General features: G+C 37.0%; 17 protein-coding genes across 24 annotated transcripts; 10 read left to right on the top strand and 7 right to left on the bottom strand.

The window, feature by feature from the left end:
• The first annotated feature begins 5513 nt into the window (after positions 1-5513).
• Positions 5514-6106, top strand: LOC106380291 (RING-H2 finger protein ATL40-like). The gene has a single exon (XM_048753569.1). It carries the CDS (start codon positions 5578-5580, stop codon positions 6028-6030), a length of 453 nt encoding a protein of 150 aa, XP_048609526.1. The 5' UTR covers positions 5514-5577; the 3' UTR covers positions 6031-6106.
• A 15011-nt stretch (positions 6107-21117) lies between these two features.
• On the top strand, positions 21118-22392 carry LOC106454747 (E3 ubiquitin-protein ligase ATL41). Its single transcript, XM_013896856.3, has one exon. It carries the CDS (start codon positions 21490-21492, stop codon positions 21946-21948), a length of 459 nt encoding a protein of 152 aa, XP_013752310.1. The 5' UTR covers positions 21118-21489; the 3' UTR covers positions 21949-22392.
• A 10805-nt stretch (positions 22393-33197) lies between these two features.
• Positions 33198-37729, bottom strand: LOC106451201 (apoptosis inhibitor 5-like protein API5). Of its 4 annotated transcripts, none has more exons than XM_013893087.3 (17): positions 37520-37729; positions 37277-37387; positions 36936-37097; positions 36589-36688; positions 36430-36495; positions 36081-36172; positions 35766-35840; positions 35514-35663; positions 35338-35403; positions 35178-35243; positions 34787-34897; positions 34489-34578; positions 34297-34403; positions 34068-34182; positions 33910-33975; positions 33702-33808; positions 33198-33611 (listed from the first exon to the last, which is right to left on the bottom strand). In XM_013893087.3, the coding sequence occupies exons 1-17, from the start codon at positions 37712-37714 to the stop codon at positions 33401-33403; spliced, it is 1890 nt and encodes a 629-aa protein (XP_013748541.2). In that variant the 5' UTR covers positions 37715-37729; the 3' UTR covers positions 33198-33400. The 4 variants fall into 4 exon arrangements, 3 of the variants coding, with proteins under 3 accessions (XP_013748541.2, XP_048609525.1, XP_013748538.1); XM_048753568.1 differs by having other exon boundaries at positions 34077-34182; XR_007322009.1 differs by having other exon boundaries at positions 33431-33611; positions 34064-34182.
• A 958-nt stretch (positions 37730-38687) lies between these two features.
• On the bottom strand, positions 38688-40297 carry LOC106451202 (ATP synthase mitochondrial F1 complex assembly factor 1). The gene is made up of 4 exons (XM_013893089.3): positions 39822-40297; positions 39667-39746; positions 39503-39561; positions 38688-39187 (listed from the first exon to the last, which is right to left on the bottom strand). The coding sequence occupies exons 1-4, from the start codon at positions 40128-40130 to the stop codon at positions 38883-38885; spliced, it is 753 nt and encodes a 250-aa protein (XP_013748543.2). The 5' UTR covers positions 40131-40297; the 3' UTR covers positions 38688-38882.
• A 2030-nt stretch (positions 40298-42327) lies between these two features.
• LOC111205886 (peroxidase 19) lies at positions 42328-44711 on the top strand. Its single transcript, XM_022702244.2, has 3 exons — positions 42328-42851; positions 43299-43499; positions 43955-44711. The coding sequence occupies exons 1-3, from the start codon at positions 42585-42587 to the stop codon at positions 44531-44533; spliced, it is 1047 nt and encodes a 348-aa protein (XP_022557965.2). The 5' UTR covers positions 42328-42584; the 3' UTR covers positions 44534-44711.
• A 243-nt stretch (positions 44712-44954) lies between these two features.
• On the bottom strand, positions 44955-47915 carry LOC111205257 (protein trichome birefringence-like 37). The gene is made up of 5 exons (XM_022700802.2): positions 47509-47915; positions 47204-47375; positions 45860-46041; positions 45578-45736; positions 44955-45482 (listed from the first exon to the last, which is right to left on the bottom strand). Exons 1-5 carry the CDS (start codon positions 47850-47852, stop codon positions 45194-45196), a joined length of 1146 nt encoding a protein of 381 aa, XP_022556523.1. The 5' UTR covers positions 47853-47915; the 3' UTR covers positions 44955-45193.
• Positions 47916-58846: 10931 nt separating this feature from the next.
• BNACNNG58910D (uncharacterized protein YNL011C) lies at positions 58847-61654 on the bottom strand. Of its 2 annotated transcripts, XM_013893092.3 has the most exons (11): positions 61396-61654; positions 61024-61140; positions 60790-60922; positions 60474-60570; positions 60360-60403; positions 60126-60282; positions 59966-60037; positions 59709-59888; positions 59450-59623; positions 59288-59380; positions 58847-59204 (listed from the first exon to the last, which is right to left on the bottom strand). In XM_013893092.3, exons 1-11 carry the CDS (start codon positions 61571-61573, stop codon positions 59115-59117), a joined length of 1335 nt encoding a protein of 444 aa, XP_013748546.1. In that variant the 5' UTR covers positions 61574-61654; the 3' UTR covers positions 58847-59114. The 2 variants fall into 2 exon arrangements, with proteins under 2 accessions (XP_013748546.1, XP_013748545.1); XM_013893091.3 differs by having other exon boundaries at positions 59288-59623.
• A 3855-nt stretch (positions 61655-65509) lies between these two features.
• On the bottom strand, positions 65510-69020 carry LOC111205050. The gene is made up of 7 exons (XM_022700389.2): positions 68817-69020; positions 68467-68571; positions 67818-68028; positions 67509-67699; positions 67260-67403; positions 66935-67105; positions 65510-66808 (listed from the first exon to the last, which is right to left on the bottom strand). Exons 2-7 carry the CDS (start codon positions 68554-68556, stop codon positions 66467-66469), a joined length of 1149 nt encoding a protein of 382 aa, XP_022556110.2. The 5' UTR covers positions 68557-68571; positions 68817-69020; the 3' UTR covers positions 65510-66466.
• A 2155-nt stretch (positions 69021-71175) lies between these two features.
• On the top strand, positions 71176-73242 carry LOC106451207 (calcineurin subunit B). 2 transcript variants are annotated; one of them, XM_013893096.3, is made up of 6 exons: positions 71176-71363; positions 71906-72019; positions 72116-72337; positions 72437-72546; positions 72698-72772; positions 72931-73242. In XM_013893096.3, the coding sequence occupies exons 2-6, from the start codon at positions 71950-71952 to the stop codon at positions 72979-72981; spliced, it is 528 nt and encodes a 175-aa protein (XP_013748550.1). In that variant the 5' UTR covers positions 71176-71363; positions 71906-71949; the 3' UTR covers positions 72982-73242. The 2 variants fall into 2 exon arrangements, with proteins under 2 accessions (XP_013748550.1, XP_013748551.1); XM_013893097.3 differs by having other exon boundaries at positions 71194-71363; positions 71926-72019.
• On the bottom strand, positions 73173-77314 carry LOC106451206 (protein SCAR1). The gene is made up of 8 exons (XM_013893093.3): positions 76960-77314; positions 76558-76721; positions 75988-76111; positions 75811-75907; positions 75655-75722; positions 73683-75567; positions 73500-73604; positions 73173-73409 (listed from the first exon to the last, which is right to left on the bottom strand). Exons 1-8 carry the CDS (start codon positions 77112-77114, stop codon positions 73350-73352), a joined length of 2658 nt encoding a protein of 885 aa, XP_013748547.1. The 5' UTR covers positions 77115-77314; the 3' UTR covers positions 73173-73349.
• An 8295-nt stretch (positions 77315-85609) lies between these two features.
• LOC106451210 (uncharacterized protein At2g34160) lies at positions 85610-86830 on the top strand. 2 transcript variants are annotated; one of them, XM_013893101.3, is made up of 5 exons: positions 85610-85877; positions 86096-86144; positions 86255-86317; positions 86400-86464; positions 86542-86830. In XM_013893101.3, exons 1-5 carry the CDS (start codon positions 85758-85760, stop codon positions 86635-86637), a joined length of 393 nt encoding a protein of 130 aa, XP_013748555.1. In that variant the 5' UTR covers positions 85610-85757; the 3' UTR covers positions 86638-86830. The 2 variants fall into 2 exon arrangements, with proteins under 2 accessions (XP_013748555.1, XP_013748556.1); XM_013893102.3 differs by lacking the exon at positions 86255-86317.
• A 230-nt stretch (positions 86831-87060) lies between these two features.
• BNACNNG41430D lies at positions 87061-89787 on the top strand. The gene is made up of 4 exons (XM_013893099.3): positions 87061-87256; positions 87639-88487; positions 88695-89384; positions 89469-89787. The coding sequence occupies exons 2-4, from the start codon at positions 87747-87749 to the stop codon at positions 89505-89507; spliced, it is 1470 nt and encodes a 489-aa protein (XP_013748553.1). The 5' UTR covers positions 87061-87256; positions 87639-87746; the 3' UTR covers positions 89508-89787.
• Positions 89788-89820: 33 nt separating this feature from the next.
• LOC111215576 (CBL-interacting serine/threonine-protein kinase 13) lies at positions 89821-114609 on the bottom strand. Of its 2 annotated transcripts, XM_048753564.1 has the most exons (2): positions 112951-114609; positions 89821-90131 (listed from the first exon to the last, which is right to left on the bottom strand). In XM_048753564.1, exons 1-2 carry the CDS (start codon positions 114352-114354, stop codon positions 90087-90089), a joined length of 1449 nt encoding a protein of 482 aa, XP_048609521.1. In that variant the 5' UTR covers positions 114355-114609; the 3' UTR covers positions 89821-90086. The 2 variants fall into 2 exon arrangements, with proteins under 2 accessions (XP_048609521.1, XP_022574969.2); XM_022719248.2 differs by lacking the exon at positions 112951-114609 and having other exon boundaries at positions 89821-91701.
• On the top strand, positions 106128-107516 carry LOC106433909. The gene is made up of 2 exons (XM_013874750.3): positions 106128-106944; positions 107174-107516. Exons 1-2 carry the CDS (start codon positions 106735-106737, stop codon positions 107309-107311), a joined length of 348 nt encoding a protein of 115 aa, XP_013730204.1. The 5' UTR covers positions 106128-106734; the 3' UTR covers positions 107312-107516.
• A 1433-nt stretch (positions 114610-116042) lies between the features above and the next one.
• LOC106433896 lies at positions 116043-117845 on the top strand. The gene is made up of 3 exons (XM_013874736.2): positions 116043-116666; positions 116742-117722; positions 117801-117845. The coding sequence occupies exons 1-3, from the start codon at positions 116043-116045 to the stop codon at positions 117843-117845; spliced, it is 1650 nt and encodes a 549-aa protein (XP_013730190.2).
• A 10506-nt stretch (positions 117846-128351) lies between these two features.
• On the top strand, positions 128352-131186 carry LOC106433890 (nucleobase-ascorbate transporter 2). The gene is made up of 12 exons (XM_048753563.1): positions 128352-128690; positions 128785-128882; positions 128965-129141; positions 129226-129326; positions 129396-129471; positions 129547-129606; positions 129696-129880; positions 129959-130055; positions 130129-130274; positions 130354-130445; positions 130530-130607; positions 130687-131186. Exons 1-12 carry the CDS (start codon positions 128600-128602, stop codon positions 131058-131060), a joined length of 1575 nt encoding a protein of 524 aa, XP_048609520.1. The 5' UTR covers positions 128352-128599; the 3' UTR covers positions 131061-131186.
• Positions 131187-137180: 5994 nt separating this feature from the next.
• Positions 137181-138540, top strand: BNAC04G54100D. Its single transcript, XM_013874746.3, has 3 exons — positions 137181-137436; positions 137561-138075; positions 138229-138540. Exons 2-3 carry the CDS (start codon positions 137576-137578, stop codon positions 138431-138433), a joined length of 705 nt encoding a protein of 234 aa, XP_013730200.1. The 5' UTR covers positions 137181-137436; positions 137561-137575; the 3' UTR covers positions 138434-138540.
• Positions 138541-140622: the final 2082 nt, after the last annotated feature.

Raw genomic sequence — 140622 nt, 5'->3', positions numbered from 1 at the left:
AAAAAAAAAGAAGGATAAAACTACATAGTAATTTTTTTTATCAATCCAAATTAAACCGGCTATCACCTATCACAAACCTAGTTAACATTCAAATAACACCATTTATGGTTTTAGGTGAATTAGTTTAAAAATAGATAGTTTGTGTATGTTATTAAAAAAATAGAGTTGGTCATGTGTTTTTTTGCATGATTTAAAAGTTTGTGTATGAAAAAGCCAGAAAAAACTAGTTCATAGGGGAATAAACCACTTTTCCGTTGTTTATGTGGTTTTTGGCATGGTTTAAAAGTCCGTGTGTGAAAAAGCCGGAAATAATTAGTTCATAGAGGAATATGCCATTTTCCCGTTATAAATTATAAGATATTTATTTTGGTTGTGTCTTTCCATATATGGCCATGTTCGTTTGGAGGTTGCTAGCGTCAGCGTCTAAGCGTTGTTTCTTTACCGGTCACGGACTCAGCGACTGATCGCAACGATCAGACGCTAGCGTTTAGCGATTAAAAATTTTGACCGGTCAAAATTTTAGCATTGCGACCAAAATCATGCGACAAAAAAAACAACTTAAAAAGACAAAACTACCCTTAATATATTTGCAAAATCACAACACATTGCCACTAAACCTTATACAAACTAACGCCTCCATCATCTCTATCTTCAGTTTCTTTGTTTGACGGAAAAAAAGTATCATCCTCTCTCGTCGATCTCTTTCTAGTAACAGTGTCATTGTCATGCTGTCTTGAGAATGTAGTACGTGAGAATGTTGTATGTTTACTATGAGTATATTTGTATGTTTCAAGTATATAATTTTTTTATTTTCTTAAACAGGAATGGCAAGGTGTAAAACAATATAAGAACAAATTGCCTCCAAACATGGACATGTTTGAAGCAGAGTTTGGTGCTGTTACTGCGGCTGGAGCAGAAGGATGGTGTGCTCAGCAAGGAGAAGCTAGTTTAGATTCTAGAATGGATGTAGAGAAGGAAGATGAATCAGATTCATATGATACTAATATTCCAGCACCAAGAGCTGGAACAAGTAGGACTGGAAAAAGAAAGCGTAAAGAAGTTGATCAAGAGCCTTATGTTGTACGCAACACAGTTCTCGCAGAAAAAAATAAGCTAGCTGAAAAGATGTTATAGGTGCTGGAACGTGATCATCTGTTGTTGGAGCGTAATCAGAGATGCCGTACATATTATGTAGTGGAGATACTTAATGAGCTGCATGGGGTGATAAAGTGGTCACCATTTCACATTGCTGCAATTAAAAATCAAAAATCGGATGAAGAAAATAGACATGCATTTATAGTTTTTTTTAGTGATGATGAGAAAATTAGCTATCTTGAGAATATGCTTGGAGTTAAGATTTATAGTGGATTGTAGTGTTTTCAGATGTTCTAAATATTTTAGTATGGTTTTGTTATGACTCTTTTTGTGTTATGAATTGATTGAAACAAGTAGATTAATGGCATTACTATCTGGTTTTAAAGAACGTGGTTAGCATGTGGGTTTGTTCTTGCATGTGCTTAAGAGTTAAGACATATGTTTCAATTTTGGTTTTTTTAACGACAGTGTTGATACATGTCTATGATTGGCTTAGAATGTGTTTGTGCGTGTATATTGTTAGCTCTTCACATTGACTATTTATGATTATGGAGTCAATTGTGTTTATGATATTTGTCTTTTGTTTAGTGTATATGCAACCATTTATATGATTATTTTCAGAACTTATAGATATGATTTTTAATATTTTGCAGATGGTTAGGTGGATGATGGATGATAATGATGACGAGGATGAGATGAATCTAATTCATTAGATGTGTTTAAGCCTGAGAGGCTGCTTCAAATAACATATCAAGGTGCAGGATGGCATCATATTCAACAGCTTATGCACGGATCAGATCAACAACGTTATGATATTCTTCGCATGAATCAGAGAACATTTCAAGATTTGTGTAAGATGTTAGCGAGGAGGCATGGGTTACAAGAGACGAGTAATGTCTATATTGAATAAGGGGTTGCAATGTTTCTTGAAGTGGTGGGTCAAGTTAAGACTATGCAGGTTATTGCAGAAAGATATCAACGTTCGTTGGATACAGTCGAAAGGAAACTTGATGAGGTTTTGAGTGTTCTCCTGAAATTTTCTGCAGATGCACTAATACCAGAAGATGGTGAGTTTACAAGAGTGTGTCCTGCTTTGAGAAATGATGATTGATACTGACCATTTTTTCAAGATTGTATTGGAGCATTGGATGAAACTCATATCTCAGTTCGTCCTCCTAAGCGAAATGCAGAAGCATACATGGATAGAAAACAAGAGCCGATCATGAATGTTTTTGCCATATGAAACTTTGATATGAAGTTCATATATGCTTATGTGGGTGTACCAGGTGAAGCACATGACACAAAGGTGTTGACTTATTGGCGAGGAATGAGCCTTTTTTTTCACACCAGCCAAACGGAAAATATTATTTGGTTGATGTTGGATATCCCACAAGAACAGGGTATCTTGGTTTGTGTCGTAGAGTTCGGTATCATCTAGATCAGTTCAACAGAGGAGGACAACCAACGAACACTCGAGAAGTGTTTAACCGGAGACATTCAAGCTTGCAATCAGTGATTGAGCGGAAATTTGGAGTGTGAAAAGCAAAATAGAGAATTCTTGACCGTAGGCATCCAAAGTATGGTTTGACCAAATGGATAAAGCTAGTAACTGCAACGATGCCTCTAAACAACTTCATAATAATGATTTTATGCGTTGGCAGAAAAGAAAAGAATATCATACACATGGTGATAATGAAAAAGAAGAAGAAGACGAAGAAGAAGAACAAAATAAGATGATGGTGATGGTTAGGCCTAGGCGTTCGGGTCTTCGGATCGGGTTCGGGCCGGTTCCTTTTGGGTCCGGGTCTTTCGGGTCCTAAATATTTAGACTCAATAGGTACTTAGAAATTTTCGGGTCGGGTTCGGGTCGTTTCTTCTCGGGTCCGGGTCGGTTCGGGTCTATAATTAAAATACCCATAAAATACCCGTAATTTTTTGGCTCCATATCGGGTCCGGGTCGGGTTCGGGTATTAAGGATCTGAAAATGACATGGCATACCCAACTCCATTAAATTTAGTCGGTATTTGTCATATATATCTAAAATTTTACAAAATAACTTAAGCGAAACTATTAATAATTAAAATAAAACAGTTTTAAACTTTAAATTTTACATTTTAAAGCTTCATATTACTTAAAAAATGTTACTGATGGTTACAGTAGGCATATTTCATATGAGCCGACTGCAAGTCTACCTTTTTACTTTATCAAGTTTTTATTATGAGAATATTTCTTAAAACCTTCGTGAGGCGGAAACTCCAGACTATGAGACTAATAAAAGAACAAATTAGCCAAAAAGAAAAGAAATGTCCACATAGTATAGATTTGTGGGGTTGGGAGGGATCCAGATATCCAGAAAATTCAGGGTACCCAGATCTGGATCCGTCGGATCCGTGAATTTAATATCCGGATCCGGATTCGTGGTTTCCGGATATCCGTATTTCGGATATCCGTCCCGATATTTTATTATCCGCGGATATCTGGATCCGGATCCGTAAAAATAATTAAAAATAATAATTTTTTTTTAAAAAATACTAATTTTTAATATAATACATAAATTAAATATTTATAAATATATTTATATATGTCTATAATATTGTAAAAGCTAAAATATAATATTATAAGATTAATTCATCTATAAATATTAATATATCAAATATAAATATTAATGAAATTAAAAAATTTAATGTGTTTTAAAAATACGGATCCGGATCCGGATATCCAGACCTAAAAGTTAAGATATCCGGATTCGGATTTGGTTTGGACGGATCCAAGATTTTACTATCCGGATTCGGATCCGGACACTCAAGATATTCTATTTTTGGAGCGGATCGGAGCGGATCTCGGATCGAATCCGGATCTCGGATAATAAGTCTCATGCCTATAGATTTGTATGTTAGAATTAATATTTTATTTAAACTCGTATAATTTTAATATTGGGCCTAGGGCTGTTCAATATGGTAAAACCGAACCGAACCGAACCGAACCGAACCGAAATAGACAATATGATTTGGTTTTGGTATATACCATATAAACCGAATGGATATAGTTTTATAAAAACCGTAGGATTTGGATATGATTTGGTATATAACCGATTAAACCGAATAAACCGAACAAAACCGATTAAAAGTCGAAACATGTAAATATGTATCTACTTTATAACAATACATGAAAATCTATTTGTTACATAAGTTAAATTTGTGTTCATAACTATTACCATAATTTTATAGTAATAAAGAACCTTAATTTGTAAAACACTTGATCTATAATTAAATAATAATACATCGCAATTTAGACATCTTATTTTCTAAGTCTTCTTTTGATCTTTTTACTTTATTTTATTCTTCACTAAATTTATATGAAGATTATAAATTTGATGGACAATAATTAATGAAAAAATTTCACAATTTTTTTCTTATCTGTAAACAAACAGAGTTTCGTGTTCGATTGAAAAAACATGACTTTAATGAACACTAAATATGGAAGAGTGGAAAAACTTTTCTTTCATGTTTCTGTTTTGTTTCATATTTTTATTTTCAAAATTTCAAGCTTTGATTTTAGTTATAGATTTGATTATTTTATTTGATGGTAGAAGCATTTTTATTTTTTTGTTCATTTATTTGAACATGTAATATATTTTTAATAAATGAATGTGTTGACAATATGACTCTAAAATTCATATAATATGATCTCAAACTAAATAATTATGTTTTTTGGTATAAAACCGAATAAACCGAAAACCGACGGTATATAAACCGAACCGAACCGAAGTAAATATGGATTTAGAATGGTAGTTATATTATACTAACAGAAATACCGAAAACCGAAAAAAACCGAACCTAAACCGAATCGATATCCGGATTTAACACCCCTAATTGGGCCCGTCCCTCTAATATATTGGTACCGATAATTGATTTCTTTAATCTTTACGTCTTTTCAGACATACAAATAGTTAATCCCATCAACTATGACTTGGTACGTATCCTTATCCATTTAGCTTTTTCTCTACACCTATGTACAAACTGATCCCCACAAGCAGCAAGTTAAAATCTTAAACTAATCCTATTTGTGGTGTACCGATTCAAATGATCCCTGTTATTTTATTAAACTGATAATGTTAGCAAGTTCATTAGTCGTGATCGTATTTCAACGCTTTATCCAAATATATTCTAAGAGCATGATTAACCCAGAGTTCTTACGATAGGGTTCTTAGCGGAAGTTAAAAAACTGTTTCTTAACTTTTAACTAAAAAACTAAGAACCGGTTCTTAAATAAGGATTTTAAGAACCGGTTCTTAGCTTTTTTAGTTAAAAATTAAGAAACAGTTTCTTAACTTCCGCTAAAAACTCATTCTAAGAATCCTGGATTAATCATGGTCTAAGAGAATGTCAATTCTCAATGATCTATACATAAGGGTACATGTATATGTCATTTGATTTGTATCATTACTTAACTTTGAGAACCATTTTTGTATAAATCAAAGAGATGGGTTTCAACGACCCTTCGTTAAACTCAATCATCCTTTGGTTCGCCGGCGTAACGTCTCTCTTGACTATCTCCGTTATCTTCATCTTTCTATTTATGTGTTTGCTCAAACGCCGTAGGTTTGTGGATGTGTTACCGGAAACAGAAGACAACCACCACCACCGCAGAAGAGAACCTCCGGGCCAAGGGCTTAGCGCTTCCGTGATAGCTGCCTTTCCGACCTTTTCTTACAAACCGGACAGTAATGATCCTGAGAGCACCAATCAAGAGATAGAATGTCCGGTTTGCTTAGGGTTAATCCCCAAGAATGTTGTGATTAAGGTTTTACCAAATTGTAAGCACATGTTTGATGAGGAATGTATTGGTAGGTGGCTTGAAACCCACGTAACTTGTCCGGTGTGTCGTAGAATGGCTGAGCCCACTGGGGACAAGGTTCTAGAAACTATAGTATAGTTTTCTTTTTTTTTGATAAATATGTGAATTATCATTAAAATGAAGCTGACTTGTGTACAAAATGTTATGCTGACAAGCTGATTGTTGCAAAAAAAAAAAACATAGTATAATTGATAATTATATGGTTTTACCTTTTTTTTATATATGGTTTCACATTTCTGATTGATATGGGTGTACAAATAATGATATAACTCAACATGCGCAGTTTGAGTCATACTTCTTGAATTTTAGATGCTCGATCAAGCGAGAGAGAGAGACTTTTGATTTGATCGTGAAGTTTAAAATAGCTCGTTCCACCGTTCGTTATATAATATATACTACTATCTCGTAAGCCAACAAGAAATAGTTGTAAGTTTAGAATCTTCTTCATTTTCTTCACAGACTTATACACGGTCACGTTTCAGTTTTGATTAACATTCAGTTTTTTTTTTTTTTTTTTTTTTTTTTTTGACGTCGAACGGCCATTCTATTACTCAAGCCTGAGGTGGTCTGGATAACCAGACCGGAATAGAATAGTTAACTCTGTTATTAAACAGTGTTTGGGCTTAAATTATATAAATATATGCTTTATTCATCAATATCTTATACATACTCTACGTAGAAAAGTGTGATGATGACCATATATACTTATCTTATTGCATATAGTCAAATCTTCTTAAATCTACGCAGCTTTTCTTTTCCGAAAAAATCATAATATATTGATATCTAAAATATTTTACAAGGTACAAACACAATTTAATACAACCACTGAACCAAATAGAAGAAACTGAAAACAATTTCGATGAAAGAGTGGAGAGTAACCATGCTTTCCATAAAAAAAAACTTATATTAATGATCCTATGTGGCTGATTAGCATAAGAGACTATCCCCGCGGGGAGTTAATCTTTTTAAAGTCAATACAAAATCATACTCCTTATGAATCTAAAGTAGTAGAAGTTAATCGTTGTTTTACAGATGAAGTAAGAATATGCATATATGATGCATCATTATCTGATGTTTACGTAATCAAATACAACTGAAAAGAGGAAAACATAGTTAAAATTCAATTATTGTTTTCGGATCAGAGTTCTTTTATGGGCCTGTAACACCCGTCTCCTCTTCTCTCGTGACCGGCGAGTAACTACCGGTAAAATATCGAATTAAACCGTGTTATTCAAAACTGATTAAAATACCAAAACATTTAATAAAATAAATACAAATAAACACATCATTAAATTGATTTATAAAAATACGTCAAATAAATCAAATGAAAACCGAAATAAAAATATGATGATCCCCAAGACACCAAACCGTCCAGATATCCAACTACTCGGCAAGCTCACCTGCAATGGGAAGAAAAATGGATGAGCAACAGGGGAGTTACTCAATGAGGTATGAAATGTTAAACCTGAAGTCCATAGACCTGAACATAGCCCTCCGAATAAACATAAGCTGGGACGATTTATCGACCTCACAGGGCTACGACTCAACAGGTCGACTAAGCTGGCCACAACCCCACACACAACACAATCTGGCATACAGAACACACCTCACTGTACCCGGCTAAAAATCCAAACTTATCCCTAGTCCAACTATAAATATAAATCAAATTAAATTATATAGACAAGAAATATTGGATCATCTGACTTCCTATTTCCAGTTTAAGCAAATGACCTAAATAACTATCAAGCATACTTCAAACAGACATCATACAGATTCAATTCACGAAGACAGATCATATTAGAACTAAACTATATTTATTCGAAATCCTACGCCGTGTAAGAGAAGCTCGGGAATAGACCCTCACCTTAGCCAATATCAGAAATGGTTCGGGACATGCTCGGGAACCCTAGGCTTTAAAAGGAATTACTTGTCTTACAAGTCACGCCTACAATCCATGGTTGGTTCCTTTGATCACGTCTTTCCTCACGTTCTCCATAATCATTTGACTTTATTACAATATAACAACAAAGCAAGATCTCCGATATCAACGCTCGTCTCCGGTGGGGAATGTGAGATTTTGGGAGCCTGTGGCTATAGCTATATAAAAAATATTTTTTTACAAATTTAGGGGTTTAAAATTTTGTTTTTCCATAAAATTTGAAGGCATGTTCAAATGTTTCACTTGGCATGGCCAATGGTCGGCCCTAGGAATGACTCACAGCGGCTGAAAACGGTGGCCGGTGGTGGTGAGACGGTAACGGCGATGATCATGATTGATGAAGGTGGTTGCGCCATGTCTTCTCCGTCATCCAACACATAAAAACATGAGAAGAAGGTAAGAAGTGAAGGAATGATCGAGAGGGAAGTAGAGAGTGATGATCAGGCATGGGATAACAATGGCATCTCTTTTAGGATCTAAAAATGGTGACTGGCTTTTTACGAAGCAGTAAGGTATAATAAATACTAAGGGCATGTCCGCGCTTCGCGCGGAATATTATTTCGTTGTTGTTAATTATTATTTTTTGGATGATATAGCTAGCTAATTATGTGATCGTCTTTATTTGCTAAGAACGTTGGTATTTTTATTATGTTATGTAGTAATAGGTGATATGTTAATATATTATGTGTTTGTTTTTTTAATAGTGTGTTGGTGTGGGTATAATAGTACCTTATTAGTGGTGGAGTGAGATTGTGATGTAACGCATATTGAATTTCAATAATTTTACATTTAGGCATTTGTTGAATTTAAGGCTAAGGGTAAAAATTAATATTTTTTCTAATTATTTGAACATTACTTTTTAAAGATGTTTTGTGTTCTCTCCCTATATTTTTACATTGAGCCGTCACCATCTATGCATTTCGTTTACCTTTCCGTTATGTTGTGATTCTCGCCATCACCGAAAAAGACTCACATATGTGCTCTTGTTTTTCCTCACCTTTTTCTCCTCTTTTTCCTTAGATTTCGGCTCATGTTAGCAACTGAATCTCTTTGGGTTGGGTCAGAGTTTAGTCGTCTTTGAAATTGTTTTTCTCGTCGTTGGCTTACCATCGATAGTCCCTTCTCGTCTTAGTTTTCAAGATATGGTTTTTGGTGATCTAACTTCTATAGCCCGAGGACGGCTCTGTGATTGAATGATTTCGTTTTGTCTACCCTTCCATCTATGTTCCCTCATCTCGTTGCAACTTTCATGGCTGCTTGCGTCTCTGTGACTCTCCCTTTCGCCATGTTTGCCACTCTAGATTTGGATAGTGTTCTCCTCCGAATATGCTCTGTAGATTTTGAAGATTGTTTATGGTCTCAAGTCTGGGCTCTGGTTTCTCGGGGGTTGGCTTCCGTTCTCCCTCACTCAGGTTGTTCTCTTCTTCCCTTGATTCCCTTAGTATAAGTGTGTGGTATTAGTCTCTTGGAGCTTTGGTCTCTTCTATCCAGAGTTTTGTGGTTCTTCACTTGCATAGACGTCTTATTTGTGCTTGTTTACTTTGTGAGGTGATTCTTACCTCTTAGCTGGTGGTTGTCCTTATCGTTCGTTATGTATGTATCTTCCTGCTTCGTGGTGATTTTAGCCTTCTGTTGATTATTTTTCCTCTAACCCGCTTTCTTGGTTCTTGGCATTGGTCTTTGATCACGCTCCTTTGTGTTCAAGCGATTGCTTTATCTCAAGATTATCTTTCTACATTTTTCTGACTTTTGATTGTTCTGGCCAAGACACTCAATGATAATGTGGGGTAAGTTAATTTTCGTTCTTAATTGCCTTTGAGCTCTGGACCTTTATTGAGTTAGTGTTACTTTGGTATTTTTTTTCTCTATGATTATGGAGGTTTTATGTTTAGATTATGTGTTTTGCTTTAGTTTGGTTCATATTAAGATAAATATATAGTTGTAAATGAAATAATATAAAATAGTAAAAAATAATAAAATAGCGAAAGTTTATGTTATGTTTAGCAGTGAATAAATTAAATATTAAAATACATTTATATTTTTTTACTTATTTCTTTATTCGTTTTGCAATTTTTTGAACAATAAAATAGATTCTCAAACTTCAAATGATGATAGTTAGTGTGAGAAGGATTAGATAGTGCATAATTAGAAAATAATGAACCAAATTGCAATAGTCTAAAGGGCTTTTTGCAAAATTGACTCAAAACTCAAAGTCAAACCTAAAACTAACTCATGCTTTTCTTGGATTTTTCTTTTGTCCTATTCACCCCACAAGTTCATGATATTCACGAAAATGCCATCAAATTTTTTTTAATTTTTTTTCCGAAAATGACGTTTTTACTCTCTCACCCTCATCATCTTCAAGTAATTACAAGATTGCCATTGTCATCAATACCCCAACCACCATGAACAACCAATTTGAAGCTCTTAATGCACCTAAAATCGATTTACACTCTCTCTTTCTCACTTGTTATGAACTAAAAACAACATCTCTTTCACTTTGCCTCCAAATTCATCCAAAAAACTCAAGCTTTTGATTCAAATTTTTTTTTATGGTTTATAGAGCCATTCAAGCATACTATTCTTGGTGGGTTACTTTCGTTTGAGATTCTGGGTGGTTGGAGAAGACTCTGTGTGCTAAGGAAGTCATCTCACTAGTTTAAGGTATGAAATTGAAATTTTTTCCAGATCTGTTTGTGTAGAAGACTTACTCGTAAGTAGTCTGGCTGTAGAAGACTTACGGGTAAGTCTTCTGGTCAAACGGACGACTTACTTTTAAGTCGTCATCTTTGTTTGTTAAAACAAAATCTAGAGAATACCCTAAACGACTTACAGATAAGTCGTCTAGGATAAATGAGTTAGTTTTGCATTTGACCGAATTGTATCAGATATTTGACTTTTCCTGGACGACTTACGAGTAAGTCGTCTCCGGGAAAACAAAAATTTCAATATATTATTAAATCTGGACGACTTATCTGTAAGTCGTCTCAAGTTACTTTTGCAATTGGAAAATAAAACTTAAATATTTAACTTTTCCCAGACGACTTACGCGGAAGTCGTCAAGTAAGACGACTTACCTGAAAGTCGTCCAGGATAAGCAAAGTCGTCCAGATTTATTTCCTAGATTATGGTCAAACCTTGCTTATATGGGACGACTTTCTTGTATGTCGTCTGTCTGGACGACTTTCAAGTAAGTCGTCTGGGTAAAGTTAAATATATAAGTTTCTTTTTCGAATTGCAAACTAACCTGAGAAGACTTACAAATAAGTCGTCTAGCTTTAATAAAATATTGAAATTTTTGTTTTCTCTGAGACGACTTACTGGTAAGTCGTCCAGGAAAAATCAAATATTTGATACAATTCGGTCAAATGCAAAACTAACCCATTTATCCTAGACGACTTACCAGTAAGTCGTCTAGGTTTTTTTTTAACAAACAAAGCTGGACGACTTACTTGTAAGTCGTCCTATTTAAAATTCAATTGCAAAAATGACCTGTTTGGACGACTTATTGGTAAGTCTTCCAGACGACTTACTGGTATGTCGTCTGCGTCAATGTTTAGTAAACTTTCATTTTCTCTATGTTTACTAATGTGTTTTATTTTGAATTTTTGTAGATGATGCGTCAGTTACATGCAGTGTATGGATAATGGTTGTTGAATGATTGCCGTTGGGATTTTGTGGTTGATAATGTCAAAGGAGCGAGAATCATTTTTTTGGGGGAAGGTTCGACACATGCTGAACTTCTTGCAATGGCTCAAGAAGATTATAACCTGGACATGAGCACAAAATCTGTGGAGATAACCTACTCATTACCAGCAGAAATGATGCAGGCTCCAGACACCCCTCCTATTCATGTTACAAGTGATAGACAAGTTCGAAACTTGCTCGAGATAACCAAAACGCATGGAGTACGGCTTTGTGTATCAAGCCATAGCAAGGTGGAAACGGTTTTAGAGTTCAGGGAAGATGATGAAGCTGATGAAGCTGATGAATGTTTTGAAGATGATGATTTGGTTGAAGATGAAAATCATGATGGGGAGGAGGACGATGGGGAGGAGGACGATGGGGAGGAGGATGCTGGTATCTCTATTGTTGCTGAAGCGGACGAGAATGGTGAGGATTACAGTGTTTATGGAAAGGTTGAAGATGAGGATGAGGAAGATGATGATATGTGTTTTAAAGATATCGAAAAGATTGAAGGAGGAAGATCGAATGGTAACAGTATCTATGTCAACCAGAGTTTTGTTAGCAAGGATGCACTGCTTTCAGAGCTGCGGTTGACAGCAGTGAGGTTTAAGTTCTCCTTCAGAATATACAAGTCAACGAAAACTCTCCTTGTGACAACATGTCCGGTTAGTGGTTGTCAATGGAAGGTCAGAGCGAGTGTGAAACATGGGACAAACACGTTTTGGGTAACAAAGTATGTGGAAAAACATACATGCTCAGCGGGAGACCGACTCGCTCAGCGGAGACACTGTACTCCGAAGTATGTTGGTAGGCTTTTCATTGATCGTGTTGGAATCATTGATGGGTTGAATCCGCAGCATATCACTGATGCAATGAAGAACATGTTTGGCATGACGCTTGATTACACCACTTCATACAGAGCACTTTTATATGCACAAACATTGGTGAGAGGATCAGCAGAAGATGGGTATTCGCGTCTGCCATCATATCTCGAGCAAATCTCCTTAGCAAATCCTGATTCTATCACGGCTATAGAACTTGATTCTATCAATAGATTTAAGTATCTATTTCTCTCTTTTGGAGCTTCTATCAAAGGTTTTAAGTATCAGAGAAGGGTCATTGTGGTGGATGGGACTCACCTAAGTGGGAAATATGGAGGTGTTATGTTAGTTGCAGCCGCACAAGATGGGAATTTTCAGATATTTCCATTGGCTTTTGGGATCGTAGATGCTGAAGATGAACCTTCTTGGGAATGGTTTTTCACAAAATTGGCTAGTTGTGTATCTGATGAGCAGCCTCTGGTGATAGTCTCTGACCGGCACGCGGCCATTAAAAGTGCGTGTGATAAGGTGTTTCCTTGGGAAACCCGAGGAATATGTTATTATCACCTTCAAGAAAACATTGTCAAAAAGTTTTAAGGGAAACATCTCTTGTACTTGGTGAAAGGTGCTGCTTATGCTCATACGGTTTCAGATTTTGACCGGTACATGGCTGAGATACGGAGTGCAAACCCGGACCTTGCAACGTATTTGGAGAATGCCGACGTCAGCCTATGGTCAAGGGTTTATTGTCAGGGGGACATGTACAACATAAAGACAAGCAACATTGCTGAATCTATTAATTCCGCTCCGGTTCATTTCCTGTTGGAGTTCATAAGGGAGAAGCTAGGAAAGTGGTTTTGGAAAAGGAGAGAAGATGCTTTGAGTCTCCCAACTCAACATAGTCGAGGTGTTAAATACTTGCTTGCTGTTCGATCGGAGATAGCGGATACGATGACGGTACAACCAATTGATGGATGGCGATTCTTTGTGAAAGGTGGGAAAATGGACTGTGTGGTTGATTTGGAACATGGAAAGTGTGATTGTGGTGTTTATGCAGTGGAGAAAATACCTTGCTCTCATGCTATAGCTGCTGGAACATCTGTTGGTTTGCATATCTCCACACTTGTATGTCCAGTGTACTCAAAGGATTTTCTGTTTGCAGGATACTCAGAGAATATATATCCTTGTGTTAGACAACAAATTGAGGAACACACATGCTTTCCTCCGGAAGTAAAATGTGGTCCGGGAAGACAGAAGAAATCAAGATGGCAATCTTGGTTGGAGCTATCCAGGATGAGAGGACGCAAACCTCGGAAGCAACACAGGGTTTATAGATGCTCAAAATGCAAGGAAACTGGCCATACGAAACCACAATGTAAGTCGTCCAGTGATTTGTCTTCCAGACGACTTTCCATTAAGTCGTCCATAAGGTCATCCAGTTAGTCGTCCAGGGTTTTTTCTTCCAGAAGACCTTCAAGTTAGTCGTCCAGTGATTAGTCTTCCAGAAGACCTTCAATTAAGTCGTCCAGAAGGTCGTCCAGTTAGTCGTCCAGAGTTTTTTCTTCCAGAAGACTTTCCAGACTACTTATAGTTAAGTCGTCCAACATTCCAGACGACTTAACTGTAAGTCTTCTGCGCAGAATATAGTTACAAAATAGGGATCAAGTTCAAATACAAAATAGGGATCAAGTTCAAATACACACATCAGCCTAATATATCATACAAAATAATCTAAAGTGGCCTGTTTATCACACGTCATACGTACCCAGGATGTCATCCATGTCCTTGTTTTCGAACTCATGCACGTTAGGAAGCTCTTGAAATATATCCACCGCCATCTTATCCCTCATACTCTTCCCGTTGGGCTTAGCAAAGTCTTTTTTACTAAACCCTATCCCAAGAGCATGACATTCAATGTACTTTAGAGTGTACACGCCACAATCACCAGCTTTGGCCGGAGGTATATTGGTCGGTCTCTCATATGTGAATGGCTCCAGGCTGTATTGGGCACGTTGTTCGTCTGAGGAAGCGCACTCAACAAGCAGATAAGGGACCATGTAGAGAAAAGGCTCCATTACCACATCGAGTTCTTCTGGGGAGATACTGGAACAAATGTTGTCAAAGACGACTATGTGCCTCTTAGGGATCGATATCCACATAGCAATCCAATGACTATCGGCGAAGTTTACTGGCGCATAGATATCATCAATATCCATCCCCCAAACCTTGTTCAATGGCAAAATGTGGGTATAGTGCCTGCATAATAATTCCACGCCCCACCAGGGAGTCTTCTTCCTAAACTGTTGTGATCGGGCTTCGAGTCCTTAAAATCCTTGAAGTTGAATATCCATTGCTGAGCAAAGAGATGATCAAGGAAGCAAATTCTCTCGCTCCTGAAATGTTGTGGGTTAGCGTCGTACCTCTTCCTCAGCACATTAATCCAAGCATCAATATGCTGCATATAAAATATAGTACAAGTCAGAAGATATCAGACGACTTAGTGGTAAGTCTTCTACGTAGACGACTTACCAGACGACTTACAAGTAAGTCGTAGACAAATTAAGTCGTCTGATAAGTCGTCTACGTAGAAGACTTACCAGAGGACTTACAAGTAAGTCGTCTATGTCATAGCAGAAGACTTACACAGTCCTCCAGCCACTCTAGGGAGGTTCAGAGGATTTGATACCACCAAGTTCTACTTTTACGTGGTTTTTTATCGAGAGCTGTTCTATAATGACTGCAAACAAAAAATGTTGAAATGCAATCAGGTTTTATGTGAAAAGCAAGCTATTATGGGAAAAACAAACACTTACGGACAAGATTTCAACCAATCAGCGAGCTCCCTTAACTTCGTCTTGTCAATTGATGCAAAAGGATTATAGCCTGGATAAAGCTTTCTGTTTGAAATGATCACTCTGGCCGTTCTGTTTGCCGTATAAGGAGATTTCTGTGAGGCAGCAAGTTTCCTTGTTCGATCACTCTTTGCACGGTAAAGTGCCAAAGCAGCATCCCTCTTTTCTAGATATCTAGCATCCTCCTTCTGTAAATCTGAAACGATGGATTGATTTTTGTCCAATAGAACAAGGCTCGTTTCTGGAGCTTTATCTTCCGAGGAACTAGTATCTGCGGGCACAGCTGCGGGCACATCTGCGGGCACAGCTGCGGGCACATCTGGACCTTTATCCTCCGCCAAGCTCTTCCTTCCCGCGTTCGTCCCATTGACACTTTCACTCTGCAATATACAAGATGGGTTTATACAATAATAACCAAAGATCCATTTCAAACAATAATAACCAATGAGTGTCTTCAAAAATGAAACAAAATACATATATAAAATCCATACACTATAAACAAAACACACATGTTCTGACATACAAGAAACAAAGCAAATGCAACTTTTCAATTCTTATTCTTAAGACTTTGTCTAGTCAATCTCTTGTTGTGAGAGGATTCGTTACTAACCTCGGGTTCGAGCGTCGGTTTAGGTGGAGAGGTAGTGTTTTGAGATGATGTCCCTTTCCGTTTTGTGGTGATACCAACCTTCTTCTCCACAGCTTCCACCCTTTCCGACAGATACTTGATCTCTTTAAGGCACGTCCCAAACCCTTCCCTCATGGCATCAGCTATGTCCTTGAACATGGTTTTAATATCCTCTTTGGTCAACCCACCAACAGTCGTAGTCATCTCTTCACTAGCCTCTGCAGCTGCCTCTTCACTAGCTTCAGCAGGTGCCTCTTTACGAGCTTTCTTCCGAGGTCTTGGACTGTCTTCCTTCACTACCTTTTTCTTCGCTGGACTCACAACCGTCGGCTTTGTATTGACCCAAGTACCGGTGACTTCCCAGCAATCCATGGTCCACTTCCACGGTTTCTTCACAAACATGAGTTTAATTATGTTCTCCGCGAGCGTGTCCTCAACATCAAACTCCCATTTTGGAAACATTTCAGCAGTGTCCTTTTCAACAAAGTTGATCACCCTAGTCTGCAGTAAATAGAAGATATGAACTTAGATATTTGACGGATTAAGAAAGATGGAAAGAAAAGACTTCACAGACGACTTATAATTAAGTCATCTGGAAAGTCTTCCAGCTGGACGACTTAGTAGACGACTTATAATTAAGTCGTCTGTAAAGTCTTCCAGCTGGATGACTTAGTAGAAGACTTATAATTAAGTAGTCTGGATAGTCTTCCCCGACGACTTAATTATAAGGCTTCTACTAAGTCATCCAGCTGGAAGACTTTCCAGACGACTTAATTATAAGTCTTCTACTAAGTCGTCTAATTGGAAGACTTATCAGACGACTTAATTATAAGTTTTCTACGAAGTCATCCAGATTGAAGTAAATACCTCACTGAGGATAGCCTCTTTAAACTGTCTGCGCCCTTTGCGACCCTTGTAAGCCAGTATCGGTGGAGACGGATTGTTTGGGAGAGGATAACCAAAAGTAGCACCCAATTCCAGAAGAGCTGTGTACACCCAGACCTGGAGAGCTTGCGCAAACCCATTAATAGTGTAACAACCCGAAATATCTCTGCCCTTCACAGAGTCCATCAGCACCTTAAACGCGACTCTCCCCCATGGATAATTCTCAAACCGTTCTAGCTCCATCACTAGCCTTGCCAGACTAACCCGTGTAGGGGTTGAATACTTTCTCCCTTCAATGTATCCAGTGAAGATGGCAAGGTACGCGAGCCGCTTGCGATCATCCCGAGACCACCCTTCGCATCTCTCAAGTGATGCTATTATCTCCTCAGTAGATGGCCCAGCTTCGACATGAACTCCCAGCATCTCCCAAAAAGAAGTCAACTCCTTTGTAATAGCAGAGTGAGGTCTCTCAAGGTCCTCGATGTACTCGCAGTTTAGACCAGTGAGGTTTTCAAACTCTAACAGTGAAAACCTCACAGGTTCTGGACCAATGAGACTCCACAGCTCATACTTCTTCTTTATGTCCAGCTGGAAACCGAGCATGTAGTGAACCAGCCTTGAAGCCCAATCAAATCCCAGCTCTTGGAACTTGATGAAAACTCCCAACTTCGACTCCTTCAGCTCTTCATATTCGTCATCATGAATAGCTTTCTTTAAATAAGCATGCAACGTCCAACAAGTATGATACGAAATGCTATGCACTGCGGGGGGCTCTTCCCCTAATGTATATATCCTACGGGGGAGTTCTGGCATCTCCATTTTTTTTGCCTGCAAAACAATCAAAGACAACCATCTCAAACAATCAAAGACTTATAATTAAGTCGTCTGGCAAGTTTTCCAGCTGAAAGACTTATAATTAAGTCGTCTGGAAATTCTTCCAGCTGGAAGACTTTCCAGACGACTTAATTATAAGTCTTCCAAGACTTCCAGTTTTATGTTCACCTTTTCCTCAATCAATCACTCGACAGTAAGAGATATAACTTACCGGCGGCGGAGTTCAACGAGACGCCTCTGAGAGAATGCGCGCTAGGGTTTCCTCTCGGATCTTGAATAGAGGAAGCGGCTGTGAGAACGGTGGTGAGAACGACGGTGATAACGGCGGAGAGATAACCGGTGGTGAGAACGATGAGAACGATGGATTAGAGAGAATCGACGGAAATCGCCTTCAAAATCGCCTTTGAGAGAAACGGCTTTAGGGTTTTCTGATTTTCGATAAACAGTGAAAAAAAAAACACCTTAGGTTTAAAAGTACATTGTAAAATTAAAGGTTTGGTCCGGTTTGGACGACTTACTAGTAAGTCGTCTGATGTACAGTATTCAACAGACGACTTATATATAAAGTAGACTTTTCTCTCTTCTTATGACATGTGGAAGGGGAGTTTGTTGACATGTGTCCTCTTTTTTTGTCTTTTTACATTTTAGATCATTCTTCTTTTAGACTAGAGAAAATTGTCAAATATGACTCACAACTTGATTTCAAACACAAAAGTTAACCCAAACTTGAATCAAATGCAAAAGTAACCTAAAAGGCTATTGAAATTACAACCAACCCCTTGTGAACAAACAAAAAAACCGAAATTTTTTTACGTTTCTAACCCCCGTAAGTCGTCTTCCCAGACGACTTACTAGAAAGTCGTTTGGACTAGTTTTATTTAGAAATAATTTAAAATTTTTGTAAAAAATATTTTGATAAGTGAAAAATTGAAATCATGTAATTAACATATGTTTTAAGAGATATAAATTAAGATATAACAAAAGTTAATTGTTTTCAACATAGATGAGTGAAAGTAGTGAGTCATGATATTCTTTGGTTTAGGTTTTGCCAACATATGTTGTAGTATTGTATGTGTTCTTAGGGTTAGATTTTGGAATGCATAAATGTTTTTTTTGAAAACTTTAAAATTTACCTAAGTGTTTTTATTTCTGTGTATAGTACATCAGACGACTTACTAGTAAGTCGTCCCAGACCCTAAATTTAACCCCTAAACTAAATTGACTAAATTAACTAACTAACCACGTTATAAACCCGTAGTTATACTTAAATAGTGTTTACTATACACAGAAATAAAAACACTTAGGTAAATTTTAAAGTTTTCAAAAAAAACATTTATGCATTCCAAAATCTAACCCTAAGAACACATACAATATTATAACATATGTTGGCAAAACCTAAACCAAAGAATATCATGACTCACTACTTTCACTCATCTATGTTGAAAACAATTAACTTTTGTTATATCTTAATTTATATATCTTAAAACATATGTTAATTACATGATTTCAATTTTTCACTTATCAAAATATTTTTTACAAAATTTTTAAATTATTTCTAAATAAAACTAGTCCAGACGACTTACGGGGGTTAGAAACGTAAAAAAATTTCGGTTTTTTTGTTTGTTCACAAGGGGTTGGTTGTAATTTCAATAGCCTTTTAGGTTACTTTTGCATTTGATTCAAGTTTGGGTTAACTTTTATGTTTGAAATCAAGTTGTGAGTCATATTTGGCAATTTTCTCTAGTCTAAAAGAAGAATGATCTAAAATGTAAAAAGACAAAAAAAGAGGACACATGTCAACAAATTCTCCTTCCACATGTCATAAGAAGAGAGAAAAGTCTACTTTATATATATAGATAGATAGATAGATATAGGTTTACACGTTTAGGTTAGGGAATATTGGATAGGATTAAAAATAATCAAAATTCAATGAAAATAAACCAATTGGTTTAGTTAACCGGTTCACGGTCGTTACAGGGTCATGTGACATAATTGATAATCTATCTTATTAAAGTATTTAATAGAAGTACTTTGAATACTTTAAACTTTCGTTTGTCGGCGTAGATAACAGTTAAAAAAATTAGTATTGTTTGGAAACATGAATAACAGTAAGTTAGGAAAAAAAAATTGGCTTATGCTATTAAAAAAATTGGAAGTCAATTATATTATATTAAAAAAATTATGGGTTTATATTAGTTGATATGCATATTCAAATCAAAATAATAATTTAAAATTGATTTATATCAAAAATTCATTCCAAAATATAAATATATTCAAAATTTGATTTTACTAAAGTAGAAATACTTTAAACTTATGTTTGGTAACATAGATAACAGTTAAAAAAGTAGTGTTGTTTGGAAACATGAATAACAGTAAGTTACGGAAAAAAAAGTAATGGCTTATGCTATTAAAAAAATTGAAAGTCCATTATATTATATTAAAAAGTTATAGGTTTATATTACTTGATATACATATTCAAATCAAAATAATAATTTAAAATTAATTTATATCAAAAATTCATTCAAAAATATACATATATTCAAAATTTGATTTTACTAACATATTTTTCAATACCGTTATAAAAATATTTTCAATATATATGAGAAAAATACAATACAAAGCTCAATTTCAAACACCAACTTAAATTATAGTTTTAATATTTCACATTGAAATTTAAAAATATAGTATATGTGATTATTTATATGATTGTACATATAAAATATTATTAATTCTAAAAAAACGTATTTGACGGTACATATAAAATACGATTAATTGTATGATAACACATATTTTTGTAACCTATGATGACACATATATGATATATACTAGTCATTAGGGGTGGACATTCGGGTTCGTTTTCGGGTCTGTTTGAGATTTCGTGTTCGGTTCAGATCTTTGAAGATTCGGTTCGGATTTGGATAATCAATTTAAATTGGGTTGGTTTAAATATTTGGATAGAGAATTAATAATGATTTAAGTATTTTTGGAGTTTTGAGTATATTTTAACTATTTTAGATATTTACGTTTGATTATTTGTATATATTTTCAAGTATTTAAACAAACTTAAAAGTATGATATATATTATGGATGTTTTTATATATATTAAATCTAAAAATAATTAATATATATAAGTATATAAATCTATTTTGAATACTCCAAATACTTCGGTTCGGATCGGATTAGGTTTCAGTTATTCAAATACCAAAATTTTGAATAATTCAGATATTTAATCAATTTTGGTTCGGATTTGGTACTACTTTTTTGGATTGGGATCGGTTTGATTCTTGGAATTCGAGTTTTTTATCCAACCCTAAATAGTAACATAAAAAAACAAATAACATCATATTTTTTTAAAAATAAACTTCTGCACGTCAAAATCTAGTATCAGTTACAAACATAGAAAATTAACATACATATCCATGGTAGAACACTTGACATTAAAACCAAACCTGTTTTAACTATGTGCTTCGACCTAGCATGCAAAATCATACGCAACGATTAGAGCGGGGAATTTGAGTCAAAATCTGCCGGTCCCGCCTCGTCTGTCCCGCTGCTGGACGAGTATTGGTGGACCGATTTTAAAAAAATTGCCGGGCGAGTGCGGGTAGTACATATCTTTATCCATTTAGCTTTTTTCCTACCCCACAAGCAGCAATTAAAGTCTTAAACTAATCCTATTGGTTAACCGATTCAAATCCACCCTGTTCTTTTATTCAAATGATTATATGATAATGTTTTCAAGTTCATTAGTCTTATTTCAACGCTTCCAAATATATTCTAAGAGGTTGTCAATTCTCAATGATCTATCTATACATAAAAAGGGTATTTGTAAATGTCATTTGTTGTATCAATAGTAACCTTTGAGAACCATTTTTTGTATAGATCAAAGAGATGGGTTTCAACGACCCTTCGTTAAGCTCAATCATCCTTTGGTTTGCCGCCGTAACGTCTCCCTTAATTATCTCCGTTATCTTCATCTTTTTATGCATGTGTTTTCTCAAACGCCGTAGGTTTGTGGATGCATTACCGGAAACAGAAGACGACCACCACCACAGAAGAGAAACACCGTGCCAAGGGCTTAGCGCTTCTGTGATTGCCGCCTTTCCGACCTTTTCTTACAAACCGGACAATAATGATACCGAGAGCAACAATCAAGAGATAGAATGTCCGGTTTGCTTAAGGTTAATCCCTAAGAATGTCGTTATTAAGGTTTTACCAAATTGTAAGCACATGTTTGATGAGGACTGTATTGGTAGGTGGCTCCAAACTCAAGTAACTTGTCCTGTGTGTCGTAGAATGGCTGAGCCCATGACTAGCACTGGGGACAAGGTCTTAGAAAGTATAGTATAGTATAGTTGATGGTTAATTATATATGTTAATTTATATAGTTTTCCTTTTTGTTAGTTGTAATATATATGAATGATATGGAAATTTACAAATGATATAACTCATCATGCGCAGTTTGAGTCATAGTAATTGAATTTTTCGATTAAGTGAAAGACCCAATTTTGGTTTAGGTCGTGAGGTTATGTATAGCTCGTTCTTCCGTTCGTTATACAAATTATGTACTACTATCTCAGATGGATAACTATAATAATGTCAAAGCAAACAAGAAATGGTGGTAAGTTTAGAATTTTCTTCATTCTCTTCGCAGGAACGTTTCAGTTTTGCTTTTATTCAGTTATGTCTGTTGTTAAACAGTGTTTGGGCTTTAATTATATAAATAGAGGTAAGTATGCGCTTCGCGCATAATAATATTTCACTAGGATAAGATCTGCGCCTTGCGCGGGATTAAGTTATTATTTTTATTATATTTTGGAGAATGAAACAATAGTTTGGCTTCATTTGGATTACGGGTGTTCAACCCGGATATCGGGTTAGTTTCGGTTCGGTTCAGTTTTTTTCGGTATTTGGTTAGTAAAATATAACTACTATTCTAAATCAATATTTACTTTGACTTTAGTCTTTCACATACTTTTGAAAGATTTCAACTGGACGACTAAATTGATCAGCCAATCTTGTTGCTTTAAATCATTAGTGTTTATATATATATATTATTTAGTTTGAATATTTATTAAATAAAAATTCATATGCGTTATATTTTATGATCATTTGTAACTTATTATAACAAAAAAATAATCTATTGATCACAAAATTTTCAGAGTGGGAATATTCAAATTTCTAATAATATATAGACATTTTGAAAAATTCAAATATAACATATAAGAAAAAATATAAATGTTTTTATTATATATTTAATGTGATTTTTTAATATCTTTCAATAATATAAAATTAAAAAAAAGAACTAAGACACAAAAATTGTTATCAAATATTTATTATTCATAATAATTAATTTTCATATATACGTTAATCATATTAGGTAATTTCGTAGCTTCTAATTAAGGAAAGTGCAAAAACAATTTTGGTAGATTATTTATCAATTAGATAGTTAGTTTAATAAAAAATATAATGTAAGTCAAGATGGACCAACCTATTTTTCTAAGAATAGTATATTTTATATAGTCATTTATTAAATGAGAATTTATAATCATACAGTTCTATGATCATTCATACCATTTTATAACTGAATATTTAAATAATCGATAACAAAAATTTCAATGTGAAATCTTTAATAAGTTTATAATTTATAAATGTTTTTGAAAATTCATTGAAAGTTTTAATATTAAAATATTTATGTAATCTTATGGTATATAGTATAATCTATATATATATATAAATATATATGTTTTATTATTAAATGATATTTTTTACTCATATGGTTTTAAAATAATGTGTATCTTCTTATAATATTAAATAAAAGTTCATATTAATACAATTTTATGATCATTTGTAACTTATTATGACAAAAAAATAATCTATTGATCACAAAATTTTCAGAGTGGGGATATTCAAATTTCTAATAATTTATAGACGTTTTGAAAAATTCATAATATAACATATAAGAAAAATTATAAATGTTTTTATTATATATTTAATGTGATTTTTAAATATATTTTAATAATATAAAATTAAAAAAAGAACTAAGATACAAAAATTGTTATCAAATATTTATTATTCATTATAATTAATTTTCACATATACGTTAATCATATTAGGTAATTTCGTAGCTTTTATTTAAGGAAAGTGCAAAATATTTTTTGGTACGTTATTTATCAATTCGATAGTTAGTTTAATAAAAAGTGTAATATAAGTTAAGATGAACCAACCTATTTTTCTAGGAATAGTATATTTTGTATAGTTATTTATTAAATAAGAATTTATAATCATACAGTTCTATGATCGTTCATATCGTTTTATAACAAAATATTTAAATCATCGATAACAAAATTTTCAATCTGAAATCTTTAATAAATTTATAATTTATAAATGTTCTTGAAAATTCATTGAAAGTTTTAATATTAAAATATTTATGTAATCTTATGGTATATAGTGTTTAATATATATATATATATATATATATATATATATATATATATATATATATATATATATATATTTATTTTATTATTAAATGATATTTTTTACTCATATGGTTTTAAAATCATGTGTATCTTCTTATAATAAAAATGTTAAACCAATTGATCATTAATTTTTAACATAATAATTTTAATAGTTTTAGTCATTTATTGTCGTTTTTAAAAATTCAAAATATAACATATACGAAAAAATCTAAATTTTATTTTTATAGCTAATTTGATTGTTTAATTTATTTTAATAATATAAAATTAAACAAAAAATGATGGAGGAGATATACATTGTTATCAAATCTTTATTATTAAACTCATTAATTGTCATATATATATTAGTCATTTATGGTAATTCCGTAGGTTTTATTTAAGGAAAGAAAATATCATATCATATCATTATATAATATAGTTTGACCAACTTATGTATCTAACAACATATAAAAATCAAATGTGGACCTACTTATTTTTCAATTGAATGTAATTGACTACCTAATTGAGTGCCACCTATGCATTGGGGCCTCTTTTAATTAATACAAAATTGAGGTTACATCTTTTCAAATGTTCCTCAATTAATATATAAGGGATTGTTGTTAAGAATGGTATTTTGGATAATCTAATTATGTGATTTTCATTATTTGTTAAGAGAATTATTTGGTGTTTTTGTTGTTTTATGTCGTAGTAGGTGATAGGTTAATATATTATGTGTTTGTTTTTTCAATAATGTGTTGTTGTGTGCATAATATTAATTGTTAGTGGTGAAGTGAGTTGATATTGAATTTCAGTAACTTTCTTTTATGAATTTGTTGATTTTAAGATTAACGGTTTCGACTTCAAAATTATATATTTTTTATATATATTTTGGAACATTATTCTTTTAAAATGTGTCCCCGCAAGCTGTCATGCACCATCTACGTATTTCGTTTATCTTTCAGGTGTGCGAGGCTTCTCACCATCACAAAAAAAAAAAACTCACTTTCGTGATCTTGTTCTTCTTCGCCTTCTTCTCCTGTGAGATTATCTGATATTTGTTGTAAATCGGGTTTATGAGTGCCCATTTGTGCGGTTGTTTCTCACGCGTTGTAGGTCAATATTGGCACTCTTCTTCTTTCTTAGACTTTGGCTTATGTTAGGAGCTGCATCCCCTTGGGTTGGGACAAAGTTTAGTCTTTTTTGATGTTGTCTTCTCCATCGTTGGTTTGCCGTCAATAATCACTACAAGAAAACGTGCCAATAACAACGAAGATTTAAGACGAAAATATTTCGTCGTAAATTTACATGGTGTTTACAACGCAGTTACGAGGAGACCAACTTTCGTCGTAAACGCCATGTAAATTTACGACAAAATATGTTCGTCGTAAAATCCATGTAAGTTTACGACGAAAGTACGTGGAATGAGAAATACGTCGTAATCGTTACATCGACATTACAACGAAACATGTTACCGTTATATTTAGGTGAAAACGTGTATCCAATGTGCTTTAACTTACCTAATTTCGTCGTAAAGTCGTTGTAAATATTATGTTAAAACCATGTAAAATCTATGTAAAACATTCCTTGTAAAATCGTTGTTATATTTCAACTACCCAACTCGAAAATTTCTCTATATATATGTCATTTCCCACAACTCTCTTCCTCACAACACACAAACGGAAAAAAAAATCCGAAAAAATCAGAAAAAAAAGATTTCAAAAAAAAATCTAAGAAAAAAATGGTCGGTGGCGGTAGTATTTACGAGTTACGGAGTTGGATGTATTTGCACAAAGATTCCGATGGAAGGGTGACGAACGCATTTCTGAGCGGGTTAGAGACATTCATGCACCAGGCGGGGTGTACACCGATCACGCAGGAAAGCGGTAAGATGTTCTGCCCCTGTCGGAAATGCAAGAATTCAAAATTTGCACGTAGTGAAACTGTATGGAAGCATTTAGTAAATAGAGGATTTACACCACAGTACTACATTTGATATCAACATAGAGAGGGTTATGGGGGAAATGAAGCTAGTAGTAGTAATAATAATTTTGAGGATGCTCATCATAGTGAAGAACCGAATCATTTGCATAATGAATATAATTATCATCAAGATCAGGAGTAGATGGTAGATCATGATAGAGTTCAAGATATGATTAGTGATGCATTTTTAGAAACAACTACAACAATAACTGATGGAACTGGAAATGTAGAAGAACCTAATTTGGATGCAAAAAGGTTTTATGAAATGCTAGATGCTGCAAATCAACCAATCTACACTGGTTGTAGAGAAGGTCTCTCTAAATTGTCTCTAGCAGCTAGGATGATGAATATTAAAACGGATCATAATTTACCTGAGAATTGCATGGATGCATGGGCGGAGTTGTTTAAAGAGTATTTGCCAGAAGACAACGTGTCTGCTGAATCTTATTATGAGATTCAGAAATTGGTTTATAGTCTTGGGTTGCCTTCGGAGATGATTGATGTTTGCATCGACAACAGCATGATCTACTGAAAAGAAGAAGACAAGTTAGAAGAGTGTCGATTCTGCAAAAAACCACGATTCAAACCGCAAGGCCGTGGGAGGAATAGGGTACCGTACCAAAGGATGTGGTACCTACCAATTACAGACATATTGAAAAGATTATATCAATCTGAGAGGACTGCTGCATCGATGAGGTGGCATGCAGAACATGTCCACAGAGATGGTGAGGTTGCACATCCATCAGACGCAAGAGCGTGGAAACATTTCAACAAGGTACACACAGATTTTGCTACAAATATTCGGAATGTCTATCTTGGGTTATGCACCGATGGATTTAGTCCGTTTGGAATGTCTGGTAGACAATATTCTTTGTGGCCAGTCATTCTTACGCCGTACAATTTACCGCCGGATATGTGCATGGAACAAGAATTTCTATTTTTGACCATATTAATCTCTGGGCCGAAGCATCCAAAACGGTCTCTTGATGTTTTTCTTCAACCGTTGATAGAAGAGCTAAAGCAATTGTGGTCAGAAGGGGTGAGGACGTACGATTGTTCCTTGAAAAACAATTTTACGATGCGAGCAGTTCTGCTGTGGACGATAAGTGATTTTCATGCTTATGGGATGTTGTCTGGCTGGACAACACATGGAAGATTATCTTGTTCATATTGTCTTGGATCGATGGATGTTTTTCAACTGAAGAATGGTAGGAAGAGTTGTTGGTTTGATTGTCATCGTCGCTTTCTTCCACTTGCCCATCCGTACATAAGAAATAAGACATTGTTTCGGCACAAAAAAATTGTCAGAGACGGTCCTCCTCCATATCTCACCGGCCAGCAGATCGAAGCAGATATTGATTATTACGGAGCTCAGGAAACAGTTAAGGTTGGAGGAAATTGGCATGTTCCTGGAAATATGCATGATAGGTATGGTGTTTCTCACAATTGGCATACGAAGAGTATATTTTGGGAGCTACCCTATTGGAAGGATCTTCTCTTACGCCACAATCTGGATGTCATGCATATTGAGAAGAACTTTTTTGAGAACATCATGAACACATTACTTAACGTCCCTGAGAAGACAAAAGATAACAAAAAGTCAATGATGGACTTACCTGATATTTGCTCAAGAAGTGAGTTACATATCAAGAGCAATGGAAACGTTCATGTTCCCAGCTTCCGGTTGTCATCAAAAGCCAAAACAACCTTGTTTGACTGGGTTGCATCAGAAGTTAAGTTTTCTGATGGTTATGTTTCAAATCTATCAAGATGTGTTGAACGAGGTCAAAAGTTCTCCGGAATGAAGAGTCATGATTGTCATGTGTTTATGCAACGACTACTTCCATTTGCTTTTGCCGAGCTCCTTCCAGCAAATGTCCATGAAGCACTTGCAGGTAATTATAATTTTATAATATATATACATATCTTATGAAATGTTATTAATTTGATTACTTTTGCAATATACAACAATCGGCGCATTTTTCAGAGATCTTAGCACACGTACGTTCAAGGAAGAAGTCATCGAACAACTTCATCATAACATTTCGATCATATTGTGCAACCTGGAGAAGATATTTCCTCCTTCATTTTTTGACGTCATGGAGCATCTAGTTGTCCACCTACCGTATGAAGCATTGCTTCGTGGACCTGTTCACAACAGATGGATGTATCCGTATGAGCGACATATGAAACAACGGATGGATGTACCCGTTACTTTGAAAGGTAAATATTTTTGTGAATATTAATTATATGAATTGAAGTTAATTATGTATGACTTGATTATTTGTTTAATTTGCAGCATGTTTGTATCTCAAGTTGAAGAAGCAATACCAGGAATATCTGCAACTGATGTGGACACACGTAAAGATAAGCACTTTGTCAAGTGGTTAAAATCACAGGTACGTAATATATCTCATACATTGATTAATTAAGTAAGTGTTTTGATACTTCAATATTAATTAAGAATATCTGCTTTTTGCAGGTTGATTATGACGATCCTTATTATCCCGTATGGTTTCACGAATTGGTTCAAGGTCCTGTTGCAAAGGTCACCACATCACCTATGTATTTCACACGAGGATTTACCTTTCATACGTACGAGTATGGGAGACATCGGGCAACGAGTAACTACGGGATATGTGTAAAAGGTGAAACAGACTTTTACGGGATCTTGTAGGAGATTATTGAAGTGGGATTTCCGGGGTTATTGAAGCTAAAATGCGTCCTCTTCAAATGTGAATGGTTCAATCCTGTTGTGAACCGAGGGATTCGGTATAACAAATTTGGTGTTGTGGATGTCAATTTTGGGAGAAGATACAACAAATTTGAGCCTTTCATTTTAGCTTCACAAGCCGAGCAAGTTAGCTTCCTTCCTTATCCTCGGCTTCGAACTTCCGGGATAAACTGGTTAGCTGCTATCAAAATTACACCTCGTGGACGCATTGTCGCTGGAGAAGAACCGCCCTTGCAAGAAGAAGACGCTATCAATGAAGTTGAGGTACCAGAACAACAAACTGATGAAATCCTTTTGATCGACCCGCAAAACTTTCAATATGAAGATATTCCCGAAGATGCGACAGATGAAGCACGTGAAGACGAGTTCGAGAGAAGCGACGATGATGATTGTAATGATAGTGATGAGAACGAAAACGATTTAGAGTGATGTAATATTGATGAGAACGAAAACGATTTAGAATGATGTAATATATGTAACAAATGTTGTATTTCTCTATTGTAACGTATGTTTAAAAAAATATTTTTTTTTTACCATCTTAATGTATGTGTAACAAATGTTGTTTTATATAATATGTATTTCTTTAGTTTCTTTAAAATTATTTGGAGTTTTAGGGTTTTAGAGTTTAAGTTGGAAAAAGAGCAAGAAGTAGTAGAGAAGAAGATATGATGTTCGATGATATGTGACTTTGGGGTTTAGGGATTTCATTCTCGGTGTTTAGGATTAAGCGTTGTAAAATCGTCGTAAATGGTTATCTATTCCACGTAATTTCATCGTAAATTTAAAAAACGGACCTGGTAACTTCGTCGTAAATGAAAAAACGCGGGCCTGGTAACTTCGTCATAAACGGACGTTTCGACGTAATTTCGTCGTAAACCGAAAAACGCGGGCCTGGTAACTTCGTCGTAAATGGAAAAACGCGGGCCTGGTAACTTCGTCGTAATATTACGTCGCGTTTACGGCGAAACCTTTTCTATATATTGAGACGCCGAGAACGAGGCTGCCTCGTTCATTCCTCCCAAACTCCTCTCCTCTCCCTCTAAGGTACACTCTCTTTCCTCTTTTTTTGTTTTAAGTTAGATAGGTGATTAATTAGTTAGGTAATTAGTTTAGGTGATTAGTTAGGTAATTAGTTTAGGTGATTAGTTAGATGACGGAATACTATAGTTTAGGTGATTAGTTAGGTAACAGAATAATTTTTTAATTATGTCGTCATAATTGATTAAATTTATTTAAATTTTTTTTAGATGGCTCCTAAAAGGAAACCAGCAACACCTACTTATGCCCAGTTGTTTGGCGATGGTTCCGGTACATCTTCTTCCGGTCCATCGTCTTCCGATGCAGTTCCAAACTCTCAGATTTCTCAGAGAGTTTTTTCGAGTCCTCCTCTTCCACCGCAGATGCCTCCACCTCCACCTCCAGCGGCTGCACCTCAGCCTGTCCCAGAAGGTGCAATTCATCCGGATTTGCGTGTGCCTTCATATGCTCCATTCGCGAGATATACGGTGGAGGATTTGCTTGCCCAGCCTGGACGGGAGGGTTTGGATGTTCTAGACCCCGATTGACCCCGAGAAACTTATTGGTAAGTTATTAATTTTTATTACATTAAAATTAAAATTATTTTTATTTTCTAACGGTTAAATTGTTTTTTTCCAGGTTTGGGGCTAACAACTGTGTTAGCCGGAGCGTTTCGGCGACGATTAATGGTTACTACGACGGGGCATATCTGAACTGGAGCAAGACACCAAATCACGTTAAGATCACGTGGTTTAAATGTTTTGTGGTAAGATTTTTAAATTAAATTAAATTTTCACTTTTAAATATATACATATATATATATATATATATATATATATATATATATATATATATATATATATATTTAATATTTATTATTAATTGTAATTTTTTCAAAATTTTTCTGTTTCAGCAAAAGTGACATTGGTCTTTGGGAATCACCGAGAGGGTGAAGGCGGAATTCGTTGCAAAGGCAAAGATCTGCCTCTGCAACACAGTCTCCGATTGGAAGGACAAGTGGGAGATCTGCGGGTATGAGGGAAAGCCCACTGAGCTCACGACGGATGTGTGGGATAATCGCCTATTGGGAGCACCCCTCTTCGATCAAAAAGGCCAATTCGTGCTCGGCTTCTCGAATGACGAAGGATAAAGATGGTCATTTGCCCATGCTTCACAGAACCGGATAAAAACCTCATGCAGGAGTCCGTCTAGAAGCTGTAAGTTTTGTTTTAAATATATATTTTAAAATATTCAATTTATATAATTTATAATATTTAATTTAATTTTTTTTTGTAGTTCGAGAAGACGGGAGTCTTACCATCTCTGTCTGACCTATTCAAGATGACTCACGCCATATCCGACGGAGTTTTTGTGGATCCTGCATCTGAAAAACTCTTCCAAGCAGTGGCTGGTCGGATTGAAGAACGGGAGACGCAACTAACCCAGGAGTCTCCCAATGGATTACCAGTCACATTGTCCACCAAAGAGGTCGACAGAATCTTCGAAGAGGTACAACTTAAAATTTTTGTTTACATTATTTTAAATATTTTAACATAATTAACTACATTAATATATGTTTTAATTTTATAGGTGGCTCCTAAAAAGAAGGGACGGATAGTTGGTATAGGCTCTGTTAGCGAAGTTGCAAGGGCAACTTCGTCACACACTTCGAGACGGGATGAAGAGACTGCTCAGATGAAGGCTCGAATGGATAGCCAACAGGTTCGTTTAGACTCTCTTGAGGATTTGCTAGACGTGATGGCCTTGGGAAACCCGCTTATGCAAAGAATGTTGAGTGAGAGACGAACCGCTCTTGGGTTGCCAGTACGAGATCCCTAAGAGTCCGATCCAACCCGTCAACAGCCGAGCAACCCCACCAACTACTTCGAGGATATGTAGTTTTTTTTATATTTCTGTTTGTATTATGAATTTAAATATTATTGTATGACTTTTAAATGCCTTTTTAAAATATGTTTTTCAATTTCATATTTCGTTTTAAAATTTAACTTATTTTAAATTCTGAATATTAAATATAAATTAAAATTTATTATATACTAATTAATAATAATATAATAAGAATCGATGTAAACTCCTCGTAAACATTACATGGAGTTTACATCGAATGTTTACGAGTGATTAACATCGAAAGATTTACGAGGGTTTTACATCGAAATGTTTACGAGTGATTTACAACGAAAGTATTTACGTGTGCTTTACATCGAAATCATTACGTGGGTTTTACCACGAAATCTTACGTGTCGTTTACGACGAATTCTTTCCCTGCGCTTTACGAGGAATATATTTCGTCGTAAACGTAACGAGTCGTTTACGATGAAACCTCCGTTACGACGGACGTTTAACAACGAAACGTCTTTCGAAGTTAATTCATCGTAACACCCTGTTTACGACGAATTTACAACAAATACTGTCCTAGTAAAAAATATATTATTTTATATATTTTTTTATTCATCTTGTATTTTAATGACCAATAAAATAGATTATTAGATTTTATGTGATGATGGTTAGTGGAAGAAGGATTAAATAATACACAATTAGAAAATGTTGGGATAAATTTCAGTAATGTAAGAGAATAAGGATTTATAATGTAAAAAGAAAAAATAAAATAAATGTAGAAAAAAAAGAGAAACAAGTCTATTTTTTATATACATAGATAGATATGTTTTTATTCATCAATATCATTTACATACTCTACGTAGAAATGTGTGATGATGGTCACCTTATCTTATTACATATAGTCAAATCTTCTGAAACCTATGCAGCTAGTGACAACGATCTGCCCTACGATTCTTATATTAAAATACTAAATATAATTGTGATAATCACATTAATGGTTGCATTGACTATAGTATTGATCCTAGTTGGCTGATTAGCATAAATTTAGTTATCATTTCCGGATCAGAGTGCTTGCATGGGACCATGTGACATAATGATAAATATTAATTACAAATAGAGAAAATTAACATACAACTCCATGGTAGATGTTTGGGTAAACAGTAAATTTTTGATATAATAGTGCCGTCTAACTCCACTTAGTACGAGACACATTTTCTTCCAGACAATGCGAAAGCTAGCGTTTGACCAACAAGACGACTTTGATGAGAATATGCAACGCAGAAGCAAGAAGACTTTGTATAGCTTCATACCTAAGAAAGTAACCTACTAATGATAGGAGAAATGTTGACTGAGAACGAAGAGCCTGCGAGCTACATGAATTTGCAGCTGATCATGGAATCCAATCTCAGCCTATGTAAACTCACAAGATCATCTTTTTCCTACGAAATTGTGGATTTATTTAACTGAGTTTGAAGAAGATCAAACAAACGTGCCATGTACGTAGTCTTTGGATGCAGAAGACATGCTGGCAGCCATGATTAAAACAAGTTAGGTCATTAACGCTTGAACTTTTGTTTTGATTTGATGAGAAAAATAAAAGAAATTCTAATTCTGTATTCTCCATCGCGAATAAAGAAAGACACAGAGACTTTCTCCCCAAACTCTATCAAAGTACCAAACCAAAACACTCCTACTGACACAGAAAATACAAAAAAAAAGAGAAACATAGTCATGGAATCATCTCATGGGAGCTTACTAATCACCAGTGACCTCTTCCTCTTCCTCGTCCTCTTCGACCACCACCTCCGCGTCTTCCCTGACTTCGGTTTCCACCTCTACCACCACCGTATGATGATATTCCTTCAAAAGCCTTGTTCACAAGTTGGTTTGGCATACCATTAGAACCACGTCTCTTCTTTGCTGCGCCACTATTACCACTTCCATTGTTGCTATTAGCAGGCCGTTTTCCTCTGTACAAATATTACAGCAAATGCAACACACATTACAAACAGATATAAGATAACAGAAAGATTGCTGGTTGAGTAATCTTTGCAACAAACCCGATTGTTGTAGTTGTTGCTGCTGAGGCTAACGGCTTTGTGGCTTCTTTCCAAGAAAGGTTCATATTAGTATCTCCGATAAATGAAGGCACTTTTGCATGCAATGGCTGTTTCATATCAAATTTGCTCCAAAAGTTACTTCATACTTCATATCATCAAAACTATAAGAAAAAGGAAAAAAAAAAGGCTAAGATGTTGGGACGTTCACCTTTGTCATTGCCAATATGTTATTACATGTCCTAAGTCCAGTTGTAGTATTCTGCTTCTTTGTTTTCTGGAAGAAGAAAACATAACAAAGGTGCAATACATTAGCACTAAAACCAAATACCACCAGGAAAAAAAACAGAAAGAAGTTAATCTACTCGCAACGTTTGCCTTCTCTTCATCTGTCTTAGCAGCCGACATGGCTTTGTTATGCTCAGACATTCCCTGAGTTAATTTCTTCATTGTTGTCTTGGTTAGATCTTCAACGGTGGTCAATCTGCACCAAAAGACAAAACAACTTTATGATATCACACACCATCATGTACATCAAATTTTCAACCACAGTATACAGAACTTTCAAGTCGCACAAATCTAGATGTCACGCCTATACCTTTCAGTGAAGTCCTTGTTCAACTCCGAGAAGTCTTCTCCCAGTCTGTCTGATGGCTGGCCGGTCACAATCTTATACCCACACAAGCTGTTTGTTGCATTTGGAACCTGTATATCTCAATGTAATCAAGTAAGTAAAACAAGAAAGAAGAAAAGAGAACGGAATTAAATCACAAATATGATTCTTGGCAACCTTGTGGGCCAGGTGATGGAACGCGTACAACAAACACTCCACGTATGTGAAGTTCATTTCCTCTGCAGTCTTCTTAGCAGGCATGTATTTCTGAAAACAAAGAATGTAACAATCTTTATAAGACAATTTTACTACTGCATGTAATGCTTTGACATTAAAAATGTGAGATTGTAATAAGATATATACAATAAAGACACTATAAGTATAAGCAACATGTAAAAATAAAATAAAATATAAGCAACATGTCCACAAACGATTTATCAAAGAGACAGATGAATAAGGGCACTTAGAGTGGTACCTTTAAAAGCTGAACTATTGAAGGAAGCATCTGCCTTGCCTCCTGGGCGGTTGTGTATGGAGAAATATCAGCTAGAGCTTTGAGCAAATCAAGCTTCCTCTCTTCTGGGAGCTATTATAAAACAAAAGAATATGTTATATATTACTGGCCAAGAAAGCTCCTTTTATGGAGCTCTTATGGAGTGATACAGATTTTGCATGCAAGAGAGAAAAAGAGAAACAAGCAGCAATACCTAAGATTTTAATTCATACCCTTAGTGTCATAAACTATTCTTAATTTTTTCTAAGAGAGTCGATAACAAATGCGTATAAGAGCATACATGGATAATGGATTGAGACAAATACACCTGGCCACAAATGATAAAGAACTAGGAAGATAAAGTCTAGGATACCTTGTCAAAAACAGGTATGATATGATTGTTCAAGTAGTTGAGAAACCTGCTGGTTGGAGCACCTCTCTGATCAAACGAAGAAGAAATTAGCAAAGAAACCAGCGAAGTTCATAAGTTTGGAATCTATCAAGCTACTAACAGCACCAATCTGAATCCGTACCGCATAAAATGGAAGAGCCAATGGCAGGCATGATATAAACCTGTCAATATGGTCTGTATCTGATACCTGGAAAAAACAATACTTGCAATTAGTAGAACCACAGAACAAGGACTATTGTTTTAGTCAATCAAGAAATTTAACTTCATCTTCAGGATGATGCAACACAACAAACTTACATCAAACTGTGCATTTAAATCGGCCTGTCCTTCAATAATTTCCACAAGTTCTTGCATTCTTTCTTGAGCAGCTTTCCCTCCAAATATACTCAGGCTTGTCAGGAAGTCCATAAACATTTTGAATTCTCCTCCAGTTACATCTTCTAGGCTCTGGGAAAATCGGAAAAAAAGGGTCACAATATCTGGCAAAGAAAAAGAAGGCAGACAGAAGGAATAAAAAGAACTGGAGACGCACATGATTATGGTCTTTACCTGTTTAATCAAATCTGTTATATGCCTTTCCATTTCCTCTTGAGGCTTTAAGAGTTCTGCTTTAATAGGAAACACCTACATATAGATTAATAAAAATACAATGAATATAAGCTAAAGTATTCCAAATCTCTCCAAGGATTGTCATTTCTGATACTATCCAGGTTTTAGCTTTCTACTGTATTATTATTTTGGTAATATATAGCACTATTACATTTTTCATATAGTTTCCTTTCTGGCACAAAATGAGATATGAACACCAAAAGAATAAGTCACGCAATTCAAGGACATTGAAAATAGCAAAAGGAACATTCTGACCTTGTCTCTGATGAAATTCAAAACTTTTTCACGAATTTGATCGTCGGTAGTTGGAGTAACTCCAGCATGCGTAAACAATGCAGTCAAAGATGCTGTTGCAAAATAGGGTAATAGTTAGAAAACGGTAGAGTCAATATTGTAAATCTAAGATAATTTAGCACACTACAACCTACAGCCAGTAATCTATCCACTTAACTAATGCCTGATCAACCAAGTACACTAAAAGAGTAACCAATTATCTAACCATGAGACTGAAAATTCACGTTTACCAGTTTCTCACTGAAGCTTCATAGTAATTAAGAATAATGAGCATCTTCATACAGAACAACCGTAAAAGAAACTATACTACCTTTTGGATCCTGTCGAATCAGTGACATCAGAGCCTTATGCACAGCATCACGCTCCACAGGTTCCTCTTCAGATCAGGTTACCTCTTAAGTCAGATAAGAAAGACACAAAGAGGTATCTAAAGGTGTACTAAGTAGTAACCAAAAGTCTCAAGAGTTACCAGTATTTAGAAGTTGCACAAGAACATCAACAATCTTAGAGATAATGTCTGGAGAATCCTTGCAGAACAGTGGAAGTCCGCGGATGGCTTGAACCCGTACCTATACATTAAAGGAATCACATGCTATTAACTCTAGAAAACGCTAGTTCCGCAGAACACAAAACTGCACGGATATATATCAAATTATCTGGAAAATCAGAAGCACTGCATATCAAATACGTATAAAACCTATCGGAACCAGTACTCAGCCCTGCTTCATCACTATATTTCCAGTGTCAAATAGACCAAGAAGCTAACTTTGAGCTAATCTAAGTTTATCTAATGGTATAAAGACAAAGGGTACAGACCCCAAGCTCTCCATCATCGATGCAGTCTATATGCGCATCGAAAGCATCAGTGGAGAGAGTAGGGAAGAACTTGAAGTAGCGTGGAATCAGCTGCGAGGCAAGCTGCTTCGCCTTCATACTCGTCTTCGACATCTTGATAATCCCCTCATAGTCCTCAACATTCTGCAAATAAACTGAGAGAACTAAGAACCCAAATAAGCAAAGATGAAAACTTTGAGCTAAAAACAAGAGCAGGAATCCAATTTAAGATAACCCTAATTGGGGAATGCTCGATTTCAATTACATGATCCAGAGTGCTCGATTTCAAAACCCTAGTTGGGAAAAATTGAGGGATGGGGAACCTGAGACTTGTCCTTGGAGGCATTGAGGCGCTCGCTGAAGTCGTAGAGCTTCTCGATTTGCTGGAATTCTTCGGACTGGTGCTCTGACATTGCGAGTGGTTGAGGAGAGAGCTGAGAGCGAGAAACGTGAAGGAGATAGATATATACATACACTTAGTTTGAGATAAACATGAGATCTCGTCTCTGTAGTAGATGTTATAGGAACTAGGAGGCGGGAAAGCTATGAAGAAGAGAAGAACGTACATGGTGGGTGTTTTTCGAAGAGTGTAGGAAGATGAGAGTTTCTCTGGGTGAATCGTTAAGCTTTGAAGATGAAGAGCAGAGCAAAGAAGAGTTTATGCTGCTGTGACGATCTTTTAAACGGTGTCGTTTCAGTTTATGCGAAACTTCATAAAACCGCAGCCTGAATTTATCGTTTCTTACGAATTGACCCCTCATATTTATTTTCCAAAACAAAAAGCCAATTTGTCCCTAGATTGAGGGGTCTATCCAATAAAACATTCGAGGGAATTTGAAGCTATTTGTTTGTTTCTTAATTAGTTTTAAATGATTTAGAAAATTTAGAAAATTTAACTAAAACATTCTAACTTTTCATCAATAACTAAAACATGCTCGAAATGATAAACTCTTTACGGGAATAGATAGAGATCTTTTGGAATTAGTTAGATATACTGAAAGCGAATGTCATGCTTGGTTTAATGCGAATGAGATGGTACCAGATACTCCACATAAGATTCACAACAAGGAACCCCAAGTCATATGCGTGGATAACATATATATATATATATATATATATATATATGGTGGATGGATTATGGACTTCCATGGAACAATTTAGTGGTTGCAGATGAGTTTGGAAGGATAATCCGGGACAAATACAACTTATGGGAAAACGAAATTTAAGTAGGCGAGAGTCTGCTCTACATTCAGAAGTGGAGGCACTACGATGGACAATGGAGAGTATGCTTATACATTCCTTGTGTCAGAGCTTTGGGACAGATTGTAAAGATTTAATAGCAATGATAGAGGAGCCTCAAGCTTCGCCAAGTTTTGCAACCGAATTGGAGGCGATAAAGATGCTCCAGCTATGCTTTCCAGAATTCAAGTTATCTCACATCCCAAAAGCACAAAATGGAATATCAGATTCGTTAGCTAAGAATGCTAGATCCTTTCACAGGAAGCTTTGTTACATTGGTTGTTCTATTCCGGTCTGGTTACTAGACCACCTCAAGTTCTTTGAATAATAGAATAGCTGTTCGATGTCAAAAAAAAAAACTATATAATTTGAATTTTTATATTTTCAACTTAAAACCGATTATCTAAAATATTTTTAATAACAGTCAAATTTAAAATGCATTATAAAACTATAAATTCAATAATATTTGATAAAGAATATTTTAAAACTCATATGTAAATAATATATCATTTTTATTATAATATAAAGACTTTTAAACTTTTCAATACACCACCAAAAAGAACATCACATTTTGGAATTGTTCATTCGAAATCGTTAAAGAGCAAAATCTCTCGTATCTGATATTCCCAAAAGCAAACTAATACAAAGTATCTCAAAAATCAGACGAGTTTTTTTTCTTGATTTATCAGATCACAGAATAGGCATATCCAGAGCTTGTAACACATCCTTGAACTCAAAGTCATGAGTATGTTTATTGAACCGCTCAAGCAGCTTGTACCGAGTGTCGTTCAAGTAAAACGACTGAGCTGTCTCCATGAGCCATTTCGCCTCCTCGTCTGTGAGTTTGCTTGTGAACACAACATCACCTCGAATAAACACCAAGTCTTTCGTCTCTGAAAGCTCGGTGTAGAATTTGCTTGTCAGGTAAGGAGCAGCTTCAGTTCCTCTCGCTTTGTAGTCTTCGAGACCAGTGAAAATCATGTGAGGCGCTTCCACTGCCACAACACAAGATTGATGATTAATAATAAGATAATTAAATCAATGGAGCTCTTAGTTTTACAACAAAACTAATACCCTCCACGAAATTGTAGTCAAGTTCAAAGATCAAATGCTACAACTAGCAAAGATTCAGCGTCACATGGTTCTTGAGATTAATAGTCTCCTAACATTTGTCCTCGCTAATTAGACATAAGTAACAGAATGTCTTTTGAGTAAAAATATGTCGACCATTGTTTAATATCACTAACCATCTCGACCAATTCTAATATCACTAGTTTGACTTTAACTCAGAGATAAAAGGTAGAACAAACCTTGAGCAAACATTGTAATATAACCATTTCCTCTCCACAATGGAATGACAAAGTATCGGCTGCAATTGATACATCAAACAGAAGAAGATCAATGCAAGACCAATCACACACACAAAAACTAAGATTCATTTGAACAAGAACAAAGCTGATGATGATGTCTTTACCACTCAGCTGCTCGTTGCTCCAACAAACGATAAAGCTGAGCTTTCATAGTAATCCCAATGTGACCACGTCCCAAGTGATACTGCCAAAATGAAATCATCAGCATAAGCAAATTGAATCAAAGACTGAATCTTTAGAGCACAGAGGGTCGAATTACATCGTCCCAGATCGAAGTGAGCTCCTCGGGAGATTTAGTCTTGGCTCTATCCAAATCCATGATCGAATCCAACGGTTTCGGCTTCAACGGTGAGAACCCAGATGCGAACCTCGAGTTTCTGACTGAACCAAGCGATGCCCATTCGATGTGCTTCCCAGGTAACGCTTCTGAGTGGTTGCCTCCGGCATTTCGTTGCGAAGCGGTGAAAATCTGCCTAGATGGGCAACCGGAAGAATACGAGGAGGAAGACGAAGAGAGCTTTTCTGCAGCGAGACTTGAAACAGAACCGAGGATTCGTCTCAGTTTCATGGTAAGAATTATCAGCCAGTTTTAAGGAGCTCTCAGAGGAATTTCGTCGAACACTTTGTATGCTAGAAGATGTAAATCCGACAACAACGGAGAAAGTCAACTGTCTGGGATCTGAATCACTCGCTTTACTCGCTCGTTACATTGTTTTACAACCCTAACCGTATTGGGGGGGTTAATTTGGTTCGACCGGTTTAAAATTAAGCTCTTTCGGCCCAAAAGTAATGGGCTGGTCTAGAGCCCAGATATTTGGATACTCGGTCTGACTTCCCAATGAAAACTCATCAGCAAAACCAGATGGCTATAGCTTGGATGGAGCTTGAGTTGGATTAATTTCTATCGCATAATATAATGGCCTAGCGTTTGACTTGAGCGGCATCATTTGTATACAAGAATCTGTGATGGTGGTCATGGGAACCAAACGACATGCATTAAATGCGCAACAAGCCTAAAGCCACTCTTCATAATTACCTATAAAAGCGCATAGGACTAGGGGCTGGCCGTGCTTCATCTATCTTTACACGGACCGTGGCACAGTCGATTTATCAAGGAAGAACTCCAACTCTGGATGACAATCATCCCACGCTTGGACCATATAAAATCTATATCCTATCACATGTATACACTCAAGAGAAACACTGGACAAAAAAAAAAGAGGAAGAGAAAATATATATCACTAAACCATTTCTCTGAAAAGACTTTCGTACATAGTCTGATAGTCCTCATTTACACTGGTGCTCTAGGCACTCTTGCAATTTATAAGAGCATGTCTATCTACACTGCAAAGCCACTTTTACCAACACACATAGGTACTCCTATAAGTATTTCAAAATCATTCTGAAGCAGTTCTTGCTAGAAGCTTTGGAGTATCAGACAAGCACCATGAAAAATTATAACAATATAGGTTCATGGCAAGTGGAACTTAAATTTGAGAACAATAATGTCTATATATTTGATGATTTTTTGTTATTATTCGTTTTGAATGACACTGTAACTAAGATTAGTGTGTATATAAAACGTATATAATATTCCAAATAATGTAACAAAAATGTAATGCATTTAAAGAGTTCACTAAATATAAGTTTTATCATGTTACAAACTAATATAAAAAGAATGACCAGAATGAGTCAGCTCTGGTGGTAAAGGGGTTCACCCGGGTTCGATTCGCACTGGGAGGGACTATTTACTTTGTTTGGGTTTCTGACAAAGAGGTGAAAATACTTTTTTTTTAACCAAAAAAAAAAACTCATATAAAATGTACGTACATTTTCTATGTGTATTTGCCGAGTTTCAGATCTGTAGTAGCATCAATTAAAAAAAATATATGATCTAGTCACAAATGCTGTTTAGTCAAAGGCTCAAAGCAGAATCTTTGCCACAATGTTTTGCTTCGTCCGCCCGTGAGTGTTTGGAATCTTCTAACATGTTCATGTGACCCTATCAATCTCGAGTCCTACTCTTAACAATTATGAACCAATAATACATTTCAGATTGCTTAAACCAAGTTTTTTTTTCAATATATATGCAGGTTCAAATATTTATAGAAGTAAGTTTATCATGGATACTGGTCTGACTTTGGGACAAAACTAGATAGGAACACTAAACCAAATTTAGGTTTTAGTGGCATTAGGAAATTCGTGAACTATGGTATCAGGAGTTTACTCTTTATGTATCAGGACATGGGTTATGATTTTAAGCAAATAATTCTCATTTTTTTAATTCGAATATGAGGAAGCAATCATGGCCTATTAACTTTACATATCTTTTGAGTAGAATGCGTAATGATGTGTTCCTGTGAGCGTTAGAGATTTAAAAAGGATTACAAATAAGTGTCGATGTATTGAACCATATTCTCTTAATAAATGTATGTTATTTGATATGTTAAATGTGATAGAATGCAAACAAATGTGTAAATGTCCCATAATACTTATGGTTAACTTCTGATATAGTTATGATAGGATCAACATTGATTTTTTTCAGTAGAGATCTCGTAGATAGGTTCTTTGTGTAATACACATAATCTTTTGGTAAAGAACGGGTTTATCCAGTTTCAAAATGTAGCGTTTGTAATACTGTGGCATACAAGATAATTGTGCTATTATAAAATGTTTTGATTAAAGTGAAGAACTGAAGATAGATATCAATCTGTTATATTTACCTTTGCTCTTATCCAAGCTTGGAAAGTATGTAATGTAAATTAACACCAAATAAAATTTAATTATATTTGTTTATTAAATTTGACAACAGCTTTTTAAATAAAAATAATAAAACCGTTAATAAACTACTACCACTCTCTTTTTATCTCACAAAAATATTGCTATTTTGTTACAAATCAACTTCTTGTCATTTTTCTCAGCTCTGACTTGGATTTTTTTTGTTAACTAATAACAGAAACTATATATATATATATAGTAGTTTGTCCAGACTTACAGTATCCAACACAAAGACCAATCCACCATGCATGTCTTATCTCTTACTTCCTCCTTAATATTCCGTTTTCTCTTCCTCATCTCCACCATTCCAATTTCTTCAGCGAAGCCCACAACCTCTCATCCCCAGACACTGCCGCGCCACCGCCACAGAGAGCTATCCACTGATTACTACTCCAAGAAATGTCCTCAGCTAGAAAGTCTTGTCGGTTCCGTTACTTCCCAGCGGTTCAAAGAAGCACCCGTCTCCGCCCCTGCGACTATTCGCCTCTTCTTTCACGACTGCTTCGTTGAGGTCATTTTTTTACCAAACACTGAATCTTGCATTCTCTTGATTACGCACGATAGCTAAATACAGTGAGTACAATGCGCATTTTTACGTTACTAACTGAAACTGGCATTGTCACATTTCAATGTATGATGCATCATCGCATTATGCCTCAGTAATAGTTGCAAAGTCAAAACACATACAATCTGGAAAATAATAAAAACACACACAATCTGGAAAATAATAAAAACATAGAACATATGGGAAACGGTCCCGACAAGAACTTGTCGTGTATCAGACGTAGCGCATTTTAGCAAAAGATGCCAAGATTCGCTGCACTTTAGTAACAACCTCAAAGAGTATGTTGGTCTGTCTGTGCTGTTTGTTTAGCATTAATACACATCACATGCATGAAACTGTATACAAAATTGTTGGTGCTTGCTCAACATAATTTAAAGTTTTTGAATCTTGAAGGGTTGTGATGGGTCGATATTAATAGAAACAAAGAAGGGAAGCAAGAAATTAGCGGAAAGAGAAGCAGAGGAGAATAAAGAATTGAGAGAAGAAGGATTTGTGAGTATCATCAAGGCAAAGGCATTGGTTGAGTCTCATTGCCCTTCTCGCGTCTCTTGCTCTGATATTCTCGCCATCGCTGCTCGAGATTTCATTCACCTGGTACTCCAACTTCAACCCCATACTTTCAATTTATTTTAGTTCTAACACCAGCTCAAAATTTAGCCAACCGGCTTGCACAGCTATCTAGCATAATCTTGAACATTGTGAGTCCAAACCATCATTCATGGAGATAGTTTTGCCTTTGGTTTAACTTCTTAGGTACTTTGATTTTTTTATTCATAAGGATAGTCAGATGAACATTGGTTTTTGGATCTCCAATTTTTTTTAAAAAAATTGACATATATAGATATTAGACTCCTAATATATAATTTTTAAAATAAATTTCTACTAATTGACTATATAACCCTAAAATTGTTTTTGGACCCTTAAATTTTTATATTTAACATATTTAGATATTAGACCTCAATGTATGAAAAAATTAATAAAATTCTTACTAATTATCTATGACCCTAAAATATTAGGATGTCCTGACTAGTTGTTTTGATTTCAAATAGGCAGGTGGACCTTACTATCAAGTGAAAAAAGGAAGGTGGGACGGCAAAAGATCAACGGCAACCAACGTCCCTCCCAACATCCCTAGATCAAACTCCACGGTCGATCAACTCACCAAGCTCTTCGCGTCAAAAGGACTAACGGTAGAAGACCTCGTCGTCCTTTCTGGCTCCCACACAATCGGCTTCTCCCATTGCAAGAGTTTTGTTGGTCGTCTCTACGACTTCAAAGGCACCAAACGACCCGACCCAAATATCAACCCAAAATTACTCAAGGAACTCCGTATGTATTGCCCTTTCTCCGGTAGAAGCTCCCGCGCCGCCCTTCCCCTCGACGCCACAACTCCGTTTGCGTTCGACAATGGATATTACAGAGGTCTAGGAAGTAGCATGGGCCTTCTCGGGTCGGACCAAGCCTTGTTTCTTGACCCGAGGACGAAGCCCATTGTACTTGAGATGGCTAGAGATAAGCAGAAGTTTCTCAAGGCGTTTGGGGACGCTATGGATAAGATGGGTTCTATTGGTGTAAAGAGAGGGAGGAAACATGGGGAGATACGAAAAGATTGTCGTGTCTTTTTATAGATCTTTTATATTTATTTTAGTTTGTTCTTTTGTGTGTGGGTTTTGTCTCGATCTTGATGTGTCTTTTGTTCTTTTTTTAGAAGTTTCTTGATTGTTTTGTTCATAGTATATAAGGTACTTTTCGAAAGAATCCGTAATTCAGTTACGTTATCTTTGAACAAAGTGATTTAGATAATAATTTATGTTGGTGATATTACAATTTCAGAAGTGTTTTATATGCGAAGTTCACACAGACTAAAAATTGCCTGATCCCTTCTATATAATAAGACCAAACCTGCCAATAATGGGTCGAACCATACCCAAGTAAGATCCCAAAAGTCAAGATTTGTGTTGTACCACTTTATATATATGTAAGCGGTGATTCGAGTTTATAAATCTGTTAATTGTTGTTACCGAGGTAATCCAATCTAATTCAACAGGAAACAACAAATATGTTTACTGTGATATATATTTGTATGCTACTTTAGATAATTTTCTTTCTTGAAACAATCACAAGATTATCATTATTGTTTCACCCCCGCCAAAAGAAAATAATATAAAACGCTTTACAACTTTAATTTATCGGCATCCTGTTTGTAAACCTTCCAAGTAAAATGCAAGTCGTTCCCTTTATTTTCGTTGGACTCCAAGAATGAAATATACCATGTTAAGTTAAGTTCTTCACATTGAAAGAGCTGCATAGAGAAGCTGGTTCCAAGTATCCGGCAAGCCAGGAAGGCACCAGTGGCTGCAATCGGTTCGTCCATTTGCTCCATAAATAGATGGATGCGCATCTTTTCTTAGCTGAGACAGAGTTGTGATGTCGAGTAGGTAAACGGGTGTCTTCATGGAGCGCAACACTCGTGAAACAATGCTTGCTGCAGGAAGTGGACCACCCGGGTATGTTGACCCGGTCAACGGTTGCATCTCCCCGTCGCAAGTCTTCTTCGGCTCATTCCATTCCTTTCCTCTATTACATGTTCCAAATAAACAAGTCAATAGATTTCACCTAAAACAGAAATTTTCATACCAAATGTATGTACATATTATGTATAATGAACTTACACGTAGTGAGTAGGAGAAATGCCTTGGAAGAAAACTCGGGTTTGCGAAGTATTGACATTTTGATTAACCCATTGCGCCCAAGTGGTGAGTCCTAAGTTGAAAGCATCAAGACGGTTCATGTCTCTTATCAGTGAAGACCCATTTCTTATAAAATCCCACCTGATATAACAACAACAAAAACAACAATAGAAGAAGAGAAGATGATTTGGTTGGAGCACGTTAAGACAATCTCAAATTAGACCATATATTATACATGAGTGTAGGAGGATATATGGTACGAACCCTTGAGATTCTACTCCTTTGTGAACCCACCAGTGCCAAGAATTGAACACAAGAATGTCCACGTCTTTCCAAACTTCAGCACCCCTTTCGATGGTTCCAAGGTTAAGCACACGCCCTACCTTTTCTTTGGAGATATCCACTAGGTATGGTGTTCGGTATATGTATAACGTAACTCCATATTCCTGTTTTTAATCGTTTAGAAAAAAGATTGAGAAATTTTAATACTTTTTTACTATATATGAAAATATATTCAATTGTTTCTACACAGTATGTATAGAATGCACACATTTCTCCGGGTCCAACTTTTTAATATGTAACATGTTTTCCCATGTTTAAAAATATAAGTTGAAGAAAACAAATGGAAGTGGTTTATTAATTATTAGTTGTCATTAGCTGTCAGGTCTCCTACTTCCTTTCCCTCCCTGCTATGTTCTCTTTCTTTTTGTTCTTTTCCAGTTTATATATACTGTTATGTATATATATAATTTTTTTGGTCAATTGTTATGTATATATTTTATGCTCTAAATTTGTTTAAAACAATAGAAGAGAGAAATTCCCAAAACCCTAAGTCAACACTAGAAACCAAGGCAAAAACAATGTACGGTGGAGAAAATATTTGGATTACGTATTTTTTTCATATCGGAGGTTATTGTTTTTTTTAGAAAGGCTGTTAATGTTTCTAATAAATTAAGGATTTAACCTCACATAGGTTTGTGGTTAATATATACTTAGTTTTCAATGTTCATGATGAATAATGAAATTAATTAAAGAAGTCGCAACTGTATCAGAATTGAAATTTTTAAAAAAAAAGTTGTGAATGATAAAATATAGAATTAGTTATAATTTTGTACAAAGAAGTATATAAGTTGTAATGTTTTCACTGAGATAAGTAAAAATATTGAAGCATAAACCATATAGACCAAAAATATATAAAGTGGACGCATGCGTCTACATCAAAATGCACAACTTTTGAAAGAAACATCTCTTTACAGAAAAGAAAATCAATTGTTTGTTAGTAAAATCTATACGTTTTCTCTTACCTTCTTTTTCATTGATTCATAGTTTTAAATTATGTATGTGTACGATCAACTAGGCAGTAAGGCAGATAAAATCATAATACCTTGGATGTCAAGCGTTTGCACAAAGAAAAAATTTAAAACCAAAAGCAAAATTTCATAATTCTTATAAAAATGGAAATATAGTATAATATATTAGCCCGTGACCAACACGATTCAATAAAATTGACAAGTCCTCCTCGTGATGAAGAATTATTAGATTTTGTTTCTGTCCAAAGACACATTTTTAAAAATTATAATACAGAAAAAAAGAAGAGTAGAGAGAGACCTGGAAAGTGAGAGAGGAGAGTGGGGTACGTCTGAGAAACGTGGTCGTGATGCCTGGTACCGACGCATGGATCATACATCCCAACGATTCCCACATGTTTTCACTCAGTGAGTCACCCACGAACATCACTCGTTTCCCTCTCCATTGATTCAGAAACGCTTCTCCATCGAACCTTCATTTATAATTCACATACATAACCTATCATTATCATCATCGTTATGCTAATTGTATGCATGTACGCATGTGGAAAAACGGCCAAAATATGTCCAAAGTATCGCCTTAACATATACTTGGATGTTTCATACCTTGGGATGGTGCATGAATCAGGTTGCCAAGAGTAGTTGAGGAACTTTTTGTCTGGTCGGCCGAACTTGAGACAGTCAAACTCGCCGTTGATGAAAGGACACGTGGACGAATCGTACAATGGGTAAGAAGCATCGAAAACCCATTTCCCTTGAAACAAGTTACAACCAGACGTTTGCTTTCTTCCTTTCAACGTCGCTTTTCCTCCTCCGGTGGCAGCCAACGCCGTTATGTTGCGGTGGCTCACTTGCCGCTTCTCGTCGGAAGCCAAGGCCTTGTCGGCCCCGGACAAGATTGTGAGTGTGAGAAGTGGAAGAAGGAAAAGAGAGATGCGTTTGCAACCCATCTTTGAAACAAAAGATGTGGGTTATTTTTTGAAGAGGCTTTGTGATGGAATTGAGTTTGTATACACATGTTTATATACTTATACGTAAGTACAGTTGTGACGAGTGTGAACAGATTCTTGGGTGGAGAATGGAGATACTATTGGCATTATATGGGTTCGATTTTTTTTTTAAAATAAAATAAAATACATATCAGTTCATTAGGAAAGCCACAAATTGTTAGGCTGTCAATTCAATTACAAATGATCATTAAGCGGTTGTTGGTAGAGGAATTTGTGTAAAGTATACCGAACTTAACAAATATGGGATATATTCTCATCTAATGTTTCCATGGATTATCATTGACTGTGACTGATTTGTATTGACTTACTTTCTTTCTTTTATTTATTTTTGTTAAAAGATAATAATATATATTTACGATTCTCCAATATTTTTTTTCCAAATATTGTCTAAAATAGTAAGATATGTTTGTTTGTAAGGATGATATTTTTCTTATGATGATTTGATATATTAGTCAAGAATTTGTATAGTATAAGGAAAATTTTTTATGAGGAAACCAAAAAATATAATAATTATTTATCAGTGATATTTAAAATTTTAAATTAAAAAAGGATAGTAAATAAATTCAAAAAATGTAAACCAATAACAATTAATTTTACCAGTAACCCCCACGCTAATTTTGGATTCAACTATTAGCCGATTGCGGTCGTTAGAACTGGTTTATCAAAATTTCTCAACGAGTATTTATGTTTCTATAGCTGTCAATTAAGTATTTTTAAAAGTTTATTATCATATTTAGTCATTATATTATTATATAAGTGTTGGGAATATCTTCTCTCAATTATTAGTCTAGGTGTTTAGAAATCTTACTGTACTAGATGATAAACTGTGTGCATGCACAGAGTGAATTTTCTGTATTAATGTTTGTTCATTAAATAATTTTAATATTTTGCAACACTACAATAAAGTATTGATTGTAAAATAACGAATACAATTGTTGGTCTTTTAAATATATCATTGTTGTTGAAGAATTAACGTATTACAATTCATTTTAATTATTTTTAAGACTTCATATGCACAAAAGAAAGTTAAATTTTGTGGTTGACACAAATCACAAAACCCAGGTAGGCAACATCAATTGTAAAATGAGATTAAGTTTTCTACTCTCGATTTGTTTACTTGATGAAAGAGATTTTTGTAGACATTGATTTTTTTTTCACTAGAATGTACCTAAGTTTAAAATTTTGACAAAAGTTCATAATGTTTTCACTAGTATACTTAGGTCGGAACGCTACAAAAAATACAGTAGACAGTAACATAATTCAGTGACAGAATATCTCATTCCACAAGTAACTAGATGTGCGGATGATTTTATGTCACTATATGTATCTCCAAAATCTAGAAATACCTATAAAGTCCATAAAATATCTCCGAAATATTCATTCTGTTGGTGATATTGATATCTCACCATCAATTCTTGACTCAAAATAGAATTTAAATTAAATCATGCAAAAAGATATCAAAGTGTATCAGAAGCTTCTGATACACTTCACAAGAGTTTAAGTAAACGATGCAAAAAGTTATATTACCTTCTTGGGAATATGCAGCTTATGTGACCTGTAACGTCTAAAGTTGTTATGCGCTGCATCAGGTCTCCTACCAGTGATCATTGCCACACCGTCGAATTCACATTAATTCTGGTAAGTAAAAACCATCAAAAGCAAAAGAGTTTTTGTTGAAGCCATCCACAATCCACATTATCATTTTTGGTGTTTTTCGTGGAGATATTAGTGGGACATTCTATTGCTTAGCTTGTCACGGGGGGAATCTTAAATCATTTTCCATCAATTGTTACATGCTTCTACTTCATCTGTTCATTATTCCTATCGCCAAGTTGTATCATTTTGAAACCCTTTAACAAACAAAAAAAAGTTGTATCATTTTGATGAAAAAACATTTCGCATAAGACATGGACAGCACTATATATAGACAACCTTGGCTACTTTTTTCTAGTTGATTCTGTTTTATTGATTCGTGTTTTTAAAATACTGAGTGATTTTCACAAGAGTACTCACATACATGCAAGGCAAGAAAATTATGTCACGTTTCTTTTAATCTTGACATAAGTCACAGTATAGATGATTCGAGCGTGAAACAAGACGACTAAAAGCAAGAAAACAAAAATGACCAAAATATAATTAAATTTTGATATATATACATAGTGAAAATTGTCTTGATCGAAAAGAAAAGTGTGATGGCCATGGTGTATATATGCATGTTTTTTTTGGGAATAAGTATATATGCATGTTATTTAGACAAAATTCAATATTCTGACGGATTTTTTGAATTAAAAAGGGTTGTGTTTCTGTAAATCTTATGTTCAAGTTGTCTTTATTTGATATGTTCAGATGTGTTTATATAATACAATGTTCACCGACTATCGGAGATTTAGAGATAACTCCTAAATCTAATTACATCATTATCTCAGCATACTAAGGTATATCCAAAATATATATTATCTTCGTATACTCTCCCCTCAAGTTAGGAATATGAAAATTTCTTATACCCAACTTGAATAACAAGTTCTCGAACTGAGCCTTTCCAAGTGCTTTTGTCAACACATCTGCCATTTGCTCCGTCGTTTGAACATGAACAGTCTTCAAAATGCCGTCATGTATCTCTCACCTGATGACAATCCGATTCTATATGCTTAGTCCTCTGGTGAAACACCGGATTAGCTGCTATGTAAATGGCAGACTTGCTATCACAGTACAGCTCCGACGACTTCAGTTGCTTCGCACCCAAGTCACACAACAATATTCTCAGCCACTTAATCTCACGTGTAGCTTGAGCCATTGACCTATATTCTGCCTCGGCTGAGGAATGAGAAACCACCTTCTGCTTCTTCGTTTTCCATGACACTGGTGAATTACCAACCAATGCAACATACGCACTCAGCGATCGCCTAGTAACTGGACACGCTGACCAGTCAGCATCGCAGTACACAGACAGCTTAAGATCAGACTGCGAGCTTAGTGATATTCCTTGTCCAGTCATCCCCTTGAGATACTGAACCACACGCATAGCAGCTTTCCACTGCAACTCTCTCGGCGCTTTCATGAATTGTGACAATATGTGTACCGGATATGAGATGTTTGGACGTGTGATCGACAAGTAGATCAAGCGCTCCACCAGTCTTATGTACTGCTCTGCATCTCGCAGAAACGGACTCTTATCCAAACCGAGTTTGTGATGCTGTTCCGTAGGAGTAGCAACCGGTTTTGCCCCTAGCAAACCAACATCCGAAATCAAGTCCAATGCATACTTGCGTTGGGTAAGCATGAATCCCTCTTCTCCACGCCCAACTTCAATGCTAAGAAAGTACTTTAACTTTCCTAAATCCTTCATGTGAAAGCACTTACTTAAATAATCTTTGAATTTATTCACCAATGTCATATCATTTCCACACACCAACAGATCGTCCACATAAATAAGGATCGAAGCTCCATTCCTTTTCTCGAGTAAACAAAGAGTGAATAGTCAGCATACGAGTGCTTGAACCCATACTTCTTCAGCGCATTAGTGAGCTTGGAGAACCAACACCTGGGCGCTTGTCTAAGCACATACACTGCCTTGTGCAGCAGACACACCTTGTTCGGATCTGAGTGTTGAAATCCTTGCAGTAGCTTCATGTATACTTCCTCCTTGAGATCCCCATGCAGAAAAGCATTATGTACATCCATCTGATGCACCACCCATCCCTTTGCTGCAACCACACGTAACAAACTCCTCACAGTAGTCATCTTTGCAACCGGTGCAAACGTTTCTTAAAAATCTCTCCCTCTTACTTGCTTGTTACCCAATACGACAAGCCTGGATTTAGGTCTCTCGATCGTGCCATCGGAATTGTACTTGTACTTGTATATCCACATGTTGCCAATAGCCTTCTTACCAGGCGGTAAATCCACCACACTCAATGTCTTATTCTTTTCGAAAGCACCCATCTCTTTCTTCATGGAATTGCGCCATATTTCCTATTGCACAACCTCTTTATAATTTCTTGGTTCTTTCCCAGCGGTTATAGCCGCCAAAAACGCCTTATGGTCTGGAGAAAAACGTTCATCAGAGATATAATCCTCAAGAGGATATGGAGTGTTACCTTGGATAGTCGTCGAGGACTCTGATTCAAGAGGTGGCACAGCGAGATCGTGATGGGGTGTCTTTAAGTACTGAGCATTGTAACTCACATAGTCACGCAGTTTGACTGAAGGGATCTTTCCTCTATGACCTCTCCCCAACTCAACAACCTCAGCCATTGCACCCATGTCCTCTGTTTCGACTTCTTTGCTCTGTTTCTCAGTGTCACCAGAAGCTACTACTAGAGGTATGCTCGTTTCCTCAGCTTCATTTGGTTCACTCCCCCTATTTTCTTCAGACACGTTGAGGATCCAGTCATCATCTGGTGTTCCCGTGTATTGTACTTGCTCCACAACTTTGTTCTGTTTTTCCCTGAATGGGAACTCTTCCTCAGAGAAACTTATATCCCTTGATACCACAAATTCCTTCTTCTCCACATCGTAAACTCTCCAAGCTTTCTTCCCAAAGGGATATCCCACAAAGACACAACGTCTACTTCTCTCTCCTAGTTTATCTTTCACTCGATCTCGTCGATGCACATAGCAGAGTGACCCAAAAATGCGCAACATCTCATAGGCTGGTTTGGCACCAAATAGCATTTCATGTGGTGAACTTCCTTTTAACACCTTCGATGGCGTCATGTTGATCACATGTGTTGCTGTTAATATAGCCTCACCCCAAAACTTCACTAGCAAGCTTGACTGGAACAACAAAGCCCTTGCCACATTGAGAATGTGCATGTGCTTCCTCTCCACATGCCCATTTTGTTGAAGCGTATCCACACAAGTAGTCTGATGCACAATTCCACTATCTTGGAAGTACTTTCCCAAGCACACAAATTCTGTTCCATTATTACTCCTCACGGTTTGAACAGAGTGACCAAACTGTTTCTCTGCATACGCACAAAATCTCTGCAACACCTTCTTAACCTCCGACTTGGCTATCATCAGATAGGTCCACATAGCTCGAGAAAAATCGTCTACTATTGTGAGAAAGTAACTAGCACCACACGACGCAGGTAATCGATAAGGGTCCCATATATCTACGTGAATAAGCTCAAAACTCTTGCTTGTTTTATTAATATTGTCATAAAAAACATCTCTTGTTTGCTTTGCTCTAAAACACACGTCACAAGGACTAGAGAAAGCTTTATTTTCAACACCAGAAAGCTCAGACAAAGAAGTAAAAACACCAATAGCAGGATGCCCAAGTCTCCGATGCCACAGAAGTCGATCTCCACTGCTATCTACTATGTTGGCTCGTGCAACTCACTACAAGAAAACACACCGAATTCCGACGGACGTTCCGACGGACACCAAGGTCGTCGGAAATTTGTGACGGAATACTGACAAATTTCTGACCAAATCCAAAAAAATTAAGTCGTCGGAATTCCGTCGGCCATTTCCGACGGAATTCTGACAAAATATGGTTCGTCGGAACTTTCCGACGATTTTTCGACGACATTCCGATAAAAAATGTAACCGTTGTAGTCGTCGGAAGTTCGTCGGTATATTCCGACGAATTTCCGACGACATTCTGATTAACAGCAAAGTCGTCGGAAGTTCGTCGGAAAATACCGATGGAATTCCGACGAACCATGTGACCGTTGCCGACAAATATATATGACCGTTGTATAGCCGTTTGAGATTGGATAATACCGACGGAATTCCGACGGACTGCTTTACATCCGTCGGAATTCCGTCGGAAAGTCGTCGGAGGTCCGTAAGCAATTTCCTATAAATACAACCCCTCCTCATTCAACTCATTCACACTTCATTCTCTCTTCATTCTCTTTAGTCATAACAATTCCGTGAAAATCATGTCTTCAGAAGTTTATTATCGTTCGTGGATGGATAAACCTCATTTGGATCCGAACACCAATTTGCTTACGGAAGAATACGTTCAAGGGATTGGAGAATTCATGAGGCTTGTTCAACAGCAACCGGATGCAAAAAGTGGTATGTTAAGATGTCCCTGCTCTTCTTGTAATAATAATAAGGTTATAAAAGAATTTGATGTTTGGACTCATTTGTATATGAAAGGGTTTTCACGTAATTATAAAGTTTGGTACCTTCATGGGGAAACTGGTTATGAATATGGTAGTACTAGCGAACCTCAGCCTGTTAGTGAACCCCAACCTGATATTAGGTTAGAAGAATCTAGAACGGATATAGATTATGGTGTAGGTACTGAGCAGATGGTACATGATCATTATAGAGGGGAAGAACAAAACCCCGAATCTAGGAGATTTTTTGACATGTTGGATGCAGGAAAACAACCTTTGTATCAAAATTGTAGAGATGGTCATTCAGTCTTATCATCTGCAACTAGATTAATGGGTATTAAGACAGACTATAATTTGGCTGAAGAATGTATGGATGCGATTACTGATTTTGTCAAAGGTATTCTACCTGAGGATAACCTTGCACCGGGTTCATACTACGAGGTTCAGAAACTTGTTGCAGGTCTTCAACTACCGTATGAAGTGATAGATGTATGTATTGACAACTGCATGATCTACTGGAGAGCGGATGAGACACGGAATGTATGCAAATTTTGTGGGAAACCTCGTTATCAGGAGACGAGGGGAAGAGTTCCGATCCCATTCAAAAGAATGTGGTATTTGCCTTTGACGGAAAGATTGAAGAGGTTGTATCAGTGTGAGCGCACATCAAAAGCAATGAGATGGCATGCAGAGCATTCCACAAATGGTGAGATTAGACATCCTTCAGATGCAAAGGCTTGGAAACATTTCCAGTCAACATATCCAGAATTCGCGGAAGAGAGAAGAAATGTTTATCTTGGATTATCTACTGATGGTTTCAGCCCATTTGGAAAGCATGGAAGGCAGTATTCTCTATGGCCAGTTATTGTGACACCGTACAACTTACGGCCGAGTTTGTGCATGCGACGAGAGTTTTTGTTTCTCTCAATTCTCGTCCCCGGGCCAGATCATCCTAAAAGATCACTAGATGTGTTTCTTCAACCACTAATATACGAGTTGCAACAACTATGGGCGCATGGTTTTGAGACATACGATGTTTCGCGCAAAGAAAACTTTCAGATGCGGGCAGTACTTATGTGGACAATAAGTGACTTTCCAGCATATGGTATGTTATCTGGATGGACAACACATGGGAAGCTATCATGTCCATATTGTCAAGATGACACAAATGCTTTCCAACTAAAGAACGGAAGGAAAACGTGTTGGTTTGACTGTCACAGACGATTTCTACCACCTGATCATCCATACCGCAGGAGTAAGACTTCGTTTACGAAGAACAAGCAGGTGTTTGATGGTCCACCTGAGGAAGTTAGTGGGAAAGATTTGTTGAAGCAGTTTAGGTATTTTGATGCAGAAAGGACGCCAGATGTAGGTGGACATGAAAACATTCGAGTCAATGCGGTTGGAGAGCTACATAACTGGCACAAAAAGAGTATTTTCTGGGATCTGCCATATTGGGAGAGTCATCTATTGCGGCATAATTTAGATGTCATGCATATTGAGAAGAACTTCTTCGATAATCTGATGAACACAGTCCTTAACATCCAAGGTAAAACGAAGGATAATTTGAAGTCAAGGTTGGATTTAGTCGATATTTGTGATCGTTCTGAACTTCACGTTGATGAGAACGGTACAGCCCCTTTTCCCATTTATCGGCTGGATGGTGCTAGAAAAGAAGAGTTCTTTGATTGGATTATAGATAAAGTGAAATTTCCTGACGGATATGCATCAAATTTGGGGAACTGCGTTGATAGAAGCGAAGGAAAGTTTACTGGCTTGAAGAGTCATGATTGTCATGTAATTATGCAGCGCCTCCTTCCGTTTTCTTTTTCAGCATTATTGCCACGTAATGTTCATGAAGCAATTGCAGGTATATTATATTTTTAAAATTTAGTTTATTTTTATATTTAACAATTATGCTTATAAAAACTTAATACTTACGAAAATTATGTCTTTTATCTATGTAGGGATTAGTGTTTTCTTCCGCGACTTATGCAGCAGAGTAGTGACTGAAGAGGGTATTAATAATTTGAAGACAAACGCACCAGTCAGCATGTGCAACCTTGAGAAGATATTTCCTCCATCATTCTTTGATGTAATGGAACATCTTGCTATTCATCTCGCAAGAGAATTGGAACTTGGTGGTCCTGTGCAGTACAGATGGATGTATATTTTTGAGCGTTATATGCATCATCTGAAGAAGATGGTCAAAAATCAAAGCAGGGTGGAAGGATCTATAGTGGCACAGGTGATCAATGAAGAAACTGCAATCTTTGCTGAAAATTATTTTCCACCAGAAGTGCATACAAAACACCGAAGACCTGCTCGGCATGATGATAGAGGGGAGAGAGCAACATATCATGTTACTATCCCAAGCATGTTCAAGGAAATAGGACGACTTAGTGGAAAATTCACGAAGCGGAGACTTACGGACACTGAGCACGCTCATTTGCAAACATATTTGCTCACCAACTGTGAAGATGTTCTACAATATGAGAGGTAAAAATATTTATTCATTTATTGTTAGATTAATATTCAATAAATTTATTTCATATTGATAATATTTTTGTATATAGTGTATATATGGCGGAGTTGCGTATGACTCACAGGCATGCAACAGAAGATGAGCTTCGACAACTTAGAGATAACGGATTTTCTGCGTGGCTTCGTAGTTATGTGAGTCATATATCATATTACCCTATGCAAATGATTAGTTTAAATTTAATATATATAAACTAATTAACTTTTCAATCATATATGTTTTTAATTTATAGGTGAATGATGGTTTGGCCAGAGGTCTTGTGTTCGATGATTGGATACGCGAATTTGTGCAGGGACCAAACTATGTGGTCAAATCATATCCTAAATTTTGTACGCGAGGATATACAAAATAGATAAGATACTGAGCATAATCGTATTTATATGTTTCACTCTAAAATTCTAAACATAATTCTATAATATCAATGATATAATCTCTTTGAATGAAACCAATGCAGCTAAAGACTTAATAACAGTTTACTTTTTACTATCAGTACACAATTCTTGGAGTGGGTCCAATTGTATTTCAGGAGACCTTACCAAGCAATATTTTTTGTTAGGATCCTCTAGAGTGTATTATATGTTTTGGTCAAAAATAGAATAGTTTATGTTAAAAAAGATGAAAGTACAATATATTTTCTTTTATGGCGTGTACTTTACATATTTTTGTAATAAATTCTGTTAGAAAGTTGAATTGTTTGTCATATCCGCAATCAAAACAAATTGTCATAGACAATATTATAGTGTGCAATCACTGAATGGAGGAACAACAGAGCATGGGCTCCAATGGATACGTCATATTCGTCCTACAGGTTTATCTCTGTTATACTTGTGTCTCTCAACTTGCATAAGAACTAACTAACAATAAAGAATTGAATAAGTTTCTATTTGGCTATTACCAATTTAAAAACAAGAAATTGGTTTCTCCTTTCAAGTTTCACTTTGTCCCTCATATGTTGTAAATTTATCAATGTATTAGACCATTTCATAACCTTTTATGTCAATCCACCAAATAATGAACCAGAGAGAAAGCACTATTGACTGTTTGTTGTGCAAATATATTTGGAAACAAGTGAAGTAGAGAGATACATATGCTTTTATTCTTCTTATATATTAAAACAGAAGTCACAACATTGATTCATGTGTGATTTTTTAAAAAATAGACCTAATGGACCTATTTTTAGAAAGTCATGTTAAATTTAATCTATAATCTAATCATTTAAATTTTGTGCCTACCAGAAATATTTATTGGCTATCAATAATTGGATTTAAACAATAGTGATCCATTAGATTTATGGATAGTATAAATTAAATAGATATAATTTAATGTTGTAATACTATACCTCAATATGTTAATTATTTAAATATTTGTCGACGTTAACTTTTAAAATTATAAAGATTTTTTTTTAAATAACAAAAATCATATTATCTAACAATGATTAATATTGACAACCTTAAACAAATGAAAACAAATTTAAAACTATATAGTTTATTCTAAAAATTAAAAAAAAACTAAATATTTAATTATTTACTCGATAATATAAATCTATGAAGCGAAAAGTTTAATTTTTTAAAAAATTTCTAAATTTGTGAAATATTACAATATCTTTGAATATGACAATAAATCAATATTTTACTAACCTTTATATATATAACTACGATTTTAATAATGAAATAATAATCCAAAATAATATATATAGAAAAATATACAAATACATGTGAAAGTTTGAAACAATCTATTCAATAAAAAAATATACCGTAAACTTATTATGTTTTAAAATTTGATATACACATATATTATAATATATACCAATTTAGAATTGAAAAAAAAATTATATAAAAAAAATTGAAAACAAAAACCTGCGCGGTTGCGCGGATCGATATCTAGTAAGAATTAAGAAAGCCTTTTAGCACTAATGTGACATTTTCAAAATACAATCATACATTTCTAACCACCATCTATAGCCATGGATTGTACGTCTAAAATCATGTATCTATCGTTCATACATGTATATATATAACGCCCTAACCGCCACGGTTAATGCACACATTTTCTTTCGGTCCATAGGTCGCATCCCATTCCAACAGTCGGTGCGTAAATTTTTCAAAGGCTCGAAATCATTGTTTACTGACCCTGCAATCACCACATAACATTTTTCCGTGCTTTGGCCTCACTCGCACGCTATCGCGAATCACTTCCCGATAGATCACTCATCCTTCCACTACTCCAGCTCCAGTACGCTTAGTTCTGGAGTTCTAAATGAATGTGTGACAGAAAAGGTAAGTCAACTTTGGTGATATAGGTAGTTAAATCAATCATCTTAAGCATTTTTATATATCACAACTCAGAGATGTTACAATATGTCCCATGGTCACCTTGTCGAACAATCACTCTGCGTTACATAGTTGTTATAACAAACAACAGATGATCCAACTTAGAGAGAAAGAGAGACTTTCCATTACTTTTATATCAATCCACAAAGAATCAAATAAGAAAACAGAAAAAAAAATCAGTGTTCCGTTTATGAATAATCATCTCGGAAGGCAAAAAAAGAAACCAGGTCTGGCCTAAAGAAATCACTATTTACTCCAGCAAACTGGCTAGTGTGTTTATCAGTGAGCTCGGATTGAACAAGACACCGTGCTTTGGGTCACGAACACTCTCCACAACTCTCTGCAACAACAGAGCGAAAACACCAATAAGTGCTTGTTGCGCACATAAACATGGAAACAAGTGAAAGTGGAAGAGATACTAACAACATCACTGATTCCTTGTTCAGACAATTGTTTGAGATCTACAGCTATGTCTCCATCTTTTGGTACCAAGAGAGTGTTGATGTAATATCCAGGCTGCACACACACATAAGTCAGACAAAAAAGACAACAAGAGAGTGTGGATATGGTAGCAGAACCACTCACTGGATTCTTGAGCCTAATGTTAGGATCACCATGAGTTCTGTTGAGAGCGTCAGCAATAGCAGTCACAAAGCAAGAAGCAGTAAAGCCGCTTGTCTCTCTGTCTTGGCTCCCGTTCAGAAGAAGCACCTTAAGACACGACCTTGAAGAGATAATCTCCCCAACACCAAGCAGAACCTAAAGGAAACAGAACAAGAGACTCGTGTGTCATTTAATAACTCTACCTTTGCTGCCACAAAAGTTCACTTGCAGGTTTCTTTACCAGTGATGGGCAAACGGAAGTGAATAGAGATCCCATAGCGTAAACGATACAGTCCACGCTCTTTAGCTGCTCCAAGACAGTTGGGTTAACTGGTGGGAAGACCTCATGAAGGAGATTATTGCCTTCGCTTGACATGTAAAACACTCTCTTTATCTTTGATGGAAGAGTCGAAGAATGTCTCTACTAGAAAACATAGAAAAGAGTCATATATGTAAGCAAATGTAAAGAGTTCAATGTAACATGTTATAGTAATAGACCTTGTCAACGGTCTGTATAGTTCCATTGGTTGGGTGAGAGATCTCGTTCTGTCCGCGTATTATAGTCCCATCCTACAAATTAAAAGTAAGTTTGCAGTCAAGTTTTTGAACACCTGAGTGTCGCTGGAGTTGAAATAGAGATGAAGCCAGCTTTGATTACCTGTAATTCACATCCTAGTGTGAGCCTATCGTTGGTTGATATCACTGGGAGGACTAAACTGTCGCAAGGAATCTCTGAAACGCGTGAAAACAGAAAGATGGCAGCGTCTAAAGACTGGAAAAAGATCCTTGCTCCTGCAAAGAAGAAGTTCCCAATGCTACAACAAGAAGACGATCTAAAGTAAGTTACTTAACAATACACATATGAAGTATGAGAACAAGATCTCTTCAATACCTTCCGTTGGCAAAGCAAAATGAATCATTAGGTCGTCTAAGGATCTGTGTAGTAAGTAACATGTCAAGTAAGAAAAATGTACATGAAACAAAACAGCATCAGTTAACATTATACCTCATTCTGAAAATAAATTAAGAAAGCGCGGATTGTTTCTCTGTAGGGTCTTGATACACCATCCCATAGAGAATGGTTACCTTCCACTATATCATACCTGTCAAAGTTCCAGCTCAGCACACAATAATACCTTTCACCATAGTAACTAGCAATAGCTTTTCAAATAAAATGAGAAGTTCATAGGACTTCTTTGTTTATATCAATTACTCATTTTCTACATCTTTGTTAACTAACTCCTGTGTGTACTAAGTGTAATTCGAAGAGATGCTTGACTGTAACGTGAGGCTTGGAGAAAGAGAGTCAATCGATAAAGTACCAATCTTTCTTGGCATTATGTGCATCAATAGGTAAACGATGTCCGAGCAACCTCCTAACAGCAAGTGCCTCTGAAGTACTTTCATCAGACAGCCTCAAACATCTTGAACGTATGTCACCAACCGCTGGTCCGCCTGTAGCAACATCAGATACATAAACATATCTTCCTTTTAAACAGTGAAGCTAGAACACATTATAATATGGGGGTCTTTATACATCAGTGGTAGAACCTTACCGAGAACACGAACAATCTCAGCAGTACTTCCTCCATCATCAGAGACAGGAAGAACATGAGCGACTCTGGTTGTTATCTTCTTCAACTCTTCCACCACACCGTTGAATCCAGTGCCGCCTTCAACACAACAAATATAACGTTTTTTCTAATGTAAGGTTTTTAATATGTCGGAAAAGGAAGCAAGCTCTACAGAGATAATCAGCAGAGAGCATAACAAAGAAATGTCCTGTTTCAAGAACGCTGTCCAAATTCTCGTTGATTGGTCAAGATCTAACCGAACAAGTGACGATCTTTCACAGTAGGAGACTAATAAAAATCGAAACTTTAGGGAGACCCAGGAAGCCAGGAAGAGAGGGAAGAAAGTGGGATCACCTGAGAAGACGAGGAGAGAAGGTGGGTCCACGGTGGAGGAGTGGCATTCGGCTGAAACGGAGGCGGACATGAGAGAATAGTGATGGGGTTTGCAGCGGAAGAGAGAAGGGTAATGAAGAGACGAAGGAGATGGAGCCTTATAATGGACCAGACCTCCGAAAAAGCATATCTCCGCCATTACCGAACTGAACTGAAACAGAACGAAACATTTATCTCTCTTTACCCTTTTCCTTCTTTTGTCTATTTTTTCAATAGCGTCAGATATTTTCTTCTCTCGTGCATAGTACCAAGTTGGGGTGGGCTTTCGGGTTCGGTTCGGATTTATTAGGGTTTCGGATTTTCGGGGTTAAAGATTTCAGCTTCATTCGGGTATTTCTAAATTTTGGTTCGGATTCGGTTCGGATCTTTGTGGGTTCGGTTCGAGTTCGAATAACCCATTTAAATAATTTTTAAAATTTTAAAATTCAATATATAGTTTAAATTTCTCAAAATCTGTAAATAAAATATTGTATTACATATAAATTTGAATAATATATGTAAGAATACCTAAACTTAACGTATAAATTGGTTTGGTTTGAATATTTTGATAGAGAATCAGTAGATATTTCAACTATTTTTGGTGTTTTGAGTATATTTTAGCTATTTTAGAAATTTACTTTTGACTATTTGTATATATTTTCAAGTATATATTTTCAAATACTTTAGACAACTTAAAATTATCTTATATATTTTGGATGTTTTTAATATACATTAAATCTAAAAATAATTAATATATTTAGATATATAAATCTATTTCGGATACATTCGGGTACCCGAAATACTTCGGTTCGGATCGGGTTTGGTTTCGGTTCTTTGGATACCAAAATTTTGAACCCGTTCGGATATTTAATCAATTTCGATTCGGGTTCGGTACTACTTTTTCGGATCGAGTTCGATTCGGTTCTTCAGATTCGGGTTTTTTGCCTAACTCTAGTACCAACATAAAGAAAACTGAAAAAAAAATATCCTTCAGAGCATACTTATATTTATTCGTTTTAACCAAATTAAATTTAAGTGTTAAAATAGGGAAATGTTGTTAGTAATAGTATCAGTAACAATTTGTTGTTTTTGGTTAAAATTTTAAAACTAAGGGCATGATTATCGCGGGTATCTAAAGCCCATTTCTTCTTATTTTGGGTCGAAAAATTAATGTAAAATAGGTGAAAATATTACAAACGGGCCGAAGAACTTCTTAATTAAGAAGTTTATTTCTCCGTCCTTAAGGGGCAGGTGGCAGAAAATGAGTGGGTGTAGGGTTAGAGGCAGGGGAACTTGTGTTCAGTGTTTTCATTTTCGCCTTCTTCTTCTTGTTTCGAGCTCGTCGGCGATTCAATCGCAATAGTTGTAATCCGTCGAAATCGAAACCGCCTCCGTGCATATTCTCTGTGTAAATCCTCTCGAAACCGTATCACCCCATCTCCAACCGTCTCTCCCCATCTCCTCTGTCGAAATCCCCTCGGCGAAATCGAAACCGTCTAAACCCCATCTCCTCTGTCGATATCCCCTCGGCGAAATCGAAACCGTCAGACTCCATCTCCTCTGTCGATATCCCCTTGGCGAAATCGAAACCGTCTCACCCAATCTCCTCCGTTGAAATCCCCATCGGCGAAATCGAAACAAGAAGAAGTCCATCTCCTCTGTCGATATCCCCTCGGCGAAATCGAAACCGTTTAAACCCCATCTACTCTGTCGATATCCCCTCGGCGAAATCGAAACCATCTCACTCCATCTCCTCTGTCGATATCACCTCCTCGAAATCGAATCGTCTCTCCCCCTCTCCTCTGTCGATATCCCCTCGGTGGTAGATCCTCTCGTTGGTAGCCGATATCTAAATCCTCTCCGAGCATAGCCCAAAACGAGGTATGTGTTCCTCCTCTGTATTGGGTTTGTGATTGTATGGTTTGTGTATCAGTAATTCTGAAAATAGGCTAGTGTTGAATTAATTTGTTTCTGAAAAATAGTCTACTGTTGACTTATACGATCGGCTTCCTTAAATAGTCTAGTGTTGAATTAATTTGTTTCTGAAAAATTTGGTAGACTGACTATATAAATATAGCAAGAATCTCGTCTACGATGATTATGAATTTCCGATGATTCTCTTTCTTTGAATTTTTTTTGTGAATCTCATCTACTATATGATACTATTTTTTATGTGAATCTCGTGTGCTAGCTGAAAATATATCTTATCTGAATCTCCTCGTTTGTTACATTGTTATAGATAAGTCTTTCCTATTTCTTATATGAATCTCGTCTGCTATTGCTATCAAAATAGATTGGTAGAGTGACTATTGTTTTAAATGTTAGCTCTGCTTTTGTACTATTTCACTGTGGTGGTTAATGCTTGCCAACTGTTGTTTAGTTTGAAACCAAATTCAGGTTTATATTTAATTGAACTGGACTCTGTTTGTAACCAAGTTTGCTTGATCTTGATAATTAATTTGCTTGAGAAGTGTAGTTTGTTTGTAACCAAGTCTTCGTATTGTTTGCTCTTAGTTTAGTGTAGGTAGTTTGAAAGTTCAAACGAAATCACGTTTTGATTTAATGAACCTGTAAAATTGAAAGCTTTGTAGTAGTAAAGGGGGTGATTGGTAGTTGCTGTAGGTGCTGTCTACAGCCATATTTATTTCTAAAGCACCAAATTCAGAGCAATCAAGCTTTAATTTTTTTTTTGAAACCATAGCTCTATAAATAACCTACAGCTGTACAAGTGCTCTGCAGAGTCAAATATCCAAAGCAATTTTTTAGTGCTTTCATAAAATTCTACAGCAATAAAATTTAAAGCCACAGCAAAAAATCTACAGATTTTTTTCTACAGCAAAAATTTTAAAGCTACAGCCATTACCAATCGGACCCAAAGTATAATAACTTTTGATTAGACATTGGTAGTTTATGGTTAGTCTTTAGTATTGGAATGATTATTTTTCTGAAACTCCTACATACCCTCCCAATATATTTCGGCGACGGTTTCGAATGAGCAAGTCATTATTCCTGCGTATTGTACATCGTCTCTCTACGAAGTAGCTTATTTTTCTCCAACACAAGATGCAGTCGGAAGGTCAAGTCTATCACCGCTCCAAAAATGCACTGCAGCCATTCGTCAATTAGCATATGGTGGTGGGGCTGATACAGTTGACGAATATGTAAGACTTGGTGAATGTAAGACTTGGTGAAACCACAGCTCGAAAATGCTTGCACCAATTTACCGCGGGAATTATCTACTTGTTTGGAGATGAATACCTAAGACGTCCAACAGCGGAGGATCTTGAAAGACTACTCGCTAAAGGAGAAGAACGTAGATTTCTCGGGATGATTGGAAGCATCGATTGTATGCATTGGGAGTGGAAGAATTGCCCCACCGCTTGGAAAGGTATGTATTCACGAGGAACCGATAAACCAACAATTGTGTTGGAGGCCGTAGCTTCTTATGACCTATGGATATGACACGCATTTTTTGGAGCTCCAGGTACTATGAACGATCTTAATATTCTAGATCGATCACCTGTTTTTGATGACATTATTAACGGAATAGCTCCGCAAGTCAACTTCAATGTCAACGGAAGGGAGTACGATTTCGCCTACTATCTCACGGATGGTATTTATCTGGAATGAGCGATATTTATTCAATCTATCCGATTACCACAGGGTCCAAAACATTCACTATTTGCTAAAACCCAAGAATCTGTCTGAAAAGATGTTGAGCGTACCTTTGGAGTCCTGCAAGCTAGATTCGCCGTTATTAAAAATTCATCTAATTTATGGGATAAATCTAAGATAGCAAATATTATGAGAACATGTATCATACTCCATAATATGATTGTCGAAGATGAACGACGTACATAGACTCAAGATGAGACGTTTCAAGATGAGGATATTTCTTTTTGCGTCAAGATGCCTACCGAGCTTTTCAATACACTTGATCGTCGGGCAAAAGTTCGGGGTAGACCAATCCATAGACAATTAAAACTTGATTTGATCGAACATATATGGGATCAATTTGGGTTTGAAAATTAAGATTTCATGTTTAAGTTTCTATGAATTGAATAAAAAAGATGCTTTTATGCATTTTTTTTTCAACTTTGTAATCTTTTTTTTTTTAATTTTTGTTCAAATTTTTTATTTTCTTATGTTTAATGTTATATGTTTTATTATAAAGTACTCCCAAAAAATTTACAAAATAAAAAAAAAATTACTATTTGGCTAAGAGACTACAAAAGTATCTACCAATAATCTCCATTTTTAATCAAGTATCTTAACAAAATCTCTTAATCTAATTATATTAATAAACTAACCTAAGATATGCAATTAAAGTCCTAGCAATGAGGATGCCCTAAGGGCAACAAGGGTAAATGACTTCTGTGAGTTTATACACTTACAGGAGTTTGTAAATCAGTATTAGAGATAAGACAAAACAAAAATCAGTATTAGAGAAGGATTGGTTCGCTATAGCGCTAGCCAAAGCTTCCATATAGAATCTAGATGCTTACTTCTTAATCAGCCTAATTATGTGAAACCAAGTTGTGAATGATGTCGTGACTGAAACGATCACTGAAGTACCTACTTCTAGCCTCATTGCACCACATAATACTCCTTCAGCCCTAATATTCCTAAAGAAATAGCTTTTGACACATCAAGCATTTTAATCTTTCTCTTTTCTTGTGATTACAATCAGATATAACAAATTTATTAGCTGGAACTTTTACTAGCTAACTTCTCATATGTTATCAGTTTTTTTGTTTAACAGTTATAAATTTTGTTATCTTTATAATATAATGCATCAAATCTAGTTAACAAAAAAAAACACTTCAAATTTTCTGGTTTTATGAAAAAAAGTTCAGCAAGGAAAAAGTAATGATGGTTATAAAACACAACATTTGGTAAGAATAGTAAGATAATAGTTGATAAGAGTATAGGAATTGTGAATGAAAATAACAAAATCTAACTCGTACCGCAAGAAAAAAACCCCATAAAAGCCAATATAAAGTATAAACACTCAAATTCAGATGAGACACAAAATATGCCAAAAATCAAAGACCTAATCCCTCGTCACAAAAACCCAATCACATTCCGTTTTATTCTCAATCTCCTCTTCCTTCACATCCACAAATCCTTGTAACTGGTCCGACAAGTCATCATCATCAATATAAATATCATCAATATAAACATCATCATCATCATCATCATCACCATCCACCAATGATAGGTTAGTTGCATCGCTCATGATTCTATACTTCAGCCTCCAATATTCATTCACGTCATCTTCATTCCATGGATCCTCCTCATTTTCGGAAGACGTGTCATCATTCTTTAACAGCTCATAACCATCTCTGGCCCTCGAACTCGCCCTCTTTAGCTGCTCACAACGAATTCTCGAATCCTAATACAACCATAAAGATCCAATCAAAGAAAATAAACCAAACTAGCAAGTTATTAGAATTAATGAATTCCCCTAGTTCTTGTAAGCATAAATATAAATAGATGTGAAGAACTGATTCAAACTTACGGTGTCTTCTTCATCACGATGATGGTACCCACTAGGGATATAGCTCGTCTCCGAGGTCTCCAACTTAGCCTCTTCCTCTTCCTCTTCCTCACATGATTCATCATCTTTTTTGGAAGACGTATCATCATTTATTGACATATGATAAGGATTCCCCCTCTTAAAATATAAAGCCTAATCATAAAGATTCAGTCAAAGAAAATAATAATAATTAACAACTGATTAGAACTACCAGATTCATTAATACGATTACGTTACGGTGATATACCATTCTAGTTTTTGTTGAGGGTGGATATAAAGATGTGAAATAAAAATGCTTCAAACTTACATTATTTTCTTTATGGAGAGGGAGCCCAGGAGGTACGTAGGACGACCCCAAAGGGGCCCTCATAAGATAAAACTTGTACAAGCTTTCATAATCATCACTCCATGATTTATAATCATCATCATTTAATTGCCCATAACCATAACCCTGACCACCAAAGATTAAGTCAAAAGACAATAACCAAACTAGCAACTGATTAACGTTACCTGAATTGGATATGATAAAGTTGTGAAAGAACTGCTTCAAACTTACAGTACTAGCTTCTTCATTATGATGATGGTGAAGATTAGGGCGATATCTCGAGGCCGAGTTTCCCAAAGTAAGCTCACACATGTCTTCTTCACCACTAGATTCCGAAACTGTACCCTCGTCATCTTCTTTTTCTTTTTCATCAACTTCATCATCCCCTTGTTCTTGAATCAAACTCTCTGAAATTTTTGATGCTGTCATAAAAAATTAAAGTTCATACTTGAACGTCAAGAAACGAAGTGGGAAATCATGGAAACCAAAAGATACTTCAAAAGGAATTATAAGACTATAATATAACTGTAGAGAACGTACCACACATATCCCAGTGTTGGCTCGGTGATTCTTTGGCCTCACCAAGGCGCATAGCCCAGTGTTGAATAGGTCTTTCTTTGACCTCATCGACAGATTTATCCTGAGAGGAATCTTCTTCACCGGATTTAACATTATTTGGTTGTCCCGTTGTATCAAGTGTAGGCTGCTCATCATATATGTCTTTGGTTAACTCTTTCCAGAGTTCAATACTCTGTTAAAATAAAAACGAGAAAACAAATCGGAGTAAAAGGTATTAGGTCTCAGTATATACATATAGGCGTTAAATTTCTAATACTAGTAATGATTAGTTCTAGTTTTTTTCTAATGTGTTTTGACCGTTATTAGGGTTCATGAGTCATATAAAATGTCTCATGGAATTGAACTGGATAGAAAGTTTTTTTTTTTAATTTGATGTAACGAGAGATCGATCTATGCATATATAACAAAAGATGAATAAACTACAATATAAGCTGCATCAATTTTCTTGCGTTGATGATGATAAAAAGAAGATATAAGTTTAGCTTATGTACTAATCTAGAGATAACCATATATACTCTTGTAAAATTGAGGGCATAAAACATCATATAAAGATCAAAAGCAAAAGAAACTAACGAAAAAGAAGATCAGGTAGAAGAAGAACGATACTTACCTTTTGAATCGATTCGTCAACCTTGGTTAGGGCAAATCCGATTTTATCTATCATCAAATCAACCCAGTGGTTATCTTCTACGCCTCCCATGTTCTTCAGTTGAACCTGGATAGTATGAAACAAGACTTAGGGTTTCAAAACCGGAACTGATCAGTTCTTTCTTTAGTTCTTAAATTTTAGTTTGCAGCGTAGCTATTTTCATGAGCTATTCCCACATTAAGGGTTTCTCTATCTTCTAAGCGGCCAAAGAAGAGATCTATGGAAACCTAAGTAGAACTAAAGAAAAAAAAAAGGTAGAACCAGAGCGATGGATGTCTAAAATATTGCACAATCGCCAAAGCAAAACTTACTGTTGGAAATAAACGAAACCAGGCGATGGAGATAGTTCTGAGAAGCGATGCTTTGGAGAATTTGAAGAGATATAGAACACCAAAGCTATTTATCCGCGTAAAGAAGGGTTTAACGAGGTTTATATTTTATTTTTCGTATCCTATACACATTGGGATTCCGAATGATATCTATAACTACCTACATTTATCATTCTGCTTAAATATTAAAAATATCAGCAAAAAATTATTTAAAAAAAATTAAAGAGCAAATCCCCAAAATAGCACATTTCTAAGTTTATATCACAAAAATAGCACTCAAAAACTAAAATGACCAAAATAGCACATTTCTAAGTTTATCCTTTGAAAATTTTAATTTTTTTATTTTTCAAATTTGAAATCTTATCCCCAAAACCTCATTTCTCAACTCTAAACCCTAAACCCTAAACTCTAAACCCTAAACCCTAAACCCTAAACCCTAAACCCTAAACTCTAAACCCTAAATCCTAAACTCTAAACCCTAAACCCTATATCCTAAACCCTAAACCCTAAACTCTAAACCCTAAACTCTAAATCCTAAACCCTAAACCCTAAATCCTAAACCCCACCCTTTAACTCTAAACCCTAAGTTTGTGACTTTTGATAAAACATTAAGTGCTATTTTTGTGATTTTTGACCTTGAGTGCTAGTTTGGGAACAAAAACTTGATTTAGTGTTATTTTTGTCTTTTTTCTCAAAATTAAAAGCTATATACAAAGTAAAAAATAAATAAAGCGAATTGGTTCTTTCATACTTATCTAAAGCCATGTCCATATGTATATATATACGTGTACAAAATTCATAGTTTTTGGTAATACTTGTTTTGTTTTGACACCAAAAAAACACGAGTTATTCTTGGGTTAACCAACCAATAGGATTTCGTTATTTTATATTCGATCTTTTAGAAAAATAAACAAAATATTATCAAGTTATATCATATTTTTGAAATAAAAAAGGAAAAAAATAAATAAAAGATAATAGTAGTTACAAAAAAATATTTTTTTAAAAAAAATATGTTAACGTCATCGGCAAAACACTAAACCCTAAATCATAAATCCTAAATCTTTGGGTAAACCCTAAACCCTTAGATAAATTAATCCTAAACTCTAAATCAAAAACACTAAACACTAAAACATTATACCCTAAACCCTAAATTCTAAACGCTAATCCCTAAGATTTAGAGTTTTTGATTTTAGAGTTTAGAATTTATCCAATTGTTTAAGGTTTACCCTAAGATTTAGGGTTTATGATTTAAGGTTTAGGGATTAGGATTTTGGGTTTAGTGTTTTGCTGACGACGTTAAAAATATTTTTAAGTAAAAAAATATAATTATTACTATTTTATTCACCTTTTTATTTTAAAAAATAATATAACTTGATAATATTTTATTATTTTTTTTAAAGATATCGAATATGAAATAACACAATCCTATTGGTTACTGAATCGAGAGGTTCACCTTTGGGTTCGAGTCAAAAAAACAATACCAAATATAAAAAATATGTTGCCGAAAATGTTCTGCGCTGACTCATCCACTCGTAGGCAAGTGTAATTGATTTGAATTCTGGCACTCTATCAGGGTATTGATGTCTCTTTCCATATGGTGGACTTCGATAGTTTTGGCGAGAATGAAGAACACAACGCTTTCAGACACCGATGCTTTACACCACCGTATAGTAACACCATGAATCAATATTCTTTTGGCGGCACTCAACAAAAACAACGAATACAACTGTAACATCCCGGTTTATGTAACATCCTGTTTGTGGTATATTAAAAGTTTAAAAAATTGATTTGATAAAATCAACAAAATGCATTTATTATTTCAGTCACACATATAAAAAAAATTCTAAAATTAAACATGTTAGAGATAGAGTAATGGAAAAATGAGTGATCATCTAGAAAATAATGATTTGCGATATTGTATAAATGAAGATAAAGTATGGATAAAAATCATATGATTGAATAGTTAGTAAAAAGACATACTTTGGAACTTCCGAAAAATCAAACACATCACCCCGTCGTAGGGCGAGTCGAATGAGCAGAGTGTGGGAGATCTATTAACCAGTCGGGCGCAGGCGTTACAAGTTACAACATCGTCCTTCTTTTTTTTCACCAAGAAAAACTTGCTTCTTTTTTTCTTGTATTCCTTGATGTGTGTATCTTCTCCTCGGGTCACACGTCCAAGTCTAAAGCTGCTCTCCGAGACCATGATCCGGCGGCTTCAGATAATGCAAAATGGTTTCCTACTTTCATCCAAATCTTATATATTAATGGGCCTTTTAATATTTGGGCCTTTGGCCTTTTGGTTTTACAAAACCCATCTTCCCCTTGGGTTTCTGCGTACTTGTTTTTTACCGCGCAAAACGACGTCGGTTAGATCATCTTTCTCGTCTTGTTCAATCAGTGATCAATCTCGTCGTCGGATCTTTAGCTTCAGTCTCCGTTTTGTTCGTGTGTATGAGAAGCCAAATTTTGGTCGCCGTTGTTCAAGATCAAGAGGCTTGAAGCGGTCTTCACCGCGCTCTCCAGCTTGTGCGTTTCTCTCCATTTCTCTCTGTAACAGTCATTTCAAAATTTGTGTATTCATTTCGCGCTATAGCTAATTATTCTACGGTTTAGTTTTCCTGATTTGTCTCTTCCATTGTGCATGAATTGTTCTTTAGTAGGGTGTATGCACTAACCAAAAGGTGTGATTTTCATTTATGGCGTTACATAACAAGTTAGGCTTGGTCTCTCTCTCTCTTCTCTCGATGTTTCCACTGTTCTTCTTGCTGATGAATTCGAAAGCTTAATGCTTTACATGTTTTTATCCAAACTGCTACAGTTTGTGTAGCCATTGAGATTTGCTCAGAAGTGCAGTGCCTTTGCATTTTGTTTGCATGGTGGATGGATGATACTCAGTCTTGTTACTACTGGTATCTTTGTAGCTCATTTCGTCACACTTCTTCTAAGAGAGTTAGCATGTTTTGGAGTTGTCTAGGAACACACTAAGATGAAAATGCTACTCCTTTTCAGTGATTTGAATATCTGATTCTGGCTTATTTGGATCAAGATGGTAACTTTTCATATGTTAGGGTCTTGTTTCATGTTATAGAAATTCCTGTGAATTAAAACCAAAATGGGGAACACTTCCTCCATGCTGACTCAATACGACATCGAAGAAGTCCAAAGCCATTGCCAGGATCTATGTGAGATTTGTTTCCACTTCTCTCTCTCTCTCTCTATCTCTTCTGTTATGTGCTTGATTTTGATCCAAGATTCGATGCTGTGTGTTTCTTTCTCAGTTGAGCAGCAGGAAATACTATCTCTGTATCAAAGGTTTTGCCAGTTGGATCGCAACGCAAAGGGGTTTATATCTTCTGATGAGTTTCTCTCTGTCCCTGAGTTCGCCATGAATCCACTCTCTCTGAGGCTGCTTAAGATGGTTGATGGTTTGAACTTTAAGGACTTTGTGGCCTTCTTGTCTGCTTTCAGTGCCAAGGCTAGTCTTAAGCAAAAGGTTAAGCGTAAGTAAAAACTAGCTTCCTTTAAAATCAATTTTTACCACATCTTCACTTTTCACTACACTGTATATCTGAAAATCGTTAGACCTCTGCTTGTTTCAGTGATTTTTCAAGTCTATGATTCTGACTGCAACGGAAAGGTCTCCTTTAAAGATATCATTGAAGTGTTGCGGGACTTATCGGGGTCATTCATGTCCGATGAGCAAAGAGAGGTATGTATAGAAAAGTTGGTAACCATTTTTTAGGCATTCACTTTTGAGTAGTGACTACAATATATTCGTGTGGTTAGGATCATGAGCATTGTATATACTCAGCAAACAAGTGTTTTCACTATGTGTCTTGTGTTTTACTGTTGTGGTGTAGCAAGTACTGAGCCAGGTTCTGAACGAAGCAGGGTACACGAATGACTCTTTCTTAACACTAGAGGATTTCATAAAGGTACATATATATATATATATATTTGTTTGATATGATTGCAGCATCATAATTATAGCAGCTTGCATGCAGACATAATCTTCTGTCTTTTCCTAGACCATTTTTAGTACAGTATAGGATTCTGATGCTACATCTTCTTTCTTGCATCTCGAATGTCACAGGTCTTTGGGAGTTGTAAACCGGAGATGGATGTTGAAATTCCTGTGGACTAAGTTTATGAGATCATGATGTATGGTCAAACTCTAAACTCCACATCTCATCATGTATTCGTCCACTTCGTTAGTATTTGATCAGACCATCCGCAGATTTCAAGAATATGTATGATTTACATTTCCTCTTCCTCTTAGCATTGTTTTCAATTGATTTAGATTAAGAACTGTTCTACTGTAAGCACAGTTGTTAATGGTATTGAAAACAAAAACAAAAACTTTTATTCTGTACTATAGTTTCTATAGTTATTTTTATTATTTGGATTTTGGAGTCTAAGCTTTTAGGACAAAATCAGCTATCTACTAAGCAATAAACATACAAGAAACGCTATCAATGTGATGTTGTTCTATTAGTGAACTGCACTCAGTTGTCACATGTCGCTATCGCTCCATGAATCGCTTTCACCATCTCCATCGTCGCTTGCAACAGCCTGAGACCATAATTGCAGAATGTTAATGCTTTATATGACAAAAGTGGTACTTGTAAATTGAAAGAGAGATCAAAGCGTAAATGCTGAAACCTGTCGGATGGAGCTTGCCTTCTCTAGAATCACACTGAAGTTGGCACTCATCGTAGCTTCCGATGATGATGCCTTTGTAGTTACCACACGTCTCAAGGTAAATTGCTGTTATGATTCAAATGGATGTTGTTGGATAAGAGAATACAATTTATATATGAAATGACTATGTGGGACAAGACTCACTTTTGTTCGGATTTGATGCAAGAAGTCTCCAGCTTGCGTCTCTTTTGCGTTGACATGACCTTGCTTATAATCCCTCACATTGTTCTCTGGTTTAGTATCATAGCCAATGACACTGTTTGATTCTTCTTTCTTGACTGTAGATAAAGAACTTCTCTGCTCCAATGCGCGTGTGAGAGTGTCCTTAAAAGACTGCTTGTTGTTATCTGGTTTAGGATCATAAGTAATGATATTGTTTGGTTCTTCTTTCTTGACCGTAGATAAATAACTTCTCTGCTCCAATGCGCGTGTGAGAGTCTCCTTAAAAGACAGCTTGTTGTTCTCTGGCTTAAGATCATAAGCAATGACATTGTTTGATTCTTCTTTCTTGACTGTAGATAAAGAACTTCTCTGCTGCTCCAATGCGCGGGTGAGAGTGTCTTTAAAAGACTTCTTGTTGTTATCCTCGAAACTCTCCGATGGTACCTTTGAAACCATCCACTGCAACGGAGGGAGAGGTGGCGGTAAAGGGTCAGCTGGATTCTGGAGGTAAGAGATCTTTCCAGCTAAGTAACCATTTGATGTTTCAAACTGTGAAGATGGAGCTGAGAGAGAAGGAGCTCTGTGGAAAGAATCATAAAGCTCTTGTTGGCTATTTCTTTCACCTGACTCTACTTCCGACTGCTGCTCAGAGATTGAGACAGAGTGAATGTCACTGTTATCTGAAACGTAAGAAGATGATCTACAGAAAGTGTCCTTGTCTGAATCAGAATCAGGAAGTGAAGTACCACCACCAGTCTCTGGTACCAACTGAAACGAAGTAAACGTGTATTCATCTGGGAGTTTCAGCTTCAGTTCGGAACTCGGCAAGGTTTCTGAGGGAGTGAAAGATATTTTCATGTGATCAAGTTGAGGAGATGAAGTAAACCAGTCAAAATCAGCCTTGTGAGCTTCTCTCAAGGGCTGCCTTTGCAAGGCTTCAGCATCAGTCTCTTGGATGGTTTCCTCTACAATCTCCGGCTTCGACGGCTTAAGTCCCAAAAGATTTCCATTAGTCCATAACTTAGTCCCTTCTCCGTTGTCACAAGAACTCTCATCTTCTGATTCTTGATGTTCTTGGACACCATTAGTATCATACAAAGGATTTGAGAAGCCATTGGAGTAGCTATGAGTAGTACCATTGCTTATATCTAAAGCCTCCCATGGATCTTGATGAATCATCTCATCAGGTTTACTCGCAGGTGATGATAAATGTAGATCTGATGCAGCAGCACACATTGCCTCATCTTCTAGACCAAAGCTGTTAGAAACATTCTCTGTGTCTTGCTCACACACATAGTTATCAAACTCTTCTTCTGTAATCTCATTGGAGATCTTCTTCTGAACCTCTTGATCATTGTCAGATTCCGAATCAATGGTGTAAAGCGCATCAACAAAGTCATCCTCTTCGCTTTCAGTCTCATCTTCACTGTCCATTTCCACTCCCCTTGGTGTGATATCTTGGACAGTTTCAACCTCTCTATGTTCTTTAAGTCCTGATTCTGGTTCAGCATTAGTCTCCATTACTTCAGGAGCTTCATCTGTTTCAAGTTTTAGAGTATCAGCTTCCACTATCTCAGCTTTCTCATGCCAACTAACGCAAGAAGAGCCACGAGCTGTTAGGTCTTGAGAAGGACTATCATCATTTGCATCTTCGCTTTCAGTTTCAGACAGAACTGAAGCAATGGTCCTGGGACCTGGTGTAAACCTTGAAGGTGTAAATACACCTTTCAGTTTCTCTCCACCACTTCTCGAATCAAAAGAGCAAGAACGATGATCTTGCCAGTCAGATTTGGACTCAATTTCCACAGTTGATGCAGTTTTAGAGGAAGAGGTTCTTCCACTGAAGCTTAAAGAAGTCAACATCTTCCTGAAAACCATATCACAATGTCAGGTTCTGAGTCATAGTACAAAACACATCTCAACATTGTCAAACCCACAATGTAATCTTCTTTACCTGTCACTTTGGTTAGCCATTGAGACAACACGAGATACATCTCGGCTCCTAGGCAGAGATTTCTTCTTCTGCTTTGTGCATATACAAAGCATAAGAAAACCGTTAGGAAGAAGAAACACTCAACGAAAATATGATTTACATCTTCGAAAAACAAACCTTATTCACTGGAAGTTTAGAAGCTCTTGATGATCTTTTGAAATGAGTAGGATCAGTGTATCGTTTGAGACAAGACCCTGGACCATTTATATCAAACCTGAAAATAACCGCAAATAATCAGCAATAACAGAAACTGAAAAGATACCAAAAACAAATGAGTAAGGTGTGTATATATACTTGTCTAGCAAGTGCAACCGTGGAGGGTCACGGCAATCATCATATGGAACCATGATAAACTGTGGCAAGTCGTCGTAAACAAAGTAATCTTGCACATTTGGTATACGAGGATGCCACTCAAGACCTGAAACACCATTTGATACTCACTATACTATAATACTAATCATCTTCATGATCATATCATTGCCACACCACATAAACTCAATTGATTCATTATAGCAAATAAAGTCTACTCCTCTATAGATTATTCTGATGTCAAACACTAGTGGTTCAATGGTATCCAACTTTCACTAAGATGATAACTGAAATGATTATAAACTAAAATATAGATCCAAGAGGAAGAGATTTAGTAGCTCTCACCATGTGATCTATATAAGACTACTGACATAATTACCAAATTGTAAACTAAAAAGAGTATTTTAAGTAAAGAAGTCAGTGAAAAAGGCATGTGAGCTGGGCCTACACTGAACTCAGAGGATATACTTTTTTAAAAAAATAACTAAGTCTAAACAAGAATCAGACAATAAAGAAGAATGACAAGAGAAACAAGACGAGAAGGAAAAAACATACCTCCAGTGTAAGCAAATTCTATGTGGTTTGTTTGTGCAAGCACTGCCTTCTGGATTGAAGGAACAGTATCTTCTATCTGCTTCAGTCTCATCTTTAGTTTATTGCTTCTTGAAGCTGTAAGAACAACTTCTTCTTGTATCCCATGGAAGATCTCTGTTGCAAACCTGAAAGCGTTTGACAATTACTGATTAACATTTGTTTAGAACCTATAAATTAAGCACTTGAAGAAGACCAGACACAACATAACTAAGGGTTTTATTCACTTAAATCAAATCACATTAAAACAATACATTTTATGAAGTTACTAACTAAAATATAAATAAAATAGTATTTGGTGTTTCAAAAAAAAAAAAATTAAACTAAAATAAACAGAGAGTTTGGGGTTGACTTGAAGACACTTACTCGGTAAGATCACCGAGTTGACGCAAGATCCCAACGAGTCCAGAAACGGCGACGCCATCGAGAACTGCTTTAGGGTCTTCACGGTCGACGTCTCTGTGAAGCTCTGTTTTACCTAAACCGTAAACGTTTCTCACTTCGACCCTAACAAGCGACATTTGCTCTGTTCCACAAAGTGTTTGTGATCAAATGGGTATGGAGGAGAAAAAGGTAAAGGTTCAAACTTTGTGGCTAGTTTCTGGGTTTCTTCTTCTGGTAGGTGAGATTGAGGCAGCTTAACCGCCGGAAATAGAGAGGGAAATTTTGGAGGTTATAAAAAAAGTTCTTTGGTGTAAAGAGGAAGAGAGTGAATAAGAGAGAGACATTGCCAACACTGCAAGCCATTCCTTCTTTCAATTTCATTACACACCTAAGTGAAAAGACAATATCACCCTTCTGATCATAGAGTATTACCAAAAGAGAGTTGGACCAAACTAAACTTGTGGAATGTATTGTTTATTAGGGACAATCATCAAAAATTACGCATATATCAGATTAAAGTTCCAAAACTAAAATTTCCAAATCCTTAAAAAAAGATGCTAAAAATCAACTATAAACATTACATTCTCAAATTTTACTATATAACATCTGCTAAAAAGATGTGATTTTTTAGCTTTAAAGTTTAACCTAGTTACATAAAAGAGTGGGAACTGAGAGAAGACTGTCAGATTGTACTGTGATAGAGCTGGGATAACGTTAATAGTTTGGATCATTGAATGACATTTTGGTCGTTTGTAAAGTAATAGACTTATTGAGTTGGCTACATATTTAATGAAGAACAAAACATCCATAAAATGGAGTACCTATCTCTACATACACATCCAATATCTATGTTTACAAAAGTTTCTAAATAACTAACCTATTATTAAGTGTAACTATCTTCTTGTTCTAAAATATAAAGTTAGCAGCCTCTCGCAACCTAAACGACACCTCGCTAGACTAATAACTAATCACGTTATATGTAAAACGAGTTGCATAATATCTTCCATCTACGCACGTTATTAGAGTGAACACATTCTTCTTTTTTTGCAACAATTTCTAATTTGTTTCAACTTAAAAAAAAAAACAAATGCGAGGGATAGAAATTCAAGAGTTGTACATATCCTTACATCTATAACTCACACTTAATAGACTTACCCATGCATGTGGATGGTGACCCATTCCATGTTTATATATGTGCACAATAAACCTGCACAAGGATAGTTTTAGATCTATGCTTTCTAGAGTTGTTAGGATCCAACTCCTATTAACCAAAGCAATTTATTAACTCGAGCTCTTTTGTCGTGTTCCCAAACATTAGTATTTGATTAACTGGTGGGATTATAAAATACATTAATAAATACTTCTATATGTATGGAACCAAAGATAAAAATACTCTTTCCCTTTCAAAAAGATGTATATTTTAGTGTTTTTACACATATTAGTAAAATATTTTAAATTTAATTATAAATAATTGTTTTTGTGATGATTAACCATTTCCGACAATTTTTAACCAATCAAAATTTAATAAACATAATTAATTTTTTTAAGTTCAAAATTTATCCTTATATTTAATAAAAATGTATATTTTGAAACCTTTTTTTTCTAAAACATTGATCATTTTGAAACATTTTTAGAAAAAATCAATTATTTTATGGCCACTATTGTATGCATACACACACTATTAGAAGTAATTAATTCTTCATTTGTTTTGGTACAAAGAAGTACTCAATTCTATCGCCCTTGAAAGGTCTAGCATTATTAAATAAAGTGATACGATTAGATCCATGCATGACTTTTAGTCATAGTCGTTTATTTATGGTGGTACCCAGTGTTTTTAAAATCGGACCGGAAACTGAACCGAAATTTTTTTGGGTCACGATTCAATATGGTTCGACCGGTTCAAACCTGGTTCAATAATCTCGTTAATATATTTTTAATATATAAATTTAAAAGTAATGTTAGTAAATATGATACATAATTAAAATATAAATAAATTTAAAACATAAAACATTATAAATATAAACTAGTTTTATGTTTATATGGATAGTTTATAGATTTTTGATAGTTTTAATGATTTTTAGCAGTTTAATAACTCTTAAATCCAATCCGGCCACGTGACCGATTCATGGTCGAACCAATTATTAGATCCAACCCAGCTATGTAACCGGTTCATGGTCGAACCTGGTTCAACCATCGGGTCGGCCTGGTTTTAAAAACAGTGGTGCTACCTAATCATAAATTTAATTCCATTTCATTTATCATTTATTATAGTTTCCTATTTGTTCTGACTTCTGACCATCAACTTTTAGTTATATTAAATTTTGTTTAATCACTTCTGGATTCAGAAGTACATTAAGGTTGTCTCGTTTTTTGCAGATTATATGAACAAGATTTGCCATAGTTTTCCATCATATATATTATTATTTTTTTGTCAGCAACAAACCAGATTCATATAGACTCTATAAACCAAACTGGTAGCTCTGCATCCATATGGACTACAAACGAGGGTTGCCTTCTTGCACTACGTGTTAGACTATCCGCCTTTGAATTATGCGTCCTTGGTATATGAATGAGCTCTGAGGTGTGGAAACTTCCTTTCAGGATATTTATATCTTCCAGATAGCTTGCAAATGCGGGCCATTCTTTGGATTCAGAAACCATCTTCACCAACTGAGAACAATCCGTCGCAAAAGTGACAGTAAACAGTCTTAAGTTCCTCATACATTCCATTGCCCAATTGAGCGCATCTATCTCCGAATGAAGTGGTGATTGACTCACTCTAGTGTTCCTAGCTCCCATTAAACTATCAAAACCTTCCAGAGTGCTGCACCATCCTTGTCCTGAAAATCTATCATTTTCTTTCCAAGATCCATCCGTAAAGCACCACCGACCAGGGATAATTGGAACCGTCTCGTTCACTACCGATCGGGCCTGATCAGTTCTATGTGCATGATTAATTTGCGCCTCGGCCCATAGAGCGGACTCTGTTTCAGCCAACTTAAGAGTATCTCGAGGGTCAATATCCAAATTGCTAAAAACCTTATTATTTCTCCCTTTCCATATATACCATAGAATTCATGCGAAATGGTGATCCTCCATTGCCGGAACCACCCTCCAAAATAAGTGGTCCATGTTTGCAAAAAGTGATTAAAGGGGAAAAATATCCGGGTTAGACGGAATCCGTGAGAGAGCCCAGACCTTGATTGTTGGGGGACATTCAAAGAAGACATGATTTATGGATTCCTCAGGTGCTCCACACCGTACACATATAGTATCCCCTTGGATTCCTCTTGAACGTAGATTATTATTTACCGCTATGCAGTCTGTTACTAGTTACCAAAGACAGTGTTTTAACTTAGGTGGGCATCGCACTTTCCAGCAGTGTGCTTTCAATAAAGAAACTGATGGACCAAACTCTGGAAGTGTCCTAACTTTATTTGGGTACACCCGCTCCACCTCATAACCTGATTTAACCGTATATCTTCCATTATGTGTGAAATGCCATCCGTCCCGATCTGCTATCCGAAACCGGCTTAGAGGTATACTCTCAATTAACTGGACATCATTCGAGTCCACCAAAGCCCTAAGAACCTGTGAGTTCCATGTTCTTGATGTTTCATCAATAAGTGAATCAACTGTAAGATCCGAGTAAAGATTGTGTTGATTTTTGTTTGCTGGTCTCGGGCGGGTGGATGGGAGCCAAGGATCATTCCATACTGAGATAGAAGATCCTGATCCCACCCTTTTGATTAGTCATTTGCTAACCAGAGATCTAGCTGAGATAATACTACGCCAGCCATAAGATGACGAGTAAGATCTAATTGGTTCCAGGGGTGATGCATTCCTGAAATACCGTCCCTTGAAAACTCGGGCAAATAAAGTGTCCGGTTTCTCAATTAATCTCCATAATTGTTTCTCAAGCATAGCCGTGTTAAAGTCTGTTAGGTTTTTAAAGCCCAAACCTCCTTCAGCCTTAGGCAAACACAGCTTGTCCCATGATTTCCAATGCATTCCTCTAGTACTACCCCCAGGACTCCACCAAAACCGTGCCACTGTGCTTGTCAGTTTTTTCATCACCGTTTTCGGGATACGATAGCATCCCATTACATGATTTGGCAGGACTGTTACCACTGATTTTATAATCACCTCTTTACCCCCTTTAGTAAAAAATTTGAAAGTCCATCTGTTGACCCTGTTATTCAATCTCTCTTGAACAAAACCAAAGACTTGTACTTTTGACCCTCCCAAACTTTCTGGAATACCCAAGTATGAACCCATGCCACCTAAATTCTGTATACCCAAAATATCTCTTAATTCCTGCCTTAAGCCTTCCTCAACCGTATGTCCAAACTGGATCGAAGATTTATCAAAATTTATTTGCTGGCCTGATACCACTTCATAATCCTTCAGAATCCGAAGAATAGTCTGACATTCTTCACTTTTTCCTTTATAGAAGAAAAAACTATCATCTGCAAAGAGTAGATGGGATATCGGAGGGCAGGCCCTGGCGACTTTTACACCCGTCAGAAGTTTTTCCCTCTTCGCCTTTTTAATATTCGCAACCAGCGCTTCCGTACACATAATAAATAGATAAGGGGAGAGAGGATCCCCCTGACGAAGACCCCGCTGTGGAATTATATTTCCCTTCGGTTGCCCATTAAGTAAAACTCTATACTGTACCGAGGAAATACATTCCATCATCAATTTTATCCAATGGTGATCAAATCCCATTTTGGATAGAAGTTGTTCAATGAAAATCCATTCAACTCTATCGTAAGCTTTACTCATATCCGTTTTTATAGCCATAAATTTATCCTGACACGCTCTGTTAGTCCTCAATCCATGGAACATCTCCTGGGCTATAAGTATATTGTCCGATATCAATCTTAGTAGCTTTTAACATAATTGGCATGTCAATATAACTAACTAATTAACAAACCAAAAAAAAAAAACTCAATGATTTTAAATAAGAATTACAACAGCTAATAAATAAAATATTTGCAATAGGAGACTGGATCAGAAACTGTTTTTTTTTTTTTGAGAAAATCAGAAACTGTTTATAAGACATGAATAATGTTGTCGTAATCGTTATCAGAATTCATTTCATTGTTGAAAAATAGAGGATGATTCATCGATTGTGAGTTGTGACAATCATCAGCCGTCCATCCTATCATTATCAATATTAACAATGAATTACATCTCTTTTTTTTTGAATAAAATGTTAAATTTGATTCAAAAGAAAATACACTTTGTTACAGCAGTTGCTATTTTGTTTTTTTACTTTCTCAAACCGATGAAAAAAACAGCTTAAGTTATCCAGACTTGAAAGGCTCTCTCCAGTCTCATGTCTTGAGTATTTAGAGACATAACTCTGTTCTTGATCATCTTGTTGATTGTTCTGAAGAGGTTCTCCAGACGCCGAGGGTTCTCCCAATGATTTCTTAAATTTCTCTCTCGTCAAATCGCATACAGTGTAAATCGCATACAGCGTAACGAGTTAGACGAGAGCTTTAGCTGAGACATAAACGCCAGAATGGCACTCCACTCCTCCGTATAGCTATTCCCCATGATCCCACTCATCAACAATGAATTAACTTTTTGAAGATAAACGAAACGAACATTGGTATATTAACCAAACCAAATGCTTTATTCACTAGGATATTTTGACGTTATGTGTTCAGATCAATTGTTATGCATATTTTGGGTTCTCATAATGTTAAACTCTGCGTCTCAGGCGACCATGACTTGTATCTTTTAGGGAAAATTTGAAAAATAAAATATATTTATGTTACAAATAATATATAAGCGTATATTCATTCCATGTAGAAAATAAACAAAACTGGTTTCCAACGCCATCGATGGCATCAACGCCTTGTTTAAGATGAAACGTGGCATAGACAGTACGGTGCCGGATGAAGACATGGTACCATATTCATATCCCAACTAGATATCGCATTATCATATGATATTATTTTTCTTGTTTTTCTAAAACTAACAAATATGATATTAATTTTATTAGATCTGTGGCAGGTAGTTTCGATCAGTATTTATCTTAATAATGTAGTCAGGATCCAACTCATTGACTTGGCAACTGGCTGATAATTTACTGACAATCCAAGATATGAGTGTTGATCCGAAGATATTATACATCTAACTATATATAATGTTCGTTCTTAGACATGTTAGTTTTGTATAGTAATCTACGAAACTGTAATGCCCCAACCATTCACATCTAAGGAGTTCCATTCTGGCTCATTTGGTATACCAAATTTTATTATATACCATAAACGGTGCATTAAATTTTAGGAAGCCAATTAAATTTGTTTACAGGCTTTACAATCACTACGTCACATTTTTTGTATTTTGATATTATTCGCGCGATATCACGAATCATTTTCTGTTAGTCAAATTAATTCAGGTAAACCTTTCAATATATATCACAAATCGAGATGTTACAATGCATCATCTCTAGACGTTGTTTTTGTGCCAATGATCAATCTATGTTAGTGTGAGTCCACGCATGATTCCACACTCGTATGTGTTTGATTCTGATATCACTTGTAATGTTCCGACTATCTATGACCAATGAACTTTCTAAATGAATTTGAATGCTTATTAGACTTGTTTACTGTTCTACAATCGCTTCATTCTATTTTCCAATGTTTTAACCTCACTTACGTGATATCAAACGGAAAGTTTATATGTTTGTTTTGTGATCACCAAACTGGAAATAGCTCTAGCATGAAACTAAATTAGTCTATAGACCGGATCTGTCGACGAGATCTAACACCAATATGAATTTACAACAAGATGAGCAAAAGGTCCAAATAGCCTATAAACTTGCTTCCGAGGTCTATCTTAGTTGGGTTGGATAATCTCTAGGCCCAAACAAAGCCCACCTTTTTCTTTGATACACTGAAAAGGAAATAAAAAGGAGACAGAAGCTTCCCAACCGTAATCTAATTCAGGTCAGCCAGAAAAGACAAAGGGGCTGTTTGTTTCACCCTTTGTCATCTCCATCCAAATGATTCATTTGTATGATCTATTCAAATGATCCATTCAGATTTTTGTGATTGTTTGTTTGTCCATCTACATAGCTCATCTAGATGAATCATCTAAATGGATCTTATGTTTGTTTTTTTATTTTCATTCCCATTCAAATGAGTTTAGTAAAGAAATTACCAAAATATCATTGTGTTGATTTAATCATAGGTTTAATATTAATTTTAACTATATTACATTTAATTATTTAGTTTAATATATTTACATTAGAATTATTTCAAAATTAACGAGTTTTCTTTTTGCGGTTTGGGCGGGAAAACAAGTTTTTTCGGTTTTAGCGAGAAAACACATTTTTTATGTTTTGGCGGAAAACAAGATTTTTCGGTTCTGGCGGGAAAACGATATTTTCCGGTTTTGGCGGGAAAATACAATTTTTTGGTTTTGGCGAGAAAACAAGTTTTTGCGGTTTTGGCGGGAAAACACGTTTTTTGCGAGAAAACACGTTTTTGCGGTTTTGGAGGGAACCACGTTTTTGCGATTTTGGCGGGAAAACGCATTTTTGCGATTTTGGCGGGAAAACGCGTTTTTGCGGTTTTGTCGGGAAAACACGTTTTTGGTAGGAAAACGCATTTTTTGCGTTTTTGGAGGAAAACACATTTTTGCGGTTTTGGCAGAAAAACGCGTTTTTGCGGTTTTGGCAGAAAAATGCATTTTTGCGGTTTTGGCGGAAACGCGTTTTTGCGGTTTTGGCGGGAAAACGCGTTTTTGCGGTTTTGGCGGGAAAACGCGTTTTTGCGGTTTTGGCGGGAAAACGCGTTTTTGCGGTTTTGGCGGAAAAACGCGTTTTTGGTGGGAACACATTTTACGGTTTTCGCGGGAAAACGAGATTTTTCGGTTTTGGCGGGAAAATACAAATTTTCGGTTTTGGCGAGAAAACACGTTTTTTTGGTTTTGGCGGGAAAACACATTTTTTGGTTTCGGCGGGAAAACACGTTTTTTGCAATTTTGGCGGGAAAACACGGTTTGCGACTTTGGCGGGAAAACGTGTTTTTTTTTGTGTTTTGACGGAAAAATGTATTTTGGGGGTGTTGGCGTGAAAACATTTTTTTGTGATTTTGGCATGAAAACATGTTTTCAGTTTTTGCGGAAAAATACGTTTTTGCAATTTTGACGTGAAAACATTTTTTTTGCAATTTTAGCGGGAAAATGCGTTTTGGGGTTTTGGCGTGAAAAAATAGTTTTTAGCACGGGAAAAAGTGTTTTTGTAGTTTTATCAGTTTTCGTTTGTGTCAAAATGATATTATGTTTAGGTTTGTAATTTGTGAATTACATTAGGGGTATAATAGACATTATACAATTTTGAATGAACCATCTCCATTCAAATGATCCAAATTGGTTCAGCTGAATGAACTTTAAAATTAAGCCTAAATTTTCAAAAGTCATCCGGATGATCCATCTGAATTAGTTACAGTTTTAGTGCCTAAACAAACAAAACTCTCATCTTCATTCAGATGGCCCATCCAGATGGAGAAACAAACAGGCCCAAAGAGAAATAAATGAAGGTAGATGACACAATCTTCCAAACACCTATAGTTTAAAGGCCCAACAACCCAATCCACTAAACCGGGTTGACCCGGATGGTTAGTAAGAAGAATCGGGTCACAAACTCCACAAGCCTCTCTCTCTCTATCTTGTCTTCTAAATTTATTGATTGACTCGTCACCTCACCTCACCTCGAAACAAACAAATTAGGGTTACAGATTCCTGAATCAGAGTCCATGGAAGAGATTACAGACGGAGTGAACAACATGAACTTGGCCGTTGATTCCCAGAAGAAGAACCGGATTCAAGTTTCCAACACCAAGAAACCATTGTTCTTCTACGTCAACCTCGCCAAGGTACACGCTTTTCTTTTTATTTTCTCGACTCGACGATCTGTTTCGATCATTGTGTGACTCTTATCCATTCAAAAGGTTCAATCTTTCTGGAAATTTCTATACTCTAGCTGTCTTGTGAGAATCACAAAGGTCTAAGCTTTGATTGGTTGTTACATGTGTGTTTTAGGATCTTGTTAGATATTGATGTAACTGGGTTTTGTTTTTGACTCTTGTTTCAGAGGTATATGCAAGAGCACAATGATGTCGAATTGTCTGCCCTTGGGATGGGTATGTGTCTTCTTAATATCCCTCTTCTGTAACTGTTATTGTGTTTATTATTGGTTATATAGCCTTTGTCCTAATTGAGTTTCTATTGGAACATGTTGCTAAATGTGCAGCCATTGCAACCGTTGTTACCATTGCTGAAATACTCAAGAACAATGGTTTTGCTGTTGAAAAGAGTCAGTTTCTTGGATTTTAGTTTTTATATTTATACGATTTGGAGATTTGGCAACTAAGCTTTGTTTTTGTATGTGTGTATAGAGATCATGACTTCAACTGTTGATATTAAGGATGGCTCAAGGGGACGTCCTGTGCAGAAACCTAAGGTAGTTTTCATGGGATGATTGATTGTCATCGAGCTTTTCCGTGAGTTGTCAAAATTTGATTATCTTTGGTCTTGCAGATTGAAATTACGCTTGGCAAGTCAGAGAAGTTTGATGAGCTAATGGCTGCAGCCAATGAAGAAAAAGAAGCTGCAGAAGCTCAGGTGCAGAGCTGAACGTAACGTTCTTATGGTTATGGTTTCATGGGTCTTTTCTTCTCTCGTGATGCTTTATATTATTTGTTTAATTTCATTGATTTTTGGCTGAATCTGAGTTGTTATGTTGGGATGGTTTGTTGTACCTGTTAAAACACTTTACCTACAATACTATATGATATGAACATTGAAGATGTTTCTTTTGTTGTCTTCACATCCGAGCCATAGATTTTTCTTACCATCTCTACAATTGCCTTTTCCTTTAGCGTAACGTGCAAACCATTAAGTTAGGCAAAAAGAGAAAAGAAAAAGATTCATACTTTTCACAGTATGAAGTGTATCTGTAGAATTGATGTTTGTCACATTATTACATCTCAGAAGTTAGTTGAGGAGACGTTAATGGAATTAAATACTCTCATCAATTGGGGCTTGAAAACAAGAATATATATCGTCTCGTGACTTGGTAACCGTCATCTTCAAGGCACAAAAACACATTTACACGTAACCAAAAGCTTACTCCTTATCTCTGATGCCTTTGTGTTTACTTCTTCTCAAACTCATCAAGTAGTGTCTCTCCCTTTTCTCACCTCACTCACACAAACACTCCCGTTGCAGAAGCTTCTCTCCTTCCATCTCCCTGGTTAGTTGATTTCATTACTTGTTCTTTATAACTAGTCCTTTAAGAAATAGTTTTGAAATCTCTCTCTCTTGATTCTTCATTGCCATAGATTGAATCATGCATTGTTTACCCCGCTTTACTTGTTTCCTACTTGCTTGCTTCAAAGATGATGATCACACTCTTATATGGTGTTTGAAAGTTTAGCTGCGCATTTATAACTAATTAATACTAGTTTCTAGTAAAGTCCATTTCACAGGTTTTTTCTTTTTGTAAGTTTCCACCTTCAGATTTGTCGTTGGTGCATATATCTCAGTGTCTGTAATTATTTAATTAATCAGCTATTAATAAATGGAATCTAGGTTGCTCTAGTTTTATTATTTATCTATGAATTTTTTTTGTTCAGATCTGTTTTGGAGAACTGTGAACATCATGTGCAAGTGTTAGTCAACTATCAGCTCATCGATCACTGAGCTTTTCTAACGGCTTTGTTTGGTTCACCTGCACGTTTCCTATGGCAGAAAGCAAACTTAACTTTGAGGCACCTCTTCTTTCAACAAGGGAGATGAAGAAAGAAGCAGTCTCTGTGCGCAAAAACATGGCTAAGAAACTTACTCATGATGACTCCAAGACAAGTGAATCTCCTTCTCTTCCTGTTCTTGGCTTGGATCATGTTCCTGAATCTGCTTCTGTTGTTTTCAAAAGTTCCTTGGAGAAAGCAATTGAAGAAGAAAGTGAAGATGATGATGTCTTCTCTGATGCCCTTGACACATTATCTCTAAAGCAAAGCGTAAGTGGTAGTATTGAAGCAACGAAACCGCCAATGGCCTCTCAGGATCCTGATCAATCTCGGGATTTCATGTTGAACCGTTTCTTACCTGCCGCAAAATCCATGACCATGGATCAACAACAACCTCAATATGCTATGAAGCGACAACCATCTCCCTTCATGTCTGAACCAGTGAGGCAAATTAGAGATATACTACCAGCTGCAACTCCTAAGAGGTATGAGTATAACACCACTCCATCATATTATCATGGCCTAGACGACGATACAAGCGATGAAGATGAAGATGAAGCATCTGAGTATCTATCTAGGAGAGGCTGTGGGATGTCCCCACAACTGTGCCTTGGTATGTTGAGCTCAGTGCATGGTCTCAAAGAGAAACCTTACTCCCTAAGAACCTCAAGCCATGATCATGTGAAGTCAAGCAAGGTCTCTCAACTCAAATCTCGGTTTCAATCTGTTAAAAAGGTTTCTCCTCAAACCCTTAATTTAACTTCTTTTACCATCATACAGATCTGATAAAATCAGTGTTCTAAAATACGGTCTAGGCACTATATGGTAATCAACTGTACCGTTTTCATATTATACAGTGTTTTATGCGGATTTATATAGTTCGGGCCTTATAAGGTAATCAACTGTACCGTTATCATAAGATCTTGTATATTTTGTTTTCAGCTGGCTCTTGATAAGTTGGGAAGCAGAGCTCAATCTCCAGTACATCCAAGTGTTGATACAAATCTGCGAACCGCAAGTGTGCCATCATCTCCTTACAGACAAACTGGCTGTTTGTCACCGTACCGCAGTGTAGGAAACTCTTCCCCTCTGCACTCTGCTGGCTTCCCCGGGACTCGTAAGGAAGCAGAGATCATGAGAGCTAACAGGTTGAACAAGCATATCAAAAACCCAAAGAAGTCTCAGGACTTACTCTATCCAAAGAGTACAAGACTTGACTCTTCTACAAGCTCTGTCCTGGAAAAGACTTTACATGTTGACACAGATAAGACTCCAAAGACCACCAATGTCAAGATCTTGCCAGAAACAACTTCAGAGGAACCAGAAATGGCGGGAAAGAAACCGAAAGCCGTGGACTCTTTATCTATTAGCAGTGGAATCAAGAAGATGAAGGCAGATAACTTGGACAAGAACAACTGTGATAGGTCTCCACTTGCTCTCCCCACACCTAAAAAGCCTTCTGAGTCTTGGCTTTTACGTAATCTACCTTCAGTAAGCTCAAAGATATCTTCACGGAGGTACCTGTTTCATCCCCAAAAGAAGGATCTCAAAGAAAACTCCACAAGTGTGACCAAGTGGGAAACTATAGTCAAGACTTCTTGTATCCACAGAGATCATATACGTTATTCTGAAGTAAGCATCTCAAACTTTCCCTTAAAGAGATAAAGAAACACACAAAGAGACCATAAATGCTAATGCTCACTATATCTTTTGTAGGAACTTGTTGCTCGTTCATCTTGTCAATCCACAACATAACACTTTGAAGCTTCTCAAGATGTGACCCCTTGGGGGATCTTCAGGTTGTACTAAAAATCGCGGTTTCTTTTGTGAGCCTTACAGACACTTAAATTAGTTTACATGTTTAGTTATACTTCCATATTCTGTTAGTTGTCTTTCCTAGTTAAAAAGAAGAAACATTTGTTGCCAATAGATGTTATGTTCATATCTTTTATTCAGGTACTAACATATAAAGGTCACTGAGACTACATGTAACACTTGGAACATTTTCAGTTGATCATATAGTCTCTCTTATGTAGCATACTTCTTAAGATGAACAAGACAGTTTTTATAGGGGAAGGCCGAGAAAGAATTTCCATTAAGCTCGTCTCTTTCTAGAGATACATGGACAACAGCAACAGCGAAAAAACCGTCTAAAACTGCCTTAAGGATCTCAGTCTCTGATCTTCCTATCACTCTTATTACAACTCTCACTTTCATATACACATAATAATCACAGAACAAATGAAAAAATAAATGGTATGGTAACAAAGAATGTTTCTATAGTAATCAATACCTTCTCTTGTACTGTCTTCTTCTCTCGACCATCCAGTTTTCTTAACATGGGACCAAACACATTGCTACTTCAACTTCATCTGCTTGGTAATGCATCATTTTCTCTAGCTGTGGTCTAAGCTCCTTGCTGCAAAACTCTTCATACTCTTCTATAAACCCTCCTTTCTTCTTCACTTCAACCACCACAAGAGACGGTGTCAACTCGAATATCTCAACCTTAATAGTCAGCGGTCCTTTAGCACCTTCTCTACTACCTTCTAGCCTCACGCTCCAATCCTTCTTCCTCACGGTAAATTTCGCCACATTCGCAATCTCTTCCAACTTTGATATAATCTTTGTCACGGGAGCAGCGGATACAAACCTCGCTCCTTGTCCTCCTTCTTCAAACAAGCCAGAAAGATCGAATCCCGAAGAGAATGATATGATGTCAAATGCGTTTAGACTGGCGGGTCTCGGCATTGAACCAACTCGTTTAATCACAAACTCTGCATCTCCCTCTGAGGCAGTAGATGATCTCCCTGATGACAACGAATCATATTCATCATCATCATCATCCTCTCTACATAACTTATCGTTTTCGATATAGAATTTAACATCTTTAAACCCTTTCTTGAACCATCTATGCTTCATGATCTCCGATATCGTGATTCTTGTATCCGGATTCGTGTCCAAGATCCTCCCCATAAGCCTCGTAAGCTCAGGTGAAAACCAATGAGGACATTTAAACTGTCCTTTGAATATCTTCTTGTACATAAACATAACGTTCTTATCATCAAAAGGAAGGTAACCAGCCATCAACACAAACAAGATCACTCCGCAAGACCACACATCGGCTTTAGCCGCGTCGTAGCCTTTCCTCGTGAAAACCTCAGGCGCCAGATAAGCAGGCGTCCCGCAAAACGTCTGGCAGATCCCGTCTTGCTTGAGCTGCTCGGAGACGACGCTGAGACCGAAGTCAGATACCTTAAGGCTCCCTTCGTCGTCTAAAAGAAGATTCTCGAGCTTCAGGTCGCGGTGGTAAACGCCGCGGCCGTGGCAGAAGGAAACCGAGGAGATCAGCTGTTGGAAATATCTACGGGCGACTCCTTCGCGGAGCCGCCCTTTGGAGACCTTTGTGTAAAGGTCTCCGCCTCGTACGTACTCCATGACGATGTAGATCTTGGTCTTTGTAGCCATGACCTCGAGGAGGTGGACGATGTAAGGGTGGCGGACGCGGCGGAGGATGGATATCTCACGTTTTATGTGGCCGGCTAAACCGCTTTTGACGATCTTTTCTTTGTCGATGACTTTGATGGCGACGTTCTCGCCGGTGTTAATGTTCCGGGCGAGATAGACTTTAGCGAAGCTTCCGTGGCCAAGAAGCTTTCCTAACTCGTACTTGTCCATGAGGATAGAGCCTTGTGGGGTTTTTGGACTCTTAGGGCTCTCTGGAGTACTGGTCTCTTTCTTCGCGTCTTTAGTAATGACTTTACCGAGAAGACGGGGGAGTAGCACTTGCGGAGATGGGACTGGAGCCATGGGAAACAATGGGACTTTTGTTCGAAACAGGAGAATTAAATGGAGAAATGAACGAAAATAAGATATGGTTGGGTTGTCTTGTTCCCAGTTGTAAATGATGTCTTAGCTTAGCCACTTCGTATTCGTTTTATAATGGTTTTGGAAGTTGAGATTATTTTGTTTTTTTTAATTACGAGCTGAAAAAGTCGTCTCACTTACTGTTATAAAAGTAGTATTGCTTAGAATTAATGTTGAAGTCTTATCCTAATCCGCCAGCAGATGAACACGTTGGACGAACCAACAAATTAGTTTATGGATATATATTATATATGTTCTTTATCCAGTACGAAAAGTTGCATAAGTCATGTTGTACAATACTTAATTGCGATTAAGAGACAGATAATAAGGTTGACTTAGCAACCTCTGTGGCTGACAAAAAAAATAGCAACTTCTGTGATTCTGGTCGACAAGTAGATTCATAGTTCGTTAGGATATCTTATGAACATCATCATTCATGCGTCTTTAAATAAATCTCTTACAAATAAAAAAGAAAGAAATGTGAGGAATTCTCATATGAAAGAAAGATTGTATGATTTTTATAGTTTTTTCACATATGTCAAACTATCTATTGTTGATATTTTTAATATTTCCCGAGCAAAAATGTGAGGTTTGCTGATACTCACACATCTATATTTCCCGAGCAAAAATTGGATTTGTTGGATGCCATTTGTGGGAACCACGTGTGTGTGGCTGAGTCGGTGCTGACTGTAACTTGTGGAGTTCACGTAGCCGACCAAAACCGAACTAAAAGCTATACAAAGAGTATCTCATACTTCCAACCCCGGTTTCTATGTAATGTGTATACTAATTTGTATTTCGAGTTTGACTTTTTAACGTGCATTGTTATCGTCCAGAACTTATGCTGAAGATGTGATAAGAATGGATGGAAAATAATAAATTGGTCTGATATACTGCGGACAATGGATTACGTAGCGAATTTCTAATCAAAATTCATATTTTCCCTACAGTACGTGAAGTGTTGTTTAATTTTATCATTTAGGATGCTTTCAATGCTTTCTTTGTTCTGATTAATAAAATGAAAGAAACAAAATCAGTTTATTGGTTGATACATTAATACGAATAAAATTATTCACTCTTTTTGTTGCAAATTCACTACTAATTATAAAACCTATACCTGGAAATTTTTCCAGCAATGCTTATGCTAAGAGCCTAAATTGCAAGCACGACGACGAATGTTTTCATGTTTTATATACTTTTGGTATAGTATTGTCATAAGAAAATAGATAGAATAATGAAAATAATCCTCATGGCAGAAGAACATAATCTCATTGTGAAGACCACGTTAAGATATTACATTTGTTTGGATAATGATCTTTGTGAATTACGTATATAAACAAAAGCATTTATCTTAAAGAAGTGTTCAAAATTCGTGATTCAGTGACTGTGTAGGAAGCAAAAAAAACGTTCAATGAAAAATTGTGTTAGTGTTTTTATTGTTGGTCAAGAATGATATCCTTTCGATCGAGAGCAGGTCAAGAGGTTATTTGAGTCATTGGACAAACACATCGGATAAGATTGAAATACACTTGAGCATGTTATTTGACTCAACCACATCGTGGTGGTCCAGTGGTTTCCACTAGAAGAAGAGTTGCCCTGTTGGTCCAGGCCAGGATCGATTCCCCTCTAATGCGAAATTATTAGCTCCACATGTGGCCACGCGGATATGGGTCCATGTTTACGGCCCATTTGAATACCCGGGAGAGGATCCATCCGTGGGTTGCACCTCCCACCCGGGGGTTAGGTCTGTGTCTTTAATAGACTCGGGTTTAACCCTTTTAACCACGGGGTGGTGGGCTAGTGGTCTTGAGGTAGTTACCACAACCGATACGGACCCGAGTTCGAATACCCCCTGTGGCCACGGAATGCTTTACGCCTTCCCCAAGTTTAAAGTTAACGCGGCGTTGGTGCCGGGTCCTTGGGTAATGGGTATTAATGCCGGCTGGTTCCGGGCCAAGGGGATTAGATGGTTGGCAATCGAAAACCACGTGCGGATTACGGGCCTATGGACAAACAGAAACCACGTGCGGATTACGGGTCGCCTTTGAACCTCCTGTTAATAAAAAAAAAAAAATGTTATTTGACCCATGCATACCAAACAAGTGATAAACTATGTGTTTTACCGGTTTTCAGCCTTTGTTTTGAATCTTATGGCGAGTCATATATTTTAGAGTTTTTTAGTTATTTAGGTATTAGATCAAATTAGAACAAAAATAGTCAAATGAACAAATAAAAATGCAGATATGTCAGAAGTTTAACAATCTATGTAGGATTTTTACTTATGTACTAAGGTCAAATTTGGATGCAACATAGAAAATTGAGTTAATTTTCCAATACCACTTGTTTGAGGTAGAAGATATGATATGGTTTGGTTGTCTTGTTCCGGTTGTAATGATGTCTTAACTTGGCCAGAAAAAAAAAACTTGGCCAGTTCGTAATCGTTTTATAATGGTTTTGGAAGTTGAGATTATTTTATTTCACCATTTTTTAATTATAAGCTGAAAAGTCATCTCACGTTTATAGTTAGAAAAGATTGTTAATTGATGTTGAAATTTTATCCAAATCCATTTTAGTTGCCACAGATGGACACGTTGGCTGGACCGACAAATTAGTTTAGGGTTATATATATATTATATAAATGTTGTTTATCCTATACGAAAAGTTGCAGTCATGTTTCCTACAATACTTATTGCGATTTCTTAAGAGACAGATACTAAGGGTGACTTATCAAACTTGAGTGATTCTGGTCGATAAGCAGAGTCATAGTTCGTTAGGATGTTGTCACACTCACAAATGTATATCCCCCACAGCGAAAAAGTGGAATTTTTGCGGTGGTAGTTGTGGAAACCATGTGTGTGTGGCCGCGTTGGTGCCGACTGTGACTCGTGGGGTTCACGTAGCCGACCAAACCAAATTAAAAGCTACAAAGAGTCAAAGACCACACCAAATAGCTATCTTACTCGGTTAATTTCTATATAACGTGAAATATTAATTTTCATTTCGAGTTGAAGACTCCATTAAGTGCATTGGTATCGTCCAGAACGTTAGTTTGAAATTGTGATGATGATGGAAGGAAAATCATCAATTGGTCAGAAATTACTGCGGACAATGTAATGTATCATCATAAGATAATAGTGGTGATAGGCCAATATACTTATAACACGCCAATAGTTGCAGAAAACAGACGAAGAGATGAAATAAAACAAATCTATTTTCTTGCGCATGCTTAAGTATAAACACACATATTTTGTCGGTGTTAAGTGCATTCAAAGTTTTTGCCAATAACTTCAACATGCACGCTATAGACTTTATATGGTTATACATTTAAGTTCTGGGGGAATTATAATTCTAAGTTATTATCAACGATTTTGTCGGTGCGTTGACGTGGAAACAAAAAAGCAACATAATTGTTTTTTTTTACGTACGTACCCCTAATGGGAAAGGTGTTTTTCATTTTTATAAGTGGGAGATTTCCATTATGACTTTTTTTTCAACTACCAGACCATTTATAATTAGTTGTGAAATGTTTGATAGTAACACCAATAACTAGGCCTGGCACTTTTATCCAAGATCCGGATTCGATCCGAGATCCGGATTCGATCCAAGATTCGATCCGGATCCAATCCGAAAATTCGGATATCCGGAGGTACCGAATCCGGATAGTAAAATGTTGGATCCGTCAAAGCCGGATCCGGATCCAGATATCTTGATTTCTTAGTCCGGATATCCGGATCCGTAAGTTTTATTAATAACTATTTTAAAAATAGTAATATCTATATATAAAAACTAATTTTATTTAATATATTTTTATTTTTATAATAGTATATGTAAATTTTATGTAAATTTTGTAATATTATACATAGAAATAATTAAAAACAATATATATTTTTTACTTTTAAATTATTGTTAATATTTTATATGTATTAATATTATTTTTTTATTTATTCTAAGGATCCAAATCCGGATCCGGATATCCGCCGGATATTACAATTTTTAGAAGGATATCCGACACCCGGATATCCGAAAACCCCGGATCCGGATAAGGATAGTAAAATTATGGATCCGCCGGATAAGGATCCGGATCCGGATACCTTAAAATTGCTCGGATACCCGATCCGTCCCATGCCTACCAATAACAACCAATTTATTTGAAAACGTTCGGTTTAGTTTGTTTAGTTGAAGTTTTAGAGTTTTTTTTTTTTTTTTTTTTTGCAGCAAACGGCTATTCTATTACTCAAGCTTGAGGTGGTCTGGGAAGCCAGACCGGGATAGAACAACCAATAAAACATAAGGGTCTATGAAAAGAGCGTGCATTCCTAGCTAACGAATCTGCAAATTCATTTTGCGTCCTTGGAAAGTAGCTGATCTTGAAGTCTGAAAAACACAACCGAAGAGTTTGAATTGTTTCCAGTTCAGTTGAGAAGTTGGGCCAAGCTTGTGGTTGTTCTATCATTGCAATCAGATCCTTGCAGTCCGTCTCAAACCTCTGACAGATCGAGTGTTGTAGCATACTCTCCATTGCCCACTGTAGCGCTTCCAGTTCCGAATGTAAAGATGTTTGCCTCCTCCTCAGGTTTCTTGACCCCATGAGTTGAATATTACCCATGGTATCCTTCCAAACCCATTCCATCCCACTAACCTGAGCTGTAGAGGTCCATGAACCATCCACCATACAAATATTACTCAAGCTTAAGGCTTGTGTTTCTTCAGTAGTTTGTACCTGTGTCGGAATCGGCACAGAGTCTCGCGCATTGTACCAAGCTTGGCACTCACTCTCTGCATACCTGACTAGTTCCAAAGGGTCTCTGTCTATGCCTCTAAACAACTTATCATTCCTACCTTTCGAGATGTACCAAATTATCCAAGGATAGAGATCTCTATCATCTTCTGGCTCCAGAATGCTATTCTTTCTCCAGAAAAGATAGTCCATGTTAGCATAAATACTTGATACATGGAAGATTTGAGAGCTTGACGGTGTTACTGATAGCTCCCATGCTTGTAAGGCAGGTGGACACTCAAAGATAGCATGAGTAACGGTCTCTTCTGGCGTTCCACATCTTAGGCAATAGTTATCACAACGCATATTACGACGTACCAAATTCCTTGTTACTGCTACATGTCCTGATATTAGTTGCCATATAAGATGACATATCTTTTGTGGCGCATTCACCTTCCAAGCAAAGGCTTGAAGTTTTGTAATGCTGGGTTGTAGAACTTCTATTTCCTCCTCTTTTCTCATCAAGTTTGTAGCAACCCAATATCCTGACTTAACAGTATATTGTCCGTTCTTTGTGTGACTCCAGCAAACAGTATCTCGTCGATGGTTAGGGCTTATGGCCAAACTCAAAATCATCGGAATATCCTCTTGAGCTACATATTGTTCCAGCAAACTAACATCCCACTCCTTTGAAACAGGATTGATAAGACTGCTTACGGTCATCTTTGGGTTTACTACTGGGGCCCTGGCATGAGCCGGTCTAGCTGGGGTCAAAGGGATCCAAGGATCCCCCCACACATTAATTTCATACCCTGAAGGCACTTTGCTTCTGATGCCCAGAAGTAAAAGCTTCCTCGCGGCAATAATACTCGTTCATACATACGATGGGGTATCTGCTGTACCAACTCGCAGCGGCGAACTCAGACGGTAATATCTTCCCCGAAGAACTCTCGCTACTAGTGAATCCGGAAATTGAACGAGACGCCAAAGCTGTTTAGCTAGAAGCGCTAGATTAAATTCATGGATCATACGGAAACCAATTCCTCCCTCCTCCCGAGGTGCACACATTTTTTCCCATTTTGCCCAATGGATTCCTCTTTTCGGAGGATTCGAGCTCCACCAGAATTGTGCAATGGCACTTGCTAAATTCTCACATATCTCTAAAGGAAGCAGAAAGCTGGACATGACATAAGTCGGCAGAGCTAGCAGCCTTGATTTAATCAAAACCTCTTTTCCTCCCTTAGATAACCATCTACCAGTCCAGCCATTCACTCTGTGTAGGATTTTATCCTTTAAGAAAGCAAGTAATTTACACTTTGATCCACTGATATCCTCTGGGATTCCTAAGTAGGATTCCATCCCGCCTTCATTTTGTATACCAAGAGTATCCTTGATCTGCTGTCTATCATTCGCTGGAATCCTTTTACCAAAGAGTAATGAGGATTTGTCAAAATTAATACGTTGACCTGATGCTTTCTCATATTTCCTGACTACTTTCATAACTTCTTCACATTCACGGGGCTCTGCCTTACAGGAGAAAAGACTATCATCAGCAAAGAGAAGGTGAGATACCGAGGGGCTAGCGCGAGCGACTCACATCCCCGTTATCTTCCCTTGATTCTCTGCTTGATTAAGAAGGCTAACGAGCGCTTTCGTGCATAGAATTAATATGAAAGGAGACAAAGGATCTCCTTATTGTAGTCCTCTTCCAGGGATAATGTTTCCCTTGGTTCCCCATTCATGAGAACTCTATACTTGACCGAGGTGATACAACGCATAATTCAGTCAATCCATATTTCTGAAAAACTCGTCTTTCTCATGACTGCCTCAATGAATGACCATTCCATTCTATCATATGTTTTACTCATATCAGTCTTTATAGCCATTCGTTTAACCTATCCTCCCGGTTTAGTTCTCAGGGCGTGGAACATATCATGAGCTATCATGATATTATCTGTAATTTGTCTACCAGCAACGAAGGCTGACTGAGTTTCTGATATCCGTTGTGGAAGAACCTTCTTCAATCTTTGGCATAAGACCTTAGATATTATCTTGTAGCTGACATTGCATAGACTGATAGGTCTAAACTTTGACATCTCATTCGGCTTCGTCGTCTTAGGAATTAAACAAATGTTTGTGTCATTCAGGCCCTGTGTCATTGTTCCCTCGAAAAGGAACTGATTTACCATACGAGTTAATTCATCTTTGACAATATCCCAAAATTTCTGATAGAAGAGAGCTGTCATTCCATCTGGTCCTGGCGCTTTTTCTGGATGCATAGCAAACAATGCTAATTTGACCTCCCATTCAGTTACTGGCGCAGTCAGGTCATCATTTATTGCCCCAGTAATTGTAGGTGAGACCTCTGATAGCGCATCATCTATATCCTCTGGGTTTGAAGACTCAAATATTTGGCGAAAGTAACTAGTAGCAATGGCTACTAATCCTTCCTCATCCTCCACGACATTCCCATTTTCATCTAAGAGTTGTGTTATCCTATTCCTAGCTCTTCTCTGCTTCACTAACGCATGGAAATATGTTGAGTTCTTATCACCTTCCCTCAACCAGAGAACCCTACTTTTCTGTTTCCAAAACATCTCTTCTGCCTTAAGAGTAGAAGATAATTCCTTCAAAGCTTCTGTTATTTCCTCAGAGGTTGCATCATCATTTGAGTATAGGCCTTCCACCTTCTCTTTAAGCTCTTCTACTAACTTCGCAGAATTTACATTGTTTTGTCTCCTCCATTGGCTTAAATCATTTCTACAACTAGCAATGTGTTCCATTATATTTGCTTCAGGTGGCAAATCCTCCGACTTCCATCCTTCGAGGATTATTTGCCTTAGTTCCTCGTTATATAGCCAGCGTTTGTCAAATTTAAATTTCTTTTTCCTCCTGACTGGCTTTGTTAGAATTTCAGCTAGGACTAGACGATGATCCAAGCCCCAAAGCCTAAGATACTTGACAGCTGAGTGGGGAAACTTTTCATGCCAATCTTCATTCCCCACTGCTCTATCCAAATGACATCTAACAGTCGTACCTCCTGATCTTTTCCCTACCCATGATAGCATATTCCCAGTGAATGGAAATTCCAGCATACCATAGTCACTCAGCATTTGCTTGAAAGGCAAGAAAGAACTATCAGAGCGCCTTCTACCTCCTTCCTTCTCACTGTGATCAGTTATTTCATTAAAATCGCCTATCATAAACCAAGGTCCATTTCGAGTTGTTGAGAAACGCGTAAGACGTTCCCATACCTGATCCATACGTTCTAAAACAAGGTCGCCATAAACAAATGTCATAAAGACTTTTATTCCATCAATGACTGCCTCAATGTCAATCATTCTGTTATTCGAAAATAAAACATTAACTTGAAATTCATCCATAAATAAAAGAGCTAATCCTCCGCTGAGGCCAAGTGGCTCAACGGTAAACAAGTGGTCAAATCCTAAGTCAGCCTGAATGTTTTGCAACAGCAGCCTCCTATTCTTTGTCTCAGAAAGAAACACAAGTCCTGGGCGATGCTTCTGACACATTTCCGTAAGGCGTCGAACTGTGAGGTCGTTTCCATATTCGGTCCATGCATTTAACCATTGATTTTTAAAGAAACATTTACACTGCAGGTCACTTTTCATCTTTTATATTACATGCTAGAACACTTATTGTTACAAATACACTTTTCTTTAAATTGAAGTTGATTTCTAACTAATATAGTTGAATCCTAAAAACAGACTTTCCTAACTAAAAACTTTAACATCCGAAACCCACTCATTTTTTAAGCTTCTCTTTCTCATCTCTTCTATCCCTCATCTCTTTAATCATCTTCTTTGTCACTTCTTTTCTTCTTTTATTTTTTTCTAAAAGATTTTTTTCTTCATTTTTACAGAACAAAGGTGACTAAAAATCAGAAATTGTCCTTGATTCTCCGAGGTGGGTCATGGTCTCTCCATCGTCGATTCACTGTAGACTTCTCTGATTCCGCGACTATCGAGCCATGGCGAGCTTTTCTCCGTCGTCAATGTAACCGAGTCACGATCTCAATCCGCGTTCGTAGCCCTAACCATGGCGAGTCTTTGGTGACAAGCCGCTACCCTCGTCGTCACTTCGCTAGTCGCCGTCAAGCTCTAGTAGCAGAGAGAAAATTCGAGCAACAAGCTTTAGTCCTTTAGTTTTTACATTACAAACCATAGTCAAATCATATAATATGATATACATGGGCAAGAATCGTGATAAAACAAGTTGAAAAATTGCAAGAATCGTGAAAAAGTGATGGAGACGCATATTAGGGTTTTCAGTCGAAAGAGACTGATGAAGAAGATGAGGGTTACTTTTGTAATTTTCCTTTCATTAAAAACAGAAAAAAACAAATAAACAATATTTACACGGCTCGAACCCGCCACCTTATGTGATTTGTTTAGGCACAAACCACCGGACTACCATGTAAACGTGTATACAGTGTACAAAACATAATTTCTATAATATGTACACCATTTTTCATCTTTTGTGTTATTGATATTTTGTGCTGTGATTTTATAAGTCTCTATGTAATGCATATAATCATGTTATACATTCTAAACCATATCTATAAAATTGTATTTTTGGTGATACGACACCAACTCTCAAAACTCAGCTCCCTAAATAGTATCTACATAATTTTGCAAATGTGTATTTCAAGTGTGTAGCAAATGTATTCACTTTATTCACATGTACATTACGCCACACAAAAATATACTTAAACTATCCAAATGTACATCTCTACACAGAAATATATACATGTGTACACATGTATGCATGTACACATTAACATGTATGGCCAATAGTACATTTTGATTATTATACTATATAATTACTATTAAAATTATAAAAATAATGTATTACAATTTTTATGATACAATTTGACGGTTTTATTGATATTTTATACATGTACATATGTACACAATCACATGTATGACTAATTGTAACTTTTGATCACATGATTTTATTGGATTTTAGCATTTTATTTTAGTTTATTTTGAGCTACTTTTTCTATAAGACCCTACAAGTATTCTTTCCAAAACTGTTTTTTTGAAGTTTATATTCAAAATTCAAACATTAATCTCAGTTTTTTGTTAACTCGTTTTGACTAGATCGACAACCAAACTTATACTTTTCATATTCTTAAATATTATGTTTTGGTAAATAGGTGTACATATAAATCATTATACAAATTAATTGGCGTACATGAAAATTGTTGTACATGTGGATAGTGAAAATTTTGTGTATATAGTATCATACACATATAAATAGATGTACATACACACAAGTGTACACATGGATATTATAAATATGAATATTATTACAACAATGTACATCGACATGTATATTACAGGCCAAGCGTGTATATACATATATAAAATACTAACGTTGCGCAGGAAGTCTAAAGATCTTCTCTAGCCCAAATGGTTATTGCCTCCCCAGTCTTCTTGTAGTTACTCAGGTTCAATCTCAACCCACGCGTTTTTTGGGTTTTTCTTTTCTTTTTATTTTATTTTAGTGAGGGGGATAATAGTAATTGTACCAAGTCATATTCCTCCTAACCTAATGAGTCATCTCCCCGGTTGCCCCTAAACGTAACTTGCAAGATCTCCTATGGGTTCTATCAACCGCCTATGCCCCTCATTCATTAATGAGTCGCGAAATGTCGTAATCACCCTTTCGTGGGAGAAATAAAAAAAAAGAAAAATCGAAAATTGAGGGAATCGGGTGATTCGGCGGGTTGAGAGGGGTTCTGGTCTGGCACAAATTTTGGTTTGGGTTATAGCGGGTTTGGTTATCCATTCCCCCATTCGTCGTGAGTCCTCTCCAAAAAGCTCGATCGATTCCAGCTCGTCCAATTCAATTCAATTCAATTCGCAGCTCCCGAGAAATCTTGCAGCTCCCCAGAAAGTTCGATCGTTGGATTCTCCGGCGAATGCAGGTTAGTTGTTCTCTTCCCCAAGCTGCATTGGATAAAAATTGTTTTTAGGGTGTGTAATTGGAAATGTGAATTAATTAAAGCATATGGTTGGTTGATTGATTTGAGTTGCCTCTATGGAATTGAGTTGAGTTGAGGTTCTTGAGCTTATAGTACCCGAAACCTCAATTTGATATGTAGTTGAAGCATAACTTGGTAAAACTAGAAGAACTGATAATTGAAGTATAATACGTATAACTGTAGATAATTAGATAACACTAGTATAACCGTCACTTGAATGTGTTGTTTTTGCAGGATACAATGACGAAACACGTGAGCATACATTTCAAATTCAAAGATCGAGTCTATAGTGTAACCATGAAGACAACAGTGGATGATATAACTTTGGCAATGGCTGAAGAAAGGTTGTATAAAAAGGTGTCGTTGAATGAAAGGAATGTAAAGCTGGTGCTGAGGTACATGCCGATGGTGGTTGGATGTGAGGCAGAGCTAACTATTTGTGATGATGAGGATTTGTTTGTTTACCTAATAACAATTGATAAAGACAACCGTAGAAGTCTTTTGTTAGTGGAGGAGACGAGTGTATCGGATCAGTTAGAGGTGGTGTCAAGAGTGTGCAAAAGTTCTGTTGGTATGAATTACCAAGCGTTGCAGGGAAATGATGATGAAGTCGGACCTAAAGCCCTGATTCTGTACGTAGAAAACGGGGAGGCAGATCAACAGAAGAAGCAGATAGAGGTAGAGAATGATGACGAAAGAAGACATGATGATTTTATGGATACAGACGCTGCGACAGAAACCACAGCTGAGACGGAAACCGCAGCTGAGACGGAAACTGCAGCTGAGACTGAAACTGCAGCTGAGAGAGAAACCGCTGCTGAGAAGGACACCACAGCTAATATGGATGGCAGTGGTAATATGTATGTTGAGCAGCTACCTTTAGTAAAATGTAGTCAAGCTATAGAGGAATGGGGAGATACTATGGGTCTGTACCTTCTGCAGGAATTTCCAAACAAGAGATCACTTCAAGAGGTGGTGGATAGAGCTGCATTTGGTTGCAGCTTTCGTTATGTTATTAAAAAATCTGATCGAAAACGGTTGGTGGTAAAATGTTGTGAAGCAAACTGTAAATGGGGATTGCGAGCTGCGAGGATTCGAGAGACGGAAATTTTTTCTATTAGGAGATACTGGGGTGTGCATACATGCTCTCGGACTAATCAAAGTAATAGCTGCAACAGCAAGAGGAAAGGATCTGCAGAATTAGTTGCAACTTTTTTGAATGAGGAATATCCTGGAAAACTGATGACTCCTATTCCGAGAGATATCATAGACTTAATTAAGTTAAGACTGGGTGTATCGGTATCTTACTCCACCGCCTTGAGAGGGAAAAATCTAGCTATGCGTGAGTTGCGTGGTAATTCAGAAGACAGCTACAAGATGTTGCCTAGCTACTTGTACATGTTAGAGCAGGTTAATTCCGGAACAACAACAGAGGTGAAGTTGGATGAGGCAGGTAAGTTCAAGTACCTTTTCATAGCTTTAGGAGCTTGCATTGAAGGGTTTAAGGCCATGAGGAAAGTGATTCTTGTGGATGCTACATTTTTGAAGAACGGATATGGTGGGGTACTAGTATTTGCTAAAGCTCAAGATCCTAATCGTCACCATTATCCCCTCGCGTTTGCGGTACTTGACGGTGAGAATAATGCTAGTTGGACTTGGTTTTTCGAGATGCTCAAAACTGTTATACCGGACTCTTCTGAAATAGTTTTTATGAGCGATAGAAATCAGAGCCTCATCACTGCTGTAGCTAATGTGTATCCACAATCTCACCATGGCCATTGTATATGGCATCTAGCTCAGAATGTGAGAAACCATGCTTGTAACACCATCAAAGCCGTAGTGCCATGGAGATTTATGGAGTTGGCTAGGTATTACACAGTGCCTGAGTTCGAGGCTGCTTATGCATCTTTTAAGGTGAGATATCCTTCAGCCTGCAAGTATTTGGAGGAGAACACTAACAGAGCAACATGGGCTAGGGTCTACTTTCCAGGTTGTAGATACAACTTGGACACTAGCAACAGTGTGGAGTCGATGAATAGCGCGTTTAGGGACGCAAGGAGGTATGCCTTGATACCATTGTTGGATACAATCATCAAAAAAATATCTGACTGGTTTAATGAACATCGGAAGGACGCCGTGTCTGGATCACTTGATACCAAACTGGTTCCTCTGGTTGAGATCCATTTGCACAACTTATGGGCCAAAGCTGAGAAAACGCCAGTGCGTGAGCTGAATAGTTATGATCTTGAGTACGAGGTTACCGACACTGACAATGGGAAGGTTTATTTGGTGAATTTGATAGCGAAGTCATGTAGCTGCAAGGTATTTGATTATGAAAAGTATCCTTGTCTTCACGGACTTGCTGCTTACTTATATTTCCTTGAGGTTCCTGCTGCTAATGGTCGTCGACGTGAGGTCAACATAGAGTATCATCAGTTGTGCTCAAAGTATTACTGGACAGAACTTTGGGCAATGGCTTATTACAGGACCATTTATTCTGTGCCGGACAAGTCTGAATGGATTGTACCAGATCACATCAAAGAGCTCCAGATCATACCTCCGAAAAAGCTGACAAGGAAGGGAAGGAAAAAGGTTAATAGGAATCCATCAGTTGGAGAACGGCGTAAAAGGACACAAAACGTAAGGCGAGCGAGGACAAATTTTGGTTTTAATTGGCTGTTGTTTGGAATGCGTTCTAATCCTCCTAGTGAAATAAACTAAATCTTGGAATGTTGCTTTTGCTATGTTGCTTTTGGTATGTTGAACTTGGAATGTTGTTGTTGTTAATTTTAATCGGGTTTGGACAACTACTGAGAACGTTGGTATAACTAAGTATAATTGTTCCTGAATATACCCGAATTTGGTCCTTTATATATCCAATAAATGATATAAATTCTCCATCTTCTCTCTCTCTCACTTCTCTCTCTCGAGACTCTTCTGCTTACTTTCTGAGGACAAAATATCGAAGATGCAAGGAGATGGTTCGGGTTCGTCAAGGAGAAGGGAAAATTCTGTAAGAAAATTGTGTTTCTGTCGCTTAGATGCCGAAATAAGACAAGCTTGGACAGACAAGAACCCGGGGCGACGATTTTATGGCTGTCCGCGTTATAAGGTATCCTAGCTGATGATAGAAATTGTGATCCAAGATTGAAAAATAAAGCAATTATTTACAATGGAATTTTGGCAGGAGAAAAATGGATGCAACTACTTCAAATGGTTTGATGTAGAGGATGGTACAGAATGGCAAAAAATGGCTTTGATTGAAGCCCGGGATGAGATCCAAGAGAAGAGTAGGGTGATCGAGCAGTTAAACCAAACCATTGCAGAACTCACAATTAATTTGGAGAGGATCCAACAAGAAGAGGAAATTGTTAGAGACTTTCAAAATCTCTATGTTTAATGGTGTGAGAAAGTTTTATTCTAAGTTTACTTACTTATGTTTCTCTGTATGGAACCTATGTATTTTCTAAGTCTGTGCACTGTCGAACTTTATGTGACTTTCAAAATCTCTATGTTTGATGGTGTGAGAAAGTTTTATTCTAAGTTTACTTACTTATGTTTCCCTGTATTGGAACCTATGTATTTTCTAAGTCTGTGCACTGTCGAACTTATGTTGCAACTGTGGAAAACCACGGAAAACTAGTAAAACAAGGTGTTACTATGATCGTAAATAACAGATATTTACTTGACATCATCCCCTCTAATCCAACATAAAATTGTTAATGCACAAACACATTCACTTGACTAGACTACTCCCCTAATTCATCAATAGAAACTCCTCCTGAAATTATATTAGTGAAATAAACTAAACTAATTCATCGTCATCACATTTTCTATTATGCATTGTATAGTCTTTCCAAGTTCATTTTCTTAATAAGAGCAGCTTACAAAGGACTATTCTACAATTCTCGTGCTTTCGAAAATATTCTTGCACTTATCAATTAAACTTGAATGGTAATGAGGGAAAATAACAAGTAAAACCTTCTTCACCAATTTAAATTATACGTAAAACTAAAAAAATGTTGAAATCACAAAAAATAGAACTATGAAGAAATTTGGTAACACCTGATACTTCAGTATAACTATGAGCAAATATTTGGGGGGGGGGAACTAAAAAAAAATTTCGCGCCTAATCGATAATATTCCAAAAATTTCAATTATTTCGGTCAAAAAGTAGACTCCCCTCTCTTGTCTCGTCTACTGTGCTCTGTCTCACTTTAGTCAATTATTTCAATTGTTTGGTCAAAAAGTAGTCTCTCTCTCTCTCTCTCCCTCTCCTCTGAGACAAATCCTCTCCTCTCTCTCTCTCTTTACTCTCTTCTCATCTCGTTGATATCTACCTCCCTCCCTCCCTCATCTTATCTATTTCAAAATTCCCTCTACTGACGATGACTCACCCATACCAAGAGATGAAGGACATGAAGAAACACAAGAAACACTACGACATGTTAGGCTACATTTGCGATGCCCAGTATGGAATTCCTACCCGTTGCCCATGTGGTGGTGAAATCAAGACAGATGTTTCTCCAAATCCTAAGTATCGCCACGATTTCGATACCTTGCCTGGGAGTAGGTACTTCACCTGCAAGAATTATGAGGTAATTTCCTTCTTTGTAGAACTATGTTAAACTTAGTTATACTCTGGGTAAAAAAAAAAATTAAACTTAGTGAAATTTAATGAAACTTAGTTATACTCTGGGTAAAACTGTGTTAATCCTACTGAGTGAAACCTAGTTATACTCTGGGTAAAACTGTGTTAATCCTACTGAGTGAAACCTAGTCATACTCTGGGTAAAACTGAGTTATACTATGCGTGAAACTGTGTAGGACGATGGGATGCACTTTCGTCAGCCATGGGCTTTTGGTGTTGAGGATGAAGTGAGGCGCCTAAGGATGGAGGTGAATGATATGGCTGAAGATATTGCTAAGCTTAAGAGGATTATTACCTCTACCTCTCGTCCATGAGATTCTCAAATCTCAAGTTCTTACTATGGATGTGCTAAAAATAAGAACTTTGCTTTGTATTCCCTATCTATTTCCAGTTTCGGTTACAAGTCTTTTTTTTGTTCTGTTAAGACTTGTATAAGTACTACTAGGTTTGTTCTGTTAAGTCTTTGAATCTTATCTAATGTTAGACTTATTATGTTGGCTTAGTGGATTTCATTTCAAATGGTAATATGTCATAGAATTATCATTCACCTAAAACGAGACAAATCTAATAACAACATTACAACACTAATATGACATAACAACCTAGTCATAACATAGTTAAAGTTGTAAATCCACATCACAAACAAGATAAACATTCAGACTTCGTTTGTCTTTAACAAAAAAAAAAACGATTAACATAAAACATCCATAGACTTTGTTTCACTCAACTTCACTTGACTTCACTTGGTTTTCTGTTTTTTGCCTTTCCCCACAGACTTTTGGGTTTTCTTTCTTTTGTCTTTCCCTTGTGATTCTGCTTCTTCAACCTCTACTACTTTGCCTTGTGCTTCCTTGACAAACTCCTCAAGCGGGGCCAATCTCCCATCCAGCTGGTCAACTTTCTTGTCAATTTTCCTCATCAGTTTCATTGTTTTTTTCAGCATATTCATAACATCTCCCAGCTGAATCGACTGCTCACCTACTTGTACTCCATCCCCTGTTGCATCTTCAATCGGTTCTGGCTGTTTTTCACGCCCAGCTACATCTTCGCCGAACATGTCTTTAAAAAAAACCTTCTGCCCTGCATCCAGACACTTCTCCCAACTGTCCACAGCTATATCAGATTGATCAACATCGTCTTCATCTTCCATAATCTCATCCAAAAGGCTATCTTCTCGTGGAGTTTTGGTGGGGATGATGCTGTCAATAACCTATCACACACATAAATAATTTTAAAACTTAGCAATTTCTAATGTTTAAAAAGAAAATAAGTATTACCTTACTTCTACCACAGTTTCACTTTATTCCTACCCTAGTTCCCTTTCTAGTACTACCTTACTTCTACCACAGTTTCACTTTATTCCTACCCTAGTTCTACCACAGTTCACAGGAAGACTTACAGTTGTGTTACCCAGTTCCTTGTTTATCACAGAAAGTGACACCCCTGTCATTCCATTTCGTTTAAAGTAGGACTTGCACATCCTCGGACAGTCGCGACCAGCTCCAACCACAGGCTCTCTGAACGCTATTCCTAGCTTCGGAATTGCCTCGAATGCAAGAAGCTGTTACACACAACATTTTTGCATTAGTAAACAACAATGTTGTCAGACTGGTTTAATGGGATTTTGCATACCTCTAATGGAACACAGAAACCTGGTAGCGGCCATAATGTTTTCTCTTTCACCACCCCTCTAAAATGCTTCATTGTGTGAGAGATCTCCTTCACCATGTAATCATAGGAAAATCTCCCCCACGGAAAGGACTTGCAGTACTCATGATCATCCACTGCTCTCTGGAACACCTCCAATACATCATTAGCCTTGTGTCCAACCTTCGTTTGCGCACAAACAACCGAAGCTAAGAAGAATAGAACCGCCATCTTCAGTCTGTCTTTGTGGGGTCCCATGTTCACCAGCTTCTTCTTAACATCCTCTAACCTCTCGGTTCTCCTTCCTTGAAATGGCGATCAACGAACCTCGTCCCACCAAGCTCTTTGTAGCCGAGAGGATAGTTCTGGCAGAATAGCCCAGATATCAAACCATGTTCCCTCAGCCCGTAACGGATTGGAACCCCATTCACAATGAACCACACTTCTCTCAGCTTCTCGCTACCAGCAGTACGCAACAACAACATCCACATTCCCTGAACCCTGTGGTTAGTCTCTATCTTCATGTGGAAAATGTGTCTGAATTGAGGATGCTCCGTGAACCAGCTCATCTCCGCGTTAGACAGCTTGGGTTTCAGATTTTTTAGCGTCTTAATCGCGCTAGCTATCATACACCTTGTCCCTAGCTTTATTTTTTTTCTGTACTCGGTTGGCTTGAAGAACATGCTGGTTGGTTTGATTGCCTCGGTTGCCACATTTCCATTCAAACCCTGCAAGTTATACCAAAGTATTCACCACGTTATACCAAAGTTATATCCAAGTCATACTAAAGTTATATCCAACTTATATCCAAGTTATATCCAAGTTATACCCGTTTACACAATTTCAGTTTACCTCTACCAAAACTAACATGTTATTCCTATACTTCCCCTAGTATTACTAGCATTAACACACTCAATTGAAAATTTGTTACATTTGTTACCTCTGGTTCAGGTGGATTCCCGGGTTCAGGTGGATTCTCATTGTCATCTCCATTTGCTAACTCTTCTCGGTCATTTTCTTCTTCAGAACCTTCATTCTCATTATCCTTTCCTTCTCCGTCTTCATTTCCTTCTCTGTCACCATTTCCTTCTCCATCTCCATTTCCTTCTTCAGAACCTTCAGTCTCTTCCTTCTCATCTGCTTCTTCTTGTTCTTCTTCAGCATCTTCATTCTCCTGGCTAGAACCATCGGAACGGTCGTCATGATCATTCTCTTCCTCTCCAGAACCGGCTTTCTGATTCTCTTCATCTCCAGAAGAAGGGGTTTCCTCATTCTCTTCTTCTTCAGATTCAGTCCCAATCGCCGGAGTTGCTGGAGGAGCTGGAGGAGATGGGCCAGCAGAACCTTTGTTCACTGTCGCCGGAGCAGTTTCTAAAGCCACATCACTCCGCTCCGTTATCTCTGCCGTACTCTCCCTCGCGTCCGCACTCGTCTTCTCCGCCGAGACATCCGTCGTCTTCTCCGTCGAGACATCTGTCGTCACCTCCGTCGAGACATCCGTCGTCTTCTCCCTCGAGTCAACAATCTCCGTCGTCTTTACCGTTCCCGTCGATTAAACATTCTCCGTCGTCGTCTTCTCAATATTATCGGAGGCCGTCTTTACAAACTTCACTTTCCGAATTTCTTCCTTCGTTGGATTATCCTTCCTCTTACCCCCTCCTCTCGTTTCGACCACCATATCGCAATCGTTGTTGGCTCCTCTGAACTCACCGATTGATTTTCAAAACTAGGGTTTCTTCTTTTTTAAAGTGGAGTGAAAAGAGGGGGAGAAATGGAGTCGCGAATGAATTAATTGGAGGATTCAGAAAAATTGTAAAGGGTTTGATAAAATCGACAAATTTGGTTTGGTTTCGAAGGATGGGTTTGGTTTTGAGGGATTGGTTTGGTTTCCAGGGATTGGTTAAACGGTTAAACGATTTGGTATTGACCATACATCCGGGTCGGGTCACTGCGGATGGGTTATACCCTGGTACAACTTGTAAATACTTCATTTTTGCCAGGGGTTTTTGTCATTTCCGCCTTTTTCGATTTAAAAAAAAAATATTTATCTTTCTGTTTATATGGGTGTCTTTGTGAGATTGCCTTTTTACTTTTTGGGGCACCAGAGGAGATGACTCTAACCTAATCTCTGTAACAACTACGCCTCCACTTGTTGCAAGATTTTCACCCATTTACACACGATTTCATCATTTTATAATTCGATCCTACCATATTTTCTACAGATCCTAATAAAAAACACATGTTTTAAACATAAAGTGAAATAATTACAGAAAAGAATTCGAGAAATCCGAGTTTATCTCCGATTAGGGTCATTTCGCGGAGTGATGCGGAGGAAATTTTTCGATACGAATGCAGCAGAAACAAGGACATCCCGTGGTGGAAGATCTCGCCGTGGGAGCTCGACGCAACTCGATGCTGGAGCTTGACGAAGCTGTAGTTCGTGGAGGAGACAAGACGCAGAAGAGACTTGGAGCTAAAGATGACTTACGGTGAATGGGAAAGAAAGAGAAGGAAAAAGTTAAAAATATTTTTAAATAAAATAATTAAAACGCAAAAGGAAAAAAAAATAAAGGAAACTAGAATCTTTTTGTAGTTACATTTAGTCAGGGAAAAAGAAGTAAAAGTTAATCAAAAGTACCTTAGGAGCAATAAGTGACTTTAGGTGTAATAAAAAGTCACAATGTGATCCTGAGTGAAAATAACTCATTTTTAAACGACATTTTTCAAATCCATTGTGTAAACAAAACAGTCTTCAAACCGTTTAGGTTATTAGCCAACACTTCAAACTAATTAATTATGGCTTATTAATGTTTTATTTGTTTGATTAATAAAAAGAAAGAAACATAATCAGTTTATTAGTTGATACAATAATACGATTAAAATTATTCATTCTTTTTAAGGAGAATTTAGGACTCTCATTATTAACGAGAATTTAGGAATCAGTTCATTACACTTTTTTTTTTTTTTTTGTAAACTAAAAGGACAAATTTAACATACCCACACTCGAACTCAGGTTGTTACCCAACATTTTTACCGCTAAGCTAGAGGAGTCTTTTTAAAATTCATTACACGTTTTTAATTCGAAATATTTCCAATAAAGCTTATGATAAGCCTAAATTGCAAGCACAATGAATACTTTCATAAGAAATACATAGACTAATGAAATTTATACCCATGGCAGAAATACATTATCGTTGTGAAGACCACGTTAAGATATTATATTTGTTTGGATAATGCCTATATATCTTTGTGTATTAGGTAAATAAACAAAAATAAGAAGCAAAAAAATTATAATGAAGAATTATGTAAGTGTTTTTATATTGTTGGTCAAAATGATATCCTTTGTCTTTTATTTCTGTGGTGGTTGAAAATTATGCATACTTATCCACTAATTGTAATAGATGTCCTTGCATGAGCTGCTTCAACCATCTGCGAGAAGATAACAAGTATTACATCACAAGAAATTAAATTTCAGGTGCTAACAGTTTCATATCCTATTGAGTATCCTATTCCACCAAGCAAGAAAGTTTCGCTTTTTAACACTCGACTCGATTTGAACAAAATTCGACTGATCCAATTATTGCAAATGAGGATGATCTTCTTTCGTGGGCGATAATCTTGATATTTGAGAACATGTGTATGTCTCCATCATGTATTTGTATAACAATCCTACTGAGTTTTAATTTTGGAATCTGACCGAAAGTTATCATCAGCTACTAATCTTATTCCTAAAGCAATCTCTACGGTCCAAGGGGACGGGAATAGAATAATTGAGCCCAACTTTGGTTCTGATAAGTTTTTTTATTTTGTCAATGTGGAGGAGTCATCAGATTTCTTATGTGCAATAATTATAAGAGTAATCACAGTAACATTTGAATGTTTCGGTTGATCATATAGTCTCTCTTATGAAGCATAAAATGAACTTTCTAAAAAAGAAAGGAAAGGCCGAGAAAGATTTTTCATTAAGCTCATCTCTTTCAAGAGATACATGTACAACAGCAATCAACGAAAAACTAGCTTTATAATCGCCAGCAAAAACCGTCTAAACTGCCTTATGATCTCACTCTTTATTCATGCTTACTTGTTTTATTCTCTGATTTTCCTATCACTCTTATTACAAGTACCCTCACTTTCATATTTAAATACACATAATAACCGCAAAACAATAAAAATAAATGGCATAGTAACAAATAATACTTATACCTTTTCTTGTTGTGTCTTTCTCTCTCGACCTTCCAAGTTCTTAACTTCATCTCTCTTCAGTTTCAGGTCGCAAAACCATTGCTACTTCAACTTCATTTGCTTGGTAATGCATCAGTTTCTCTAGCTGTGGTCTAAGTTCCTTGTTGCAAAACTCTTCATACTCTTCTATAAACCCTCCCTTCTTCTTCACTTCAACCACCACAAGAGATGGTGTCAGCTCAAATATCTCAACCTTAATAATCAACGGTCCTTTAGCACCTTCTCTACTACCTTCTAGCCTCACGCTCCAGTCCTTCTTCCTCACTGTAAAGTTGGCCAATATCGCAATATCTTCCAATTTCGATATAATCTTTGTCACGGGAGCAGCAGATACAAACCTCGCTCCTTGTCCTCCTTCTTCAAAGAAACTCGAAAGATCGAATCCATAAGAAAAGGATATGATGTCAAATGCGTTTAGACTTGTGGGTCTCGGCATTGACCCAACTCGTTTAATCTCAAACTCTGCGTCTCCCTCTGAAGCAGTCGATGATCGGCCCGATGACACTGATGATGACTCGTCTTCACTATTGTCATCCACTCTACATAACTTATCGTCTTCGATATAGAACTTGACATTTTTAAACCCTTTCTTGAACCATCTATGCTTCCTGATCTCCGGTATCGTGATCCGGGTATCTGGATTCGTGTCCAGGATCCGGGTCAAAAGCCTTGTAAGCTCAGGCGAAAACCATTTAGGACACCTAAACTTTCCTTTGTGTATCTTCTTATACATAACCATAATGTTCTTATCTTCAAAGGGAAGATAACCAGCCATCAAAACAAACAAGATCACTCCACAAGACCAGACATCGGCCTTGGCAGCGTCATAGCCTTTCATCGTCAAAACCTCAGGCGCCAAATAAGCAGGCGTCCCGCAAAACGTCTGACAGATTCCGTCTTGCCTGAGCTGCTCGGAGACGATGCTGAGACCGAAGTCAGATACCTTAAGGTTCCCTTCATCGTCCAAAAGAAGATTCTCAAGCTTGAGATCACGGTGGTAAACTCCGCGGCTGTGGCAGAAGGAAACTGATGAGATCAGCTGCTGGAAATAACTCCGGGCGACTCCTTGACGAAGCCGCCCTTTAGATACCTTTCCTAAAAGGTCTCCGCCTCGTACGAACTCCATCACGATGTATATCTTTGTCTTCGTAGCCATGACCTCGAGGAGGTGGACAATGTAAGGGTGGCGGACGCGGCGGAGGATGGATATTTCTCGTTTAATATGACCGGCCAATCCACTTTTCACGATCTTCTCTTTGTCTATGACTTTGATGGCGACGTTCTCGCCGGTACTAATGCTCCGTGCTAAATAGACTTTAGCAAAGCTTCCTTGGCCAAGAAGCTTTCCTAGCTCGTACTTGTCCATGAGAACAGAGCCTTGTGGGGTTTTCGGACTCCTAGGGCTCTCTGGACTGTTCTCTTTCTTCACGGCTTTAGTTACGATTCGACCAAGAAGACGCAGAGCCATCGGTGCGCTGAGACTTTTTTTTTTTTTTGTTGATTTAGACACGACTTTACCGGAAAATGAACCAAACAAGATAATGAAACAAAGAACCGAACGAAATAAGATATGGTTTGGTTGTCTTGTTCCGGTTGTAGTGATGTCTTAACTTAGGCCATTTCGTATTCGTTTTATAAAGGTTCTGGAAGTTGACATTTTTTTTTGGTTTTTATAAGCTGAAAAGTCATCTCATTTAATTATTGTTATAAAAATATTTCTAAACTGATGTCGAATTTTCCAAATCCGTTGGACGGATTTACAAATTAATATATGGATATATATTAAATAAAAACGGTTTATCCAATAGGCAGAGTTGCAAATTCATAATTGCAATACTTGTTCTGATTTTTTAATAGACAAATAATAAAATAAGGTTTTTTTTTTTTTTGAAATAATAATAAAATAAGGTTGACTTATCAAAACTGAGTGATTCTGGTCGATAAGCAGAGTCATAGTTCGTTAGGATGTTGTCACACATGTATATTCCCCCAGCAAAAAATGATGGATTTTTGTGGGTGGTATTTGTTGGAACCGCGTGTGTGGCTGAGTCGGTGGTGATAGTATGTCGTGGACTTCACGTAGCCGACGAAAACCAAACTAAAAGCTACAAAGACACCAAATAGCGATCAAACTTCCAACCCCTAGTTTCTATATAATGTGTAGACTAATTTGTATTTCGACTTGACTGTTTTTTAAGTGCATAGTTATTTTTATTTTTTGAATGAAGAGAAAACCACCGAAAAAACTCTAAACTTTCAAAAAAAAACCAAAAAAAATATCAACTCATAAATGAGCAATTTAAATCCCCAACTTTTGAATATTGGCCTTTTTAATTTTGTTTTTATGTTGACTTGGCCATTTTAACTTAAAAATAGTCCACGTTAACTTTGATTAATAAAAAATAAACATCTGTTAAGTTATGAAACTACGTAGTTTTAGTAATTAAAAGAAATAGTGCAATACGTAAGAAAAAAAGCCGTCGAACCCTAACTCTTTCATCCCCAACTCTTGTGGCGACGGTGACTGTTGTTTTTGGTGCAACGAAACTTCTTCGGGACGCAATTGTAAAAGATGGCTAAGATTAGGCAATTTGGTAGTGTTCTTCACACTGGTGGATCGGGTGATGGCGAGGAGAGAGTTGTCGAAAGTAGTGTAAGACAACATGTCAGAGATGATGATCGAGCTGTGGGACAGAATGATGATTGTGAGGTTGTTGAAGACGAGGCTGAAGCTGGTTTTGAGAATGAGGTTGATGAGAATGGAATAGGTGTCGAAGAGGAAATTGTCGGAGACTTACGAGACCAGTTCGGAGATGTTGTCCAAGATGAGGTGGATAATTATGATGGGGACAGTGGAGATGACATTTGGAATGATGATACTATTCCTGATCCATTGTCGTCTGATGATGATGAAGAAGAGTTGGAGCGTAGGGAAGAGGTCGCAAATACACAAGGCTGTGAAGAGTTTTGTATTTGGGAAAAATGTATGGTTGTGCATCTGACTTCAAAGTGGCTCTTCTAAGGTATTCACTAAGAACAAGGTACGATATCAAATTGTACAAATCATGTGCTAGGCAACTTGGTGCAAAGTGCTCTGATGTAGAGTCTAAGTGTCCTTGGAGAATATATTGCTCTTATGAAAGGAGAAGACATAAGATGCAGATTAAAGTTTATGTGAATGAGCATACTTGCTTAAGATCAGGATACTCGAAGATGTTTAAGACATCTTCAATTGCTATGTTGTTTGAAGAAAGGCTAAGACTGAATCCGAAGCTCACAAGGACTGAGATGGCTGATGAGATAAAGAGAGAATATAATCTAATTGTCACAGAGGAACAATGTGGTAAAGCTAAGTCTAAACTTTATAGACAAAGAAAAGCAAGCCATGAAGCTCATTTTTCTCGTATTTGGGACTACCAAGCAGAGATTCTTCACACAAATCCTTACTCGACGATGGAGATTGAAACTGTCCCAGGACCAGTTTTACAGAGCAAACAGAGGTTTGACCGTCTGTACATGTGTTTCGCAGCTCAGAGAGAGACTTGGATTGACACATGTAGGCCAATCATAGGTTTAGATGGGGCATTTATGAAATGGGATATCAAAGGACAGTTGTTGGCTGCGATAGGACGAGATGGTGACAACAGGATTGTTCCAATAGCTTGGGCTGTGGTAGAAGTCGAGAACAACATCAATTGGGAGTGGTTTGTTAAGCACTTGAAGGAAGACCTTGGACTACAAGATGGGGCTAGATTCACCATCATATCAGACAAACAAAAGGTTAGTAGTTAATGCTTAGAAGTATTTCGTTCTGTTTTCATTGTTAATATAACTAAAATACTTAATGACATGCAGGGTTTGGTGAATGCTGTTAAAAATGAACTACCTGAAGCTGAACATCGTATGTGTGCAAGACACATTCTATCTAACTGGAAGAGAGATAGTAAGGATCCAGAGTTAGAGCGTATGTTCTGGATCATAGCACACTGCTACACTAAAGGAGAGTATGAGGATGCTTTAGAAGCACTTAAGAAGTACAACAAAGGTGCGCATGACACTCTTCTTCTCCAAAATCCTCCAACATGGTCTAGAGCATTCTTTAGACAAGGATCATGCTGCAATGACAACTTGAACAATCTCTGTGAGTCGTTCAATAAAACCATAAGGGAAGCAAGGAAAAAACCACTACTCGACATGTTAGAGGATATTAGGAGGCAGTGTATGGTTCGTAATGCGAAGAGGGCTATTACTGCTAGTAGACTGAAGACTAAGTTTACTAAGAGGGCGCATACTGAGATTGAACTGACAAAGGAGAAGGCAAAAGATTGCAGAAGGTACTTAGCGTGTGGAAATTTCCATGAGATTGATCATCATAGTGTTACATATAGTGTGGACATGAACTTGCGAACATGCGGCTGTATGAAATGGCAGGTGACAGGAATTCCTTGTATACATGCTGCATGTGTCATAATTGCAAAGAAGATTAGGTTTGATGATTATGTGGTTGATTACTACACAACAGAAAAGTGGCGACAAACATATAGTCGAGGAATCAAACCTGTCCAAGGCATGAAGTTATGGCCTAGATTAGGTAGGATAGGAGTTCTGCCACCACCATTTAGAGTAGGGAATCGTGGAAGACCAAGTAATCATAATAGGAAGAAAGGTCTTAATGAATCTTCATCTTTGCCCAACAAGAACAAGTTAAGTAGGGACAAACGTATCATGACTTGCTCAAACTGTCGAGAAGAAGGTCATAACATACAGACTTGTGCTAATGAGAGGGTCGAGAATGCACCCAAAAGACCAAGAGGTCGACCAAGAAAAGAGATTTCGGTATGATGCTCATTGTTTAAATACTAATTAAAAGGATTCTGTTTCGATCAGTTTTAACCACTATGTTATATTTTGCAGGGAGATGTATCTCAAGCACAAGGACCATCTCAGCCCCAAGTGTGATTGTTCCTTTGTTTATTTATTTCACGTGTGTTTGAACTTATTTGTGTGTTTGAACTTAGCTTTGTTTTTCAGTGTTTTAACTCATCTACGGGTATCCATGTTTTAAACTTAATTCTTTTTACTTTTTTGAATGTGTTAAATTTGATATTACCTTTTTGTATCGTCCACCACCCTTTCCACAAAGTAAAAATATAAGGTTGCGTGTCTGTGCAAAGACTACACGATGCATCAACTTGAGAGTTCCATCTTAACCCGCTCTCCCGTTGCCATACGTTCATGGACTACAATCCATGTGATGACAGAGAATTACGGTATAGCTGCTGAGAACGAGATCGGAAGACCATGGAACCTTTGCTGACCCAGAGTCGTGTTAAGTTCCATGTCTGATTCGAGTTAAAGACTGTTTTGAAACTATCCCTTGTTCCCTTCCACAGCCTCAAGTCAGTCTCTGTAGTTAAAAGTCATTAGTTAGCAGGCTCAGCATTTTGTTGTTCTAAATTAACCGTAAAGAGTATATTCTCGTGTTAACAGAGTTTTGCAGAGTGAGAAGATAATGGCACAGATGCAGTGAGAAGATGATGAATCCACCAGGGCGGATAATAAAGTTTTAGACGGAGGAGAAGAGGTCGGATCTACTGGAGCTCAAGCGTCATGACATCCTTTTTTTTTTCTTTTTTTTTTTCATGACATCATATTTACAGAAACTAAAAAAAAATATTGTGTTGATTAATTGATGTAGCTGCACATAATGACGAAACAAATAAGACAAACCGACAATGTTTTAGTCTTACGATTCAATTTCTTGACTCACAAGAAACTAACTATTGGTTTCAAATTATATGTTTAGTACCAGCCGAATAAAGACAGGTACGAGTTTATGTGAATGATCAATTTTCGTTAAAGGCATATAAAGTCATTATATCCATATGAAAGTTACGCCATAGATCTTAGTTTTTCTTATTCCTCTGTTTTTAATTACTTAAAACTACGTAACTTTACATATTTAACAGACGTTAAGTATTTTTTAATCAAAGTTAACAGATTACTATTGCTAAGTTAAAATGGCTGAGTCAACATAAGAACAAGAATAAAATGGCCAATATTCAAAAATTGGAGATTTAAATTGCTCATATACGAGTTGGAGCTTTTTTTGCTTTTTTTTAAGTTCAGAGTTATTTTGGTGATTTTCTCTTTGAATGAATGTTACATTTATTCAAATGTGATTCTCTTTTTTTAAAACGGATAAAAATATAATATAGCTGAATAAAAATATAATAGAGCTGAATAAAAATATGCTACCCAAATCTTATGAGATCCGATCCTAGTTGCCAACCACACTATCAATTGCATGTGCCCACGGAGGGATGAAATACGATTTTTTTTTTTGAAAATTGGCTTAGGATGAAATACGATTTATAATCATCTTGTCAACAACCCGAGAAAAATGAGCAGCAGGATAGCAATGATCATGCATGTCGTCTCCCATTTCTTTTTCGCCACAGTGAGTGAATCGTGGCCTGAAAGACACATCTGAGTAAAAGCATTGATAATACATTTAAGTTATGACTCAAAAAAAGTTATTATCAATGTTTTGTTGCTGCGTTAACGTTGGAAACCAAAAAACAACGGAACCTTTAATTTTTATTGTATATTTTTAAAATAAAGACATTATTACGTATATTTTTAACTATATTTCAACAAATAGAAAAATAAACAGAAAATATTGTTAATAAATGTTGGATATTAACACATATACTCCATCTGTTTCATTATAAGTGTAGTTTTAAGTTTCGACACACGGATTAATGAAACAATTAATTTTGTACATTTCCTATAAAAAACACTATTACCTATACACCTAACCATATTTCAACCAATAGAAAAATAAATTTTGCATAAAATTAATAAATTTTGCATAAAATTAATAAATTTTTCATTGAAAATCGAAAACGATACTTATTTTGTAACGAAAAAAATTCTCTAAAACGACACTTAATATGAAACGGAGGGAGTATTTGCGAAAGATGTTTATTCTACATAAAACGCATATTAACGGAGAGTATTTATGTAGCGTTATTTGAACTTGTACATAAAAAGCGTATTAACACATATATTTGTGAAAGGTGTTTTTCTTTTATATGTGGGAGACTTCTAATCAAAATCCATTCTTATAATCCCTAGAGTACGTGAAGTCAAGTGTTGTGTAATTTTATCATTTAGGCTGTCCACAGTGGCTAATAATTATCTGGTGAACCCCGTTTTGCGTTTCTAAAATTTTTTTGTTTTATTTTTGTTTTATCTGATTTAGAAGAAAAAAAATTAAAAATCGTACCAATCGCGGGCCACCACGTGTCAGTGGAGCCCGTAAACAGTAAAAAACCCATTGCAAGCGGTCCTCAACTCACGCTTTTTGTCACCGGTTTTATAATATTGATGGGGCTTAGACACTATTTTTCCATCCAGAAATCCATTAACAAACGATAAAGATGCTCTAAGATGATTGAAATCGCAATGAAGCACCCTCTATTCCACGATGAAATTTTCAACTACTAGACCATTGTTAATTAGTTCTGGATCGTGAAATGTTTGATAGTAACACATTTAACAACCAATTTATTTTAAAACATTCAGTTCAGTTTGTTTAGTTGAAGATCTAGATTATATATAAAAGAGTCGTACTCCGGTATAGTTTAATTTGGTAAAGACATAGTCCATGCATTTAACCATTGACTTTCAAGCGATATCTAAATTTTAATCCACTGTGGATAATAAATATTCTTCAACCCAATCAATTCATTTCTTTTTGATGCGTATTAGGACTCTCATTATAAAACCTATACCGAAATGTTCTAGAAAAAGCTTATCCTAAAAGCCTAATTAAAGCCTAAATTGCAAGCACGACGAAGGTTATTAGTTTTATATACTTTTGTTATAGTACTGTCATAAGAAAATTCATAGACTAATGAAAATAATCCTCATTACAGAACATAATATCGTTATGAAGACCACGTTAAGTTATTATTATCTTTGTGTATTACGTAAATAATAAAACAAATTATCTAAAAGAAGTGTTTTTTTTGTCAACTTCTAAAAGAAGGGTTTAAAATTCGTGATTCAGTGAATTTGTAAGAAGCAAAAGAAAAAAATGAAGAATTATCTAGTGTATTTATGTTGGTCAAGAATGATTTCCCTTCGAGAGCAGGTCAATGAGTTGTTTGAGTTAACAAAAACACAATAATCTATATCCAAGTCTGATTAGAGAGATTTCAATACACAGAGCATGATACATACATGTATACCAAATAAGCCACGACATTTACATCTACGTAACAGGCATTCAACCATATGCAAAAAACTTTATGGCGTTTCCTACTTCTCATACAAAAAAAACTACAACAAGAGTATCATAAAACTTGATTACTCCGAGTGCCTGACAGCTTTTCGTATGTGTGATAATAATAAGAGTAACAACGCTAAACATATAAACCCTGATAAGCTGTTTGTGGAAAAAACAAAGCCTTTTTGCGTTTCCTGGTTGACATTTTTGTTGTTTCTTACATTCAGGAGTTCCGTTTCTGCATCTTGTTGAGGAGCTCCGTTGTGCGATACAGCATAGTTAATCTTTATTGATGTGTCGATCGCATAAATTTATATGGAGAGTGATATGTAAAGGAGAGGCCAAGAAAGTAGGAAGAACCATATGCAGGACATCCAGGTTTAAGTAGTACTTAGTAGTGGATTAGAGTGTGTACAAGGAGATTTTGAGATAAATTCTGGCATGCTTAAGTTGTTTCTTTCTGTGGTGTTTGCCTTAATTGGGTGACGTGAACCCCGTCTAATGCAATGATATGTCACTGCTGATTCTGGATACACAGCTTTTTCGTAAGTCCCATTTCTTTGTCTCATTTATAAAAAACAAAAAGCTTGGACCACTTAGAGTATGAATGACAAAGCTTTTATGTCAAAGCTTTGGGATTTACGTATATTTGTACAGATAACCAAACATTTCTCCGTTCCATATTTAGTTCATCATAGATATAAATAGGCCTGAAAGAATAGAATCAAGCATGTGCTTATCTTGAATCACATAGGCAGGCAGCAATGCAGGCGAGAGGCAGAGGAGAAAAATTACAGCAGCATGCATGACATAACAATTAAGTTCATTTTTACTCAAGTCATGAAACGGCACCGGTTTTGGGTCTTGTATCAGTCAACAGGTGAATGAGACTAAACCACAGAGAGGTTCTTGTTAGGTATGTGTAACAAACGCATTGTGAATTTTTGTATTGTTTATGTTTTTATAACGCAAAAGACCCCATTTTGGTCCTTCTTGGGACGCACGTGAGTGTCAGATAGCCTTTTACACCTGCACCGTCTCTTGGACCCATCTCCTGGCTCCATCTTATTACTATTCACTACTCACTCAGACCCCAAGATAATATTTTCTTTTAAAATAATATAAAGAAATTAAAAGCAAAAGAGATGTTTCATTGGTTCATTTTCTTTTCTTTTCCGAAACACATTAATTTCACATAATCATAACGTTTTCTTTTGCCCCTTTAAACTTTGGTTGGCTTTGATTATGGTCAAGTCTTCTTAATCGATTACCAAGTATTTTATCCTAACTTTTTTACTTCTGTATATTATGCTAATTATAATCAAAATATGAAATGTAGATGTTTCTTTATAAGATTTTTTTTTACAGTTACCAACCTATGTATTAAGAGTCATGAGGTACAAAACGACAGAGTTGCAGTAATGGATATAAAAGGGAAAGCTAAAGTGGGCCTTGAGGAGATAGAATCCAAGACAAGGAACGCAGGCCCAAGAGAGGAAGCTTTACCCGCGCAACGGTCGGATTTTGAAGTTGAAGATAAGAAGAGAAGAGAAAGCAAAGTACAGATGACGCAAGAGGTCAGAAGGGAGAATGGGTTAAAACTGTACAACCAATTCTCAGCCTTAGATGCACAAGAAGAATAGGATCATGCCATGTGGATTGAACCTTTAGGGTTTCCTCTTCTTGTATAAATAAACTCATATGTAATCGTTTATGAATAGAGGAAAAAAAGCATGAAATGAAAATTCAGTAAAACAAGCTTTCTTCTTTATCTCAAAGTTTCACAAACTTCTTTATGGTATCAGAGCACTAGGACTCTAGATCCATGGACCCTTACAATCCACCCTCGTTAAAGATCACCAACTCCGTTACGGTAAAACTCACAGACAAGAACTACATCCTTTGGAAGAAGCAATTTGAAGCGTTTCTCAATGGCCAAAGTCTCCTGGGTTTCGTCACCGGCTCTCTCCCGTCTCCGGTTCAGACCATCATGGCTCTGACCATCAACGACAACACCACTCCAGTACCAAATCCAGACCATAGTCTCTGGTTTCAGACAGACCAAGTGGTGCAGTCATGGCTTTTGGGGTCGTTCTCTGAGGAGATCCAAAGCATAGTGCTTCACTGCACCACCTCTCAAGAGATCTGGTGTACGTTGGACAGTCACTTCAACAGGGCTTCTTCTTCTCGTCTCTTTGAACTACAACGTAAGCTTCAGACAACCGCAAAGAAGCAGACTCCCATGGTTGAGTATCTGCGAGAGATTAAAAACATTTGCGACCAACTCTATGCCATAGGAAGTCCGGTTCCTGAGCGTATGATGATATTTGCGGCGTTGTTAGGGCTTGGAAGAGACTACGAACCCATCAAGACTAGTATTGAAGGCTCAATGGATGTTCAGAACACTCCTACTTTTGACGATATAGTCCCTCGTCTGATAGCCTTTGATGAAAGACTCCAAAGTTATCAAAAGGATACTGAAGTTACACCCCACCTGGCGTTTAATACTACTAGAGGAAGACCCTTCTTTGGAAGAAACAGAGGTCGGAACAGAGGACACAACTTCTTCTCAACAAGAGGAAGAGGCTTCCCTCAGCATATTTCGTCAGCATCATCTTCAAGATCTTCTGTCTCTGCAGATAGTGACTCCAGACCAGTGTGTCAAATCTGTGGCAAGCCAGGACACGCAGCCATAAGATGCTGGCACAGATTCGATAACTCATACCAAACGGAGGACGCTCATCAAGCCCTTGCAGCGCTCAGACTATCAGATTTCACAGAGGCGACGGGCCATGAGTGGTTTCCAGATACAGGAGCTTCAGCACATGTCACAAACTCTCCAAGACATCTTCAGAACTCTCAGCCATACTATGGATCAGACTCAGTTATGGTAGGCAATGGGGAGTTCCTCCCAATCAATCATACCGGATCCACAAGTATCGCTTCCTCCACAGGTAACATTCTAATGAATGATGTCTTGGTTTGTCCGACGATAGCAAAACCTTTACTATCTGTATCCAAATTCACCAAGGACTTTCCTTGTGGTTTTAACTTCGACTGTGACAATGTCCTTGTTTATGATAAGGGAACCAAGAAGGTTCTACTCAGGGGAAGAAACACTAACGGGTTATACAGACTGAGAGCTCCAGCGGTCCAGGCTTTCTACACTACCAAGCAAGTTGCGGCAAGTGATGAAGTGTGGCACCAACGTCTGGGGCATCCCAACCCTCACCTCCTCCAGCATCTATCATCTACTAGGACTATCTCAATAAATAAAGCCTCCAAGTCACAGTGTGAAGCGTGCAAGCTGGGCAAGAGTGCAAGACTTCCGTTCCCTGCATCAACGTACACTGCCTCAAGACCTCTTGAACGGATCCACTGCGACCTATGGGGACCTGCACCTGTTACCTCTGTCCAAGGGTTTCAGTATTATGTAGTGTTTGTGGACAACTACTCTAGATTTAGTTGGATGTTTCCTTTAAAGAAGAAATCAGACTTCTTCTCTGTTTTTGTTGCTTTTCAAGCCTTAGTTCAGAATCAGCTATGTACTACAATTGGTTCTTTTCAATGTGATGGGGGTGGTGAGTTTATAAGTAACCAATTCCTTCTTCATCTGCGAGAAAATGGTATCCAACAACTCATGTCTTGTCCACACACACCACAACAAAATGGCTTACCAGAGAGGAAACATAGGCAAATCGTTGAAGTCGGCTTGTCTCTGATATTTCAAAGCAAAGTTCCTCACAAGTACTGGGTTGAGAGCTTCTTCACAGCCAACTTCCTGAGCAATTTTCTACCTCACAGTGCATTGTCAGAATCCAGAAGTCCATCTGAAGTTTTATACAAGAGAGCTCCTGTGTACTCAGCTCTGAAGGTGTTTGGGTGTGCGTGCTATCCAACGTTACGGGACTATGCCAAAAACAAATTTGATCCTCGTTCCTTGAAGTGTGTGTTTCTTGGCTATAGCGACAAGTTCAAAGGGTATCGTTGCTTGATGCCGTCAACAGGAAGAGTCTACCTTAGTAGACATGTTACGTTTGATGAAATGGATTTCCCATTTTCAAACACATACAAGCATCTGCAACCACCACACATCACTCCTCTGATGGGAGCTTGGTATAAAAGCTTCAACACGTCTGATATCTCTCAACCAACACAGACTGAACATTCAGAAACCACTTCAACTCATCAACCAAGTATAGTGGTCACAAGAATGTTACCTTCTACTGGACGAATGCAGAATCAAACATCTGAAACACGATCATCACTAGTCAATGTGGGTAATGAGCCAAGATCACCATCAGAAACAGAAGAGAGCTCAAGGTCTGGATCAACCTCAGAGTTATCACCAACGGCTCAACCTACAGAAAGCGGGTCTCAGATAGAGAATCCCACTGGATCAAGGCACAACATGGTAACGAGATCTAAAGCCGGTATAACCAAGCCGAATCCTAGATATGCTCTCCTTACTTCGAAAGTGAAGTGTGAGGAGCCTAAGACTGTGGCAGAGGCGCTACAGCATCCAGGATGGAACAGTTCCATGACAGAAGAGTATCATAACTGCATGATTACTAAAACATGGTCTTTGGTTCCTTACAAGCCTGAGATGAACGTCTTAGGGAGAAAGTGGATCTATCGAATCAAGATGAATGCAGAAGGAGAAGTAGAAAAGCTGAGATCAAGACTAGTAGTTCAAGGTTGTGGTCAAGAAGAAGGAATGGACTACTGGGAAACCTACAGCCCAGTAGTGAGGACTGCAACAGTTCGGTTAGTACTGCACACAGCAACTGTGATGAAATGGAACATCAAACAGATGGATGTATCCAACGCTTTTCTTCATGGAGAGCTAACTGAAACGGTTTACATGAAACAACCTGCGGGATTTGTAGACAAAGATAACCCAAAGCATGTATGTCTTCTCCATAAATCCCTATATGGTCTTAAACAGTCACCCAGAGCGTGGTTCGACAAGTTCAGTTCATATCTATTGGAGTTTGGGTTTCGTTGCAGTATAAAGGACCCGTCTCTGTTTGTCTACTCGAAGGGAAAAGACGTCATGATGCTCCTCCTCTACGTAGACGACATGCTTCTTACAGGAAATAACTCAGAAGCGCAGCAAAGGTTCCTTGAAGATATTCACAAGCAGTTTCGCATGAAAGATCTTGGACAAATGCGTTACTTCTTGGGAATTCAGGCAATGTTTCATGACGCAGGACTGTTTCTATCTCAGGAAAGATATGCATTGGATCTTCTGGCTGTTGCAGGGATGAGTGAATGCAATGCGGTGGCAACTCCTTTGCCAATACAACTAAACAAAGTTCCAGATCAAAACAGATTGTTTGAGAACCCTCATTACTTCAGGAGTCTTGCAGGAAAGCTGCAGTATCTTACTCTAACAAGACCAGATATTCAGTTCTCTGTCAACTATGTTTGCCAGAAGATGCATGCTCCAACGGTCTCTGACTTTAATCTGCTCAAACGAGTGCTGAGGTATGTGAAAGGAACTGTCAAGCTCGGCATTAACTTAAGTCAAGACACAGACTTCACAATAAGGGCATATAGTGACAGTGACTGGGCTGGCTGTTCAAGCACAAGAAGATCAACAGGGGGTTTCTGCACATTCCTTGGCAACAACATCATTTCTTGGTCTTCCAAGAAACAACCCACGGTCTCCAGAAGCTCAACTGAAGCTGAATACATATCTTTGTCGGAAACAGCTGCAGAGTTGAGTTGGGTATGCTCTGCTATGCGTGAGCTTGGAGTTCCAGTTCTCCAAACACCAGAGCTCTACTGTGATAACCTGTCATCGGTGCATCTCACAGCTAACCCACGCTTTCATAAACGATCAAAGCACTTTGAGCTTGACTATCACTATGTGCGGGAGCGAGTAGCAATGGGAGTCCTTCTGGTCAAGCATGTGCCTGCATCTCAGCAACTGGCCGACATCTTCACAAAGTCGTTCCCATATCATGCCTTCGATAACTTGCGTTTCAAACTTGGCATATGTTCTCCACCTATACCAAGTTTGAGGGGGACTATTAAGAGTCATGAGGTACAAAACGACAGAGTTGCAGTAATGGATATAAAAGGGAAAGCTAAAGTGGGCCTTGAGGAGATAGGACCCAAGACAAGGAACGCAGGCCCAAGAGAGGAAGCTTTACCCGCGCAACGGTCGGATTTTGAAGTTGAAGATAAGAAGAGAAGAGAAAGCAAAGTACAGATGACGCAAGAGGTCAGAAGGGAGAATGGATTAAAACTGTACAACCAATTCTCAGCCTTAGATGCACAAGAAGAATAGGATCATGCCATGTGGATTGAACCTTTAGGGTTTCCTCTTCTTGTATAAATAAACTCATATGTAATCGTTTATGAATAGAGGAAAAAAAGCATGAAATGAAAATTCAGTAAAACAAGCTTTCTTCTTTATCTCAAAGTTTCACAAACTTCTTTACTATGCATCTCTTATAGCTTATGTTGATTAGTCTTAAGATTAAATCCAAAAGAACACGAAGAATATAACTCTATTAGTTTAACTTTCCTTAATAATGTTTCTGAAACAAGTACGTACCTGTATTTAAATAATATAAGATTCGACAACTTAAAAAGAAAAAAAAAGGATTACCCAACGTTAACAAAACCTACAGTTACATTAAGTAATATATTTTAAAAATTCAAGAATGAAGTTTGTTCGTTTTCATTCAGAAGTTTGTCATTCTTTTCACACGGGTGTTCCGTTTTGCGCTTTCAATATGTAACTGAAACCTTATGTAAAAGACACACTTGTCACGAAACACTTTTGCTAGCTTTACTAAGAATTGAAATATGGACTAGAGAACTTAAAATAAGAAGAGTTGGGAACACACCAAACTAGTCTTGATAATTGAATTAGTGTAATTGAAACTAATTAAAAGAAGGTTGAATGAAGACAATAGATTCTTTAACTCTGGAGAATGACAGAAACATAACTAAATGCATTAAAAGAGTTGCAAGACTCTCTGATGTGTAAAGTTGAAAAAATTAATAATCATAGTTTACCAACCCAACAACAGTGTAACGGTAGTATTCTGTTTTGGCAGTTCCTTAAGGGGCATTTTCGGTAATAAAAAAAATTTCAACGGTCCTTTTCTCTTCAACCTTTCTCCATTCATATAAAATCTTTAGACATTACTCACCATTGCCACCACCACTACCAAAAAGCTATCTTCTAACTCAGCTGCAACTTCGAAAAAGTAAAGCTTTTTCCATTTTGCCCTTTGTCTCTTTTTCTTTTTAGTTTAACATACTCTGTACTAGACTTTCTTAGCCATTTAGATCCTTTAGTTAGTGAACACATCCAGATAATCTCATTGCAAGAAGATTGTTGTGAACTAGAAAAAAGAGAGAAGGACTTTTGAAACAGATTAGTACTCTGAGAGTTATGGATCCTGTAAAGCCAGAGGAGATAAGCCACCCACCGATGGACCAGCTTCAGGGTCTAGAGTACTGTATTGACTCAAACCCTCCATGGGGTACGATCTTCCAACCCATTTGATAGTTTGGTTCTGCTATTTTTGGAAAAAAACACTTGTCTGAGTTTCTGTTTCTTGATGGTGTTGTTTGCAGGAGAAGCAATAGCTTTAGGCTTTGAGCATTACATTCTTGCTTTAGGAACTGCAGTGATGATCCCTTCGTTTCTTGTTCCTATGATGGGTGGAGACGATGTGAGTATTATTACATTCTTCCATTTTTTCTTTATCCAGAGAATCTCCATTGATGTGTCTGTCCCCTTTAAAACTTGATTAGGGTGATAAAGTGAGAGTTGTTCAGACACTACTCTTCATTCAAGGTGTCAACACTCTTCTTCAGACACTATTTGGAACTCGTCTCCCTACTGTGATCGGAGGATCTTATGCCTTCATGGTTCCCATCATTTCAATCATCCATGACTCTTCTTTGGCCCGTATCGAAGATCCACAGTTGGTATGTTTGCTCTTCTCTTGATATACTATTCTTCTGCTTCTCTCTGAAGATTTTAACTCAAATGTCTGAATCTGAAAAATTTAGAGATTTCTAAGTACAATGAGAGCAGTACAAGGCGCGGTCATAGTTGCATCCAGCGTTCAAATTATCCTTGGTTTCAGCCAGATGTGGGCAATCTGTTCAAGGTATATACATGCTTGTTGTCATATTAAAAGGTGTAGGACTTTAATGATTTTTTTTATTTTTATTTTCAGATTCTTTAGTCCTGTTGGTATGGTTCCTGTTATTGCATTAACCGGTTTTGGACTCTTCAACCGAGGTTTCCCAGTGGTATGTCTATTTTTAAAGATTGAAGAATCATCTCTTCTTGGTTTCTTGTTTTGATTGTGTGTTTTGTGTTTGCAGGTGGGTACTTGTGTTGAGATAGGGATTCCAATGCTTATCCTCTTTGTCCTCTTCTCTCAGGTTATTCATTTATTTACTTATGTGTGACCTTATTAAGCCTCTCTGATTAGGCTTTCTTAACTGATCTTTGTCGTGTTCTGTCTGTGTAGTATCTGAAGAGCTTTCAGTTCAGACAATTCCCAGTAGTGGAGAGATTCGCTATGATTATAGCGTTGATCATAGTGTGGGCTTACGCACATCTACTGACAGCAAGTGGAGCTTACAAACACCGACCGCACCAGACGCAAGTAAACTGCAGAACCGATATGTCTAACCTCATTTCCTCTGCTCCTTGGTTAGTTAGTTTTCTTGTGTCTTAATGTTTCCTAAACTAGTCTTGATAATAGTGTTTTGATAAGCTTTTTTTATTTAGGATCAAGATTCCTTATCCACTTCAGTGGGGAGCACCTAGCTTTGATGCTGGTCATGCTTTCGCTATGATGGCTGCTGTTTTAGTCTCACTCATTGAGGTAATGTAAACAAAAATAAGAATCTTATTGATGTGAGAATGTTCTTTAAAGAAGAGTCTTGTGAATGTTTTAGTCCACTGGAGCTTTCAAGGCTGCTGCACGTTTGGCTAGTGCCACGCCTCCTCCACCTCATGTACTTAGCCGCGGTATTGGATGGCAAGGCATTGGCATCCTCTTGAACGGTTTATTCGGAACCCTAAGCGGTTCAAGCGTCTCTGTGTAAGTAGACTAATATTCTTCATTTGGTTTTGGACCAATTAGTCTCATGAGTTTCTCTTCATTCTTGCAAATGTTACAGAGAGAATGTTGGATTACTAGGGAGCACTCGTGTTGGAAGCCGCAGAGTTATTCAAATCTCAGCAGGGTTTATGATATTCTTCTCAATGCTAGGTCACAATCACATCTCCACACTAATCAGCTTCAGCTTCTTCTTTGAGATGTTCTGAAAAGTATTCTTGTTTTGTCTTTCTGCAGGCAAATTTGGAGCCTTGTTTGCTTCAATACCTTTCACCATATTTGCAGCTGTGTACTGCGTCTTGTTCGGTCTTGTTGGTCAGTTACATACCTTATATCTCACACGATCATTAAAACTTTGATATATATCTAAACATACCTTTCTTTGGTGTTACAGCTTCTGTTGGACTCTCTTTCCTACAATTCACAAACATGAACTCCCTCAGAAACCTCTTCATCACCGGCGTGTCTCTCTTCTTAGGACTATCGATCCCCGAGTACTTCAGAGACTTCTCCATGAAGGCATTGCATGGTCCAGCTCACACCAATGCTGGTTGGTTCAATGATTTCTTGAACACAATCTTCTCGTCTTCACCAATGGTGGCGTTGATGATCGCAGTGTTCTTGGACAACACTTTGGACTACAAAGAGAGCGCTAAAGACAGAGGGTTGCCTTGGTGGGCTAAGTTCAGAACATTCAAAGGAGATAGCAGGAATGAGGAGTTCTACACTCTCCCTTTTAACCTCAACCGTTTTTTCCCTCCTTCATAAGTTTTGTTGCATGTTTGTGTTTTGACTCAGTACTTGTATTGTGTGTGACTTATCATCACCCAATTATTATTTTATATCTATTTGAAATTATTCTTTTTAATCTAATAAAAGATCATATTTTGATAATTATAGTATGGTACTTCCTATGCAACCCTTATCTCTACTAAAATCTAATATGGGTTGGGTGGTAAAATGTCATTTAGATTTTTAAGCTTTGCAGCCAAAAATGGATATACAATCTCTATGCTATTTATTATTGATTCATATTTGCTTCTGGTTGGTATAGGAGGGTAGTATGAACTTTTCAGAGTAGTCTATAATGGTTTTGCCGGTTTAGTGTTTCACTTTAATCGTCCAATAATGTTCTTTTTGTTGTAAATGAAGTGTTGGGGAAATACTTCTGTTATCATTAGTGTCGACCAGAAAGTCCATATATATATAAGGTATTAGACCGTCATAAGGTCATGTTTATCCTAACAAGATAAGGATAAGTATAAACACTATGTTACAGATATACATGGAATATATACTAGATAAACACATAGTCTCTGGTTGTCTTTATCATGTCCCGGATTAGGCCTGCAGTACGGGCTGGTCAATGGTCGATCATCATTTGGTTTATAACACTCCCCCTTGATCGACACATCCGGTACAGGTTCGTTGCATGCTTAATGTTGCCTCATTAAAACCTCTCCTGAAAAACCCCAAAACCAATGTGGCAAAATGGAAAACCAAGGACAGGAAAAAGAGTACAACACATGAACTCCCCCAGATGAATGCATCACTATAGTAGACGCATTCCCATCTGGTATCCGAATCTTCTTGAACGTTGAAGTTGCCTATGACTTGGTGAAGATGATCAGCTGGATTCTCCTTGAATGAACTTGTAAGTCTTGGACGTTGGTATGTCTTTTGGAACTCCATTAAGATGTGGTCAGGATGTACATCTTTGCTGCTGATCACTCCATGTCTTGGTTGAACTGATGGTGCTTCAAACGGTGCTCGGATGGACTTTATAATCTGCAATAAAACTTTACTTGCTGGTCCTTTTTCATGTCCCACGGATTCTCTTTGGTTATATGGCTTTCCCAAAACGTGGACATTCAATATATATTGAGTCATAGACCCAGAACACATACGAACAACTTTACTTCATATCTTTCGTTCATTCGGACTTATATCTCTTCGTATGTGCCAATGGCTTTATCCATTGTAACCAATCATTCTTTATTTTCTTTTGTCGATCCATGTTGAGCTATAGACCTTGTCTATATTCGTTCATAATCATGAGTGTCTAAGGTCATACCATCAATAATTATTTGCTGCAATGAAACTCATCACACAATGAATTCGCAGTCATACACTCATGTCCTTTGTACATGGTTATCGATCTTTTCTTTCTTTAGCAATGCTTATAATCATTAAGCCACGACCAGACATCCTTCTGGTCACTATCCTGGTTTATGGTTCTCACTTAGACGTGCTGACTTAATCATACACACACACACACACGACTATGATTTTTCTACAGACTTTCCATATGTAAAACATAGCCTGTTTAATCAATCGGTAACTTGTATTATTGAACATTTGAACCATTAAACATTTTTCTCTCAGTTGGTCTTTATTATGATCACAAGGAATTATAATATTTTCTGTATGGGCTGACTGCACTAAGTAAATACTTAGTCTTTCATATTACTTACAGCTGCTGTATATTACAATCCATAAACAACTTAGGAACAAAGCTTGTTCTATGAGAATTTTTTTCTCATATTTCTATGGTACGTTGATACATTTATCCAGTGATCCATTTGCTGCTTACTACACCATTATTTCTTTAGTAAATATCCAGACAAAATCAAACTTGATTTCTGTAGTAGCATCCACCGTATAGGAGCATATCTCTTTATAAATTGTTCCTTGGTCCTTGTGAGTATCCTTGTGTAATCAAGCTATACTTGAACGTTATTTAGAAGGAACATGGACACACTATACCATGTGGTCATGTCCTTTAATCTCACGGAATTTCTTATCTCACAAGATCCATTCACTGGTTTCTTTCTTAGATGGCTTTTCTGTATGTACATGGTTACTACGCCCATCTATCTTATAATTACTTTGAATTCTTTGAACACCCCACGTCCTTATATAGGTTTTATGAGTACTCTACGTGGGTTCATGATCCTCAGGTTATATCCTTCAAATCCCAAGTACTACAATCTTTTATGAGCTCTTATGTATGTAAATACATCTTTGGTGTTAACACTCTTTATCTTTAGTTTCATACTGTTCCAGACATGATCTAATTAGATTTTGAGATCTTATTATCCAAAACCTTTATACCTTGCAGTTTGGCGTCCCAAACTACATGGTCTGGTACCTTAGATGTGTGGTTGCACAACCTTATTTCTCTGTCTGAACTGGTTTCTCTTATGAACTCGGATTTGTACGATTCTGAGCACCTTTCATTACTTTCCGAGGTTCCTTATTATTTGGAACTTATTTGTCTATCTCTAATAGACATTGTAGCAACTTGATTGTGTCTCTTAGACATCTAATTCGTGGTGCTTAAGCTGGTATGACATAGTCATTTTTTCTTTTCGGGTCAGTGTGTCTGGCATATATTTCTGCTAGCTTTTATATCTTTTGATCATATTCTTTTAGAACGTCTAGATCATAATCTTTGGTCTGAGGATCTTGCCAAGACAACTATGGTTGATACCATTATATTTCTCTTTTACTTTTTACTCTTTATCAGCCTGATAACTTTCTCCTTTCAAAGTTGGATAATCAGATTACTATCTTTTGTAATCTGTGTTCTTGGCCACTTGATTAAATCATCCATGTTTGGCACAAGATACATTATAGTTTCGTGGAGGAAGTCTTATTTATCTAATATATATTCTCAATCCTCATCTGAGGTTCCATCTTAAATGGCGCACATATATGTGGTGGAATATTCGTATTTTCGTTTGTGTATATGTCTGGTTTATGACCCTTAATCATTCAGAGGTGGGAATATCTATGCTTACATGTATGGCCTGATGTAAATCAATATTTATATACATAATGTCCTTAAGCTTTAGGCTGGACGTGGGTGATGTACCATTAGTGAGAGTTTTAAAGCTTTCCAGCCGTGTATATTATGGTTGTAAACCATGGAATCCGAATTTATGATATGATCATGGACTGTGGGTTTTAGTCCTCTCTCCCCCTCATGAACATACTCATAATTTCGTAGTGCTTAGGACAGTGGAGCCTTAATTATTTTAGTGATTTTCCCTTTTGTGTACTTATAACACATTGTGAGATTTTATGGGATCACTTTTGTGCCTTAATTAATTTTTCATCATGTTTTGGATCAAGATGGCTAATCTGGTCATGCCATAAGTGTTTATTTCGTGGTGAACCATACTGGTTACCATGGCTTTATGCCTCTTTCATATTGATCCGCAGCATAGAATAAATCAGTAGAAAATATGGGTATAGGCATTCATAATGCTTTTATGCGATTTTTCAAAAATCTGAAAGGAATAATATTTTCTTTGATCACTGGTTCAATGTAGAATGTTATAAATCTTTATAACTCAATGGGTCTGAATAATGTCGTGTCTTTTGCCATTGTCAGTACCAATTAATTGATTTCAAGTGATTGTAGAAAGGTAAAGTTGAACCTATACAATCAAGATGAAGTTAAATCTATGCGAGAAATCTATCTATCAGTGAACTGACTCATTAGTCTACACCCAACAATTGATTTTATGTGATTGCAGTAAGGTAAAGTTAAACCTATACAATCAAGGTAAAGTTAAACCATGCATGAAATCAACTATCAGTGGACTGATTATCCTTTTATTAAGATTTTATTTGTTATTTAATCAAGAATCATCAAGCAAGACAAAGCAAGATAATATATAAAAACAAAATCGTTTTTATTATTTCAATAATAAATCAAATCAGATATGAAAACATAAAATCAGAATGTCGGAAAATTATTCAATGTATAATCTTACTGCAGGCCCAATCCTAAACACTAAATCAAATATTGAAAGATAAATGTTACAGTTAGAGTTTAGTGTTTTATAATCAAATAATCTAGCAACCTAACTCTCATTCAATATGTAAATTCTTTAAATCAATCTTTCAATCTATAAGTAATGAGAGATTTAAGGTTTCAAGGCCTTTTAGGAATATCAATCAAGATTAAGGGTTTCAAGGCCTTAAGGATTTCGAATCTTGAGATTAGATCTATTAATCAATTTATCAATCCTAACATCTCAGATCATCAATCATCAAACAAAGACATTTTAAAACCGAATTTAAACTTTTAGGGTTTCAGTTTGAGTGATTTAGATTCGAATTTAAACAATCCTATCAATAGCTCTAGGTGATCAAACAATCAAAGTTTAAATCAAACAATTTAAAAACCGATTTTCCAAAATTAGAGTTTTTAGGGGATTACGAAAACTTTGATCTTTGATCAAGGGGATTTGATTTGAGATTCAAAATCATTAAGACTTTGATTTTAATTGATCAATGGATCAATCTCGAATTATGGTTTAGGGGATCGGACTTATTCGAGCTCCGATTTACTCTTTAGGGTTTGATCTATTTTCCCTATGGCTTTCATCTTTAGAGTTCTTATTTTAGGGTTTCAATCTTTACAAAACAACCATGTTCAATTCATGTTCTCAGAATTAGGATTATCTTTGTTTTGCAGATTGTAGAAACCGGACCACCAAGATGAACCTCGAACGGACGTGAGCTGGACGGATGCCGAGACGCTCGCCAACAGCTACCGGGAACGTTCGTCGGCTTCGTGCGTCTGGGGCGGGAGACGTCGGATGCGAGCTGGTCCTTCGGGAACGTGAGCTGGCTAAGGACGTCGGACACGAGCTGGAACAGGACGCGTCTGATCGGGGAACGCGAGCTGGCTGCTTCGGGTTCGCTAGCTGAGAGGATGCGATCGGGTTAGGTTTGTTAGGTCGCGATCGCCTTGGTTGTCTCTCGCGAACTGGTTGAGGCTGATCGTCGGATCGAGCTGAGGCAGAGACGGGAATGCGAGACGGGATTGAGTTCAAGGGTTCGTCTGATCTGAGATCGGGATGAAGCTGAGACGGTAATGCTTGCTGGAACGGAATCAAGAACGAATTAGGGTTCTTCGGGATTAGGGTTCCAAAAGACCAAGGCGGCGCCGTCTATTGTTTCTGCGAGTGTGGGCGCGTCTGAGATCGGATTGACAAACGGTTTTCGCTGATAGATTTGTCTTGTCCAGAGCTTCAATTTGATATGTGGCTCGTCGTCTGGTTCCTCAGGGTTTGAGAGATAGATCAATTTTAAGTTGCGCCTGATTTAGGGTTTATGTGTGACGGATTTTAGGTTAGGTTTTGTCTGAGGGTTTTGGAGGCTATCGTGCTGATAACGTGTTGTAAATGAAGTATTGGGGAAATGCTTCTGTTATCATTACTGTCGACCAGAAGGTCTATATATATACAAGGTATTAGACCGTCATAAGGTCATATTTATCCTAACAAGATAAGGATAAACACTATGTTACATATATACATGGAATATATACTAGATAAACACATAGTCTCTGGTTGTCTTTATCATGTCCCGGATTGGGCATGCAGTACGGGCTGGTCCATGGTCGATCATCGTTTGGTTTATAACACTTTTTCTCTTCTCGCTATACCTACCAATAATTCAAATTTGAATTTATATAGTTTTTTTTGTCACAATCACATTTAAATTTATAAATATGTAGAGTACATAAAGATGATTAATTAAGTCCTATGTGATTAATGATCAAAATTTTTTAATTAATTTATTTTAGTTAATTAAATTATATCTTAAATTATTAAGTTATTCAAATATGTGTTCTCTATTATTAACTTCTTATTAAATTTGTCTGACCAATGTTTAGTACAAAAAGCCAAGGAATATGATTACAATATTTTCATTCTTAATATAGACAAAATTTAATTGATTTTACCACAATATAATAGTAGCCATTTTGCTAATTAATTAAATTGAATTAGAGTTGATAAATCATCTTCACCAAACTTACTTCTGCTTATTTATTTATTATTTTTATTTAAGAGAAAAGGGTACCAAATCTTTCTGTTAGCTCGTGCTTACGGAAACAAACAGACAGACAAATTGCAAAGAAGAAGAAACTTCAACCGAAGAGTAGCAGATTAGAGTAACTGTAGCAACGTTTTCCCTCAAGGGATATCTGATGCGAGTTTTTTTTCTTATTTTTCTTCCGTTGAGGCATAAAGCTCAAACAAAACGAAACCTTTGTTGAGATTTTCTTGTTCCTCTGGTTCATAAAGTTCGTCTCTTTTCTCTCAAGCGGATCTGGATTCTGGTAAAGTTTTGATTTTTTCTTTGAGCTATATTACATGGTTTTCAGTTTTAGGGGCAATGCTACAATCATACTTGAACTTTGTAGGAACCTGGGAACTGAAAACCCTTTGTCTTTTTTTTGGTAGATATATAAGCAAAAAATGGACCCGGAAAGTTGTTTGAGATCGATCAGTGTTTGTGAAAGTTCGAGTGGATCTGTGCTTGTCAAGGGTGAAACTAGTGACTCTGTCTCAAAACATGTGTTGGGGGAAGAGCAAAACGAGACTAAACCGCAACAAGGAAAAGAAAATGATTCAATAATAGGCCAAGATGGTGTTGGATGCTGTAACGTTTCAGCTCATGCTGTTCATGAGGTAGAGAAGGATACTTCAACACATGTTTCAGGAGAGAGTGATGCTTCAACAAAGGAAAAGACGGAGGAGTTCCAAGTGGTTGATTTGAGTAGTTGTGGAGGAGAAAGTGATGATGTGCAAAGTATATGCAGAATATGTCATGTTGGGTCTGATCAAACACCTGATAGAGTTTCTGGTAAGACAGTAGTAACCCTGGAGTTGATTCAGATTGGTTGCAAATGCAAAAACGAGCTTGCCCTTGCCCATTTTCATTGCGCAGAAGCTTGGTTCAAGCTAAGAGGAAACAGGTAAATAATTCATTATTAGCTTGGTAATGTTATGGACTCTGTGTTTGACGCATTGACTAATCTCTACAAGATTCATCTTGAAGTTTCAGTATTAAGTCAAATCTCTTTACAGAAATGTCATGGTTTAAACCTCTCTTGTTGTGTTCTTGGCAGTGTGTGTGAGATCTGCGGTTGCACAGCAAAGAATGTTACAGTTAGCTTCACAGAGGAGGAGTGGAGCGAAGTAATAGTAGACACAAGAGTGGATGAGAGAAGAAGACATAGTAGACAATCTTGCTGCGTCCTTATTTTTATTATTCTCACTCTCATTCTGATTCATTGGGTTTTCAATAAGCTTAGTACAAAACCAAATGAATGAACGACATGAATTTAGTTTGTAAGTATATGTTGGTAATATTATCATATGTTTCAGACACTAGATTATACAGTTTCTAGATCTAATCTAAATTTTGATTAAGAGTTTAATAGATTGACAATTTAGAATTTTAACTCTAAATTTTGAATCTAGCTAACAGAACAAAACCGGGAAGTAATCTGCATATTGTTTCTCACTCGAATTCGCTCCCAGACACAGTTCTCAAGTACAGTCCTTAACCAGCGGTCCGTCGCTTCACCCCACGCTTAGTAAACCGGATCTCTTTCCTATTTTGGTTAAAACCCAGCAAAAGTACAAATACTTTTGAATCTCTTAACCATTTTGGGAGCGTCCGCTGGTCACTACAAGTCTCTGAAGCTTTACCCACCGGGTTCTTCCCCCGACCCGGGTCGGAGGGACCAGTCACCGCCGCGTCTCCGCTCAGACCTCACCGGAAACTCCATGACAGAACATAACATGATGATTCTCGCCAAAGGAAAGCTCCCGGGATCACTTCAACCGGTGATACTCTGAAGCTCAGAACCGAACCTTTCCCTCACTTGTAGGATTGTTACAAAGCACTAACTACAGCCTGTTTTGCTCCGTGTGAGAACTCGTCTTTTACTCACCAACAACTATTGCTTCCACAGCCAGCAGCCGCTACATTCCCTAAATCACAATGAATCGCCGCTACTCAAGAGAGGACAAGAAAAAATGGATTCCGTCGACGAATCAACCTAAACGCAAACCGCCAGTACAAATTCCAGCTTCAGATACTACTGCTCTGACTGAAGAGAACAAATTTGCCCTTATTGGGAGAGTAACAAATCCAGCTGTTCAAAACACGAAAGCGCTGGTTGAGTTCTTCCTCCAACACTGGAACGTCGCGGGACGCTTCACCGGAAGAGCCTTGGGACCCCTGTTGTTCCAATTCCGCTTTGAAAACGAAAGGGACCTCCTCACTATACTCAACAAGGCCCCCTTCCACTTTAAAAGGTGGATGCTTCTCATCCAACGATGGGAGCCTGTCGTCTCCGATAAGTTCCCAGCTCAGCTACCCTTTTGGATCCAGATCCACGGAGTGCCTCTCCATTACTGGTCAGATGAGGCAATAAGAGCCATTGGGAAAGAACTTGGTAAGGTGGAAGATTGCGCCCCAACTCAGGCCCGAGTTCGAGTCCTTATTAATGGTCTCGAACCATTAGAGATGACAAGAGATATAAGCTTACCTTCGGGCGAGATAATCCCAGTGGAATTCGACTATGAGAAGCTTGAGAAGCACTGCTTCAAATGCTTCTCACTTTCACACGAGAAGGGTGACTGTCCCCTTGCTGAAGATGTACGTGTGAGCGAGATAGAAGCCCAAGGCGCATAGGCATCTCCCAAAGCAACACTATGGCCCGCCTGGATGAGAAAATGAGAAATTATGAAGATAGAAGAAGAGAAAAAGGTTCACAGGCTCTCAAACATGTGGAGCTGCCGATACCGTACTCAAGAAGAAACAAGTACGACGACCATAGAGAAGACCAAAGATACAACTCTCGACACCAACGACACTTCTCACCTGTAGTCAGTGAGTTTCGCAGAGGAAGGGATGACCCCAGTAGTGACAGACCCTTCTTAATAGGACCTGCGTCTAGAACTGAAAGTAGAGTCCGAATCTCTGAGAGGGCAAACAATGTACTAGGATCACACCGCATCGATGGAGATAAGCAAGAAGGAAGAACTGAGCACAGGAAAACACCAAGTCAGGACTCAGTTTCAAAGACGATCCAATCTCCGGCTTTACCTGCGAGAACCCCACACTCATCAGACTTGCGAAGAACTCTGATACGAAGAGAAGAAGAAGCGGATTCAGGGGTGCGCCTCTCGACTGACAGGCGCCCAGCCAAAGAAAGACTGCTCCCACCTACTATTCCACATTCCTCTGACCTGAGAAGATCACTATCTCTCAGAGAGGAAGGCGAGACAGTGGGAGCTCAGCGTTCGGCTGATAGAACCCCTGCAAGAGACCGACTATCCTTACCCTCTAATGGGAAATCTAAACTTGTGCATCAAGGCACCTCCACAGGCTCAAGTCGACTTCAAGATATTGAGATTCAGTATCTGGAAGAGATAATAGAACCTCCACGACTAGATAGCAATACTCGACCGTCAGCCTCTAGGTCCCCGGGAACTCTCAGCTCACCACC

This window comes from Brassica napus, chromosome C4 (assembly GCF_020379485.1).
Source record: "Brassica napus cultivar Da-Ae chromosome C4, Da-Ae, whole genome shotgun sequence".
Classification (NCBI taxonomy): domain Eukaryota; kingdom Viridiplantae; phylum Streptophyta; class Magnoliopsida; order Brassicales; family Brassicaceae; genus Brassica; species Brassica napus.
The sequence above is the reverse complement of the archived record's forward strand: the minus strand, read 5'-3'. Positions and strand labels throughout refer to the sequence as shown.

Coding starts and splice junctions, on each gene's coding strand:
- LOC106380291 (XM_048753569.1), top strand. CDS start 5,578: ATGGGTTTCAACGACCCTTCGTTAAACTCAATCATCCTTTGGTTCGCC.
- LOC106454747 (XM_013896856.3), top strand. CDS start 21,490: ATGGGTTTCAACGACCCTTCGTTAAGCTCAATCATCCTTTGGTTTGCC.
- LOC106451201 (XM_013893087.3), bottom strand. CDS start 37,714: ATGAGGGGTCAATTCGTAAGAAACGATAAATTCAGGCTGCGGTTTTAT. Junction 35,244..35,337: donor TGGCTCTTCCATTTTATGCG/GTACGGATTCAG, acceptor TCGTTTGATCAG/AGAGGTGCTCCAACCAGCAG. Junction 33,612..33,701: donor GCAACAACTACAACAATCGG/GTTTGTTGCAAA, acceptor ATATTTGTACAG/AGGAAAACGGCCTGCTAATA.
- LOC106451202 (XM_013893089.3), bottom strand. CDS start 40,130: ATGAAACTGAGACGAATCCTCGGTTCTGTTTCAAGTCTCGCTGCAGAA. Junction 39,747..39,821: donor TCACTTCGATCTGGGACGAT/GTAATTCGACCC, acceptor TCATTTTGGCAG/TATCACTTGGGACGTGGTCA. Junction 39,188..39,502: donor TATTACAATGTTTGCTCAAG/GTTTGTTCTACC, acceptor GTGTTGTGGCAG/TGGAAGCGCCTCACATGATT.
- LOC111205886 (XM_022702244.2), top strand. CDS start 42,585: ATGCATGTCTTATCTCTTACTTCCTCCTTAATATTCCGTTTTCTCTTC. Junction 42,852..43,298: donor TTCACGACTGCTTCGTTGAG/GTCATTTTTTTA, acceptor TGAATCTTGAAG/GGTTGTGATGGGTCGATATT. Junction 43,500..43,954: donor CTCGAGATTTCATTCACCTG/GTACTCCAACTT, acceptor GATTTCAAATAG/GCAGGTGGACCTTACTATCA.
- LOC111205257 (XM_022700802.2), bottom strand. CDS start 47,852: ATGGGTTGCAAACGCATCTCTCTTTTCCTTCTTCCACTTCTCACACTC. Junction 46,042..47,203: donor TCTCCTCTCTCACTTTCCAG/GTCTCTCTCTAC, acceptor GATTAAAAACAG/GAATATGGAGTTACGTTATA. Junction 45,483..45,577: donor ATTTCTCCTACTCACTACGT/GTAAGTTCATTA, acceptor AACATGTAATAG/AGGAAAGGAATGGAATGAGC.
- BNACNNG58910D (XM_013893091.3), bottom strand. CDS start 61,573: ATGGCGGAGATATGCTTTTTCGGAGGTCTGGTCCATTATAAGGCTCCA. Junction 59,889..59,965: donor CTATACAGACCGTTGACAAG/GTCTATTACTAT, acceptor GTTTTCTAGTAG/AGACATTCTTCGACTCTTCC. Junction 59,205..59,287: donor AACAAGGAATCAGTGATGTT/GTTAGTATCTCT, acceptor CTGTTGTTGCAG/AGAGTTGTGGAGAGTGTTCG.
- LOC111205050 (XM_022700389.2), bottom strand. CDS start 68,556: ATGGGAGGCGTAGAAGATAACCACTGGGTTGATTTGATGATAGATAAA. Junction 68,029..68,466: donor TTGACGAATCGATTCAAAAG/GTAAGTATCGTT, acceptor TTATTTTAACAG/AGTATTGAACTCTGGAAAGA. Junction 67,700..67,817: donor CCAACACTGGGATATGTGTG/GTACGTTCTCTA, acceptor TTTTTATGACAG/CATCAAAAATTTCAGAGAGT.
- LOC106451207 (XM_013893096.3), top strand. CDS start 71,950: ATGGGGAACACTTCCTCCATGCTGACTCAATACGACATCGAAGAAGTC. Junction 72,338..72,436: donor TCTTAAGCAAAAGGTTAAGC/GTAAGTAAAAAC, acceptor TGCTTGTTTCAG/TGATTTTTCAAGTCTATGAT. Junction 72,773..72,930: donor CACTAGAGGATTTCATAAAG/GTACATATATAT, acceptor CGAATGTCACAG/GTCTTTGGGAGTTGTAAACC.
- LOC106451206 (XM_013893093.3), bottom strand. CDS start 77,114: ATGTCGCTTGTTAGGGTCGAAGTGAGAAACGTTTACGGTTTAGGTAAA. Junction 75,908..75,987: donor CGGTTGCACTTGCTAGACAA/GTATATATACAC, acceptor GGTTATTTTCAG/GTTTGATATAAATGGTCCAG. Junction 73,605..73,682: donor TGCATCAAATCCGAACAAAA/GTGAGTCTTGTC, acceptor GAATCATAACAG/CAATTTACCTTGAGACGTGT.
- LOC106451210 (XM_013893101.3), top strand. CDS start 85,758: ATGGAAGAGATTACAGACGGAGTGAACAACATGAACTTGGCCGTTGAT. Junction 86,145..86,254: donor ATTGTCTGCCCTTGGGATGG/GTATGTGTCTTC, acceptor CTAAATGTGCAG/CCATTGCAACCGTTGTTACC. Junction 86,318..86,399: donor TGGTTTTGCTGTTGAAAAGA/GTCAGTTTCTTG, acceptor ATGTGTGTATAG/AGATCATGACTTCAACTGTT.
- BNACNNG41430D (XM_013893099.3), top strand. CDS start 87,747: ATGGCAGAAAGCAAACTTAACTTTGAGGCACCTCTTCTTTCAACAAGG. Junction 88,488..88,694: donor GGTTTCAATCTGTTAAAAAG/GTTTCTCCTCAA, acceptor TTTTGTTTTCAG/CTGGCTCTTGATAAGTTGGG. Junction 89,385..89,468: donor ATCATATACGTTATTCTGAA/GTAAGCATCTCA, acceptor TATCTTTTGTAG/GAACTTGTTGCTCGTTCATC.
- LOC111215576 (XM_022719248.2), bottom strand. CDS start 91,562: ATGGCTCCAGTCCCATCTCCGCAAGTGCTACTCCCCCGTCTTCTCGGT.
- LOC106433909 (XM_013874750.3), top strand. CDS start 106,735: ATGACTCACCCATACCAAGAGATGAAGGACATGAAGAAACACAAGAAA. Junction 106,945..107,173: donor TCACCTGCAAGAATTATGAG/GTAATTTCCTTC, acceptor GAAACTGTGTAG/GACGATGGGATGCACTTTCG.
- LOC106433896 (XM_013874736.2), top strand. CDS start 116,043: ATGCAGATTAAAGTTTATGTGAATGAGCATACTTGCTTAAGATCAGGA. Junction 116,667..116,741: donor TCATATCAGACAAACAAAAG/GTTAGTAGTTAA, acceptor AATGACATGCAG/GGTTTGGTGAATGCTGTTAA. Junction 117,723..117,800: donor GACCAAGAAAAGAGATTTCG/GTATGATGCTCA, acceptor TATATTTTGCAG/GGAGATGTATCTCAAGCACA.
- LOC106433890 (XM_048753563.1), top strand. CDS start 128,600: ATGGATCCTGTAAAGCCAGAGGAGATAAGCCACCCACCGATGGACCAG. Junction 128,691..128,784: donor TGACTCAAACCCTCCATGGG/GTACGATCTTCC, acceptor TGTTGTTTGCAG/GAGAAGCAATAGCTTTAGGC. Junction 130,446..130,529: donor GATATTCTTCTCAATGCTAG/GTCACAATCACA, acceptor GTCTTTCTGCAG/GCAAATTTGGAGCCTTGTTT.
- BNAC04G54100D (XM_013874746.3), top strand. CDS start 137,576: ATGGACCCGGAAAGTTGTTTGAGATCGATCAGTGTTTGTGAAAGTTCG. Junction 138,076..138,228: donor TTCAAGCTAAGAGGAAACAG/GTAAATAATTCA, acceptor TGTTCTTGGCAG/TGTGTGTGAGATCTGCGGTT.